Source organism: Anomaloglossus baeobatrachus, chromosome 4 (genome assembly GCF_048569485.1).
Source record: "Anomaloglossus baeobatrachus isolate aAnoBae1 chromosome 4, aAnoBae1.hap1, whole genome shotgun sequence".
NCBI classification, from domain to species: domain Eukaryota; kingdom Metazoa; phylum Chordata; class Amphibia; order Anura; family Aromobatidae; genus Anomaloglossus; species Anomaloglossus baeobatrachus.
This window is the reverse complement of record NC_134356.1, coordinates 630,545,612-630,689,235: the sequence shown is the minus strand read 5'-3', so window position 1 is coordinate 630,689,235 and position 143,624 is coordinate 630,545,612. Positions and strand designations below refer to the sequence as shown.

General features: G+C 51.5%; 1 protein-coding gene across 1 annotated transcript; it reads left to right on the top strand.

Moving 5' to 3' along the window:
• The first annotated feature begins 25,901 nt into the window (after positions 1-25,901).
• ASH2L (ASH2 like, histone lysine methyltransferase complex subunit) lies at positions 25,902-125,452 on the top strand. The gene is made up of 16 exons (XM_075343015.1): positions 25,902-26,018; positions 34,811-34,877; positions 35,032-35,174; positions 35,252-35,340; positions 36,678-36,772; positions 37,396-37,491; positions 43,509-43,604; positions 44,415-44,490; positions 60,277-60,367; positions 61,361-61,578; positions 61,671-61,838; positions 99,455-99,648; positions 99,728-99,820; positions 121,921-122,019; positions 124,240-124,299; positions 124,452-125,452. The coding sequence occupies exons 1-16, from the start codon at positions 25,918-25,920 to the stop codon at positions 124,557-124,559; spliced, it is 1,794 nt and encodes a 597-aa protein (XP_075199130.1). The 5' UTR covers positions 25,902-25,917; the 3' UTR covers positions 124,560-125,452.
• The last annotated feature ends 18,172 nt before the right edge of the window (positions 125,453-143,624 follow it).

Here is a 143,624-nt window from a genome sequence, read left to right as displayed (position 1 = left end):
GCAGTTTATTCTGCACGTTTTATTTCCCTTGGTTTTTGACCAAATGGCTTTTGACCATTTTTTAGCGCTAAAAACGCATGCGTTTTTACCGCGTTTTTAGTGCGTTTTTTGCGCTTTTTACCTGCGTTTTCACCTGCGTTTCTGCAGATGCGTTTTTGAGATCAAGACACTGAGAAATAAAGTTGAATTAGTCAAAAAGAATGAAAAAAGAGAAAAAAAGTATAAAATTAACTTTTAATAAAACTATATGGGAAATTATCATTTTTAATGAAAAAATAGTGGTTATGCACATTTTATCAGAAAAATAGGTGAAGTTTCTAATTTTTGAACATTTAAATTTTCGGTTATTGTGTGTGTGTAAAGGAACATTAGAACCCATTCAATTTTGTCCAGAAAAGCATGCGTTTTTGGAGCCAAAAACGTAGTGGAAAAGCAGGTAAAAAGCATGAAAAACGCAGGAATTGTGATTTTGGTTGCGTTTTGCCATTTCTCATTGACTCCAATGTTAAGGAAACACTGCAGAAATGGCAAAAACAACTGACATGCTGCTTCTTTTTCAGCATGGTTTTTGACCACAAATATGCAAATTAAACGCTGTAGAAAAAAAAGCAAAGTGCAGACAGGATTTCTGCTTTTCCCATAGACTTTGCTGGCAATCAAAAACGCATGCGTTTTAGCGCAAAAACGCTGCTGCTAAAAACGCTGCAGAAACGCAGAAAAAAACGCAACGTGCGAACATAGCCTTAAGGAAAACTCGGACCCTCTTAAGGAATTCCGCACCCGTGGTAAAAAAAAAACGCACCAAAACCACAGCGAAATCCGCATGCGGCTTTACCGCGGTTTACTGATGGATTTTCCGCAGGTTGGTCCCTGCGGATTTTTACCATTATCTATGGCAAAAACCGCAGGTACCTGCGGAAAAGAAGTGACATGCTCATTAATTTCGCAGTGGAAAATCCGCGGGTATATCCGTGGGTATAAAAAAAACCGCAGTGTGCGCACACAGCATTTTTTAAAACCCATAGGATTTGCTGGGGAATGATTGCAGCAATGTTAGACATATTTTGTGCAGCAATTCCGTGGCAAATCTGCGGTAAATTTGCAACGTGCGCACAGGGCCTTAGGGCTGCTTCTCACTTGCGAGTTTCTCGCAGTAGAGCAATGTGAGAAAAACTCGCATTGAAATCGGACACGTTAGTCAATGATTCAGCTCTCATCTGCCATTTTTTTTCTCAGTCCAAATCGGACCGAGAAAAAAATCGCAGCATGCTGCTTTTTTGCGAGTTTCTCGCACCATTTGTCCCAATGATTTCCTATGGAAGGGGATTAAAAGTAGCATCACACACACGCGCACAACCGTTCACATTTGCCAGTGTGGCAGTAACTTCGCTCATTAGATGAATGTGACAGCACATTCCCATAGGTTAATTAAATGACACATGTGTAATAGCTTTTATCTAATTAAGATGTTGCATGAAACTAGCATCGCAATCGCAACACACACGCGAGCAAAAAGCATCGCACTTGTGTTGCACTCGCACCTAACGTGAACTAAAATCAGCCGAGTTTTTTTCAGCCCAGTCGGACCGATTTTACTCGCATAGATGTGTTTCCACCCTTAGTACGTTTTGTTTCTGCAGCAAAACCTTATCTTGTGACAGAAGTCTCCTGATGGTTTTCTGCAGTTTTGGTGTGATTTTTACGGCGTTTTTTGCACTTCCTCAATGACTCGAAGGGTGAAAAATTGTGGTTAAAAACGCCGAAAAGGTTTGTAATACTCATTCTTTCAAAAATGCAGCAAAACCAAGGAGGGTAACAAAAAATCAGAAAAAAATCCTATGTGTTTTGTGTGTGTCTTTGTGTGCGTGTGTGCCTGTGCGTGTGCGTGTGCCTGTGCCTGTGCGTGTGCGTATGTACTGTATATGTGCATGAGAGTTCTGGAATCTCATAGATTTTGCTAGGACTGTGAAGGAAGAGTTTTATTACCATGGATTTGCATAATGCCAAGGCAAAAACCCATGCTAAAAAAATGCAGCAAAAACGCCTTGTGTGAACAAAGCCTTATTCCCCAGTGAGTCTGAGATAGTTTTTTGTGACATATTGTACTTCATGTTAGTGGTAAATTTTGGGCAATATGATTTGCTTTTATTTATTAACATATCCAAAATTTGACAAACAATGTGAAAATTTCAGAATTTTCAATCTTTTAATTTTTATGTCCTTAAACAAGATAGTTAGATAGTTAGTCTACACTCATCAAAGCGCTACACAGCGCGAAACAGGCTGTCATCCGTTCCTTGCCCCCGCACCCCCCTCTCTCCTCACTGCTCCTGTACATGTCTGCAACCGCAGAATAAAAGTTTTGTGCAACTGACGGAGTGAGCTGCCGCCTCATTCTTCTTTATGCTGGATACAATTTGTTGTGCAATTTCTGAATACGCTGATACCCCATATGTTGTGAAAAGTTACTGTTTGTGTGCACTGCAGGGCTCCGAACGGAAGAAGCATGACTTGAATTTTTAAGTGCAAAATGGGTAGCGGATGCCATGTCACGTTTGAAGAAGAGCTCTTGACATGCCAAACCCCCCACAAGTGACCCCATTCTGGAAACTACACCACTCAAGGAGTTCATCTAAGAGTGTAGTTTGCAATTCTAACTCACAGGCAATTCACAGAATTGTAAAACTGTGAAAATAACTAATTACCATTTTCCACTAAAATGTGGCTTTGGCCCCAAAGTTTTAATTTTCAAAAAAGGTAATCGGAGAAAATTGACCATATAATTTGTTACATAATTTCTCCTGAGTTCGCCAATGGGGACATAATAATATAGTAATATGTAATGGGGGAACAAGGGTGTTAAAACAACAACAAAAAAATGTTTGCCAGAACTTGTTGCTGGAAATCTTTTTACATCAATTAAGAAATGCTCAGACCATCTGGGGGTCATCACAACTCTGGACCAGACCCCAATCAGAGGTCAATAAAACTTTCACACTCCTTATCTATGAACTGCTGCAATATTTATGGCCACAACTGTTTGTCCTCTTGCCATAGTGATATTTCTGCCTCACATAACTTGTCTTATTTACTGCACTATTCTATGTCCTGTTGTGTATAAATATGTGACTCTTCAGATTTTGTGTTATACTGAGCCTGATGAAGAGACCTGAGTAGTCTCGAAACCTTGCTATATATTACCATCTTTTCAGTTAGCCATTAAAAGGTATCAACCACTGAGGACTCTTAGGCGGGCTTTGCACATTGCGACATCGCAAGCCGATGCTGCGATGTCGCACGCGATAGTCCCCGCCCCCGTCGCAGCAGCGATATCTTGTGATTCCTGGCATAGCGAACATTATCGCTACGCCAGCTTCACATGCACTTACCTGTCCTGCGACGTCGCTCTGGCTGGCGTCCCGCCTCCTTCCTAAGGGGGCGGGTCGTACAACGTCACAGTGACATCACACGGCAGGCGGCCAATCAAAGTGGAGGGGTGGAGATGAGCAGGATATAAACATCCCGCCCACCTTCTTTCTTCTGTATAGCCGCTGGCGGCAGGTAAGGGGATGTTCCTCGCTCCTGCGGCTTTACACACAGCGATGTGTGCTGCCGCAGGAACGAGGAACTTCATCGTACCTGTCGCGGCAGCGTAATTATGAAAAAGTCGGAGCCTACACCGATGATACGATAACGACGCTTTTGCGCTCGTTAATCGTATCATCTAGGATTTAGACACTACGATGTCGAAAGTGACGCCGGATGTGCGTCACTTTCGATTTGATCCCACCGACATCGCATGTGTGATGTTGCAACGTGCAAAGCCGCCCTCAGTTCTTTTAAACAATTTTTTTTTATCTTTAGTGGCTAACACGGTACAAAGATATATTTTACCTGTACTGGAAATCTGACTTAAAAGGAAACTCTCTAATACATACGGCACTGAGTGAGCACTGGCAAAAGGTTGTGAACCTGGGAAAATGGTTAATTTAAGGCCGGGGCCACATGGCGACTACTGCGATCCTCACATGACACTCGGCTCACGCTGGCAGCACAGCGGGAGCCGAGTGTCATGCGAGTGTCACTGCGACTGAGGTCCGATCATACGATTGGACCTCAGCTGCGGGCGGTGGGCCGGCACTGAGGAGGGGCGGGGTGGCTCTGAGGAGGGGAGGGAGGGATTTATCTCCCTCTCTCCTCCGTAGCCGGCTATAGCCATTCTCGCACTGCACTTGCGGCACACTATGTGCTGCAAGTGCAGTGCGATTTTTCTCTCGCCCCATGGACTTGAATGGGTGCAAGAGAAACCAGGAACGCATTACACCCGCAGTATGCTGCAATTATTTTCTCGGTCCAATTAGGGCTAAGAAAATAATCGCTTATGGGTGCTGACACACAGGCTAATATTGGTCCAAGTGGAATGCGATGTTTTATCGCATTCCACTCGCTCCGATTTTCATGCCGTGTGCCTTAGGCCTAATTGAAAGTCTAGGTTCACAAAATACCATAGGTGCTGAGCAATCAGATCCCCAAAATACCTGAATGCTAAAGAATCCACATCCCTATGGTGTTGACCTGTCACAACCAGTATAGGTAAACTAAGGGTCTGGTACAAGTAACGACCAGCTGACAAGGTTGCACGGTCATTTTTCTGCACAGTAAATGCAATTTTTTCCCCCTTTTTAAATACATTATATGGTAAAGTAAATGATGTCATTCAAAGCTACAACTCATCCGGCAAAACTGCAAGCGCTCTGCAGCTCTGTGTACGGAAAAATAAAAAAGTTCTTTGCGTAAGGAAAGGAAAAAGCTGAAAAAGCCCAACAAAAGGGGTAGAATCCATCCTAGCATATTGCTCATTTATGCCGTAGTATAAGTTGACCTTCATATTCATTTTCAATTTCTACACCTATAAATATGAAAAAAAGAAAAGAGGTAAAAGTTTAACACTATGAAAAAGTTTTCCCAAAACGTATTTGTTGGACTTCAACTGAATTTTAGAGCAGTCAGTATCTATGACCCTGCATGTAGTGAAACCAAAATGTTTAGATAGAACTTGGCTCCATCTCAGCTGTTCTATGAAGTAGTTGTGCGATGTCCATGTGGTGTTAATAGACAGGTGGGCAAATATACCGGCAGTGATATATACCATGCTCTCCCTTCCGGGCAGCTGTGTCAGTCTCAGAAATATATGTTATGGACACATACAGCCAGGTGGAAATGTGTGGATAGCTCAGTGTAACCGAGAAGACTCTCACCACCTGATACAATGGAAACTTGGACCATTGTGATTGAATCACCTGCTCAGTGCTGAGCTCGCACATATCAGGCTGCTCTGTGTATTTTATCACCTTCCTACATGATAGGAATGAACTTCCAATGAAATCATTGTAATTTAAGGAGTTTTCACATCTGAAACGTTTGCCATACAGTTACAAACGTCTAAAAAAACCGTTTTGTTTTGTGTGTTTTTGTTTTAATAATCCTACACTGGAGATCAAAATTTAAGAACAATGTTTGCTTTATTTCAGAAATAATGTAATCTACATTGATGAACATGTGAAGGTTTCTGTACCGGGTGCAGCAAGACACTAGAACAGGGTTTTACAGAAGATCCAAAGTTTATCAACATAAAACCTTTATTTTGCCCAAAATGTGATGATCATAATTAGAGAGAAATGACTGTAACACAGAGGAAGATTAGTACATTTTCTGAAGGTAACAGTCACCAATCAGTAGGACGTGCACCGGCCGTCGCTGTGAATGACTTCAGCACATCTGTGGCAACAGGACATCACTAGTCACTCACACTGCTCTGGTGTGATTTTGGTCCACTCTTCTTCCAGTCTCTTCCACAGTTCTTTGACTGTTGTGGGTTTCTTGGCCATAACTTTGTCACCAAGGATTTTCCAGAGGTTTTCTATTGGGTTTAGATCAGGACTGTGGGCGGCCATTTCATTGTTTCACTGTTTTCTTTTTCAAGGAACTGCTTTACCAGTTTTGCTGTGTGACGGGGGCATTGTCCTGCATGAAAATTGCTGCTGATTGAGTGATGAACACAAGTAAGGAACCACGTGTTTTTGTAGAAGGTTCTGATACACACTTGTATTCACTCTGCCATGTATCTGTATGAGAGGTCCAACTCCTGCTGCAGAAAACATTCCCCAAATCATGACACTTCCTCCACCACCTTCCACTGACTTATTCACACACTTTGGGTTCAGTCTTTAACCAGTTTGTTGATTGATGAACATAATGTTTCCCATCAGACCCAAATAAATTAAACTTGCTTTCATCACTAAAATGAACTGTGGACACTTCTCCTCTGTCCACACAACATGCTCCTCACCAAAGGTGAGTCTAGCCTTTAGATTCTTTCTGCTAATGAGAGGTTTGGTCACTACAGAGTGGGCTTTCAGTCGTCCATTGCTCTTAAACGTAGTGACACTGCATGACGAGACAGATCCTTACCCTGTTCAGTGCTGAACTGGGAGCAATTCCAGATGCAGTGGTGAAACAATTACCCATGGAGATTCTCCACATTATCCTGTCCTCTCTTGCATTTGTCTTTCGAGGGCGATCAGCCTTCTTGGGGGACTTGTAAGAGTTTGTGATGTTGTAAATGTGTCGCCCGGGGACCAGGGGTACTCAGATCCGGGCCACGAGGTCACTTTTGTGGGTATCACGGTGGCGTGACCCGGTCTGTGATCCCAGGCTCCACAGTAAAAGGGGATTTGGTAAGGGATTTATATTGTCCGTGACGCTACCCACGGTTGTGGTGAGATTGGAACACCACCGCTGCTCTGGACGGGGATCCCGGGAGCGATGGTATGGAGCAGCTAGATGTTAGTTCTCCCCTCCGTGGGTAGGGGGTTGGTTGTCCCGGGGCCCGGTGAGGTAGGTGGATGGGTAGCAGGCGGGTTACGGGGCCTGGTGAGGTGCAGGGTCGCAGGGGCAGCGCTGTGCCGCACGGCACGGGGTACTCACTCAGCCGGTAATGATGCACACAGAGTCTCTGCTGAAACAAACGGCTGGATGGACGGGTCCCACAGACGGCTGCGGTTGTTGTTTCTCCCCTGACCCAGTTTGGTGGTGTAAGTCCTTTCTTCCACCTCCGTGCACGCTCCTCCTGCGCTCCGGCTTCCAGCTGGCTCCCCTGTTCGGTACCGGTGGGCCACCGCCCAGCCCCGGCTACCTACGGTTCCACCAACTGTCTCCCCGGCTCCCTGCAGACGGCCACTACCGTCTGCCTGACTCTCTGCTGCACGAGGGCCCTAGGCTCCAATCCTAGGCCCCAGTCTGCGTCTGCCTCTCTGCAGGCCTCCTCTCTCTTCCTCTCCTAGGACTTGACTGGGCTTGTTTCCTGCCTCAGGTCAGCCAAACTCCTGGGTGGGCGTCTCCATCTCCTGACTCCGCCCACCTGGTGTGTCTGTCTGAGCCCGAGGAAGAAAGCAGGTCACTTTGGGATGTCTGCTGTGAACTGCTGGGGGTGGAGGTGTGTGTGTGTTGTTATCTGTGGCCCCTGGCTTGTCCAGGGCGCCACATTCCCCCTTAGCAAAATGCAGACCGTCCGCGAGCTGCCCGTCCATCACCGGTTTTATTTTTCTTTTAACTGCAAAAAGAATAAAACATCAAAACACAAGCATTACCTTGCAAATCTTCCACAACGGGATGCACATTACTTCAACGTTGCAACAAAAATAAACGCTTTTAATAATGGCAACGGAACGGGTCCTTTAGTCACCCACCCAAACAACCTGGCCCTGATGCTGCCCCTAAGAAAAGGGCAGCACCCCTTGACCCCAGTCCAGAACCAGGCTGCCCAGATAGTTAACGGGATGGGTGCTTCGCTGCCGTTGCGGCCGGGCGGACTGCCGGAGCCGTCGTCATCTCCGTTGCGGCCGGGCGGACTGCCGGGGCCGTCGTCATCGGCGGTGCGGCTGGGATGGAAGCCGGGACCGGTGGCAGGGCGGTGACAATGGTAAGGCCTGGGCCCTCCCTCACAGACGCTGCGAGCTCCGCTACCGGTGACAGGGGTAACGGGTCAGTCGGGGCGTTGGCCGCGGGCACTGAGGTTTCAGCGGTGCCGGACGGACGGGACATCTCGTGCAGCGGTGTTCCAGGAACCAAACACTGGCAGAGTCCTGGTGTCCCTGCTTCCACAGCCGCGGTTCACATGCGGCCGGACGCCATCCCGTCCCCCTTAGCCTCTTTTTAGCACTTCCTTCTTCAGGGGGCGGGGCTCCACTTTCGCGCCTTTCCTGCTCGGGGAAGACGCTCGAGCGGGAAATTTTTTCGCGCCCAAGATGGCGGCTTTGCAAAACTTTCGGCCGGACACCTCCGGCGGTAACAAGGCGCACCTCTACCAAACGGCAGAGCGGTATGATCCTGTTCGTGACGCCAAATGTGTCGCCCGGGGACCAGGGGTACTCAGATCCGGGCCACGAGGTCACTTCTGTGGGTATCACGGTGGCGTGACCCGGTCTGTGATCCCAGGCTCCACAGTAAAAGGGGATTTGGTAAGGGATTTATATTGTCCGTGACGCCACCCACGGTTGTGGTGAGATTGGAACACCACCGCTGCTCTGGATGGGGATCCCGGGAGCGATGGTATGGAGCAGCTAGATGTTAGTTCTCCCCTCCGTGGGTAGGGGGTTGGTTGTTCCGGGGCCCGGTGAGGTAGGTGGATGGGTAGCAGGCAGGTTACGGGGCCTGGTGAGGTGCAGGGTCGCAGGGGCAGCGCTGTGCCGCACGGCACGGGGTACTCACTCAGCCGGTAATGATGCACACAGAGTCTCTGCTGAAACAAACGGCTGGATGGACGGGTCCCACAGACGGCTGCGGTTATTGTTTCTCCCCTGACCCAGTTTGGTGGTGTAAGTCCTTTCTTCCACCTCCGTGCACGCTCCTCCTGCACTCCGGCTTCCAGCTGGCTCCCCGGTTTGGTACCGGTGGGCCACCGCCCAGCCCCGGCTACCTACGGTTCCACCAACTGTCTCCCCGGCTCCCTGCAGATGGCCACTACCGTCTGCCTGACTCTCTGCTGCACAAGGGCCCTAGGCTCCAATCCAAGGCCCCAGTCTGTGTCTGCCTCTCTGCAGGCCTCCTCTCTCTTCCTCTCCTAGGACTTGACTGGGCTTGTTTCCTGCCTCAGGTCAGCCAAACTCCTGGGTGGGCGTCTCCATCTCCTGACTCCGCCCACCTGGTGTGTCTGTCTGAGCTCGAGGAAGAAAGCAGGTCACTTTGGGATGTCTGCTGTGAACTGCTGGGGGTGGAGGTGTGTGTGTGTTGTTATCTGTGGCCCCTGGCTTGTCCAGGGCGCCACATAAAGATGCAATATTCTCAAAATCACAGACTTGGAATGACCAACTTCTCTTGCTATGACTGATAGGGTCACCCCTTTGGCTTTCATCTGGACAACCTGTTGCCGGAGGGTTTCAGTCACTTTGGAACGGCACACCATTTTTGCAAAGTGAGTACAAACTGGAATGTTAGGCTGCCGGTTACATAGGGTTTGTCAGATAATTAAGGAAATTAGCACCAGGTGCCTGATTAACACCAATAACTTACAGGTATCTGAACGTGTTCTCTAATTTTGATCCGTGCTCTTTTACATTTGAAGTGACCAGCCAGGGAGGCCTCTGGCTGTGTAGTCGTGGCAGCACTATATTCAAGGCACATCCCTGACTTCATCACTTCCTTAATGTTGAGAGAGTGTATGTCGGTATCCTCATCGGCCGATGCACAGAGAGGCTGCAGGCAACAGTCCAGATGCAATAAAAACGACATTTATTCACAAAGATAAAGAAAAAAAACACTCCGGTCAGCGGATTTCGGCAATATTAGTGGAGCTGGGGACAACCTGCCCAAACGCACCCTCTGATGGGGATATGCCCAAAGTACTCCTCCCACTCTTCAGCCAAGCATACACCGGACCCACACCGGCAGAATAGGCTTTGAGGTTGCGCCACTGGACTCCCACTCTTCAGCCAAGCATACACCGGACCCACACCGGCAGAATAGGCTTTGAGGTTGCGCCACTGGACTCCCACTCTTCAGCCAAGCATACACCGGACCCACACCGGCAGAATAGGCTTTGAGGTTGCGCCACTGGACTCCCACTCTTCAGCCAAGCATACACCGGACCCACACCGGCAGAATAGGCTTTGAGGTTGCGTCCACCTCCTTATCTCCGGTGTCCCCTGATGTTCCGCTCACACAATCGCACTTGCCGCTGCAGATGTTCACACTCCGCTGACCCGGATCCTCTCTCCCACACACATTCAGACCTTGCCTAGATATCCGGCCGACTCCTCCTCCCCGGTGGCAACAGCCGTCCCACCCGGCCACTAGGGGGTGCCCTAACACATCACATAAAAATATAAAATTCAACATTTTTAATAATCACAATGCCGGGTAACTATGCTAAACTAGTAGGGGGTAGGCCCACCCACTACATGCCTCCCCTCTTAAAATCCGAGCCTCCCGGCAAGGCTCTTTAAACACATAAAAACATAAACACATAAAAACCTTTCGGTTCAGTCCTCAACAGCGGCACCAGTTCAGCGGCGCTCCCGGTTTCGAGGGGCGCTTGATGGCGCAGCAGCGCTCCCGGTCTCTGGATAGCGCCCGGAGGCTCAACAGCGCTCCCGGTCTTAGATGGGCGCCCGGAGGCTTCAAGAGCGCTCCCGGTCTTTGCTGGAGGGCAACAGGCCCGTCAACTTTAAAGAAACTTCTGCCGGCTAAACGGCGCCGGACTTAAACAACAGATCAGCAGTGGTGACTTACTCTGGGGGCCAGGCCCGCTTCCATTCTTCCGCTTGAGCCTGGATGTATGCCCCCAGCGATTGTCCCGGCTGCTGACGGATCCTCTGGAAGGACACAGGGGCGTAGGGTGGCTCCACGGGCGCAGCTGCTGCAGCTCCTCTCGGTGGTGAAGGTGTCCCTGCCCCTGACAATCTTGCTGGTAACGGCGGCGGTGTCAATGCTGAGACTGGGTAGAGTGGAGGCGGGTCCTCGTTTCCCACTCTTAAACAGACTCCACCCCCAGCCCCACGCATCATCTGGACTCCTCCGCTGAGGTACTTCTTTTTCTCCTTCTTCCATTCCCTGGAGCTGGCGCCTCCCCTCTTTGGGCGGAGTACTCCGTACTTTTTCTTCGGCACCGGCCAGCCCCAGGCTCTTCTTTTGGCGCCAATTCTGCGCGCGCTTTCTGTATCTTCACAGACAACGGCCATCTTGCCGCCATCTTGTGCCCGGTCCTTCACCTCAGGCACTGTTTCTTCTTCCCACCATGGGACTGTAAATCTTCGCTGAGAGTCCGGATCAGGGGCCCTTGGCACCACTTGGTCTCCATCTTCTTGGAGCGGGTCCCCTTGCATACGATCCGGATCCTGCCGACTACGCCACATGAAGTGACCAGCCAGGGAGGCCTCTGGCTGTGTAGTCGTGGCAGCACTATATTCAAGGCACATCCCTGACTTCATCACTTCCTTAATGTTGAGAGAGTGTATGTCGGTATCCTCATCGGCCGATGCACAGAGAGGCTGCAGGCAACAGTCCAGATGCAATAAAAACGACATTTATTCACAAAGATAAAGAAAAAAAACACTCCGGTCAGCGGATTTCGGCAATATTAGTGGAGCTGGGGACAACCTGCCCAAACGCACCCTCTGATGGGGATATGCCCAAAGTACTCCTCCCACTCTTCAGCCAAGCATACACCGGACCCACACCGGCAGAATAGGCTTTGAGGTTGCGCCACTGGACTCCCACTCTTCAGCCAAGCATACACCGGACCCACACCGGCAGAATAGGCTTTGAGGTTGCGCCACTGGACTCCCACTCTTCAGCCAAGCATACACCGGACCCACACCGGCAGAATAGGCTTTGAGGTTGCGCCACTGGACTCCCACTCTTCAGCCAAGCATACACCGGACCCACACCGGCAGAATAGGCTTTGAGGTTGCGTCCACCTCCTTATCTCCGGTGTCCCCTGATGTTCCGCTCACACAATCGCACTTGCCGCTGCAGATGTTCACACTCCGCTGACCCGGATCCTCTCTCCCACACACATTCAGACCTTGCCTAGATATCCGGCCGACTCCTCCTCCCTGGTGGCAACAGCCGTCCCACCCGGCCACTAGGGGGTGCCCTAACACATCACATAAAAATATAAAATTCAACATTTTTAATAATCACAATGCCGGGTAACTATGCTAAACTAGTAGGGGGTAGGCCCACCCACTACACATTTATCTCATTTACATTTTTATTTTGTGCTTTACTATAAATTTAATATATGAAATAATCTTAAAATACTGAGAGTTTCCTCATATTAGGATATAATTACATAGAACGCCACAATGACCGCAACATTTAGGAAATTGTGTGTTGTTCTCTAATTTTGATCTCCAGTATACCGTACAGACCAAAAGTTTGGACACACCTTCTCATCTCTAGAACAACTGTTAAGAGGAGACTTTGTGCAGCAGGCCTTCATGGTAAAATAGCTGCTAGGAAACCACTGCTAAGGACAGGCAACAAGCAGAAGAGACTTGTTTGGGCTAAAGAACACAAGGAATGGACATTAGACCAGTGGAAATCTGTGCTTTGGTCTGATGAGTAAAATTTGAGCTGTTTGGATCCAACCACCGTGTCTTTGTAGAAAAGGTGAACGGATGGACTCTACATACCTGGTTCCCACCGTGAAGCATGGAGGAGAAGGTGGGATGGTGTGCGGGTGCTTTGCTGGTGACACTGTTGGGGATTTATTTAAAATTGAAGGCATACAAAACCAGCATGGCTACCACAGCATCTTGCAGCGGCATGCTATTCCATCGGTTTGGGGTTAGATGGACCATCATTTATTTTTCAACAGGACAATGACCCCAAACACACCTCCAGGCTGTGTAAGAGCTATTTGACTAAGAAGGAGAGTGATGGGGTGCTACACCAGATGACCTGACCTCCACAGTCACCAGACCTGAACCCAATCGAGATGGTTTGGGGTGAGCTGGACCGCAGACTGAAGGCAAAAGGGCCAACAAGTGCTAAGCATCTCTGGGAATGTCTTCAAGACTGTTGGAAGATCATTTCCGGTGACTACCTCTTGAAGCTCATCAAGAGAATGCCAAGAGTGTGCAAAGCAGTAATCAAAGCAAAAGGTGGCTACTTTGAAGAACCTAGAATATAAGACATATTATCAGTTGTTTCACACTTTTTTAAGTATTTCATTCCACATGTTTTAATGCCTTCAATGTGAATCAACAATTTTTAGAGTCATGAAAATAAAGAAAACTCTTTGAATGAGGTGTGTCCAAACTTTTGGCCTGTACTGTATGTATGATAAATTCCTATAATTCCCTACTGGATTAGGATGTGCATGACCTGTCATAGTTCTGGACTGTTGAATTACAGAAATGCATCCAGTCCTCCTTGAAATTTTGTAGTGAATCATGTACATCATGTGGCAGAGAACTCCATAATCTCACTGCTCTTAGGGGTGCTTCACACACAGCGAGATCGCTACTGAGATCGCTGCTGAGTCACGGTTTTTGTGACCTCATTAGCGATCTCGCTGTGTGTGACACTGAGCAGCGATCTGGCCCCTGCTGTGAGATCGCTGCTCGTTACACACAGCCCTGGTTCGTTTTTTTATTGTTGCTCTCCCGCTGTGACGCACAGATCACTGTGTGTGACAGCGAGAGAGCGACGAAATGAAGCGAGCAGGAGCCGGCGTCTGACAGCCTGCGGTAAGCTGTAACCAAGGTAAACATTGGGTAACCAAGGTGGTTACCCGATATTTACCTTCGTTACCAGCCTCCGCAGCTCTCACGCTGCCAGTGCCGGCTCCTGCTCCCTGCACACGCTAAACTAAGCGGTGTGCGCTGGTAACTAAGGTAAACATCGGGTAACCATACCCGATGTTTACCTTAGTTACCAGTGTCCGCAGCTTCCAGACACCGGCTCCGTGCAAGCGCAGCGTCGCTTGCACGTCGCTGCTGGATGGGGGCTGGTCACTGGTCGCTGGTGAGATCTGCCTGTTTGACAGCTCACCAGCAACCATGTAGCGACGCAGCAGCGATCCTGACCAGGTCAGATCGCTGGTGGGATCGCTGGAGCGTCGCCAAAGTGTGACGGTACCCTAACAGTAAAGAATCTACATGTCTGATTAGGATTGAACCTTGTTTCCTCTAGATATAGAGGATGCCCCCTTGTCCTCATTGCAGGCCGAGGTGAAAAAGATCATTAGAAATATCTCTATACCGTTCCCTCATATAGTTGTACATTGTAATAAGATCGCTTCTAATTCTACATTTTTACAAGTTAATTTAAAAGGAATATGTTGTCAGAAAATGACCTGTTCTTCAAATCAAGTTTTTGTGTTTCATGTATTTCTAAAATAAAAAAAAAAATTGGCAATATTTTTCTTTTTTTATGTCATAATCATTATTAAAAAAAAATATATAAAATTAGTGATCTGGCAATTTTCACACTGACCACTGGAGCACAAGAGACTTGTGTGTCCGATCCTTCCAGGAAGAGTTTACACTACTTTTAGCACAGGATTTACCAATGACAATAGGTGACATCACAGGTGACCCTCCTCCTCCTCCTCCTCCTCCTCCTCCTCCCTCCACAATGACGTGTGTACACAATCATTTAATGCTTCTAAACAAATGACAGAGTCGGCGTCTGGTCATTGATGCCAATGGAAATGTGGATTTCCTGAAACAACACGAAGTTAAAGGGGTTATCCGGGATTTTTTTTTTTTTTTTGCCTGTGGGACTATTCAGTTATTGGCAGGTATAGTGAAGGAAATAATTAATTTGATCCCTTGCTGATTTTGTAAGCTTGCCCACTGACAAAGACATGAACAGTCTATACATTTAAGGGTAGGTTAATTTAAACAGTGAAAGATAGAATATCCAAAATAAAATCCAGAAAATCACATTGTATAAATTATATACATTTATTTGCATTTTGCAGAGAGAAATAAGTATTTGATCCCTCTGGCAAACAAGACTTAATACTTGGTGGCAAAACCCTTGTTGGCAGCACAGCAGTCACACATTTTTTTTAGTTGATGATGAGGTTTGCGCACATGTCAGGAGGAATTTTGTTCCACTCCTCTTCGCAGAACATCTCTAAATCAATAAGATTTTGAGGCTGTCACTTGGCAACTCAGAGCTTCAGCTCCTCCATAGGTTTTCTATGGGATTAAGGTCTGGGGCCTTGGTAAAGCCACTCATTTGCTGCCTTGGCTGTATGTTTTGGGTTATTATCGTGCTGAAAGACCTAGCCACAACCCATTTGTAATGTCCTGGCGGAGGGAAGGAGGTTGTCACTTCGGATTTACGGTACATGGCTCTATCCGTTGTCCCATTGATGCAATGAAGTAGTCCTGTGTCCTTAGCAGAGAAACACCCCCAAAACATAATGTTTCCACCTCCATGCTTGACAGTGGGAATGGTGTTCTTTGGGTCATTTCTCAATTTTTGTCTCCTCCGACCACAGCACCTTCTCCCAATCACTCTCAGAATCATCCAGGTGTTTACTGGCAAACCTCAAACGGGCCTGCACATGGGCCTTCTTGAGTAGTGGGACTTTTCAGGCACTGCAGGATTATAATCCACTATGGTGTAATGTGTTACCAATGGTTTTCTTGGTGACAGTGGTCCCAGCTGCTTTCAAATCATTAACAAGTCCCCCCCCCCCGGTGTAGTTTTAGGCTCATCTCTCACCTTCCTGATGATCCTGGATACCTTACGAGGTGATATTTTGTATGGATTCCCAGAACGATGTCCATTGACCCTCATTTTAGATTTCTGCCATTTTCTTACTATTGCACCAACAATAGCCTCCTTCTCACCCAGCGTCTTACTTATGGTTTTGTAGCCCATTCCAGCCTTGTGTAGGTCTGTGATCTTGTCCCTGACATCCTTAGAAAGCTCTTTGGTCTTACCCATGTTGTTGTTCCAATTGTTTTCACCACTTTAATAATGTTTTTTTTTTTCACTAGGTTGGAATCTCTGTAATCTTTGCTATATTGTGATTGCATATCAGATAGTGAGAAAAACATGCAGATGTGTCTTTTTAGATAGTATACGTCAACTTCTGGGTTCAACTGTATGTGGTCTGGACATGGTGTGGCGGTACTTATATCTTGTATGTGGCATTATTCAGTCTCTAGGTGGTAGCAATATGTGGTCGGCTCACGGTGTGGCGGTATTTCTCCCTTGTATATAGTATTATTGGTCTTGGTATAGTGGATTGTGTTGTGCATGGAGGTCATTTGTTCTTTCTGATATTAATAAGGGGAAGAGTCTTTATTTCCAATAGAGATTAAATGCTTGAATGTTTAATCTCTCCCTGTCCTGTGACTATTAGGCTATGTGCGCACGTTGCGTCCTGATCATTGCAGAAACAAGTGCACCCGCTGGCAGACGTGACACTGCGTTTTGACAAGAAGAATGCATCCAAAACGCATGTATTTTGGATGCATTTTAGATGCGTTTTGGATGCATTTTTGTCAGTGCGGTCCCCCGGCAATTCAGCTCTGGTACATGCCCGCTGACAGCACACACAGACAGAGCCAGGCGATGACAATGAACTCCGATGAACTTCACCCGACTTTATTGTCATCCAGTGGCTCTGTCTCTGTGTGCTTTTATGAACTCAGATGAACCTCCGAGGTCAGTGCCAGGACACAGGAGTCCGCAGCAGTGACGTCAGAGCTTCACCCGATTTCACTGACATCGCGCGGCTCTCTCCTTGAGTCGCAGCCTCATTTGCGGTCACACGCGAAGGACTCACCTGTGATCGCAAATCCCCACAGTGACTGCAGTGAGCCGTGCGATCAGCTGTGCCGTCAATCAGGTTACTTGGGCTACAGCTCCAGTCCTCCACCTGAGAGCGGTGGGCGCGAGTAACCTCAGTGACAGCACAGCTGATCGCGTGACTCACTTCAGTTGCTGCATGGAGCTCACAGGAGCAGCGGTGTTCTACTGCCGCTCCTGTCAGCTTCCGATGTAGCAGAGCTGAAAGCGTCGTGGGACTGTGCGTGGATTACATCGAACCAGGAGGTGTTTTTGAGGGGTTAATAAAGTGGCGAAAGAGGGTGTTTTTTGTCTTTCATTACAAATAAAGGATTTTTTGGATTTGTGTGTTTATTTTCTTTAACTTACAGGTTAATCATGGAAGGTATCTCGGGGAGACGCCTGCCATGATTAACCTAAGACTTAGTGGCAGCTATGGGCTGTTGCCATTAACTCCTTATTACCCCGTTTGCAACTGTCGCGGGCAGAGGGGCCGCGCTCGCTACGCTTGGGTCCGGGGCTGCTGCTGATCGGTGGCTCGAGCGGTGGGCCGGACCCGGGGACTCGAGCAGCGCTCCTCGCCCGTGAGTGAAAAGGGGTGGTTTGTTTGTTAGGGGATAGTTCGTGACGCCACACACGGGACGTGGTGATGATGGCACAACCGCTGCTGGTAACGGGGATCCCGGGAGAGATGGTAGGGAACAGCTAGGATGTTGTCCCCTCCGTGGGTAGGGGTTGGTGTTCCCCCCCGGGGCCCGGGTGATGATACGGGGAGGCTGGATGGCCGGGGCTGCAGGGTTGCAGGGGCAGCACGGCGCGGTGCCGGATGGCACCGTTGTACTCACTCAGATACAAATGCACAAAGTCCTCGGTAAACCAAACGGCTGGATGGACGGGTCCCGCAGCCAGCTGCTGCGTCTGTGCTCTGCCCGGACAGGTGGTGGCGGCTGTCTTTCCCTGCACCCTGAAACTGGCTTGTCTATGATGGTTTCCCAATGGTAGTCCACTCCCTGGTGTATATACCCTAAGGAGCTCTCGTTGCCCGCAGGTGCTGGCCCTTTGGATCTCTAGCCCTTGGCGGTGGCTCTCTATCCGGACGGTTTGGGCGGTTGCCTTCTGACGGGACTTGGTAGTTAGGGAACCTCGGGGGTTCCGGTCACACTCGGATTTCACCTTTGCCGGCGGCTTCTAGCCTGGTTGGGGTCCGATGGCCCTGCCCTTTCATGCTGATGCAGGTTCTGCTTCCCGGCTCGGTACCGGCGGGTCACTGCCCGTCTCCGGTCCTTCGGTTTCACCGACCTGCACCTACTCCTGCAGAAGGCCACCACCGTCTGCCGACCTTGCTCTCCATGCCCGGGCTCCTTCCCAGACACCGGCAGCTTCACCTCTCCTTTACTTCACTCCACTTCACTCCTGCCCACCCTGGGCTCCTCACTTCACTCCTCTCTCACTGTCACTCTCTGACTAACTACTGCTCTTTTTCCCGCCTCCAGGACTGTGAACTCCTCGGTGGGTGGGGCCAACCGCCTGGATCCACCCGACCTGGTGTGGACATCAGCCCCTGGAGGGGGGCAACAAGGATTTGAGTTTCACTGATGGACCTGTCTAGGGGAGGGGGTGTGGGCGATGTCATGCCTGTGACTACCTGGCTAGTCCAGGGTGTCACACCACAGCACCAGGGCAATTCGGGATGAGCCAGGTAGAGTCCCGGGACTGTTGCATCTAATGGATGTGGCAATTCCGGGTGGCTGCTGGCTGATATTGTTAGGCTGGGGGGCTCCCCATAACGTGGAGCTCCCCATCCTGAGAATACCAGCCTTCAGCCAAGTGGCTTTACCTTGGCTGGTCTCCAAATTGGGAGGGGGGACCGCACGTCATTTTTTTAAATTTTTTTTTTTTAATTGCTCGATATAGACACGCCCACCGGCAGCTGTCATTGGTTGTAGTGAGAGAGCTGTCACTCAGCGTGGGGGCGTGTCTGACTGCAACCAATCATAGGTGCCGGTGGGTGGGAGAAGCAGGGAATACGAGATGGATTAATGAGCGGCCAGCATTTTCAAAAGAGGAGAAGTGTGAACGCCGTGCAGAGCCAAACCGGTGATCGTGGATCGGTGAGTATGAGAGAGGGGGTGGGAGGGAGAGACAGACATGGACAGAGAGAGAGATAGAGACAGAGACAGAGAGAGAGAGAGAAAGGTCTGCGTTTGTTATATCAAATAAACATGCGGATCGCAACAAAAATGCAGTGCAAACGCGCTGCTTAGCATTTTGGTAGCGTTTTTCATCAACTCATTTATTTCAATGGGTGTAGAACGTTGCCAAAAAGCTCAAAAGAAGTGACATGCTGCTTTTTTAAACGCAGTGATTTTGACAAATTTTTGACACTCAAATCACTGCATTCAAAAAAGCAACATGCGTACGGATTATGCACAATCTTCATAGATTGTGCAGGGGACGCAGGACGCATGCATTTACGCTGCAGTTTAAAACACTGTGTAAACACAAGAAATTACGCAACGTGCGCACACAGCATTACACCGTAGCAAATATGCAGTTACAGAGGTTCTCCGGTGAAAACAAGTAATAACCTTTTCTTAGGCTAAGTTCATATGTTGAGAACTTGGTCAGTATTTAACCTCAGTAAAAAAATAAGTAAGAAAAAAAGTTTAAAAAAAATTAAAAAAATAAATGAAAAAACCTAAAAGTTTAAATCAACCCCCATTCGCCCCATTGAAAATTAAAAGGTTAAAAAAATAAAAAATATACACATATTTGGTATCGCTGCGTTCAGAAATGCCCAGTCTATCAAAATATAAAATCAATTTAACTGATTGGTAAACAGTATAGCGGCAAAAAAAATCCAAGCGCCAAAATGATGTGTTTTGGTTGTCGCAAAAATGCAATAACAGGTGATCAAAACGTAGCATCTGTACAAAAATGGTGCCATTAAAAACATCAGCTCAAGACACAAAAAATAAGCCGTCACTGAGTCCAAGATACCGAAAAATGAGAATGCTACGGGTCGTGGAAAATGGCACAAAAATTGTGCTACTTTTTTTGGACAAACTTCTGATTTTTTTTTAACCCCTTAGATAAAAGTAAACCTATACATGTTTGGTATCTACGAACTCGTACTGACTTGAGGCATCATCCCGACACATCAGTCTTACCATATAGTGAACACGGTGACTAAAATACCTTAAAACCCATCGTCCACTCGCACTTTGTAATTTTTCCGCACTTGGGAGCAAAAAAAAAATTAAAAGAAAAATGCAAAAATTGCCGGGGGGTTAAGGAAATGAGCACATCATTGAAGTGCATGAGTCCAATGCTCAATTACTTCGATTCCTGGTTCTGGTGAGGGTTAATTTACCCGAGAGAAGGAGATTTACATACATTGCTTCTGCAATGTGAGGCCACATAGATTTTAAGGTCAGATACACAAAGTCCCTTGGGATTTAATGATAGAAACGACTTGTCAGTGTCTTTATGATGTTAATATTATGAATGTATTGTCCTTAATCATGATGATTCCTTTTTGTGTGTGTGTGTTCATGCTGACCAATTAACATGTTTTCTTAATGATAAATTACCTGAGGCCAGCAAGCAGGTGGAGGCCTGTAGAAGTGTGCTTATTCTGCCTGGGCTGTTGAGGTGTGTGCAATGGAGACTCGGTCTACGGCTGGTGAGTGCAACTTTGTTTTCTTTAAAGCTATGACTGCACTTTGCGTTCTCCTACTTGCAGTTCTAAAAGCATGTTTTTGCCTTAATTGATTTGGCCAAAGTTGCCTTTTCCAGTAACTTAGTGCTAAAAACGCATGCTTATTTACCGCGTTTTTAGTTGCGTTTTCAGCGTTTTTTGGCATGCTTTTTCACCTGCGTTTTGATAGATATGTTTTAACATCTAAACACTGCTAAATAAAGATTACACAGTCAAACAGAATGGGAAAAAACAAACAAATATAATATATTTTGTGAATTAATAAAGAAAAGTTATATTTCATGAAATTATAGCGGTTTTATAATTATAGCGGTTTTTAAAATAGCAATAAAATAATAATAATTTCCTTTTTAATTGTCAGATTGTATGTGTGTAAAGGGACATATGATTCCATTAATTTAATGTTAGAACAGCATGCGTTTTGTTTGTCCAAAACGCATGTTTTCTGCACCTAAAAAGCAGGTAAAACGCAGGAAACTTGAAGTTTCTTGTTTTTTTTTTTGCCATTTCTCATTGACTTCAATGTTAGCAAAACGCTGCAGAAATGGCAAAAACAATTGACATACTGTTTCTTTGAACGCAAGGTTTTTTGCCACAAATTATTCAAATTAAACGCAGCGTTTTAAAATGCAAAGTGCGGTCTAGAAATCTACATTTTTCAGTCTATTATGGAAAAGCAAAACTCATGCCTCTTGGCATGAAAACGCTGCAGCTCGAAACTGACCTAAAAAGCAGCAGAAACGCAGGTGGAAACGCAAAGTGTGGACACAGCCTTATTGTTTTGATTTGTATGGTACATACACTTTGCAATACAATACAATGCAATAAAAATTGGAGAAAAATAAAATCCAAATGTGGTGACTTGGTAATATAATTCTCCAGATGAGCAATGTTACAATGATTCCAATAGTGTATAATATTTTTTTACACTGTTTCATTGATTTGTGATTATATATATATATATATATATATATATATATATATATATATATATATATATATATATATATATATATATATATATATATATATATATATATATATATATATATATATATATATATATATATATATATATATATATATATTTAATTTTTTTTCCACAAATAAATGAAAATTTTTCTAAAAGTTGTAAAATTTTTAATCTCTCATTGATGGCGATGAGTGGGGGCTTGTTTTCTGCATGGCAAACTAGTTTTTATCAGTACCATTTTAGAGCAGACATGTTTCATGTGGTGGTTATCACTGGCACTGGTGTTGGAATGTTAATTATGGTCTTCCACGGCTATCATTTAAGTGATGGCGGCTGTCAGTAGGCCTCCAGTGTTGCCCATAAGGACTGGACTCTTAAATGCCACCGTCAGTGACTGACATTGACATTTAGGCTATGTGCGTACACTGGGGTTTTTTTTTTTTTTTTTTTGTTATGCCTGCGGATTTACCAGTGGATTTTTCCGCTGCGGAATTAATCTGCATGTCACTAATTTTCCTGCGGTTTTTGCCATAGGTAAAAATCCACAGGGACCAACCCGCGGAGAAACCGTGGCAAAGCTGCACTAAACCGCATGCAGATTTCGTTGCTATTTTGGTGCGTGTTTTTACCGTAGGTGCGGTATTCTTTAGGCTGCTTTCACACCAGTTTTTTGCCATCAGGCACAATCCGGCAAAAACATGAAAAAACGGATCCGGCGTCTGCTGCCGCCGGATCCGTCTTCTTTTTTCCCCCATAGACTTTCATTAGCACTGGATTGTGTCGGATGGCCTTGCCTTTCATCCGTGTTTTTTTTACTTGTCCGGTTGTAACGGGGTGCCTCGGGGGTTGTAGTCATGGCCCCTTTTTCTCTCACGCCTACCCCTGGCTCCGCCGTCACTATTGGGACAGGAGATGACTTGGTGGGGCAGAGTGTGGTGGTGCAGATGTCGTCCGACGTACAAACCCTTTCCAGGCATGATTCGGTGCAATCAAAAGGCATTCTTTATTACACAGTTCTTCACACAACCAGCAGTTACAGATGACTTCACACTTCCTTTGGCTGGGGAAAAACCTGTCCTGACGTCTCCTCCAGTGGGGATGTGCCCGGCTAATCCGCTTCACCTGGCTCCCACTACGGCTACCCACAGATCGGACCCACGCCGGTACTGCTTCGCACTTGAGGTTCCGCCTTCTCCTCTTCTCTCCGGCTTTCCTATACACCCAGCTCCCATACTCTGCCCCTTCTCTGCTTCTTCTCTCCCGTCCCGGACACAACTGCCTTCTGATCTAATTTTTTTTCCTTTTCAACTCTCCTTCTCCCTCCCCTTTCTGCTGCCGGCTCCTCCTTTCCTCTGCCCTGTTTCTGTGGTGACAGCCGTCCCACCCGGCCACTAGGGGATCCCCTAAAACAGTAAAAGCATTTAACAATAAAACATTTTTATTAAATCACATTAACATTCCGGGGAAACTGTACCTCCTTGTAAGGGATCTGCCCACCCCTTACACGCTGGCCGGATGAAACGTTGAAGTGAACGTTTTGTGTCTGGCAAATTAAACGGATGGCGCCGGATCTGGCGCCGTACGGCATGTTTTATAATGGAAACCTATGGACGCCGGATCCAGCGTAATGCGGAAAAAACGGAACCGGCCGCCGGTTTTTTTTTTTTTTTTTTTTTAACTGAGCATGCTCAATCACACCGGATCTGTCAAAAAACTGATGCAACTAATCCGTTTTTTGCCGGATCTGTCGCATCACTTTTTTTCGCCGGATCATGCCTGATGCCAAAAAACTGATGTGTGAAAGCAGCCTTAAGAGGGTCTGGATTCTCCTTGAGTCACTTTCTAGTGCGCACATAGCCTTAAAGAGCCAAACAGCAGTGAACAGATCTAGCTCTGACTGCTGCTGTCAAACTAAGATCTGATGATGTGAGGCCATGTGCACAGTCTTGTTTTGTTTTGTTTTTTTTGTTTTTTTTAATGTATAATATATGTATATGTATGTGTTTAATTTTTTATTTATTTATTTTTCTTCAGGTTTAAAAACTCGCTCAATGGGGAAAAAGAAAAAAGTGCATTTTGCTTCTAAGCAGCTCCCGCAGGAATCTACGTCAAACAAAGCAAAGTCAAATCGAAAAGCTTCAAAAAAACACTCTAAGAAAAAAAAACACATCCAAAAAGCTTCAAGGTATGTTCACATGGGGTCTTTTAGATGCTCTACCCACATTGCTTTTGAATCAAGATACTTCAGGAAATGTTGGTGTTCTCAGTGAAGTTGTGTTTTTTTTTTTTTTTTTTTTCTAACGTCCACTTGTGAAGTCTTTACTGAAGGCTTCTTTTTTTTTATTTTAGTTATACTAATACAGAATAGCCTCCTTCACATGTCCACATAAGATGTACATGAAGAAAAACTATTTGTGTCATGAGTGTCTGGTTCTTATTTATTTTTTTTTTCTCCTTTACTGTGGTTTTTGCACCATTGTTCTGCGCGAGGAAAGGTTAAAGACCGCATGCGCACTACAATACTTTGATATGCCCTTTGCAGGATCTCAATACCAGCCTCATTCACACTGGGCTGGGAAGAACGGTGATCGCCACAGAGAGGAGGCGCCGGACCGAAGACTAGCGGCACCCATTGAACCAGACCGCCCCCAGTGACTATTAGAAGTGTTTTTTACACTCTACACAGCGGCCTGGGCTCTTATATACAGTATTCCAGAATACTGTATAGAAGAGCTCAGTGGTGGTGGCCGCAGCTTGAATTTTTCCATATGCTTGAGGCATTATACCATTATCTATGTTTGATGTGCAGCCTTATTCTTGTATAGTATGTATTTTTTGGCTTGCACTCATAATATATATATTAGTGCTCACTTCAGTTATCCTATTCAGTTATATGTAGTTTTTTTCTGAATGTGAACACAGCTCTGCCCCTTTCGGCCATGTTTTTTCCATCTCCTATATAAGAAAGTCCTTGGTTACCCCTCTCCACCCACAGCAGTTTTTAATTGCAATGAGATGACACACAGGGTCACAGAGCTAGGGACCCCAATATAGAGATATACCTTGACGAGGTTTTGGGGCTCAGTTACATTGATCAATGCGATTGCTAAATATCTCCTTTTTCCTAATATTCATGGCAGGTATGCAATTCATTATTCACATGTTCAAATTAGCAAGTAGCATTTTTCATTGTATATTCCAATATTTTTCCATATGCTTGAGGCATTATACCATTATCTATTTATTATTATTATTATTATTATTATTTATTTATAGAGCACCATTGATTCCATGGTGCTGTACATGAGAAGGGGGTTACATACAAAATACATGTACAAGTTACAGTAGACAGACTAGTACAGAGGGAAGAGGGCCCTGCCCTTGCGGGCTTACATTCTATAGGATTATGGGGAGGAGACAGTAGGTGGGGTGTAGGTGGGGTGGCAGCTCCGCACGGTGGTGGGGTGGCAGCTCCGCACGGTGGTGGGGTGGCAGCTCCGCACGGTGGTGGGGCGGCAGCTCCGCACGGTGGTGGGGCGGCAGCTCCGCACGGTGGTGGGGTGGCAGCTCCGCACGGTGGTGGGGTGATGTGCAGCCTTATTCTTGTATAGTATGTATTTTTTGGCTTGCACTCATAATAAATATATATTATAAATTTATTTATTATATATATATATATATATTAGTGCTCACTTCAGTTATCCTATTCAGCTTGTAGGGGACAAACCTGGCAACAGGTTCCCCCTCAACATGTTCATGACAGGAAAATTGTTTTTCTGTTTTAGATTTATCCCGTGTCTCGAGAGCCATAATGTTGTGTGTTGTTTTTTTTTTGTCTTCATTGACCTAACAATGAGGTGCGTGACGAGTAGCAAAAAACAGGGTCAAAACTCAGAGCAGCGTGACATGGGGAAGAAAAATGAATGTCCGCCATTATTTTTTGAGTTTCACTTTCACGGCGTTTACTGTATAGTAAAAACTACCTGACCGTGAGGTTCTTCAGGTAGTTCATAATATATAGTCAAAATCAGTCTGCAATGAAGCCCACCAAGATGGCAGCGATTGGGGGGGTGGGGAGGCTCGCAAAACTCCTGGCTGCCATGGCAACCTATAGACACTGCACGATTTTGACAGGAAAACCTAAATATTAACAGGCTTCAAATGCAGCCATAAAAAATCCAAAGATTCCCCCCCCCCCCCATTGCTTTCTGTGGCTACACTGTAGATCATAGAAGGGGAAACCATATTCCGCCTCCTCTTCTCCATATTATCTTTCCCGCGCTTTTCTCAACACTAAGGTTTTGCCCTCTACTAACATGGCCGAAACATTCCACTTGCGATCTGCGCATGCTCGGCAGTGGCTCCTCCCCTAGAGCTGCGGACGGACACGTGGTTTTTGTGTATGAAAATGGCGTCGGTGGCGGAGAAGGAAGATCTGGAAACGGGAGGAGGAGCGGCGAGAACCGGGTCTAGCCCGACTGGGGGCGGGGACAGCCGTGCCGGGTGAGGAAGTTGTAATATAGCTATAATGGTGTGTGAGGGGTCACATTGTGAGGGCGGCCATTCATAGACGGATATAGCCGGGTGTGGGGGGCTTTGTGTAAATGGACCTGACACGGTTCTGCCAGCCTGTGATCCGCTCCATGTCTCCTCAGTGCTCGGATCCTGTGTGCAGCTCAGGTGACGCCATGAGGCTGCGACTGTACCGAATCCCAGCTGTGAGCAGTCAGTATAGTGCAGGATTCCCCATGTACAGTGCAGCAGTGCCATACTGTGCCAGGCCGGTGATTACAGTCACACCTTCACCTTCCTCCTTGGATCACTGATGGCAGAAAAAACTGTCTTTAAAGGAGCAGATGTTGCTGCCTCCTGTGATTGTCTGCAGCGGTGCAGGGCCTTTGTGGGTCGGGTCCTCTGACGTGCCCCCTTTAAATATCGCACTGTGCTGCCATTGCTGCTGTTGGCGGTGCAGTTGCATTGCTACAGTGATTCTATCTTCATTAAATTGGCACCGGAGTCAGCATATGCGCGAACCGTGATATCCGGCGCCATTTTATTGAAGACACTGTGGGAAAAGGCTACGAGCGGCATTGGCACGTGTGCAGACTTAGTATCTTTTTTCATCTGTGCACGTGCCCCTGACGCTCAGTCTTCACCAGTGTCTTCAATAAAATGGCGCCAGAGATCACAGGAAGTGTATGCACTGACTTCGGTGACATTTTGATGAAGACAGAATCACTGTAGCAATGCGCGCACACACCGCTAAAATATAGAAAAGGGGGCACGCCATAGAAAAATATACACCGAGGATCCGACCCATAAAGGGTGCACCGCTGTACATGCCAATCACAGAAGGCACCAATTTCTGCACTTTATGTACAACTAGCTGTAACCTGGGTTAATAACTGCTGTTAACAATTAACAAACTAGAATGTATTAACAAAAAATTATTCTGCACACAAAAACCCCAAAACAAATAGAAATATAATTATTAAAAGGCAAAAGCTAAGCTACTAGAAGCATTTCACAACATATATTTCATCACCGCAGATATTCCACACAGATTTAACTAAATTGTCCAAGTAATGTGCTCCGTCTGTCTCTTTTTCCAGTCTGTCTTGTCTCTTTTTCCAGTCTGTCTTGTCTCTTTTTCCAGTCTGTCTTGTCTCTTTTTCCAGTCTGTCTTGTCTCTTTTTCCAGTCTGTCTTGTCTCTTTTTCCAGTCTGTCTTGTCTCTTTTTCCAGTCTGTCTTGTCTCTTTTTCCAGTCTGTCTTGTCTCTTTTTCCAGTCTGTCTTGTCTCTTTTTCCAGTCTGTCTTGTCTCTTTTTCCAGTCTGTCTTGTCTCTTTTTCCAGTCTGTCTTGTCTCTTTTTCCAGTCTGTCTTGTCTCTTTTTCCAGTCTGTCTTGTCTCTTTTTCCAGTCTGTCTTGTCTCTTTTTCCAGTCTGTCTTGTCTCTTTTTCCAGTCTGTCTTGTCTCTTTTTCCAGTCTGTCTTGTCTCTTTTTCCAGTCTGTCTTGTCTCTTGCCAACATTCCATATAAGGGCGTGGCTGCGCATTCTTCTGAAGTTCTGGCTGCACTGTGGCTCCCAGCCCCACTCGCTTTACAGTTATTCGCCAAAAAACCTGCCTCCATTAAAGAGCGGGGTTAAAATTTCCCCTCAAAATATATACTCAGCTTTATATATTAGATTGGTTTTTGTTTTTCCTGCTATCAATGATTCAATAGTGAAAAGTGAAGGTGTGATTGTATTCCCAGTCTACACTGTTCCAAATTATTATGCAAACAATATATTTTTTAATATTTTCCTAAATTAACTATATGAATTGCTGTCATTGTTATTTCTTTATCGTTCCTTCCATGGGAGACCCAGACCATGGGTGTATAGCTAGCGCCTCCGGAGGACACACAAAGCACTACACTCAAACGTGTAGCTCCTCCCTCCGGGCTATATACACCCCCTGGATGACAATCTACCCAGTTCAACGCTTTGTGTTCCAGGAGGATCACACACACTTTCATTTCCTGATATTTTTTTCATTTTTATTTTAATTTTTAAAGATTTGGAAGAAAAGCGGGTCCAGTCTGGACTCCCGGCATGTCCCTTCACGCTCCACTCTGCGGGGTGCTGTTAAGGTTGATTTTAATAAGGCTGGAGCCTTCACATGCCGAGCTCCTTCGCATCCTCTGTCGAGGCTCTGTTTGAAGTGGGAGCCTCCACGGTCCTCTCTGCTTGCAGAAGACCGGTCTCCATCCGCAGCCCTGTCTGGTCCCTGCTGGAAGGAGCGTTAACCCCCACTCAGGGACATGGCCCTGCGTCTCAAAGCTAAGTATTGAGACGTTTTTTCAGGGGTCCCGGGTACTTTTATTAGGGGGACAGTATGTGCTTTAGCGTTACTGTTAATTTCGGCCGGTTCTGGGAATTTCCCATGAGAACCGCGCCGACGGTGCCTGCTCGTCGGCCGCACTTTAAAATCTAGGCCCTGGCTTCAGTTTGGGCCTAGTTTCGTTTTTGGCTTCTTCTGCATGTTTTGCATACAGCACCGCCCGGCCAGCAGAGGGGAGGGCACTCCTCTCTAGGGAGATGTCCCCTCCCCTGTCTACCTCCCTGTGTCTCTCTGCCCTCTGTTTTTTCCCGCTCCTGGGCTTATACACGCCCCCCCTCCTTCTCCCAGCGCCATTTTCTCAGCGTTTCTTACACTGGGAAGTGCTGGATGCTGCAGCTGCCTACTATCTGGAAGGCTGACACTTCACAGGGGAGCGGTGAAATCCGGAGGACACACAGAGAGCAGGGCTGGTAAGCCACAACCTCTGGTTGTGGACTTTTATTACACTCTCAGGCTTTCTACAGGAGTGTGTTTTGGCTGCAGAACTTCCTCCACAGCAGCATGTCTGTCACTAGGAGCAAGGCTGCAAACATGTATGCTATATGCACTGCGTGCAAGCTCATTCTGCCAGAGCCAAGCACATACCCACATTGTGATGCCTGTGCTAATATGGTTGTGTCTCAGCCTGGAGCCTCCTCAGGGGTCCCTCCGGCTGCTCCGGCCCCGGTGGCTGAACCCCCGGCTTGGGTAGCATCCTTTTCACAAGCTCTTTCCAAGTCGTTTGCCGATTCCATGGGGCAGCTGTCCCGGACGCTGCTGTCTATGCATCAGCCTCCCTCTCAGGGTGTCTCTGCGGCTCCGTCTGCAGAGCCCTCAGAGCATGTCCTAGGACCTCGTCCCCCTAAACGGAGACGCACGGACCCTTCTCCTTCCTCGTCCCACGGCTCTGATTCACAGGCCGAGGTGCAGGGCGAGGAGGATTCACTTACTGTGGGCTCAGACTCTGCCTCTATGTACCCCATTGACTTGTCTGAGGGTGATGCGGATGTTAGTGACTTGATTGCGTCCATTAACTCCGTACTGAACCTCAACCCACATGAGTCAGAGGAACAACCCTCTCTGGTAGAGGTACACCAGTTTACCTCTCCTAAGAAACCTAGGAGTATGTTTTTTAACCACTCCAGCTTTCAGACCACTGTTAACAAGCCCAGGGCCTGTCCTGACAAACGTTTTCCGAAACGTAGTTCAGATGACCGTTTCCCTTTTCCACCGGAGGTGGTTAAGGACTGGGCCCAGTCCCCAAAGGTAGACCCTCCAGTGTCCAGAATCTGAGCCCGCACAGTCGTTGCTGTGGCTGACGGCACTTCTCTTAAGGACCCCACTGACCGCCAGGTTGACCTTCTGGCCAAGTCTGTATTTGAGGCGGCAGGGGCCTCGTTCTCCCCGTCTTTTGCGGCAGTGTGGGCTCTTAAGGCTATCTCTGCCTCTCTGGCGGAGATTCATTCCCTCTCCAGGGACTCTATTCCTGAGATGGATGCCTTAACTTCTCAAGCTTCGGCTTTTGCATCCTACGCCATGTCTGCCATCCTGGAGGCTTCTCACCGCACGGCAGTGGCCTCCGCTAACTCCCTCGCGATCCGCAGGATCTTGTGGCTTCGAGAGTGGAAAGCGGACGCTTCCTCTAAGAAGTACCTTGCGAGTCTCCCTTTTACTGGGTCCCGGCTGTTTGGGGAACAGCTTGATGACATAATTAAGGAAGCTACTGGCGGGAAGAGTACTTCCTTGCCACAAGCTAAAGCCAAGAAACCTGCCCAGGGCAGGAACCAATCGAGGTTTCGTTCCTTTCGTTCCTCTAACTGGTCATCCTCTAAGCCCTCGGCCTCGTCCACTACCGCCAAGGATCGTAAATCCAACTGGCGCGCAAAGCCGCGTCCTCAAAAGACCGGAGGAGCCGCTGCCACCAAGGCAGCCTCCTCGTGACTATCTGGCCGCGCCAGCAAAGTCCTTGGTCGGTGGCAGGCTCTCCCACTTTGGCGACGTGTGGTTGCAACATGTCTCCGATCAGTGGGTGCGGGATATAATCACCCACGGCTACAGGATACCTTTTTCTTCCAGCCCGCCAAACAGATTTTTTCTGTCCACCCCCCCCTGCTCCAAAGCCGCCGCCTTCTCTCAGGCCGTGGCATCCCTGCAGGCCAACGGTGTAATTGTTCCGGTCCCCACCCGGGAACGGTTCAGGGGTTTCTACTCAAACCTCTTTCTAGTCCCCAAAAAGGACGGTTCCTCCCGACCCATCCTGGATCTCAAGCTTCTCAACAAGCATGTTCAGGTGCGGCATTTTCGCATGGAATCTCTGAGATTGGTCATTGCCTCAATGACCCAGGGAGATTTTCTGGCATCCATCGACATCAGAGATGCCTATCTGCATGTGCCTATTGCGGTCTCACACCAGCGCTGGCTACGCTTTGCAATCGGAGAGGAACATTTCCAGTTCGTGGCTCTTCCCTTTGGCTTAGCCACGGCCCCTCGAGTGTTCACCAAGGTCATGGCAGCAGTGGTTGCGGTCCTGCACCTCCAGGGATTGGCAGTGATTCCTTACCTGGACGACCTTCTAGTCAAGGCCTCATCCAGTGTAGACTGCCAGCGGAGTGTCTCTCTCACTGTCACCACGCTAATTCAGTTCGGGTGGCTTGTCAACCTCCCCAAGTCGACTCTGACCCCGACCCAGGTACTTTTGTACCTAGGGATGCAATTCGAGACTCTGCCGGCACTTGTCAAGTTGCCCTTAGTCAAACAGCAGTCCCTTCGTCTGGCGGTGCGCTCTCTGCTGAGGCACCGCCGTCATTTCATCAGACACCTCATGCAGGTGCTGGGTCAGATGGTGGCGTCCATGGAAGCGGTTCCCTTTGCCCAGTTCCATCTGCGTCCCTTGCAGCTGGACATTCTCCGCTGTTGGGACAAGCGGATCTCTTCTTTGGACAGGCTGGTGGCTCTGTCATCACAAACCAGGAACTCCCTTCAGTGGTGGCTTCAGCCCCTCTCCCTTTCACAGGGACGTTCCTTCCTGACTCCATCCTGGGTGATCCTCACCACGGATGCCAGTCTCTCCGGCTGGGGAGCGGTATTTCTCCATCACCGAGCACAGGGCACTTGGACTCCGTCCGAATCAGCCCTCCCGATCAATGTGCTGGAAATCAGAGCTGTGTTTCTAGCTCTCCTAGACTTTCACCACCTATTGGCGGGCAAGCACATTCGGGTTCAGTCGGACAACGCGACAGCGGTTGCCTACATCAATCACCAGGGCAGAACTCACAGCCGTCTGGCGATGTTGGAGGTTCAACGAATCCTCCAGTGGACGGAGGACTCCAAGTCCACCATATCCGCAGTCCACATCCCAGGCGTGGAAAACTGGGAGGCCGATTATCTCAGCCGTCAAACCGTGGACGGCGGCGAGTGGGCCCTGCATCCGTCAGTGTTCAGATCAATCTGCCGCAAGTGGGGCACTCCGGAAGTAGATCTAATGGCTTCCCGGCACAACAACAAGGTTCCGGTTTACGTGGCTCGCTCACACGATCCTCAAGCCTTCGCAGCAGACGCACTTGTTCAGGATTGGTCTCAGTTCAGTCTGGCCTATGTGTTTTCCCCCTCTAGTGCTCTTGCCCAGGGTTCTGCGCAAGATCCGAATGGAGGGCCGTCGAGTCATACTCATTGCTCCGGACTGGCCCAGGCGAGCCTGGTACCCAGACCTGCTCCGCCTGTCCGTAGAGGTGCCGTGGCATCTCCCGGACCGCCCAGACCTTCTCTCTCAAGGTCCGTTCTTCCGCCAGAATTCTGCGGCTCTCAGATTGACGGCGTGGCTCTTGAGTCCTGGATCCTGACGGCTTCAGGCATTCCCTCTGAGGTCATCTCCACCATGACTCAGGCTCGGAAGTCTTCCTCGGCTAAGATTTACCACAGGACTTGGAGAATTTTCCTGTCCTGGTGTCGCTCTTCCGGCCATGCTCCTTGGCCGTTCGCCTTGCCGACCATCCTGTCTTTTCTACAGTCAGGTCTACAGTTGGGTCTGTCCCTCAATTCCCTTAAGGGACAGGTGTCGGCTTTGTCGGTATTGTTTCAGCGGCGTATCGCCCGACTGGCTCAGGTGCGCACCTTCATGCAGGGCGCATCTCACATCATCCCTCCTTACCGACGGCCCTTGGATCCCTGGGACCTTAATCTGGTCCTCACGGCCTTACAGAAACCCCCTTTTGAGCCTCTCAGGGAGGTTCCTTTGTCTAGACTTTCACAGAAAGTTGTCTTTCTAGTAGCCATAACTTCTCTCAGGAGAGTTTCTGATTTGGCTGCGCTTTCTTCGGAATCCCCCTTTTTGGTGTTTCACCAAGACAAGGTGGTTCTGCGTCCGACTCCGGACTTTCTCCCTAAGGTGGTGTCTTCCTTCCACCTTAACCAGGACATTTCATTGCCCTCTCTTTGTCCGGCCCCTGTGCATCGCTTTGAAAAGGCGTTGCACACCTTGGATTTGGTGCGGGCGCTCCGAATCTGTCTCGCACCGCCGTTTTTCGGCGGTGCACCTCACTTTTTGTGCTAACCACGGGTCAGCGCAAGGGCCTCTCGGCATCTAAACCGACCCTGGCTCGTTGGGTTAGGTCGGCTATCGCCGATGCCTACCAGTGTTCAGGTGCCTCCCCCGCCGGGGATTAAGGCGCACTCGACTAGAGCTGTCGGTGCCTCCTGGGCTTTCAGGCACCAGGCTACGGCTCAGCAGGTGTGTCAGGCTGCCACTTGGTCCAGTCTGCACACTTTTGCGAAGCACTACCAAGTGCATGCTCATGCTTCGGAAGATGCGAGCTTGGGCAGACGCATCCTTCAGGCGGCTGTCGCCCATTTGTGAAGTTAGGTTTTGCCTACTTCTCAGTTTAGTTTTATTTCCCGCCCATGGACTGCTTTGGAACGTCCCATGGTCTGGGTCTCCCATGGAAGGAACGATAAAGAAAAAGAGAATTTTGTTTACTTACCGTAAATTCTTTTTCTTGTAGTTCCGACATGGGAGACCCAGCACCCTCCCTGTTGCCTGTTGGCAGTTTTTTGTTCCGTGTGTTTCACGGCTGTTGTTAGTAGACAGAGTTCTGGTTTTGCCGAGTTTTACTCTCTCTACTTATGGGTGGATGTCCTCCTTCAGCTTTTGCACTGAACTGGGTAGATTGTCATCCAGGGGGTGTATATAGCCCGGAGGGAGGAGCTACACGTTTGAGTGTAGTGCTTTGTGTGTCCTCCAGAGGCGCTAGCTATACACCCATGGTCTGGGTCTCCCATGTCAGAACTACAAGAAAAAGAATTTACGGTAAGTAAACAAAATTCTTTTTTCCAGTCATCTACTATTCGAGTATAATTGAGATGTTTTTGATCAAACTGCCTATGAAAACAGTATTTTTTTAAAAATAATAAACAGTCAACATGCATGTTCCAAATTATAATGCACAGCAGAGTTTTTAACCTTTTTATTTTTATTTTGAAAAACGAAATGGTCAATTGTGAAATTATAAGCATTATCAGCTTATTACAAAATTACATCAAACAGTTTTCAAGTCAAAACTTAATTCTAGGTGATATTACATTTGCACATAGGACCCCTTGTTCGAAAGAAGCTTCTGAACTCTCTCGTCCATTGAATGTCAGTTTTTGGATGGTTTGTGCTTCAATTGTTTTGCATGTGGACAGAATACCCTCCCAGAGCTGTTGCTTAGATGTGAACTGCATCCCGCCATCATAAACACTCCTTTTGATGATGCTCCAGAGGTTCTCAATGGGGTTGAGGTCAGAGGAAGATGGTGGCCACACCATAAGTTTGTCCTCTTTTATGCCCATAGCAGCCAGAGATGCAGATGTGTTATTTGCAGCATGAGACTATGCATGACAATGATCTTGCTGCGGAATGCACGGTTCTTCCTCCTGAACCATGGCAGGAAGTGCTCTTTTAGAAACTCCACATAGATTATGGAGTTCATATTTACCCCTTCAGGGATCCTAAAGGGGCCGACAATCTCTCTCCCCATGATTCCAGGCCAAACAATTACTCCACCTCCTCCTTGTTGGCCCCTTAGCTGTGTTTTTCATGGGGTGTCCAATAACCAGCCGTCCTCCACTCCATCCATCTGGACTATCAAGCGTTGCACGGCACTAATCCGTGAACAAAACAGTCTGGAAGTCAGTCTTCATGTATCGTTTGGCCCACTGGAGCCGAGGTGTGTGTGTGTGTGTGTGTGTGTGTCTGTCCCCCTTCCCTTATACCATACACCACGGCACTCAGCAAATACAGCAGGACATAGAAGCCATTTGCCCTCTGAACCCCACCCCCATGAGCAATATCCATGCTCATCTGGTGCCCTGCGTCTGCATCCATACCTGGAGTCGGCCAGATTCTAGTAGTAGGTTTTATTCTATGTCGTGACCCTGTTTCCCTATCATTGCAGTGACTCGGTACAGCTGAGTTCAGGAGCTGCGCTGGACACGGAGTCTTCCAACGAAAAGGATGCTTTGGTAGGTAACGCTCTCCCATCTAGTACCTTGCACTGCAGTATTTCTGCTCCCAGCTATACGCTCATATGAGCATCCGGCATGATGCAGGAACCTAAAGTGCATAAGGTTCCCTATATGGAAACGGTCACATCACACGTATCTTCACCACCTCTAGGACTCCACCGCAGAAGGAGACGTCATGGACACTCAAGGTGGCTCAGTGGATGAAGAAAACGGCCGGCAGCTCGGCGAGATCGAGCTACAATGCGGCATCTGTATGAAGTGGTTTGGAGCAGATACCTTCGGGATAGATGCCACGTATGTTCTTATGAGCCTCGTATATCTGCAATTGCAGAATACTACAAATGTAGTACTAAAATGTTTATCATTTTCAGGTCCTGTCTTCCGTTTATGACCAATTACAGCTTCCATTGTAACGTGTGCCATCACAGCGGGAACACATACTTCCTGAGAAAGCAAGCGAGTAAGTGAGCGACGGTAAATACATCCGTCACATTGTAGGTAGAACTGTGCAGGTGTCTCTCGGGACCCGAATTTCTCATTTGGAGACTGTAGGCCAAGTGAGCTATGGGAAATGTCAGACCACGGTAGACTATCAGATACTCCACCGGAGTCCTCCATGAAATAGTCATCACACCTGACCTTCTAGTGCTTCTGGAAATGTGAGATTCTCCAAGATTCACTTGGTCTTGGATTAGATTACGACTGAACCCTCTGGAAATCTTTATCCACACGCTGCAGATATCTTGCAGCTGTCCTATTCAGGACATTTCTGCCAACTACACACACACTGGCCGGCAGGTATCTGAAGACCCACTCACCTCCCTATACAATTGTGAGTGGAGACAGACTGCCTACCAAGTTTGGAAGTTATGACCTATCTGTAGGATAGAGGATAACTTCCCAATAACTGGCGATCTAACTGCTATAACCCACATTGACCCTGAGAACTGGGGCTCTGATGGACTGGAGGTTGATCATGTTCACTGCAGATCCATTCATAGTTAATGGGATTGCCAGACCACAGCCTTGTTTTTGGGCTTAAAGGAAACCTGTCACCAGATTGGGCCCCTACAAGCCATGGCCACCACAATTGAATTCTTATATACAGCATTCTTGTATACAGCCTCATTGGGGCTCACAATCTAAATTCCCTATCCAGTGTATCTTTTTGGTGTGGGAGGAAACTGGTTTCCTCCAGGTTCTCTGACAACATGGTGACAACATACAAACTCCTTACAGATGTTGTCCTTGGTGGGATTGGAACCTAGGACCCCAGCGCTGCAAGACTGCAGTGCTAACCACTGAGCTGCCGTCAGCTCCCCAAGCGATTGGGAAGTTACAACCCCTTAGATGTCCTAATTTTGGAACAGATCTTCAATATTAGATCATTGGGGGTCTGTTGCCTGGCACCTCACAAATGTTTGTGCCATGGAGTCCGCACACTGACAGTTCATTACAATGGCAACGGAGCTGCAGATCACCTGTATAACAGCTTGGAACCTATATTACAGGCCCTTTTTTTTTTTTTTTTTATTTATTTATATTTTCGCCAAACACGTTTCCCCCCCCCCAATGGCAGAATATGAGATCAGGTTTTAACTGTCACCATAGACATGGGGCTGCTTTCTTTCTCTGTTTAGCTTTGCATGCAGGTAGATTGACACGACTTACCGGATTTAGAAAGACAGACATGAGGAATTGGAGAGTCCTATGTGTTTTGTGATCGTCAGACGTATTTCCACTTCACAAGTTGTCACAAGGATAATTCCTAATTTATGAAAACTTTTTGTCTTGTAGACTTGAAGGAAATGTGTCTTACTACTTTGGCCAACTTGACGTGGCATTCCCGAAACCAGGATGAACACCCCAAGACTATGTTTTCCAAAGACAAGGTAACGGCAGCTCTTACTGTCCCTATAAAGGGGTATATCTCCTCCTAGTGTAGATGCAGGGGTCACATCTACACAGATTACTATGAAGCCCGGGTTTTGTGCTGAAGTCAGAAGCAGTCATCACCCTATTTTCATTTTAGGACCTCGTTAAATATCATGTATGTATCTCAAATTGGACAAAGATCAAAATTAATAGAAAGCAGATGACTATGGGAGATCAGTTAACCCCCCCCCCCCCCCCAAAAAAAAAAAACCAAATACAGAAAGTCTTTCAGATGTAAATTAGTTTGGTGCCAGTTGATTAAAGGGCCATGTCAATCTCCAAGATCCTATTCCAATATGTAGTAGGTGTAGTAATATTAACAATTGCAGCATATTTCTCCTGATTTAGCTTTGGTTTGTGGGGGTGTTTTTTGGTTACCCTCCCCCTCCATGTGCAGGGCATTGCAGCTTAGATATCCAGGATTATGACCACTGAGTGGATGGAACCATGGATACCTAAGCTGCAATGCCCTGTACATGAGGTAAGAAACATGTAGTATAGTTCTCCTGATATAGACATTTCTAATTAAATCTACTACATTTTGGTATAGGGTCGCAAACTTCATTCTTGTTTCCTACAGGACATTATACCCTTTATTGATAAGTACTGGGAGAGTCTGACCACTCGACAGCGGCCAGGAAAGATGACCTGGCCCAACAGCATAGTGAAGACTATGGTAAGTGCCAATCACGGAAGAAAAAGATGTCCTCTGCCTAAAGCCTTAGATGGCTGTCGGCCCCCAATTGTTTGGCCAGCAGCTGTCTCTCCCAAACACAGGAGCTCCTTTTTGTTCCCTCTGATAAAGCCGCTGTGAGACATGTATATTCGCTGCTTATTTCTGGGAGAACAAATAGTCAAAAGTCTTAAATCGGACATGCCACATCTTTTAACTCTTCCCGACATCACCTGTGCAGAGCCCCCATAAACATTAGACTACCGGCGGGTGCAGCCTGTGTTAGCCTAATGTGTAAGGATGGGGCTTCACTACAGCTTTCTTTGTCGCTCCATTGGGAGACCCAGACAATTGGGTGTATAGCTTCTGCCTCCGGAGGCCACACAAAGTATTACACTTTAAAAAGTGTAACCCCTCCCCTCTGCTATACACCCTCCCGTGCATCACGGGCTCCTCAGTTTTATGCTTTGTGTGGAAGGAGGCACACATCCACTCATGCATTCCCATTTTAGTCAGCAGCAGCTGCTGATTTTATCGGATGGAAGAAAAGAGGGCCCCAACAGGGCCCCCGGCATGCTCCCTTCTCACCCCACTAAGTCGGCGGTGCTGTTAAGGTTGAGGTACCCATTGCGGGTACAAAGGCTGGAGCCACATGCCGTTTTTCCTTCCCCATCCCTTAGAGGCTCTGGGAGAAGTGGGATCCTAACCGGTCACCATTCACTGGGACCGGGCTCCCTCCACAGCCCCTGGGGGAATCTGACGGACAGGAGACTGAGTATCATCAGGGACAGGCCCTGCATCTATAAGGTACTCTGTGTCCCCTTGGGGACGGTGCATGGAGCACCTGTGTTACAGACGCTGCAGCGGCTGCTGTTTTTTTGTGACGACCGGGACTACCGCGCCGACCTCGCCTGTTTGCCGGCCGCGTTATTAAATTTAGTCCCCGGCTTCTGCGGCCTAGTACCATAACTCCCGCCCCCGGGCCTGCCAGTCAGGGGTAAGGGCGGGACGGTCGACTGGACGTCGGCAGTGAGGGCTGGAGCATACTTAGGTGTTCTCCTCCCCCCTCACTGAGCACTGTGGGGCACCAGATTCCCGCACTTTATTAGTCACTCTGTCGGTGCAGCAGAGTGCTCCTGGGGTGACACCTAGGTCCCACGGGGAGGACTCCGACACGGACCGCAGTCCCAGACCGGCTAAGCGGGCTCGCTGGGAACCTTCCCCGGCTTCATCACGCTGTTCGGGGTCTCAGCATGAGGACTCTCTGGAGGATGAGGCGGAGGTCGCAGCTCAGGGCTCTGATCCTGACGTTGCTCTCAATCTTGATACACCTGAAGGGGACGCCATAGTAAATGACCTTATAGCGTCCATCAACCAGGTGCTAGATCTTTCTCCCCCAACTCCACCTATAGAGGAGTCTGCTTCACAGCAGGAGAAACACCAGTTTAGGTTTCCCAAACGTACACGGAGTGCGTATTTCGATCACTCTAACTTCAGAGATGCTGTCCAGAAGCACAGAGCATTTCCAGACAAGCGCTTTACTAAGCGCCTTAATGACACACGTTACCCCTTAAAACCCCCCCCCCCCCCCCCCTTCGACGTAGTTAAGGGTTGGGCTCAGTGTCCCAAGGTGGATCCTCCAGTCTCTAGACTGGCGGCTAGATCCGTAGTATCAGTGGCAGATGGTTCATCGCTCAAGGATACCACTGACAGGCAAATAGAGCTCCTGATGAAATCCATCTATGAAGCCATAGGCGCGTCTTTTGCTCCGGCCTTTGCAGCCGTGTGGGCACTCCAAGCTATCGCAGCTTGTCTGTCTGAGATTAATGCAGTCACCCGTACCTCTGCTCCGCAAGTTGTGTCTTTGACTTCTCAGGCATCGGCCTTTTCGTCCTACGCCGTCCTGGACTCAGCGAGCCGTACAGCGGTAGCGTCCGCCAATTCGGTGGCAGTCCGCAGGGTCATGTGGCTACGCGAATGGAAGGCAGACTCTGCTTCCAAGAAGTTCTTAACCGGTTTGCCATTTTCTGGCGACCGTTTGTTTGGCGAGCAATTGGATGAAATTATTAAACAATCCAAGGGAAAGGACTCGTCCTTACCCCAGTCCAAACCAAACAGACCTCAGCAACGAAAAATTCAATCGAGGTTTCGGTCCTTTCGGCCCTCAGCCAGGTCCCAATCCTCCACGTCCAACAGGTCAGAGAAGGGCCAGATGAACTCTTCTGCATGGCGGTCTAAGTCACGTCCTCCAAAGACCGCCGGAGGAACCGCCTCCAAGGCGGCCTCCTCATGACTTTCGGATTCCCCAAACCGCATCCTCTGTCGGTGGCAGGCTCTCCCGCTTTTGCGACGCCTGGTGGCCAAATGTCCAAGACCGATGGGTGAGAGACATTCTGTCGCACGGTTACAGGATAGAGCTCAGCTCTCGTCCTCCGACTCGTTTCTTCAGAACATCTCCGCCCCCCGAGCGAGCCGATGCACTTTTTCAGGCGGTGAACACTCTGAAGGCAGAAGGAGTTGTGATGCCCGTTCCCATTCAAGAACGTGGTCGCGGTTTTTACTCCAACTTGTTCGTGGTGCCAAAAAAGGACGGATCATTCCGCCCCGTTCTGGACCTCAAACTGCTCAACAGACACGTGAGAACCAGACGGTTCCGGATGGAATCTCTCCGTTCTGTCATCGCCTCGATGTCCCAAGGAGACTTCCTAGCCTCAATCGACATCAGGGATGCTTATCTCCATGTGCCGATTGCACCAGAACATCAACGCTTCCTGCGTTTCGCCATCGGGGACGAACACCTTCAGTTTGTGGCACTGACTTTCGGCCTGGCGACAGCCCCACGGGTCTTCACCAAGGTCATGGCATCCGTGGTGGCGGTCCTACACTCTCAGGGCCACTCGGTGATCCCTTACTTAGACGATCTCCTAGTCAAGGCACCCTCCCGGGTGGCATGTCAACACAGCCTGACCATTGCTCTGGAGACTCTCCAGAGGTTCGGGTGGATCATCAATTTCCCAAAGTCAAAATTGACACCGACCCAATCACTGACTTACCTCGGGATGGAGTTTCATACTCTCTCAGCGATAGTGAAGCTTCCGCTGGACAAACAGCGTTCGCTGCAGACAGGGGTGCACTCTCTCCTTCGGACCCAGTCACACCCCTTGAGGCGCCTCATGCACTTCCTAGGGAAGATGGTGGCAGCAATGGAGGCAGTTCCCTTTGCGCAGTTTCAGCTGCGTCCACTTCAATGGGACATTCTCCGCAAATGGGACAGGAGGTCGACGTCCCTAGACAGGAACGTCTTTCACTGGCAGCCAAAACCTCTCTTCAGTGGTGGCTTCTTCCCACTTCTTTGTCGAAGGGAAAATCTTTCCTGCCCCCATCCTGGGCGGTGGTCACGACGGACGCGAGTCTGTCAGGGTGGGGAGCGGTCTTCCTCCACCACAGGGCTCAGGGAACCTGGACTCCGACAGAGTCCTCCCTTCAGATCAATGTTCTGGAGATAAGGGCAGTGTATCTAGCCCTAAAGGCGTTCCATCGGTGGCTGGAGGGCAGACAGATCCGCATACAGTCGGACAACGCCACGGCGGTCGCGTACATCAACCACCAGGGCGGCACACGCAGTCGTCAGGCCTTCCAAGAAGTTCGGCGGATTCTGCTGTGGGCGGAAGCCACAGCCTCCACCATCTCCGCAGTTCACATCCCGGGCGTAGAAAACTGGGAAGCAGACTTTCTCAGTCGCCAGGGCATGGACGCAGGGGAATGGTCTCTTCACCCGGACGTGTTTCAAGAGATCTGTTGCCGCTGGTGAACGCCGGACGTCGACCTCATGGCGTCTCGGCACAACAACAAAGTCCCGGCATTCATGGCCCGGTCTCAAGATCACAGAGCTCTGGCGGCGGACGCATTAGTTCAGGATTGGTCGCAGTTTCGACTGCCCTATGTATTTCCTCCTCTGTCGATGCTGCCCAGAGTGCTGCGCAAGATCAGGTCCGACTGCCGCCGCGCCATCCTCGTCGCTCCAGACTGGCCGAGGAGGTCGTGGTACCCGGATCTGTGGCACCTCACGGTGGGTCAACCGTGGGCACTTCCAGACCGACCAGACTTGCTGTCTCAAGGGCCATTTTTTCCATCTGAATTCTGCGGCCCTCAACCTGACTGTGTGGCCATTGAGTCCTGGCTCCTAGCGTCCTCAGGGTTATCTCAAGATGTCATTGCCACTATGAGACAAGCCAGGAAACCAACGTCCGCCAAGATCTATCACAGGGCTTGGAGGATTTTCTTATCCTGGTGCTCTGATCGGGGTTTTACCCCCTGGCCGTTTGCCTTACCCACTTTTCTTTCTTTCTTTCCTTCAATCCGGAATGGACAAGGGTTTGTCTCTCGGCTCTCTCAAGGGACAAGTATCGGCGCTTTCCGTGTTTTTTCAAAAACGTCTAGCCAGGCTTCCGCAGGTCCGCACGTTCCTGCAGGGAGTTTGCCACATAGTCCCACCTTACAAGCGTCCGCTGGAACCCTGGGATCTTAACAGGGTGCTAACGGCTCTTCAGAAACCACCTTTCGAGCCGATGCGGGATGTCTCTTTATCACGCCTTTCGCAGAAGGTGGCCTTCCTAGTGGCAGTCACATCACTTCGGAGAGTGTCTGAGCTAGCAGCGCTGTCATGCAAAGCCCCCTTCCTGGTGTTTCACCAGGATAAGGTGGTTCTGCGTCCGGTCCCGGAATTTCTCCCCAAGGTGGTATCCCCTTTTCATCTCAATCAGGATATCTCCTTACCTTCCTTTTGCCCTCATCCAGTTCACCAATGTGAAAAGGATTTGCACTTGTTAGATCTGGTGAGAGCACTCCGGCTCTACATTTCTCGCACGGCGCCCCTGCGCCGTTCGGATGCGCTCTTTGTCCTTGTTGCTGGCCAGCGTAAGGGGTCGCAGGCTTCCAAGTCAACCTTGGCTCGGTGGATCAAGGAACCGATTCTTGAAGCCTACCGTTCTTCTGGGCTTCCGATTCCTTCAGGGCTGAAGGCCCATTCTACCAGAGCCGTGGGTGCGTCCTGGGCATTGCGGCACCGGGCTACGGCTCAGCAGGTGTGTCAGGCGGCTACCTGGTCGAGTCTGCACACTTTCACGAAACACTATCAGGTGCATGCCTATGCTTCGGCAGATGCCAGCCTAGGTAGGCGAGTCCTTCAGGCGGCGGTCGCCCACCTGTAAGAGGGGGCCGTTTTTCGGCTGTTTTTATCGAGGTATTCTTTTACCCACCCAGGGATTGTTTTGGACGTCCCAATTGTCTGGGTCTCCCAATGGAGCGACAAAGAAGGGAATTTTGTTTACTTACCGTAAATTCCTTTTCTTCTAGCTCCTATTGGGAGACCCAGCACCCGCCCCTGTTCCCTTCGGGCTGTTGTTCTTTTGTGTACACATGTTGTTCATGTTGAATTGTTCTTTTGGTTCATGGTTTCAGTTCTCCGAACATCCTTCGGATTGAATTTACCTTAGACCAATTTATAAGTTTCCTCCTTCCTGCTTTTGCACCAAAACTGATGGGCCCGTGATGCACGGGAGGGTGTATAGGCAGAGAGGAGGGGTTACACTTTTTAAAGTGTAATACTTTGTGTGGCCTCCGGAGGCAGAAGCTATACACCCAATTGTCTGGGTCTCCCAATAGGAGCTAGAAGAAAAGGAATTTACGGTAAGTAAACAAAATTCCCTTCTTTGGCCAATCGAAATGTCTCCTCCTTGAATATTGTATCAGAAAGAAAGTGAATGTGGTCACATTGTAACCCGAAACGTCCGAGTCAAGAAATCGTAGCTGGCCGCACTTCTTGTGACTTGTATGTCGTGGCTGCACTAAGTTGTGACACTAATACAGCGATCAATGTCGAGTAGCCGCTGGAGAGTTTTTTTTTTTTTTTTTTTTTTTTATACCAGTTACTAACTGTCCTTTGTAGGTGGACGATTATTCACTATAACTGAGGGTTTATGTGATAATCTAGTGTTTATTGTGTGCCTTTTTCATTTCAGACTAAAGAGCGGGATGTGTTTTTAGTAAAGGAACATCCAGATCCAGGCAGCAAGGATCCAGAGGAGGATTATCCGAAATTTGGTCTACTCGACCAGGTGACTCAGTTTTCCCCATTTGTCTCTAAATGGGATTGTCTTATGACAACCCTACAGCACATAAAGCAGACTGAAGGGCAGCTCCTAGTGCACCCGGCACAACCCCCTTTCAAATTGTTGCCAACTCAATGGCTGCAGCAGCTTCTATGGCAGACCTGGGCAAGGGGCGGGCCGGATGCAGCCCACCTACTGTCTGTGACCGGCCCGCCCATCTTGGCTCTGGGTTGGAGGTGGGACTCTAATGTATTCCTCAGCCCCGCTCTCACAGCCGGGAGCTATGTATTGTGCAGTGATAAGCGACTGCCTGACATCCCCCTGCACACTGCCGGACACGCCCCCTCTTGCTGCCAGTCACACCCCCTCTGGATGCTGGCCACTCTTTGGATGCGTTCCAAGGGATCTATGCTGCTGACCACCACTGTCAGTATGTATGCTTCACAGGCTCCAGTATTGTGTGTATACTCCCTACTGACCCCAGTAATGTCCATACCACTTACTGACCTCTATATTTTCATTGAATCTTCGTATTGTTTAACTTGCTGTTGTTTATGAAAGGTGTATGTAATTAGTCCGGCCCTCTAAAACATCCCAATTTCTCATGTGACCCCCCCCCCCCCCCATGGGAAAATTAATTGCCCACCCCTGTTCTATGGTGATATCCGCTAATTATCATGCATGGCTTTAGTTGCTTGTAGTTCACATTTCAAGTAGGGGAGACTCCCTCATTTTACAGTTAAAAAAAAAAAAAACACACCCAAAACCCTTTTGATCAATCTTGTGTTTTTTATACTTAATATGCTTTTATTTTAGGACTTGGGAAATATTGGCCCCGCTTATGATAACCAGCGGCAGAGCAGCGCAGTATCCAGCGGAAGTGGTTTAAATGGTGAGCGATCTATTATTTGTACTTCTTGTGTTATTAAATATGAAAGCATAAACAACTCAAAACTGTGTGTAAGCGACCGGGTACCTGTGCTTGCGTGCGGTGGCAGCCGGGTACCCGGTGCTTGCGTGCGGTGGCAGCCGGGTACCCGGTGCTTGCGTGCGGTGGCAGCCGGGTACCCGGTGCTTGCGTGCGGTGGCAGCCAGGTACCCGGTGCTTGCGTGCGGTGGCAGCCGGGTACCTGTGCTTGCGTGCAGTGGCAGCCGGGTGCTGTGTGCGGGCGGCACCCGGCTGCCGCCCTCACACAGGCACCCAGGTGCCGCCCGCACACAGCAACGGGTACCCGGCTGCCACCGCACGCAAGCACAGGTATCTGGCGGCTTGCATGCAGGGTGGGCGGGCGGGCAGCCTGCTGGCTGCCACTCTGTGCGTGCGGGGTGGGCGGCTGTGCAGCAAGTTACCAGTTGTCCGCGGTCCCACTTTCAAATGATGGCGCCGGTGGAGCTCTTGGATGAGGGCTCCATCTGCGCACGCGCTGCTCCGGGTGCCATTACTTGAAACGGGACCGCGGACACACTGGGAAAACACCGCATCTGTCTGCGCCACCACTGAGCAGTCCCCGCCGCTGCCACCACTGAACCGGGACCGCGGACACTCACTGCAGCGGCCTGCTGCACGGCTCACCCGCCGCCGCCACGAACGCCACCGCGCCTGCCACCACGGACGCCACGGCACCTGTAACCACAGACCACACTGCCACTGACCCGCTGCGCCTGCCAGCACAACCTGTGCCTCCTGTGACCCCCGCTTCACCACCACTACCGTGACCCCCCCCCCCCCCCCCCCCCCCCCCCTCCGGTAAGAGAACACCGGAATATAAGACGGACCCTATTTTTCTTTTTTTACTTTGTCGCTCCATTGGGAGACCCAGACAATTGGGTGTATAGCTTCTGCCTCCGGAGGCCACACAAAGTATTACACTCAAAAGTGTAACCCCTCCCCTCTGCCTATACACCCCCCCCCCCGTGCATCACGGGCTCCTCATTTTTATGCTTTGTGTGGAAGGAGGCACACATCCACTCACACATCTCCATTTTAGTCAGCAGCAGCTGCTGATTGTATCGGTTGGAAGAAAAGAGGGCTCCCACGGGGCCCCCGGCATGCTCCCTTCTCACCCCACTAAGTCGGCGGTGCTGTTAAGGTTCAGGTACCCATTGCGGGTACGACGGCCGGAGCCTCATGCCGTGTTTCCTTCTCCATCCCTGAGGGCTCTGGTAGAAGTGGGATCCGAAGCGGTCATCCAGGTTCTGGGACCGTGCTCCCTCCGCAGCCCCTGAGGGAATCTGCTGGACAGGAGGAGCTTATCTATCTTCAGGGACAGGGCCCTGCATCCACGAGGTACTCTGTGTCCCTATGGGGACGGTGTATGGAGCGCCTGGTTTCCAGACGCCGCATCTGACTGCTGAATAGTGAAGACCGGGGACTACCGCGCCGACCGCGCCTGCTTGTCGGCCGCGGTATTAAATTTAGTCCCCGGCTTCATCGCGGCCTAGTGGAAAAACTCCCGCCCCTAGGCCTGTCCATCAGAGATAGGGGCGGGATAGCCGACCTGACGTCGGATGTGAGGGCCGGGGCATCCTGTATGCTCCCTCCCCCCTCACTGATCACTGTGGGGACCCCAGATTCCCGCACTTTTCATAACGCCGCCCATGGCTTCACTCCTCCCCTGAGCTCCGGCAGCCATCTTTAGGACATTCTGCCGGTGGAGAATCACAGAGAACAGCTCTGGGAGACAAGGCAGGGAATCTGGAGCACACACACCCCGCTTTTTAGCGGTCGGTAAGCCGCACCGGTCACTCGGTGTTGGTCCCCTTGGGTGCCGGTATAGATACGTGTATATATATACTTATTTCTGTTCGGCCGGGCTGTATACCCTGTTTTCTATATACCCTCAGTGATCACGCTCCTGGGACACAACAGCATGTCGACCACAAGGAGCAAGGGCACTAAAGCACAGGGGTTTTCTTTTTCGCTCTATTGGGAGACCCAGACAATTGGGTGTATAGGCTATGCCTCCGGAGGCAGCACAAAGTATTACACTCAAAAGTGTTAAGCCCCTCCCCTTCTGCCTATACACCCCCCGTGCTCCCACGGGATCCTCAGTTTTTATGCTTTGTGCGAAGGAGGCAGACATGCAAGCACAGCTCCACAGATTAGTCAGCAGCAGCTGCTGACTAGGTCGGATGGAAGAAAAGTGGGCCCATATAGGGCCCCCAGCATGCTCTCTTCTCACCCCACTCTTGTCGGCGGTGTTGTTAAGATTGAGGTATCCATTGCGGGTACGGAGGCTGGAGCCCACATGCTGTTTTCCTTCCCCATCCCCCTCTGGGCTCTGGGTGAAGTGGGATCTTATCGGTCTCCAGGCACAGGAGACCGTGCTTCATCCACAACTCCTGTGGAGCCTGATGGATAGGAGCCGATACAGTTCAGGGACATGGCCCTGCATCTTAGAGGTACTCTGTATCCCTATGGGGACCGCGCACGGCATCACCTCAGCTTTGCTGGGTGTGCTGGTGCACCGGGGACCGCGGCGCTGACCGGGTCTATATGTGCCATTACACACTCAGCGTCGCTGAGTGTGTTTATATGTAAGGGCTACCGCACTGACCGCCGTTGCCACGGGACACTGCGGCGCGGCTGGGACTTGTAGTTCGCCGGGGACTTTCACGCGGCCGCGCTTTTACGGCGGCCGCGTTTATTACTACAGTCCCCGGCTTCATTGCGGCCTAGTTTCCCTTTTTTCTCCCGCCCTCAGCCCTGACAGGCAGGGGAAGGGCGGGACGCTGCACGGAGCGAGCAGCAATGAGGGCTGGAGTATGATTTACATGCTCCACTCCCCTCACTGTGCACAGTGTGAGCGCCCGTTTCGCGCTCTTTCTAGGCCACGCCCACAGCTTCCTCAGCTCGTCAGGACGCCGCAGCCATTCCTGTCAGCTCCACCGACGCTGCAGAGAGGGACATATTCATGGGAGACCCAGACACGGTCTCTGGTGGCCTCACAACCGCTTAGGCGGCTGGTAAGCAGCACATGTGGTGCTAGCCCCATGGTGCTGTATTGTATTGGTACATTATTTGTGTACTGTATATAATTTACACTGTATGAGCACAGTTCTTTCTGGCTATATACCCTATTGTGTTACTCAGGGAAAACGATAGCATGGCGCCCACAAAAGGCAGGGGTGCCAAAACACAGGCTTATTATGTTGCCTGCGCCGCATGTAAGACCCAGCTACCGGCAGGTTCCACTGACCCTCATTGTGTACAGTGTTCGACCCCTGTGACACTTCCTCAGCCGGGGCCTATGCTAAGTGGGGCACAGGGGGAGCCACCTGTTGACACTGTCCAGGTGATGGGGACTGAGTTTGCAGCCTTTAAGGATCAACTCTCTGAGACTATGACTAAGATACTAGAAGCCTTGCAGTCCAGGCCGGTATCTCAGCAAAGGGACTCTGTTGAATCATTGTTCCCTGGCCCCCCTCAGTTGGACCAACAATGTCCTCACGGGGTATCTCATACATCCCAGACGGAGGGTTCGGACTTAGAACCTAGCCCCAGATCGTCTAAGCGGGCCCGCTTAGAATTTCCCTCGACATCATATTGTTTAGGGTCTCAGCGGGGGGATTCTCTGGTTGATGATGCGGAGGCAGCTGATCAGGATTCTGATCCTGGGAGCGCTCTCAATCTTAATTCTCCAGATGGGGACGCCATAGTGAATGATCTTATTGCATCCATTCATCAGTTGCTGGATATTCTTCCCTCAGCCCCTCCGGCGGAGGAGTCAGATTCTCAGCAGGAGAAATTTCGCTTCAGGTTCCCCAAGCGTACACAGTGTGTTTCTAGACCACTCTGATTTCAGAGAGGCAATCCAGATTCACCATGCTTGTCCGGATAAGCATTTCTCTAAGCGCCTTAAGGATACACGTTATCCTTTTCCCCCGGAAGTGGTTAAAGGTTGGATTCAATGTCCCAAAGTGGATCCTCCAATCTCCAGACTGGCGGCTAGATCCATACTTGCAGTGGAAGATGGGGCCTCGCTTAAAGATGCCACTGACAGGCAGATGGAGCTCTGGATGAAATCCATCTATGAAGCTATCGGAGCTTCTTTTGCCCCAGCATTCGCAGCCGTATGGGCGCTACAAGCTATATCAGCAGGTCAAGCGAAAATTGAAGCGGCCGCGCCACAAGTGGCTTCCATTACCTCCCAGACCTCGGCAATTGCGTCTTACGCTATGAATGCTGTCCTGGACTCTGTGAGCCGTACGGCAGTTGCGACCGCCAATTCGGTAGTAGTCCGCAGGGCCTTGTGGCTACGGGAGTGGAAGGCAGATTCCGCTTCCAAAAAGCGTTTAACCGGTTTGCCAATTTCTGGCGACAGGCTCTTTGGCGAGCGCCTGGATGAAATCATCAAACAATCCAAGGGAAAGGATACATCCTTACCCCAGCCCAAGCAGAACCTCTCCCAACAGAGGAGAGGGCAGTCGAGGTTTCGGTCCTTTCGGGGCGCGGGCAGGTCCCAATTCTCCTCGTCCAAAAGGTCTCAGAAAGAACAAAGGAACTCTGATGCATGGCGGTCTAAGTCACGTCCTAAAAAGGCCATTGGGAGCACCGCTAACAAAGCGGCTGCCTCATGACTTTCTACCTCCTCTAGTAGCATCCTCGGTCGGTGGCAGGCTCTCCCGCTTTTGCGACACCTGGCTGCCACAAATAAAAGACCGCTGGGTGAGAGACATTCTCTCTCACGGTTACAAGATAGAGTTCATCTCTCGTCCCCCGACTCGATTCTTCCGGTCCTCTCCGCCTCCCGAGCGAGCCGAGGCTCTTCGGCAGGCGCTGGGCACCCTGAAGGCAGAAGGAGTGGTGGTCCCTGTTCCTCTTCAGCAACAGGGCCACGGTTTTTACTCCAACTTGTTTGTGGTCCCAAAGAAGGACGGGTCCTTCCGTCCTGTCCTGGACCTGAAACTTCTCAACAAACACGTAAAGACCAGGCGGTTCCGGATGGAATCCCTCCGTTCCGTCATCGCCTCAATGTCCCAGGGAGATTTCCTTGCATCGATCGATATCAAAGATGCTTATCTCCACGTTCCGATTGCCCCAGAGCACCAGCGCTTCTTGCGCTTCGCCATGGAAAACTAACACCTGCAGTTCGTGGCACTACCATTCGGCCTGGCAACAGCCCCACGGGTTTTCACCAAGGTTATGGCTACTGTAGTAGCGGTCCTCCATTCTCAGGGTCATTCTGTGATCCCGTACTTGGACGATCTGTTGATCAAGGCACCCTCTCAAGAGGCATGCCAACACAGCCTCGACGTTACCCTGGAGACTCTCCAGAGTTTCGGGTGGATCATCAATTTTCCAAAGTCAAATCTGACACCGGCCCAATCGCTGACGTACCTTGGCATGGAGTTTCATACCCTCTCAGCGATAGTGAAGCTTCCGCTGATCAAACAGCAGTCACTACAGAAAGGGGTACAGTCTCTCCTTCAAGGCCAGTCTCACCCCTTGAGGCGCCTCATGCACTTCTTGGGGAAGATGGTGGCAGCAATGGAAGCAGTCCCTTTCGCGCAGTTTCACCTGCGTCCCCTTCAATGGGACATCCTACGCAAATGGGACAGGAAGCCGACGTCCCTCGACAGGACCGTCTCCCTCTCTCAGGCGACCAAAGCCTCCCTTCGGTGGTGGCTTCTTCCCACTTCATTATCGAAGGGGAAATCCTTCCTTCCCCCATCCTGGGAAGTAGTCACGACAGACGCGAGTCTGTCAGGATGGGGAGCGGTTTTTCTCCACCACAGGACTCGGGGTACGTGGACCCGGCAAGAGTCCTCGCTTCAGATCAATGTTCTGGAAATTCGGGCAGTGTATCTTGCCCTGAAAGCGTTCCAGCAGTGGCTGGCAGGCAAGCAGATCCGAATTCAGTCGGACAATTCCACAGCGGTGGCATACATCAATCACCAAGGCGGCACACGCAGTCGTCAAGCCTTCCAGGAAGTCCGGCGGATCTTGATGTGGGTGGAAGCCACGTCCTCCACCATATCCGCAGTTCACATTCCAGGCGTGGAAAACTGGGAAGCAGATTATCTCAGTCGCCAGGGCATGGACGCAGGGGAATGGTCCCTTCACCCGGACGTGTTTCAGGAGATCTGTTGCCGCTGGGGGGTGCCGGACGTCGACCTCATGGCGTCCCGGCACAACAACAAGGTACCAATGTTCATGGCACGGTCTCAAGACCCCAGAGCTCTGGCGGCAGACGCCTTAGTTCAGGATTGGTCGCAGTTTCAGCTCCCGTATGAGTTTCCTCCGCTGGCACTGTTGCCCAGAGTGTTACGCAAGATCAGGGCCGACTGCCCGCCGCGCCATCCTCGTCGCTCCAGACTGGCCGAGGAGGTCGTGGTACCCGGATCTGTGGCATCTCACGGTCGGCCAACCGTGGGCACTACCAGACCGAACAGACTTGCTGTCTCAAGGGCCGTTTTTCCATCTGAACTCTGCGGCCCTCAACCTGACTGTGTGGCCATTGAGTCCTGGATCCTAGCGTCTTCAGGATTATCTCAGGATGTCATTGCCACTATGAGACAGGCTAGGAAACCAACGTCCGCCAAGATCTATCACAGGACGTGGAAAATTTTTCTGTCATGGTGCTCTGCTCAGGGTTTTTTCTCCTGGCCATTTGCATTACCTACTTTTCTGTCCTTCCTTCAATCTGGACTGGAAAAGGGTTTGTCGCTTGGCTCCCCTTAAGGGACAAGTTTCTGCGCTCTCGGTGTTTTTCCAGAAGCGCCTAGCTAGACTTCCACAGGTACGCACGTTCCTGCAGGGAGTTTGTCACATCGTTCCACCTTACAAGCGGCCGTTAGAACCCTGGATCTGAACAGGGTGCTGATGGTTCTTCAGAAACCACCATTCGAGCCAATGAGGGATATCTCTCTCTCACCGCCTTTCGCAGAAGGTGGTCTTCCTAGTAGCAGTCACCTCTCTTCGGAGAGTGTCTGAGCTAGCAGCGTTGTCATGCAAAGCCCCCTTTTCTGGTGTTTCACCAGGACAAGGTGGTTCTACGTCCGGTTCCGGAATTTCTCCCTAAGGTTGTATCCCCCTTTCATCTCAATCAGGATATCTCCTTACCTTCTTTTTATCCTCATCCAGTTCACCAATGTGAAAAGGATTTGCACTTGTTAGATCTGGTGAGAGCACTCAGATACTACATTTCTCGTACGGCGCCCCTGCGCCGCTCGGATGCACTCTTTGTCCTTGTCGCTGGCCAGCGTAAAGGGTCACAGGCTTCCAAATCAACCCTGGCTCGGTGGATCAAGGAGCCAATTATCGAAGCTTACCGTTCGGCTGGGCTTCCGGTTCCCTCAGGGCTGAAGGCCCATTCTACCAGAGCCGTGGGCGCGTCCTGGGCTTTGAGGCACCAGGCTACGGCTGAGCAGGTGTGTCAGGCGGCTACCTGGTCGAGCCTGCACACTTTCACGAAACACTATCAGGTGCATACCTATGCTGCGGCGGATGCCAGCCTAGGTAGACGAGTCCTTCAGGCGGCGGTTGCCCACCTGTAGGAAAGGGCCGTTTTACGGCTCTCTTACGAGGTATTATTTTACCCACCCAGGGACTGCTTTTGGACGTCCCAATTGTCTGGGTCTCCCAATAGAGCGAAAAAGAAGAACGGAATTTTGTTTACTTACCGTAAATTCCTTTTCTTCTAGCTCTAATTGGGAGACCCAGCACCCGCCCCTGTTTTTTTGTGTACACATGTTGTTCATGTTGATGGTTTCAGTTCTCCGATGTTCCTTCGGATTGAAGTTACTTTAAACCAGTTTATAATTATTTTTCCTCCTTCTTGCTTTTGCACCAAAACTGAGGATCCCGTGGGAGCACGGGGGGTGTATAGGCAGAAGGGGAGGGGCTTAACACTTTTGAGTGTAATACTTTGTGCTGCCTCCGGAGGCATAGCCTATACACCCAATTGTCTGGGTCTCCCAATTAGAGCTAGAAGAAAAGGAATTTACGGTAAGTAAACAAAATTCCGTTCTTTTGCGACATGTACCTCTTGTAGGCCATGTTACCTGCGGGTTCCACCTACCCTCACTGTGAGCAATGCTCGGCCCCTGTTACGCTTGCTCAGCCGGAGCCTCGGTCACTAGTGGGCCCCTCGGCTCAGGCAAACCCCCCTGCTTCCACTGTCCAGGTGGCAGCGACAGAGTTTGCAGTTTTTGCTGAAAAGCTCTCAGAGTCAGGGGTGCTTCACACACAGCGAGATCGCTGCCGAGATCGCTGCTGAGTCACGCTTTTGTGACGCAGCAGTGACCTCATTAGCGATCTCGCTGTGTGTGACACTGAGCAGCGATCTGGCCCCTGCTGCGAGATCGCTGCTCGTTACACACAGCCCTGGTTCGTTTTCTTCAAAGCCGCTCTCCTGCTGTGACACACAGATCGCTGTGTGTGACAGCAAGAGAGCGACAAATGAAGCGAGCAGGGAGCAGGAGCCGGCGTCTGACAGCTGAGGTAAGCTGTATCCAAGATAAACATCGGGTAACCAAGGTGGTTACCCGATATTTACCTTAGTTACCAGCCTCTGCAGCTCTCACGCTGCCTGTGCTGCCGGCTCCGGCTCTCTGCACATGTAGCTGCTGTACACATCGGGTTAATTAACCCGATGTGTACAGCAGCTAGGAGAGCAAGGAGCCAGCGCTCAGTGTGGCGCGGCTCCCTGCTCTCTGCACATGTAGCTGCATTACACATCGGGTTAATTAACCCGATGTGTACTGTAGCTAGGAGAGCAAGGAGCCAGCGCTCAGTGTGCGCGGCTCCCTGCTCCCTGCTCACACTGGTAACTAATGTAAACATCGGGTAACCATACCCGACGTTTACCTTAGTTACCAGTCTCCGCAGCTTCCAGACGGCGGCTCCGTGCAAGCGCAGCGTCGCTTGCACGTCGCTGCTGGCTGGGGGCTGTTCACTGGTCGCTGGTGAGATCTGCCTGTTTGACAGCTCACCAGCGACCATGTAGCGATGCAGCAGCGATCCTGACCAGGTCAGATCGCTGGTCGGATCGCTGCTGCATCGCTAAAGTGTGAAGGTACCCTCACTCTCACAATCCATGGCTCAGTCTATGGACAAATGGTCTGCCAAGTTGCTGGAAGCCCTGCAGTCCAGACCGGTCCTTACACAGGCCCCAGACCCTGTTAGATCGGCGCCTCCAGGTCCCTCTCGGTGCACCCCGGCCGGGGTGGACCCTAGGTCTCACGTGGAGGACTCCTCCACGGACCCCAGTCCCAGACCAGCTAAGCGGGCTCGCTTAGAATCTTCCCCAACTTCTTCACGCTGCTCGGGTTCCCAGCTTGAGGACTCTCTGGAGGACGAGGAGGAGGTTGCAGCTCAGGGCTCGGACCCTGATGTTGCTCTCAATCTTGATACACCGGAAGGGACGCCTTAGTAAATGATCTTATCTCGTCCATCAATCAGGTGTTGGATCTATCCCACCCGCCTCCTCCTATAGAGGAGTCGGCCTCTCAGCAGGAGAAACACCAGTTTCGGTTTCCCAAACGTACACGGAGTGCATTTTTTGATCACTCTAACTTCAGGGATGCTGTCCAGAAGCCCAGAGCGGTTCCGGACAAGCGCTTTACTAAGCGCCTTACTGACACACGTTACCCCTTCCCCGCTGACGTAGTTAAGGTTGGGCTCAATGTCCTAAGGTGGATCCCCCAGTCTCCAGATTGGCGGCTAGATCTGTGGTTTCGGTGGCAGATGGCTCATCACTAAAAGATGCCACTGACAGGCAGATAGAACTCCTGGTGAAGTCCATCTATGAGGCCACGGGCGCGTCTTTTTCCCCGGCTTTTGCAGCCGTGTGGGCACTCCAAGCTATCTCAGCTTGTCTGGCTGAGATTAATGCGGTCACACGTAATTCTGCTCCGCAGGTTTCATCTTTAACCTCTCAGACGTCGGCGTTTTCTTCCAACGCCATGAACGCAGTCCTAGACTCTGCTAGCCGTACAGCGGTGGCATCCGCTAATTCTGTTGCAGTCCGCAGGGCCATGTGGCAGACTCGGCTTCCAAGAGGTTCTTAACCGGTTTGCCGTTTTCTGGCGAGAGATTGTTTGGCGAACGATTGGATGAGATTATTAAGGAATCCAAGGGTAAGGACTCCTCCTTACCCCAGTCCAAACCTAAGAGACCTCAGCAATGAAAAATACAATCGAGGTTTCGGTCCTTTCGTCCCTCCGCCAAGCCACAGTCCTCTTCGTCCAATAGACAGGACAAAGGCAGAGGAACTCCTATGCGTGGCGGTTTAAGTCACGCCCCCAAAAGGCCGCCGGAGGCACCGCCTCAAAGGCGGCCTCCTCATGACTCACGGCATCCCCGAACCGCATCCTCGGTCGGTGGCAGGCTCTCCCGCTTTCGCGACGCCTGGTGGCCACATGTTAAAGACCGATGGGTGAGAGACATCCTGTCTCACGGTTACAGGATAGTTCAGCTCTCGTCCTCCGACTCGTTTTTTCAGAACATCCCCGCCCCCCGCGCGAGCAGCCGCACTTTTTCAAGCAGTGGACGCTCTGAAAAAAGGAGTCGTGACCCCCGTTCCCACTCAGGAACAGGGTCGCGGTTTTTACTCCAACTTATTCGTGGTGCCAAAGAAAGACGGATCATTCCGTCCCGTTCTGGACCTCAAATTGCTCAACAAACACGTGAGCACCAGACGATTCGGATGGAATCTCTCCGCTCGGTCATCGCCTCGATGTCACAAGGAGACTTCCTTGCATCGATCGACATCAAGGAAGCTTATCTCCATGTGCCGATCGCACCAGAACATCAACGCTTTTTGCGTTTCGCCATCGGGGACGAACACCTTCAGTTCGTGGCATTGCCCTTCGGCCTGGCGACAGCCCCACGGGTTTTCACCAAAGTCATGGCAGCCGTTGTGGCGGTCCTGCATTCTCAGGGACACTCTGTGATTCCCTATTTAGACGATCTTCTGGTCAGGGCACCGTCTCGGGCGGCGTGTCAACACAGCCTTACCGTCGCTCTGGAGACCCTCCAGCAGTTCGGGTGGCTCATCAACTTCCCAAAATCCAAGTTGACACCGACCCAATCTCTGACCTATCTAGGGATGGAGTTTCATACACAGTCAGCGGTAGTCAAGCTACCACTAGACAAACAGCTGTCACTGCAGGCAGGGGTGCAATCTCTGATTCAGACTCAGTCACACCCCTTAAGGCGCCTCATGCACTTCCTGGGGAAGATGGTGGCAGCAATGGAGGCAGTGCCGTTCGCAATTCCATCTGCGGCCACTCCAATGGGACTTTCTCCGCAAATGGGACAAAAGGTCGGCTTCCCTCGACAGGAACGTCTCACTTTCCCTTGCAACGAAGACGTCTCTTCAGTGGTGGCTTCTTCCCACTTCTCTCACAGGGAAAATCCTTCCTGCCCCCAGCCTGGGCTGTGGTCACCACGGACGCGAGCCTGTCAGGGTGGGGAGCGGTATTCCTCCATCACAGAGCTCAGGGAACCTGGACTCCGATAGTCTTCCCTTCAGATCAATGTCCTGGAGATAAGGGCAGTGTATCTGGCACTATTGGCTTTCCAGCAGTTGCTGGAGGGCAGGCAGATCCGTATCCAGTCGGACAACGCCACTGCCGTCGCATACATCAACCACCAAGGCGGCACGAGGAGTCGTCAAGCCTTCCAAGAAGTCCAGCGAATTCTGCAGTGGGTGGAAGCCACAGCATCCACCATCTCCGCAGTTCACATACCGGGCGTAGAAAACTGGGAAGCAGATTTTCTCAGTCGTCAGGGCATGGATGCGGGGGAATGGTCCCTGCACCCAGAAGTGTTTCGAGAGATCTGTCGCCGCTGGGGAACGCCGGACGTCGATCTCATGGCGTCACGGCACAACAACAAGGTCCCGGCCTTCATGGCACGATCTCAAGATCACAGAGCTCTGGCGGCGGACGCATTAGTCCAGGATTGGTCGCAGTTTCGACTGCCTTATGTATTTCCTCCTCTGGCAATGCTGCCCACAGTACTACGCAAGATCAGGTCCGACTGCCGTCGCGCCATTCTCATCGCCCCAGACTGGCCGAGGCGGTCATGGTACCCGGATCTGTGGCATCTCACGGTGGGTCAGCCGTGGGCGCTGCCAGACCGCCCAGACTTGCTGTCGCAAGGGCCGTTTTTCCATCTGAATTCTGCGGCCCTCAACCTGACTGTGTGGCCATTGAGTCCTGGCTCCTAGCGTCTTCAGGGTTGTCTCAGGAGGTCATTGCCACTATGAGACAGGCCAGGAAACCGACGTCCGCCAATATCTATCACAGGACTTGGCGTATTTTCTTGTCCTGGTGTTCTGATAAGGGTTTTACTCCCTGGCCTTTTGCCTTACCCACTTTTCTTTCCTTCCTTCAATCCGGAATGGATAAGGGGTTGTCACTTAGTTCTCTCAAGGGGCAAGTTTCGGCACTCTCAATATTCTTTCAAGAGCGCCTGGCCAGGCTTCCGCAGGTCCGAACGTTCCTGCAGGGAGTTTGCCACATAGTCCCACCTTACAGGCGCCCGCTTGAACCCTGGGACCTTAACAGGGTGCTAACGGCTCTTCAGAAACCGCCTTTTGAGCCGCTGCGGGATGTCTCCTTATCACGTCTTTCGCAGAAAGTGGCATTTCTAGTAGCAGTTACTTCACTCCGTAGAGTGTCGGAGCTTGTAGCACTGTCATGCAAAGCCCCCTTCCTGGTTTTTCACCAGGATAAGGTGGTTCTCCGTCCTGTTCCGGAATTTCTCCCTAAGGTGGTATCGCCTTTTCATCTCAATCAGGATATCACCTTACCTTCATTTTGCCCTAATCCAATTCACCGCTTTGAAAAGGATTTGCACTCATTAGATCTAGTGCGAGCACTCCGTTTCTACGTGTCTCGCACAGCGCCCCTGCGCCGTTCAGATGCGCTTTTTTGTCCTTGTGGCTGGTCAGCGTAAGGGTTCGCAAGCTTCCAGGTCAACCTTGGCTCGGTGGATCAAGGAACCGATTCTTGAAGCTTACCGTTCTTCGGGGCTTCCGATTCCTTCGGGGCTGAAAGCCCATTCTACCAGAGCCGTGGGGGCGTCCTGGGCATTGCGGCACCAGGCAACGGCTCTACAAGTGTGTCAGGCATCTACGTGGTCTAGTATGCACACTTTCACAATGCACACTTTCACAAAGCACTATCAAGTGCATGCCTATGCTTCGGCAGATGCCAGTCCTTCAGGCGGCGGTGGCCCACCTGTAAGAGGGAGTCGTGTCGGCTCTTGTTATCGAGGTATTCTTTTACCCACCCAGGGACTGCTTTTGGACGTCCCAATTGTCTGGGTCTCCCAATGGAGCGACAAAGAAGGGAATTTTGTTTACTTACCGTAAATTCCTTTTCTTCTAGCTCCTATTGGGAAACCCAGCATCCGCCCCTGTTTTCCTTCGGGCTAGTTGTTCTTTTGTGTACACATGTTCATGTTCAATTGTTTCATGGTTTTCAGTTCTCCGAACATCCTTCGGATTGAATTTATCTTAAACCAATTTATAAGTTTCCTGCTTTTGCACCAAAACTGAGGAGCCCGTGATGCACGGGGGAGTGTATAGGCAGAGGGGAGGGGTTACACTTTTGAGTGTAATACTTTGTGTGGCCTCCGGAGGCAGAAGCTATACACCAAATTGTCTGGGTCTCCCAATAGGAGCTAGAAGAAAAGGAATTTACGGTAAGTAAACAAAATTCCCTTCTTTACAGTCCGGTCTGCAGCTAGGACTGTCCCTCAACTCTCTCAAGGGACAAGTCTCAGCTCTCAGTTCTGTTCCAGCGGCGTCTCGCTCGGCTGGCTCAGGTCCGCACCTTCATGCAAGGCGCGTCTCACATCATTCCGCCTTACCGGCGGCCTTTGGATCCCTGGGACCTTAACTTGGTTCTCACGGTTTTGCAGAAACCCCCTTTTGAGCCTCTTGGGGAGGTTTTTGTATAGTCTTTCTCAGAAGGTGGCCTTTCTGGTGGCCATAACTTCTCTCAGGAGAGTCTCTGATTTGGCTGCGCTCTCCTCGGAGTCACCTTTTTTTAGTCTTTCATCAAGACAAGGTGGTTCACCGTCCGACTCCGGACTTTCTTCCTAAGGTGGTCTCTCCCTTCCACCTTAACCAGGACATTACCCTACCTTCCTTCTGTCCGGCTCCTGTTCATCGCTTTGAAAAAGCGCTGCATACTCTGGATCTGGTGCGTGCTCTCCGGATCTATGTGTCTCGCACCGCTGCGCTTAGGCGGTGCACCTCTCCTTTTGTGCTAACCACAGGTCGGCGTAAGGGCCTCTCTGCTTCTAAGCCGACCTTAGCCCGTTGGATTAGATCGACCATTTCGGAAGCCTACCAGAGTACTCAGGTGCCTCCCCCGCCGGGGATCAAGGCACATTCGACCAAAGCTGTTGGTGCCTCTTGGGCTTTCAGGCACCAGGCTACGGCTCAACAAGTCTGTCAGGCTGCCAGTTGGACTAGCCTGCATACCTTCTCGAAGCACTACCAAGTGCATGCTCATGCTTCGGCGGATGCGAGCTTGGGCAGACGCATCCTTCAGGCGGCTGTCGCCCATTTGTGAAGTTAGGCTCCGCCTACTTAGTTTTTCTGTTTATTCCCACCCAGGGACAGCTTTGGAACGTCCCATGGTCTGGGTCTCCCAAAGGAACGATGAAGAAAAAGAGAATTTTGTTACTTACCGTAAATTCTTTTTCTTATAGTTCCGTATTGGGAGACCCAGCTCCCTCCCTGTTGCCTGTTGGCAAGTTCTTGTTCCGCGTGTTATCACCGGCTGTTGTCGTGGACAGTCTCCGGTTGTTCCGGCTCTTGCTCTGTTCTATCTCTATCTCTATCTCAGATTGGTGGGGTCAACATCCGACACTCCCACCAATCAGCTGAAATCTGCTCCAGTAGCATCCAGATGTATCTGTCTGAAATCCCCAACCTCTTGCGTGCTGTATTGACTACTTTTGGGTGCTGCACTTTTATCTCCATGTGAATTGGGATTTAACCACCAACGCTACTTGACAGCAGCCAGTAAACAATGTACATTGGTCCCAGGGATCCTCTCTGTACTTTGCTTATATCCAGCTGCTGCTGGAGAGTATCTCCACTGATCTCATATTGATTATCTGTCCTACAGATCACTTATCAATTAACTCTCAGAGAACCACTTAAAAAAAAAAAAAAAAAAGTGTCATTGGACAGAAACCAGACCCCTACACAATCTCCTCACTGATCTTTACAAAGACTGTGCAGAAGCGTTGAGCTCCTGCATGAGTGCCTTGACAACTTTGTACAAGATCAATAGAAAGTGATGACAGAATCAATTCCCCCCCCCCCCCAATACTTGTGGCTGTGCAGTATAGGGCTACAAAGTTGACACCGCACTACGCCACTACTGAATCACCTCTATACTCTGGATTGGGAAGGAGAATAGAGAATAGTCCTGGCGGTCGAGAAGTAACGACTTCTCCTTACCCCATTATAAGGCGGAGCGGCACTAAACTGCCTCCTGTCACACTGTTTTAGCACTTGGTTGCATTCACCACTAGGGGCATCTCAATACTTAGACATGTACAGAATACGCAGTGCACTCATTCATATTTTTTTTTTTTTTTTTTTTTTTTTTTATTTTTTTTTGTTTGTAACAGAAATGAGATGACATGCATACTGGCCAGTGCCAGTCCTTTTTGGCTCATATTACTACTTTGTGTATTTAGGGTCTGCAGCGGCCAGCTCTGCAAAAGGGAGAGGAGCCAAGCGCAAGCAGCAGGACGGCAGCTCTTCTAATGCAACCAAAAGAACCAGAAGGTAATGAGCACATGTTGAAGCTCTTGCGCCACACTTTGTTTGATCTGAAGCTCCAGGTCTTATAAAAATTAATGAATTTTGGTCCTGATGAAACGGCGGTTGGTGTCTTGGGGCATCTCCTGCCAGACTGGATCAGGGCATCAGCAACTCATGGATGGTCTGTGGCCTTAGTGTGGACCACTGTTGCATACTATCCTAGAGGCTAATGTGATTCAGAGCCAGCCCATGACCTAAACATCTATTTTGGTCACATTTGCTCAATGGGAAGATGCTCTCGTGTGGACAGATCTGGTGTCCTGTGGCAAATCTATTACACAGCAGAGTGCCGATCTGTGACCACAGAACGTATAGCCTCATGCCACCATGATGGAGACTGTGTGTGTGTGTGTGTGTGTGTGTGTGTGTGTGTGTGTGTGTGTGTGTGTGTGTGTGTTTTTTTTGGGGACAGTGTGGGCAATAATATGCACTCTGGTAGCCGTATTCCTCCTCACACTCTGGTCCTGCTGCTTGGTTCTTGCCTTTTCTCTGGCCCGGTCTGTCTCTCATGTACTGGTGTTTGGACCATGTTGTGAAAACATAAGGTTTCACTCGGTCTTCCAGCACTGAGACCCCAAACGTGGAGTAGCTGGGCTTCCTGGGCAACCTGACTGGGCTGCAGGAGCCGCCTCGTGCTACCAGTAAGGACAAGAACCCGAGCAATATGCAAAGCTAGTGTCGGATAAGGAGAGAGTTGTCTGTGTCCAGCACAAGTAAAACCATTTCTGTTTTGGCGGTTTTCACACTGTTCCACGCCGGTGCTCTTGGTGGCACTTTCAATTGCGCCAAATTCGGTGACACTGACTTTCAATTGCTTCTGCCTCTTCACTGGCCAAATTATCCATGAAGTGTCGTTGACTTGGGTTTATACTGTGATGTGAGTGTGTGGGGTGGGGGGGGGTGGGGTTTGAGCAATGTCCTGTACATGTGACTAATGTGCTTTCCTTCCCTTTTCAGTGATCCGCTGTTTGCGGCCCAGCGCCTGCCTCCTCACGGGTACCCGTTAGAGCACCCGTTCAATAAGGATGGATACAGGTACATCCTGGCAGAGCCAGACCCACATGCACCCGACCCGGAGAAACTAGAATTGGACTGTTGGGCGGGAAAACCTATTCCAGGAGACTTGTACAGAGCCTGCCTGTACGAGAGGGTGCTGCTCGCCTTGCACGACCGAGGTAAGGAGATGTCCTGCACAAAATTTATGTAAATGTAAATACCAACTTATTAATCACTGTAAATAAATTTATTTATTTTTTTTTTTCCCCAGCTCCTCAGTTAAAGATCTCTGATGATCGCCTTACTGTTTTGGGGGAGAAGGGATATTCCATGGTGCGGGCATCCCACGGAGTGAGGAAAGGAGAGTGGTATTTTGAGATATTTATCGATGAGATGCCACCAGATACAGCTGCCCGGCTCGGCTGGTCACAGGCTCTAGGTACGCCATGTCAGTAAAGGAAACGTGCCACATGGAGCCATTTGCTGCATGTACTGCTTAAGTAGGTGGTGCAGTTTTGAAACAGAATTGCTCAATAATATTTAATAATAATAATAATATTTATTATTTCAGCATGAAATAAGTCTGAAAGGTGTTTTCTTAGAACTTGACATTGTGACTTCCCTGTGTTTTTTCTCCTGGAATTGTAGGAATAAATTTCGGTGTGTGTGCACTCTTGCTCTGCAAAAAAAACATGGTGCTAAAACAGAGCGCAAAATAGTCTTACAATTCCAGGAGAAGTAACACAGGGAAGTCACAATGTGCAGTTCTAAGAAGACACCTTTCAGACTTATTTCATGCATAAGTTATTTTATATTTTGTGTTTTTTTTTTTTTTTTTTTTTTATTGAGCAATTCTGTTTCAAAGTATGTTACTGTAAACTTGCCTAGTGTGGTTGTGACAGTCACAACCAGCACACAGATAATAGGCGGCTTCCGCAGCTCCACATGTAGATATTCTCAATGCTGGAGAGTAGAAGGGGTTAACGCCACGCTGTCTCCAAAGGATAAAAAAATTGTTTTTCTTCGGCGCTCCATTGGGAGACCCAGACGATTGGGTGTATAGCTACTACCTCCGGAGGCCACACAAAGCATTACACTAAAAAGTGTAAGGCCCCTCCCCTTCTGGCTATACACCCCCAGTGGGATCACTGGCTCACCAGTTTTCTGCTTTGTGCGAAGGAGGTCAGACATCCACGCATAGCTCCACTGTTTAGTCAGCAGTAGCTGCTGACTATGTCGGATGGAAGAAAAGTGGGCCCATATAGGGCCCCCAGCATGCTCCCTTCTCACCCCACTTGCGGTTTGTAAGGTTGAGGTACCTATTGCTGGTACGGAGGCTGGAGCCCACATGCTGCTTTCCTTCCCCATCCCCCTGATGGGGCTCTGGGCGAAGTGGGATCTTACCGGTCTCCAGGCACTGAGACCGGGCTCCATCCACAGACCCAGAGAACCTGCTGGATTTGGAGCTGAGTATCCTCAGGGACAGGGCCCTGCGACATTAAGGTACTCTGTGTCCCCGGGCAAGCGCGCACACACACACCAGCATTGCTGGGAGTGCTAGTGCGCCGGGGACAACAGCGCAGAGCGCTTGTGCTATTATTCACTGCAGCTTTGCTAAGTGAATTTATGTATTGGGAACGGCCGCGCCGGCCGCTGCTGGGTGTTTTACACTGTGGCGCGGCTGGGACTTGTGGTGCGCCGGGGACTTCCGCGCCGGCCGTGCACATAGGACGGCCGCGCTTATTACTCGAGTCCCCGGCTTTGCGGCCTAGTTTTCCTTTCGTTCCCGCCCCCAGCCCTGCCAGTCAGGGAAGGGGCGGGACGCTGTACAGTAAGTCAGCGCAGGGAGCTGGAGTCTGCTTTGCATTCTCCAGCCCCCTTCACTAGACTCAGTGGGACGCCGGGTTCCCGCTCTTGTCTCGGGCACGCCCTCGGCCCGCCCCTCTTCTCTGGACGCCGGCAGCCATTCCGGCACGCAGAGCGGGAAAACGGAGACAAGCGCTGAGCTAGCAGTCACAGGAGGCGCCAACACCTGCTTTTGTGCGGGCGGTAAGCGGCAGCTGCAGCTGACCCACTAATGCCGAAGTGTCCTGCTGTACTTTTTGTAAAGTCGCTATTCAGGATGCAGGCCTAGAAACACCAGCTAATAAGCAGCGGTGCTAAAGCACAGACTATACATGGCACTGTAATGGCTATTCTTGGCTGTCTACCCGCCTAGATGGCTAGCCAGCGGCAGCAAACAGCAAGGGTGCTAAGACACAAGCTTTCAAGGCTGCTGGAATTGCATGTGCTGCAGTGTTTATTTTCATGTTTGTATGCTATACATTCACTGTATGTCGCTATTCTTGGCTAATGCTCCTGGATAACTTGACAACAGCAGCAGAAAAGCAAGGGTGCCAAGGCACAAGCTTTCAATACTGCTTGGATTGCATGTGCTGCAGTGTTTATTTTCATGCTTGTATGCTATACATTCGCTGTATGTAGCTATTCTTCGCTAATGCTCCTGAATAACTAGACAACAGCAGCAGAAAAGCAAAGGTGCCAAGGCACAAGCTTTCTAGGCTGCTTGTACTACATGTGCTGAAGTGTTTATTTGTACTTCATGCTTGTATGCATTCACTGTAAGGTCGCTATTCTGAGCTAATGCTCCTAGATGGCTAGACAACAACAGCAAAAAAGCAGGGGTGCCAAGGCACAGGCTTTCTATGCTGCTTGTACTGCATGTGATACGGTTCCAGGGCCCCCAGTATGTGCAATTGCTCAACCGGGGTCTCCGCTACAGGTAGCCAAAAGACCACCTGTGATCCCTGTCCATGGACAGGGATGGAGTTGCAGTTTCCGCTGCTTTATTGTCTGTGATTATGACTAATATCTTACAGACTTTGCAGTCCAGATAGACCTTGGCCAAGGTTGATTCAATGCCCCTGGCCACCCTGATTGGGAATAAATCAGGGTTCCAGGGGGGTCCCATGCATCCCAGGGTGCAGGCTCTGACACGGACGACAGTCCCAGACGGCCTAAGCGAGCTCCATGGGAATGGCCCTCGACTTCATCACTGGTCAGGGTCACCACAGGGGTACTCTCTGTATCATGAGGCAGACGTAGCTGTTCACGACTCTGATCTTGAGACCGCTCTCAATCCGGATGCACCGGATGGTGACGCTATAGTGAATAATCTTATAGCGTCCATCAATGGAAAGTTGGGTATTTCCCCCTCAACTCCTCCAGGGGAGGGGTCAGCTTCACAGCAGGATAAATCCCTCTTTCAGTATCTCAAGTGTATATTGAGTATTTTTCTGGCACTGACTTCAGAGAAGCAGTTCAGAAACACCACGCTTACCAGATAAGCGTTTTCTCCAAACGTTTTAAGGATACACGTTATCCCTTTCACCTGACGTGGTGAAGCGCTAGACCCAGGGTCCAAAGGTGGATCCACCAATCCCCAGGCTTGCGGCTAGATCCATAGTTGCAGTGAAGATGGGACTTCACTTAAAGATACCATTGACAGACAGATGGACCTCTGGTTGAAGTCTGTCTGTGAAGCTGTCAGCGTGTCGGTTGCTCCGGCATTCGCAGCCGTATGGGCACTCTAACCTATTTCAGCGGCGCTTGCGCAGCTGGTCTTGAGCACATGTACATCTGTGCCGCAGGTGGTGTCCTTAACCTCGCAATGTCTGCATTGAGACTTACCCTAGTAATGCTGTCCTGGAGGGACAGTCGAGGTTGGTCCTTCCCAGGCTCGGGCAGGTCCCAATTGTCCTCGCCCAAAAGGGCTCAAAAGGCTCAGAGGGGCTCAGATTCCGGCCGGGCTCAATCACGCCCAAGGAAGGCAGCAGGAGGAACCGCTACCAAGGCGGTCTCCTCATGACTGTCAGCTCTCTCTTTCCGCATCCGCGGTTGGTGGCAGAATCTCCCGCTTGGGGACATTTAACTGCCACAGGTCACAGACCGGTGGGTGAGAGACATTTTGTCTCACGTGTACAGGATAGAACTCTGTTCTCTTCCTCCGACGCGATTCTTCATTCTCCCCCCCCCCTCCCCCCACCGAGCCGTCGCTCTTCTGCAGGCAGAAGAAGTGGTAATCACTGTTCCTCTTCAGGAACAAGACACGGTTTTTTCCTCCAATCTGATTGGGGTGCCAAAAAAGGGGTGGCTCTTTCCGTTCCGTTCTGGACCTAACACTGCTCACCAAGCACGTGAAGGCCAGGCGGTTCCGGATGTAACCCTCCGCTCCGTCATTGCCTCAATGTCGCAAAGAGATTTCCTAGCATCAATAGACATCAGGATGCCTATCTCCACGTGCCGATTGCTCCAGAGCACCAGCGTGTGCTACGTTTTCGTCATTGAAGACGAGTATCTTCAGTGCGTAGCCCTGCCCTTCGGTCTGGCGACAGCCCTTCGGGTTTTCACCAAGTTCAGGGCAGCAGTGGGAGCAGTCCTGCACTCTCAGGGTCACTCTGTGATCCTTACTGGGACGATCCACTTGTCAAGGCACCCTCTCAAGAGGCATGCCAACGCAGCCTGAACGTGGCGCTAGAGACTCTCCAGAGTTTCGGGTGGATCATCAACTTTTCAAGGTTACATCGGGCACCGACCCAATCGCCGACATATCTGAGCATTGAGTTTCACACTCTCTCAGCGGTAGTGAACCTTCCGCTGGACAAGCAGCGTTCACTACAGACGGGGGTGCAGTCTCTCCTTCAAGGCCAGTCACACCCCTTGAGACGTCTCATGCAGAGGCAGTCACTTTCGCGCAGTTTCATCTGCGTCCACTTCAATTGGACATGCTTTGCCAATGGGTTGAGGAGTCGACGTCCCTAGACAGGAACGTTTCCCTTCTCAGACGGTCATGGAGTCCATCCTTCAGATCAATGTTTTGGAAATCTGGGCAGTGTATCTTGCCCTGCAAGCCTTCCAGCAGTGGCTGGAAGGAAAACAGATCCGAATTCAGTCGGACAATTCCACAGCGGTGGCAGACATCGCCCACCAAGGCGGAACACGCATCGCCAAGCCTACCTGGCAATCCGGCGGATTCTGATGTGGGTGGGGGACAGAGCATCCACCATATCCGCAGTTCACATCCCGGGCGTAGGAAATTGGGAAGCAGACTTCCTCAGTCGCCTGGGTATGGACGCAGGGGAATGACCTCTGCACCCAGAATGGTGTCAGGAAATCTGTAGCCGCTGGGGGATGCCGGACGTCGACCTAATGGCGTCTCGACACAACAAAAAGGTCCCGATTTTCACGGCGCGGTCTCACGAGCAAAGAGCTCTGGCGGCAGGCGCCTTAGTTCAGGATTGGTCGCAGTTCCAGCTACCCTATGTGTTTCCACCTCTGGCACTGTTGCCCAGAGTGCTACGCAAGCTTAGCTCCGCTTGCCGCCGCGCCATCCTCGTAGTCCCAGACTGGCCGAGGAGGTCGTGGTTCCCGGATCTGTGGCATCTCACGGTCGGCCAACCGTGGGCACCCTCAGACCGGCCAGACTTACTGTCCCAAGGGCCGTTTTTTCCACTGAATTCTACGACCCTGATCATGACTGTGTGGCCATCGAGCCCGGGATCCTAGCGTCTTCAGGATTGTCTCAAGTCGTCATTGCCACCATGAGACGGGCTAGGAAGCTGACGTCTGCCACGATCTACCACAAGACGTGGAAGATATTCTTCTCTTAGCGCTCTGCTCAGGGAGTGTGTCCCTGGACATTTGCATTGCCTACCTTTCCTTCCTTCCTGCAATCTGGTTTGGGAAAAGGTTTGTCGCTCGGCTCCCTTAACGGACGAGTCCCAGCGCTGTCTGTATTCTTTCAGAATCGCATAGTACGACTTCCTCAGGTACGCACGTTCCTGCAGGGGGTTGGTCGCATTCTCCCTCCGTACAAGAGGCCGTTAGACCCATGGGATCTGCACAGGGTACTTATGGCTCTCCAGGAGCCGCCCTTGGGGCCTCTGAGGGATGTTTTTTTCACTTTCTCGACTGTCACAGAAAGTGGCTTTTTTAGTAACGGTCACGTCTCTTCAGAGTGTCCGAGCTAGCAGCGCGGTCATCCAAAGCTCCTTTCCTGGTGTTTCACCAAGACAAGGTAGTGCTGTGCCTGATTACGGGGTTTCTCCCTAAGGTGGTATCCCCCTTTCATCTCAGTCAGGATATCTCCTTACCTTCCTTTTGTCCTCATCCAGTTCTTCGATATGAATTGGATTTGCATTTGTTGGATCTGATGAGAGAGCTCAGAATCTACTTTTCTTCGGCGCTCTATTGGGAGACCCAGACGATTGGGTGTATAGCTACTGCCTCCGGAGGCCACACAAAGCATTACACTAAAAAGTGTAAGGCCCCTCCCCTTCTGGCTATACACCCCCCGTGGGAACACGGGATGCTCAGTTTTCAAGCTTTGTGTGCGAAGGAGGTCATACATCCACGCATAGCTCCACTGTTTGTAGTCAGCAGCAGCTGCTGACTATATCGGATGGAAGAAAAGAGGGCCCATATAGGGCCCCCAGCATGCTCCCTTCTCACCCGCGGTGGTGCTTGTAAGGTTGAGGTACCTATTGCTGGTACAGAGGCTGGAGCCCACATGCTGTTGTCCTTCCACATCCCCTCGTAGGGCTCTGTGGAAGTGGGATCTTGCCGGCCTCCAAGCCCTGAGGCCGGGCTCCATCCACAGACCCAGAGAACCTGCTGGATTCGGAGCATGAGTACAGTCAGGGACATGGCCCTGCATCATTCAGGTACTCGGTGTCCCCGGCAGGCACGGACACACTCAGGACTTGCTGAGTGTTGTAGTGCGCCGGGGACAGTAGCGCTGTGCGCCGGGGTTAGGTCACTGCAGCTTTGCTGAGTGACGATACATGGTGGCTGGAGCGGCGGTGCAGCTGCGACCTGTAGTGCGCCGGGGACTTCGCGCCGACCGCGCTTTTACGGCGGCGGCGCTTCTAACTTCAGTCCCCGGCTTCTGCGGCCTAGCGCCGTTTCGTTCCCGCCCCCACCCTGTCAATCAGGGTAGGGGAGAGACGCTGTTCAATAGGCAGCGCCGAGGGCTGGAGCCTTATTTGCATGCTCCAGCCCTCTCACTAGGCACAGGGGAACGCAGACTTCCCGCTCTTTGTCGGTGCACGCCCAGGGCCCGCCCCCTCCCCTTCACAGAACGCCGGCAGCCATTACACATGCAGTCTGGCTGGGGAAAGGCAGCAGGCTCTGGGAGACCCAGACTGGAGGGATTTTGGCGACCACACACCCGCTCTTAAGCGGGCGGTAAGCAGCGCTTCAGTGCTGGCCCCATAGTGCCTCAGTGTTATATTTGTGTACTTTTTTCTTGGTACCATATATATATATATATATATATATATATATATATATATATATATATATATATATATATATATATATATATATATATATATATATATATATATATATATATATATATATATATTTATATAGTTGCACTGTAAGGTCGCTTCTTGGCTGGACACCCTGTTTTGCTCTGAGGAGACAGCAACATGTCATCCGCAAAACGCAAGGGTGCCAAGGCACAGGCTGTGTACACTGCTTGTACTACATGTGGGGCTGATCTACCGGCAGGCTCCAATGATTCCCATTGTGTGCAATGTTCAGTCCCAGTGGCACTTCGTCAGCCAGAGCCTATGGTGGTAGTTGCCCAGGCAGAGCCGCCTGTGAATCCTGCCCCGGTGACAGGGACAGACTTTGCAGTTTTTGCTGATAAGATGTCTGTGACTATGTCAAAAATCCTTGAGGCTTTGCAGTCCAGGCCAGTTATGCAGGACATGGACACTGATATGCCTTTGCTCCCAGGTCCCCCTCAGTTGGAACTAATCCGTACTTCAAGGGAGTCCCAGGCATCACAGGCTGAAATCTCTGACTCAGATGACAGCCCCAGGCACCCTAAGCGAGCTCGCTGGGAAAGACCCTCGACGTCATCACACTGCTCAGGGTCTCAGCGAGGAGAGTCTCTCTGTGATGAGTCTGAGGACGGTGATCAGGATTCTAACCCTGAAACCCCTCTCAATCTGGATGCCCCTGATGGTGACGCCATGGTTAATGACCTTATATCGGCCATCAATAGACTGTTGGATATTTCTCCCCCAGCTCCTTCAGCAGAGGAGGCAGCTGCACAGCAGGAGAAGTTCCGTTTCCTATATCCCAAGCGTAAATTAAGTGCTTTTTTGGACCACTCTGACTTCAGAGAATCAATCCAGAAACACGACGCTCATCCAGACAAGCGTTTCTCTAAACGTTCTAAGGATACCCGTTATCCTTTTCCCCCTGACGTGGCCAAACGCTGGACCCACTGTCCAAAGGTGGATCCACCAATTTCCAAGCTTGCGGCTAGATCCATAGTCGCAGTAGAGGATGGCGCTTCACTTAAAGATGCCAACGACAGACAGATGGACCTTTGGTTGAAATCTGTCTATGAAGCTATCGGCGCGTCGTTTGCTCCAGCATTCGCGGCCGTGTGGGCACTCCAAGCTATTTCATCTGGTTTAGCACAGGTGGATGCTATCATACATCCAGCAGTGCCGCAGGTGGCGTCCCTAACTTCGCAAATGTCTGCGTTTGCAACCTATGCTATCAATGCTGTCCTGGAGTCTACAAGCCGTACCTCTATGGCGTCCGCCAACTCTGTGGTTTTGCGCAGAGCCTTGTGGTTAAAGGACTGGAAAGCAGATGCTGGTTCCAAAAAATGCTTAACCAGCTTGCCATTATCTAGAGACAGACTGTTTGGTGAGCCATTGGCTGAAATCATTAAACAGTCCAAGGGTAAGGACTCTTCCTTACCACAGTCCAGATCAAACAAACCACAGCAGAAAAGGTGGCAGTCGAGGTTTCGGTCCTTTCGAGGTTCGGGCAAGGCCCAATTCTCCTCTTCCAAAGGGACTCAGAAGGAACGCAGGACCTCAGATTCCTGGCGGACTCACTCACGCCCCAGGAAACCAAATGGAGGAACCGCTTCCAAAGCGGCAACCTCATGACTTTCAGCCTCCTCCCTCCGCATCCTCGGTCGGTGGCAGGCTCTCCCGCTTTTGCGACATTTGGCTGTCACAGGTCAAGGACCGGTGGGTAACAGACATTTTGTCTCGCGGGTACAGAATCGAGTTCAGCTCTCGGCCTCCACCTCGGTTCTTCAGAACCTCCCCACACCCCGACCGAGCAGATGCCCTGCTGCAGGCGGTGGACTCTCTAAGAGCAGAAAGAGTAGTGATCCCGGTCCCCCCTCAGGAACGAGGGCAAGGATTTTACTCCCATCTCTTTGTGGTTCCAAAAAAGGACGGCTCCTTCCGTCCTGTTCTGGACCTAAAACTGCTCAACAAGCATGTGAACGCAAGGCGGTTCCGGATGGAATCCCTCCGCTCCGTCATTGCCTCAATGTCTCGAGGAGACTTCCTTGCCTCAATAGACATCAAAGATGCCTATCTCCACGTGCCAATTGCTACGGAGCACCAACATTTTCTACGTTTTGTAATAGGAGACGACCATCTTCAGTTCGTAGCTCTGCCATTCGGTCTGGCGACAGCCCCAAGGGTTTTCACCAAGGTCATGGCGGCAGTGGTAGCGGTCTTGCACTCTCAGGGACACTCGGTGATCCCTTACCTGGACGATCTACTTGTCAAGGCACCCTCTCTCGAGGCATGCCAACTCAGCCTGAATATTACGCTGGATACTCTCCAGACTTTCGGGTGGATCATCAATTTTGCCAAGTCAAATCTGTCACCGACCCAATCACTAACGTATCTTGGCATGGAGTTTCATACTCTCTCAGCGATAGTGAAGCTTCCGCTGAACAAGCAGCGTTCACTACAGACAGGGGTGCAGTCTCTCCTTCAAGGACAGTCGCACTCCTTAAGGCGCCTCATGCACTTCCTAGGGAAGATGGTGGCAGCCATGGAGGCAGTTCCCTTTGCGCAGTTTCATCTGCGTCCACTTCAATGGGACATTCTCCGCCAATGGGACGGGAAGTCATCGTCCCTAGACAGGAAAGTCTCCCTTTCCCAGACGACCAAGGACTCTCTGCAATGGTGGCTTCTTCCCACCTCGTTGTCTCAGGGAAGATCCTTCCTGCCCCCATCCTGGGCAGTGGTCACGACAGATGCGAGTCTTTCAGGGTGGGGAGCAGTTTTTCTCCACCACAAGGCTCAGGGGACGTGGACTCAGCAGGAGTCCACCCTTCAGATCAATGTTCTGGAACTCAGGGCAGTGTATCTTGCTCTCCTAGCTTTTCAGCAGTGGCTGGAAGGAAAGCAAATCCGAGTCCAGTCAACTCCACAGCGGTGGCATACATCAACCACCAAGGAGGGACGCGCAGTCGGCAAGCCTTCCAGGAAGTCAGGCGGATTCTGACGTGGGTGGAGGACACAGCATCCACCATATCCGCGGTTCACATCCCAGGCGTAGAAAATTGGGAAGCGGACTTCCTCAGTCGCCAGGGTATGGACGCAGGGGAATGGTCCCTTCACCCGGAAGTGTTTCAGGAAATCTGTCGCCGCTGGGGGGTGCCGGACGTCGACCTAATGGCGTCTCGCCACAACAACAAGGTCACGGCATTCATAGCGCGGTCGCGCGATCAAAGAGCTCTGGCGGCAGACGCCTTAGTCCAAGATTGGTCGCAGTTCAGGCTCCCATATGTATTCCCGCCTCTGGCACTCTTGCCCAGAGTGTTACGCAAGATCAGAGCCGATTGCAGCCGCGCCATACTCGTCGCCCCAGATTGGCCGAGGAGATCGTGGTACCCGGATCTGTGGCATCTCACGGTCGGCCGACCGTGGTCACTCCCAGACCGGCCAGACTTACTGTCCCAAGGGCCGTTTTTCCATCGGAATTCTGCGGCCCTGAACCTGACTGTGTGGCCATTGAGTCCTGGATCCTAGCGTCTTCAGGATTATCCCAAGAAGTCGTTGCCACCATGAAACAGGCTAGGAAGTCCACCTCTGTTAAGATCTACCACAGAACGTGGAGAATTTTCTTATCCTGGTGCTCTGCACAAGGAGTATCCCCCTGGCCATTTGCATTGCCTACTTTTCTTTCCTTCCTGCAATCAGGGTTAGAAAAGGGCTTGTCGCTCGGCTCCCTTAAAGGACAAGTCTCGGCACTATCCGTGTTTTTTCAGAGGCGTCTGGCACGCCTTTCTAAGGTGCGCACGTTCCTGCAGGGGGTTTGTCATATCGTGCCCCCGTACAAGCGGCCGTTAGATCCATGGGATCTGAACAGAGTACTAGTTGCTCTCCAGAAGCCGCCTTTCGAGCCTCTGAAAGATGTTTCCCTTTCTCGCCTGTCACAGAAAGTGGCCTTTCTGGTAGCGATCACGTCTCTTCGGAGAGTGTCTGAGCTAGCAGCTCTGTCATCCAAGGCTCCCTTCCTGGTGTTCCACCAGGACAAGGTAGTGTTGCGCCCCATTCAAGAGTTTCTCCCTAAGGTAGTATCCTCGTTTCATCTTAATCAGGATATCTCCTTACCTTCTTTTTGTCGTCATCCGGTTCACCGGTATGAAAAGGATTTACATTTGTTAGATCTGGTGAGAGCACTCAGAATCTACATTTCCCGCACGGCGCCACTGCGCCGTTCTGATGCACTCTTTGTCCTTGTCGCTGGTAAGCGCAAGGGGTCGCAGGCTTCTAAAGCCACCCTGGCTCGATGGATCAAAGAACCAATTCTGGAAGTCTACCGTTCTGCGGGGCTTCCGGTTCCTTCTGGGCTGAAAGCCCATTCAACCAGAGCTGTCGGTGCGTCCTGGGCATTACGACACCAGGCTACGGCTCAGCAAGTGTGCCAGGCAGCTACCTGGTCGAGCTTGCACACTTTCACCAAACATTATCAGGTGCATACCTATGCTTCGGCGGACGCCAGCCTAGGTAGAAGAGTCCTGCAGGCGGCAGTTGCCTCCCCATAGGGGAGAGCTGTCTTGCAGCTCTAATATGAGGTATTTCTTTACCCACCCAGGGACTGCTTTTGGACGTCCCAATCGTCTGGGTCTCCCAATAGAGCGCCGAAGAAGGGAATTTTGTTACTTACCGTAAATTCCTTTTCTTCTAGCTCTTATTGGGAGACCCAGCACCCGCCCTGTTGTCCTTCGGGATTTTTGGGTTGGTTTTTCGGGTCCACATGTTGTTCATGTTGAACGGTTTTCAGTTCTCCGATGTTATTCGGAGTTAATTTGTTTAAACCAGTTATTGGCTTTCCTCCTTCTTGCTTTAGCACTAAAACTGAGCATCCCGTGTTCCCACGGGGGGTGTATAGCCAGAAGGGGAGGGGCCTTACACTTTTTAGTGTAATGCTTTGTGTGGCCTCCGGAGGCAGTAGCTATACACCCAATCGTCTGGGTCTCCCAATAAGAGCTAGAAGAAAAGGAATTTACGGTAAGTAACAAAATTCCCTTCTTCCCGCACGGCGCCCCTGCGCCGCTCGGATGCACTCTTTATACTTGTCGCTGGTCAGCGCAAAGGGTCGCAGGCTTCCAAAGCCACCCTGGCTCGATGGATCAAGGAACCAATTCTTGAAGCCTACCGTTCTGCTGTGCTTCCGGTTCCATCAGGGCTGAAGGCCCATTCTACCAGAGCCGTGGGTGCGTCCTGGGCATTACGACACCAGGCTACGGCTCAACAGGTGTGCCAGGCAGCTACCTGGTCGAGTCTGCACACTGTCACCAAACATTATCAGGTGCATACCTATGCTTCGGCGGACGCCAGCCTAGGTAGAAGAGTCCTGCAGGCGGCAGTTGCCTCCCCGTAGGGGAGGGCTGTCTTTGCAGCTCTAACATGAGGTATTTCTTTACCCACCCAGGGACAGCTTTTGGACGTCCCAATCGTCTGGGTCTCCCAATGGAGCGCCGAAGAAGGGAATTTTGTTACTTACCGTAAATTCCTTTTCTTCTAGCTCCTATTGGGAGACCCAGCACCCGCCCTGTTGTCCTTCGGGATTTTTGGGTTGGTTTTTCGGGTCCACATGTTGTTCATGTTGAATGGTTTTCAGTTCTCCGATGTTACTTCGGAGTGAATTTGTTTAAACCAGTTATTGGCTTTCCTCCTTCTTGCTTTGGCACTAAAACTGGTGAGCCAGTGATCCCACTGGGGGTGTATAGCCAGAAGGGGAGGGGCCTTACACTTTTTAGTGTAATGCTTTGTGTGGCCTCCGGAGGCAGTAGCTATACACCCAATCGTCTGGGTCTCCCAATAGGAGCTAGAAGAAAAGGAATTTACGGTAAGTAACAAAATTCCCTTCATTTAATGAATATTTTATTCCATAGGTCTACGCGTTTTAAGTTGAGGACCTCTTCAGGACCACAAAAATCAGAAATACCTACACTTTCTGGTCCTGAAGAGGTCCTCACCTCAAAACGCGTAGACCTATGTAATTCTCTCATTAAATCAACAATATTTTTTTTTTTTATTTTGATCCTTTGGTGACAGTGCGGCGTTAACCCCCTTCTTCCACTCTCCAGCATTGAAGATGAAAACATGGAGATGGGAACTGTTCGTTAATGATTGTGTTCTTTCTGTCAAAAACAAGGCTAGGACATGTATGTGGAAAACTGACATCTGAATGAGGCCTCAGTCATCTCTCCATACATTGATTCAGGAGGCTACAGGATACTTTCCTCATGTCTATCAACCCCCACAGACTATGTGCACACGGAGTGCATTTGCTGAGCTTTTGGATCAGAAACACCATTGTTTTGGGATTTGAAGAATTTCTGCTCCAAAAACTCCTCAAACACTTGGCATATCACCTGATCAATTCTAAGGAATATGGGATCTGTAGATGTCACATATAAAGTAAGAGGGAGGTGTTTTTTTAATTAATAATATTTTCTAAAGAAATGAAGTTAAGCCTTTACATATTTATTCACCTCCCCCAGGACCTAATCCAGACAATTCATGACTGATTTTAATGTTTACTACCGTTGTTTTCTTTGTCGCTCCATTGGGAGACCCAGACAATTGGGTGTATAGCTTCTGCCTCCGGAGGCCACACAAAGTATTACACTTTAAAAAGTGTAACCCCTCCCCTCTGCCTATACACCCTCCCGTGCATCACGGGCTCCTCAGTTTTATGCTTTGTATGGAAGGAGGCACACATCCACTCATGCATTCTCATTTTAGTTATATCGGTTGGAAGAAAAGAGGGCCCCCACGGGGCCCCCGGCATGTTCCCTTCTCACCCCACTACGTCGGCGGTGCTAAGGTTGAGGTTCCCATTGTGGGTACAAAGGCCGGAGCCTCATGCCGTCTCCTTCACCATCCCTTAGCGGCTCTGGGAGAAGTGGGATCCTGAGCGGTCATCCATTAACTGGGACCGTGCTCCCTCCGCAGCCCCTGTGGGAATCTGTCGGACAGGAGTTTATTTATCCTCAGGGACCGGGCCCTGCATCACTAAGGTACTCTGTATCCCCATGGGGGATGTGCATGGAGCGCCTTCATCCCAGACGCTGCAGCAGCTGCTTGTTTGTGACGGCCGGCGGACTTCCGCGCCGACCGCGCCTGTTTGTCGGCCGCGGTCTTAAATTTAGTCCCCGGCTTCAATTGCGGCCTAGTAGCAAAACTCCCGCCCCCGGGCCTGTCTATCAGGGGTAAGGGCGGGACTGCCGACCGGACGTCGGATGTGAGGGCCGGAGCATCCTGTATGTTTCCTCCCCCCTCACTGATCACTGTGGGGACCCCAGATTCCCTCACTTTTCTAACGCCGCCCACGGCCCCACTCCTCCCCAGAGAGCTCCGGCAGCCATTTTTTTGGCATTCTGCCTGTGGAGGATTTCCTGGAAAGAGCTCTCCACACCGGTCACCCGGTGCTGGTCCCCTTAGGGTGCCGGAATAGATACTATATATATATATATATATATATATTTTTATATTTCTGTTCGGTCGGGCTGTATACCCTTCCCATATACCCTCAGTGATCACTCTCCTAGGAGACAACAGCATGTCGTCCACAAGGAGCAAGGGTGCCAAGGCACAGGGTTATTTCTTTGTCGCTCCTAATTGGGAGACCCAGACAATTGGGGTGTATAGCTATGCCTCCGGAGGCCACACAAAGCATTACACTAAAAGTGTAAAGCCCCTCCCCTTCAGGCTATACACCCCCCGTGCTGCTACGGGCTCATCAGTTTTTCTTGCTTTGTGCGAAGGAGGTCAGACATCCACGCATAGCTCCACAGCTTAGTCAGCAGCAGCTGCTGACTATGTCGGATGGAAGAAAAGAGGGCCCATGACAGGGCCCCCAGCATGCTCCCTTCTCACCCCACTCTTGTCGGCGGTGTTGTTAAGGTTGAGGTATCCATTGCGGGTACGGAGGCTGGAGCCCACATGCTGCTTTCCTTCCCCATCCCTCAATTAGGGCTCTGGGTGAAGTGGGATCTCATCGGTCTCCAGGCACAGGAGACCGTGCTCCATCCATAGCTCCTGAGGACCCTGCTGGATAGGAGCCGGGTATCGTTCAGGGACATGGCCCTGCTACTTGGAGGTACTCTGGATCCCCGTGGGGACCGCGCACAGCAACACTCAAGCATTGCTGGGTGTGCTAGTGCACCGGGGACCGCAGCGCTGACTGCGTTTTGTGCCACTATCCACTCAGCGTTGCTGAGTGTGTTTGTGTAGGGGGACTGCCGCGCTGGCCGCCGCTGCCATGGGTACACTGCGGCGCGGCTGGGACTTTTAGTGCGCCGGGGACTTCCGCGCCGACCGCGCTTATACGGCGGCCGCGCTTATAACTCGAGTCCCCGGCTTCTGCGGCCTAGTCTTTTTCTTCCCGCCCTCAGCCCTGCCAGTCAGGGGAAGGGCGGGACGCTGTACAGGGTATGGCTACAGTACAGCAGCACTGAGGGCTGGAGCATGCTTTGCATACTCCACCCCCCTCACTCTGCGCAGTGGGGCACCAGTTCCCGCACTTTTCTGGGTCACGCCCACGGCTCCCTCCTCTCCTCAGGATGCTGGCAGCCATTACTCTCAGCTCTGCTAACGCTGGAGAGGACAGACAAGCTGAAAGAGACCCAGGCAGGAATTTTGGTGCCCACACAAACGCTTTGCGCAGGCGGTAAGCAGCACCCGTGGTGCTGGCCCCACTAGTGCAGAAGTGTATTTATAGTTTATGGATTATAGTCTATACTTTACACTGTATGGTGCACTGTTGATTTTTGGCTATATCCCCTCCTGTATTGCTCAGAGGAGACAACAGCATGTCGTCCACAAATAGCAAGGGTGCCAAAGCACAGACTTACTATGCTGCCTGTGCAGCATGTACGGCTATACTGCCGGCAGGTTCCACTGACCCTCATTGTGTGCAATGCTCGGCCCCTGTGGCACTTTCTCAGCCGGAGTCTCTGCTAAGGGTGACCCAGGGAGATCCACCTGTTAACGCTGTCCAGGTGACAGGGATGGAGTTTGCAGTTTTTACTGAAAGACTTTCTGAGACTATGGCTAAGATATTAGAAGCCTTGCAGTCAAGGCCAGCATCTCAAGCCAGGGGCACTGTAGAATCATTGTCCCATGGTCCCCCTCAGTTGGAACAGCAATGTCTTCCCGGGGTGTCTCATGGATCCCAGGGTGAGGTCTCTGACACGGACCGCAACCCCAGACCGACTAAGAAAGCTCGCTATGAAATCCCCTCGACATCATCACAATGTTCAGGGTCTCAGCGAGAGGACTCTCTGTATGATGAAGCGGAGGTAGCTGATCAGGATTCTGACCCTGAAGCCGCTCTCAACCTTGATACTCCTGATGGGGACGCCATAGTGAATGATCTTATTGCGTCCATCAATGAAATGTTGGATATTTCTCCCTCAGCTCCTCCAGTGGAGGAGTCAGCTTCTCAGCAGGAGAAATTCCGTTTCAGGTTTCCCAAGCGTACAAAGAGTATGTTTCTGGACCACTCGGACTTCAGAGAGGCAGTCCAGAAACACCGAGATTGTCCAGATAAGCGTTTTTCCAAGCGCCTTAAGGATACACGTTACCCTTTCTTCGGCGCTCCATTGGGAGACCCAGACGATTGGGTGTATAGCTACTGCCTCCGGAGGCCACACAAAGCATTACACTAAAAAGTGTAAGGCCCCTCCCCTTCTGGCTATACACCCCCCGTGGGAACACGGGATGCTCAGTTTTCAAGCTTTGTGCGAAGGAGGTCAGACATCCACGCATAGCTCCACTGTTTAGTCAGCAGTAGCTGCTGACTATATCGGATGGAAGAAAAGAGGGCCCATATAGGGCCCCCAGCATGCTCCCTTCTCACCCCACTTGTGGTTTGTCAAGGTTGAGGTACCCATTGCGGGTACGGAGGCTGGAGCCCACATGCTGCTTTCCTTCCCCATCCCCCTGAGGGGCTCTGAGGAAGTGGGATCTTACCGGCCCCCAAGCCCTGAGGCCGGGCTCCATCCACAGACCCATAGAACCTGCTGGATACGGAGCTGGGTACCGTTCAGGGACAAGGCCCTGCAACATTAACAGGTACTCTGTGTCCCCGTATGGAAAGGCCGCGCACACTCCAGACTTGCTGGGTGTGCTAGTGCGCCGGGGACAGTAGCGCTGAGCGCTAGGGCTACAGTCTCTGCAACCTTGCTGAGGGACTTTATGTGTTGGGGACTGCCGCGCCGACCGCCCCTGGAGCGGCGGCGCGGCTGAGACTTGTGGTGCGCCGGGGACTTAGCGCCGACCGTGCTTTTACGACGGCGGCGCTTATAAATTTAGTCCCCGGTTTTTGCGGCCTAGCTCCGCTTCGTTCCCGCCCCCACCCTGTCACTCAGGGAAGGGGAGAGACGCTGTACGATAGTCGGCGCCGAGGGCTGGAGTCTTATTTACATACTCCAGCCCTCTCACTTGGCACAGTGGGGACGCAGGTTTCCCGCACTTTGTCTGCACACGCCCAGGGCCCGCCCCTCTCCACAGGACGCCGGCAGCCATTCCTGCATGCAGTCTGGCTGGAGAACGGACATAGCCCTGGGAGACTCGGACAAGGGATTTCTGGCGACCACACACCCGCGTTAAGCGGGCGGTAAGCAGCACATTAGTGCTGGCCCCTCTAGTGCCACAGTGTGATATTGGTGTACTCTTTTCTCTGTACCATATATTCATATATATTTGCACTGTAAGGTCGCTTCTTGGCTGTAGACCCTATATTGCTCTGAGGAGACAACAACATGTCACCTGCAAAATGCAAGGGTGCCAAGACACAGGCTGTATACGCTGCTTGTGCCGCATGTGGGGCTGATCTACAGGCAGGTTCCAATGATCCCCATTGTGTGCAATGTTCGATCCCTGTGCCACTTCGTCAGCCGGAGTCTATGGTGGTAGTGGACCAGGCAGAGACGCCTGTGAACCCTGCCCCGGTGACGGGAACAGAGTTTGCAGTTTTTTGCTGACAAGATGTCTGTGACTATGACAAAAATCCTGGAGACCTTGCAGGCCAGGCCAGTCACTCAGACCATGGACGCTGCTGTGTCAATGTTCCCCGGTCCCCCTCAGTTGGAGCTAATCCGTGCTTCAAGGGGGTCCCGGGCTTCTCAGGCTGAGGACTCGGACTCAGAAGACAGTCCCAGGCAGCCTAAGCGAGCTCGCTGGGAGAGACCCTCCACGTCATCACGCTGGTCAGGGTCTCAGAGAGAAGAATCTCTGTTTGAGGACACAGACGAGGGTGAGCAGGAGTCTAATCCTGAAACCGCTCTCAATCTAGATACCCCTGACGGTGACGCCATGGTAAATGACCTTATAGCGGCCATCAATAGACTATTGGACATTTCTCCCCCAGCCCCTTCAGCAGAGGAGTCAGCTTCTCAGCAGGAGAAATTCCATTTCAGGTATCCCAAGCGTAAACTGAGTACTTTTCTGGACCACGCTGACTTCAGAGAAGCAGTCCAGAAACACCATGCTTATCCAGACAAGCGTTTCTCCAAACGTCTTAAGGATACACGTTATCCCTTTCCCCCCTGACGTGGTCAAGGGCTGGACTCAGTGTCCAAAGGTGGACCCCCCAATCTCCAGGCTTGCGGCTAGATCCATAGTTGCAGTGGAAGACGGGGCTTCACTTAAAGATGCCAATGACAGACAGATGGACCTTTGGTTAAAATCTGTCTACGAAGCTATCGGCGCGTCGTTTGCTCCAGCATTCGCGGCCGTGTGGGCACTCCAAGCTATTTCAGCTGGTCTGGCGCAGGTGGACTCTATCATACGTCCAGCAGTCCCGCAAGTGGCGTCCTTAACTACGCAAATGTCTGCGTTTGCGACCTACGCTATCAATGCGGTACTGGACTCTACGAGCCGTACCTCAATGGCGTCCGCCAACTCTGTGGTTTTGCGCAGAGCCTTGTGGTTAAAGGAATGGAAAGCAGATTCTGCTTCCAAGAAATGTTTAACCAGCTTGCCACTATCTGGAGACAGACTGTTTGGTGAGCAACTGGCTGAAATCATTAAACAGTCCAAGGGTAAGGACTCCTCCTTACCCCAGCCCAGATCAAGCAAACCTCAACAGAGGAAGTGGCAGTCGAGGTTTCGGTCCTTTCGAGGCTCGGGCAAGCCCCAATTCTCCTCGTCCAAAGGGACTCAGAAGGAGCAAAGGAGCTCGGATTCCTGGCGGGCTCACTCACGCCCCAAGAAAGCAACCGGAGGAACCGCTTCCAAGCCGGCTGCCTCATGACTTTCGGCCTCCTCTCTCCGTATCCTCGGTCGGTGGCAGGCTCTCCCGCTTTTGCGACATTTGGCTGCCACAGGTCAAGGACCGGTGGGTAACAGACATTTTGTCTCACGGGTACAGGATAGAGTTCAGTTCTCGTCCTCTGCCTCGGTTCTTCAGAACTTCCCCACATCCCGTCCGAGCAGATGCCCTTCTGCAGGCGGTGGGCTCTCTAAGAGCAGAAGGAGTGGTGATCCCTGTTCCTCTTCAGGAACAAGGACAAGGTTTTTACTCCAATCTCTTTGTGGTGCCAAAAAAGACGGCTCATTCCGTCCTGTTCTGGACCTAAAACTGCTCAACAAGCATGTGAACGCCAGGCGGTTCCGGATGGAATCCCTCCGCTCCGTCATTGCCTCAATGTCTCAAGGAGATTTCCTGGCATCAATAGACATCAAAGATGCTTATCTCCACGTGCCGATTGCTACAGAGCACCAACGCTTTCTGCGTTTCGTGATAGGAGACGACCATCTTCAATTCGTAGCTCTGCCATTTGGTCTGGCGACAGCCCCACGGGTTTTCACCAAGGTCATGGCGGCAGTGGTAGCGATCTTGCACTCTCAGGGACACTCGGTGATCCCTTACTTGGACGATCTACTTGTCAAAGCACCCTCTCAAGAGGCATGCCAACTCAGCCTGAATGTTGCGCTGGAGACTCTCCAGGCTTTCGGGTGGATCATCAACTTTTCAAAGTCCAATCTGTCACCGACCCAATCACTAACGTATCTTGGCATGGAGTTTCATACTCTCTCAGCGATAGTGAAGCTTCCGCTGGACAAGCAGCGGTCACTACAGACAGGGGTGCAGTCTCTCCTTCAAGGTCAGTCGCACCCCTTAAGGCGCCTCATGCACTTCCTAGGGAAGATGGTGGCAGCAATGGAGGCAGTCCCGTTTGCGCAGTTTCACCTGCGCCCACTTCAGTGGGACATTCTCCGCCAATGGGACGGGAAGTCAACATCCCTGGACAGGGAAGTCTCCCTGTCCCAGACGACCAAGGACTCTTTGCAGTGGTGGCTTCTTCCCACCTCTTTATCGCACGGAAGATCCTTCCTTCCCCCATCCTGGGCAGTGGTCACGACAGACGCGAGTCTGTCAGGGTGGGGAGCAGTTTTTCTCCACCACAGGGCTCAGGGGACGTGGACTCAGCAGGAGTCCACCCTTCAGATCAATGTTCTGGAAATCAGGGCAGTGTATCTGGCCCTACTAGCCTTCCAGCAGTGGCTGGAAGGAAAGCAGATCCGAATTCAGTCGGACAACTCCACAGCGGTGGCATACATCAACCACCAAGGAGGGACACGCAGCCGGCAAGCCTTCCAGGAAGTCCGGCGGATTCTGATGTGGGTGGAGGACAGAGCATCCACCATATCCGCGGTTCACATCCCGGGCGTGGAAAACTGGGAAGCAGACTTCCTCAGTCGCCAGGGTATGGACGCAGGGGAGTGGTCCCTTCACCCGGACGTGTTTCAGGAAATCTGTCGCCGCTGGGGGGTGCCGGACGTCGACTTAATGGCGTCTCGGCACAACAACAAGGTCCCGACCTTCATGGCGCGGTCTCGCGATCAAAGAGCTCTGGCGGTAGACGCCTTGGTGCAAGATTGGTCGCAGTTCCGGCTCCCTTACGTGTTTCCACCTCTGGCACTCTTGCCCAGAGTGCTACGCAAGATCAGATCCGATTGCAGCCGCGTCATACTCGTCGCCCCAGACTGGCCGAGGAGGTCGTGGTACCCGGATCTGGGGCATCTCACGGTCGGCCAACCGTGGGCACTGCCAGACCGACCAGACTTACTGTCCCAAGGGCCGTTTTTCCATCGGAATTCTGCGGCCCTGAACCTGACTGTGTGGCCATTGAATCCTGGATCCTAGCGTCTTCAGGATTATCCCAAGGGGTCGTTGCCACCATGAGACAGGCTAGGAAGCCCACGTCTGCTAAGATCTACCACAGAACGTGGAAGATATTCTTATCCTGGTGCTCTGCTCAGGGAGTGTCCCCCTGGCCATTTGCATTGCCTACTTTTCTTTCTTTCCTGCAATCTGGGTTAGAAAAAGGTTTGTCGCTCGGCTCCCTTTAAAGGGCAAGTCTCGGCGCTATCCGTCTTTTTTCAGAAGCGTCTAGCACGACTTTCTAAGGTGCGCACGTTCCTGCAGGGGGTTTGTCATATCGTACCCCCGTACAAGCGGCCGTTAGATCCATGGGATCTGAACAGGGTACTAGTTGCCCTCCAGAAGCCGCCCTTCGAGCCTCTGAGAGATGTTTCACTTTCTCGACTATCACAGAAAGTGGCTTTTCTGGTAGCGATCACATCTCTTCGGAGAGTGTCTGAGCTAGCAGCACTGTCATCCAAGGCTCCTTTCCTGGTCTTCCACCAGGACAAGGTAGTGCTGCGCCCCATTCAGGAGTTTCTCCCTAAGGTGGTATCCTCTTTTCATCTTAATCAGGATATCTCCTTGCCTTCCTTTTGTCCTCATGCAGTTCATCGGTATGAGAAGGATTTACATTTGTTAGATCTGGTGAGAGCACTCAGAATCTACATTTCCCGCACGGCGCCCCTGCGCCGCGCCGATGCACTCTTTGTCCTTGTCGCTGGTAAGCGCAAAGGGTCGCAGGCTTCCAAAGCCACCCTGGCTCGATGGATCAAAGAACCGATTCTTGAAGCCTACCGTTCTGCTGGGCTTCCGGTTCCTTCAGGGCTAAAGGCCCACTCAACCAGAGCTGTGGGTGCGTCCTGGGCATTACGACACCAGGCTACGGCTCAACAGGTGTGCCAGGCAGCTACCTGGTCGAGTCTGCACACTTTCACCAAACATTATCAGGTGCATACCTATGCTTCGGCGGACGCCAGCCTAGGTAGAAGAGTCCTGCAGGCGGCAGTTGCCTCCCCGTAGGGGAGGGCCGTCTTTGCAGCTCTAACATGAGGTATTTCTTTACCCACCCAGGGACTGCTTTTGGACGTCCCAATCGTCTGGGTCTCCCAATGGAGCGCCGAAGAAGAAGGGAATTTTGTTACTTACCGTAAATTCCTTTTCTTCTAGCTCCTATTGGGAGACCCAGCACCCGCCCTGTTGTCCTTCGGGATTTTTGGTTTTTTCGGGTACACATGTTGTTCATGTTGAACGGTTTTCAGTTCTCCGATGTTACTCGGAGTTAATTTGTTTAAACCAGTTATTGGCTTTCCTCCTTCTTGCTTTAGCACTAAAACTGAGCATCCCGTGTTCCCACGGGGGGTGTATAGCCAGAAGGGGAGGGGCCTTACACTTTTTAGTGTAATGCTTTGTGTGGCCTCCGGAGGCAGTAGCTATACACCCAATCGTCTGGGTCTCCCAATAGGAGCTAGAAGAAAAGGAATTTACGGTAAGTAACAAAATTCCCTTCTTCCCCCCCTGACGTGGTCAAGGGCTGGACTCAGTGTCCCAAGGTGGGTCCTCCAATCTCCAGACTGGCGGCTAGATCCATAGTCGCAGTGGAAGATGGAGCTTCACTCAAGGATGCCACTGACAGACAGATGGAGCTCTGGTTGAAATCCATCTATGAAGCTATCGGCGCGTCTTTTGCTCCAGCATTCGCAGCCGTATGGGCACTCCAAGCTATCTCAGCTGGTCAGGCGCAAATTGACGCACTCACACGTACATCTGCGCCGCAGGTGGCGTCCATAACCTCTCAAACGTCGGCATTTGCGGCCTACGCTATTAATGCTGTCCTGGACTCTGCGAGCCGTACGGCGGTTGCAGCCGACAATTCGGTGGCAATACGCAGGGCCTTATGGCTGCGGGAATGGAAGGCAGATTCGGCTTCCAAAAAGTGCTTAACTGGTTTGCCATTTTCTGGCGAACGTTTATTTGGGGAGAGATTGGATGAAATCATCAAACAATCCAAGGGAAAGGAAACATCCTTACCCCAGGCCAAACCAAAAACACCCCAACAGAGGAGGGGACAGTCGAGGTTTCGGTCCTTTCGGGGTGCGGGCAGGTCACAATTCTCCTGGTCCAAAAGGCCTCAGAAAGATCAGAGGAACTCCGACGCGTGGCGGTCTAAATCACGCCCTAAAAAGACCGCCGGAGGTGCCGCTACCAAGGCGGCTTCCTCATGACTTACGGCCTCCTCACACCGCATCCTCGGTCGGTGGCAGGCTCTCCCGCTTTTGCGACACCTGGCTACCACAAGTAAAAGACCGTTGGGTGAGAGACATTTTGTCTCACGGTTACAGGATAGAGTTCAGCTCTCGTCCTCCGACTCGATTCTTCAGAACATCTCCGCCTCCCGAGCGAGCCGATGCTCTGCTGCAGGCGGTGGACATTCTGAAGGCAGAAGGAGTGGTGGTCCCGGTTCCTCTTCAGCAACAGCGTCACGGTTTCTACTCCAACCTGTTTGTGGTTCCAAAGAAGGACGGGTCCTTCCGTCCTATTTTAGACCTAAAACTGCTCAACAAACACGTAAGGACCAGGCGGTTGCGGATGGAATCCCTCCTCCACTCTCAGGGTCACTCTGTGATACCCTACTTAGACGATCTACTGGTCAAGGCACCCTCTCAAGAGGCATGCCAACACAGCCTCAATGTCACTCTGGAGATTCTCCAGAGTTTCGGGTGGATCATCAATTTTCCAAAGTCAAATCTGACACCGGTCCAATCGCTGACATATCTTGGCATGGAGTTTCATACTCTTCCAGCGATAGTGAAGCTTCCGCTGGACAAACAGCGTCCGCTACAGACAGGGGTACAATCTCTCCTTCAAGGTCGGTCACACCCCTTGAGGCGCCTCATGCACTTCCTGGGGAAGATGGTGGCAGCAATGGAAGCAGTACCTTTCGCGCAGTTTCACCTGCGTCTCCTTCAAGGGGACTGAGCGGTGGTCACGACGGACGCGAGCCTGTCAGGGTGGGGAGCAGTTTTTCTACACCACAGGGCTCAGGGTACGTGGACTCAGCAAGAGTCCTCACTTCAGATCAATGTATTGGAGATCACGGCAGTGTATCTTGCCCTAAAAGCGTTCCAGCAGTGGCTGGAAGGCAAGCAGATCCGAATTCAGTCGGACAACTCCACAGCGGTGGCTTACATCAACCACCAAGGTGGGACACGCAGTCGGCAAGCCTTCCAGGAAGTCCGGCGGATTCTGCTGTAGGTGGAAGACGATTGGTCGCAGTTTCAGCTTCCTTATGTGTTTCCTCCTCTGGCACTGTTGCCCAGAGTGTTATGCAAGATCAGGGCCGACTGCCGCCGCGCCATCCTCGTCGCTCCAGACTGGCCGAGGAGGTCGTGGTACCCGGATCTGTGGCATCTCATGGTCGGCCACCCGTGGGCACTGCCAGATCGACCAGATTTGCTGTCTCAAGGGCCGTTTTTCCATCTGAATTCTGCGGCCCTCAACCTGACTGTGTGGCCATTGAGTCCTGGATCCTAGCGTCTTCAGGATTATCTCAAGAGGTCATTGCCACCATGAGACAGGCTAGGAAACCAACGTCCGCCAAGATCTACCACAGGACGTGGAAAATATTCCTGTCGTGGTGTTCTGCTCAGGCGTTTTCTCCCTGGCCTTTTGCCTTGCCCACTTTTCTTTCCTTTCTTCAATCCGGATTGGAAAAGGGTTTGTCGCTAGGCTCCCTTAAGGGACAAGTCTCTGCGCTCTGTGTTTTTTCAGAAGCGCCTGGCCAGACTCCCACAGGTACGCACGTTCCTGCAGGGGGTTTGTCACATCGTCCCTCCTTACAAGCGTCCGTTAGAACCCTGGGATCTGAACAGGGTACTGATGGCTCTTCAGAAACCACCGTTCGAGCCAATGAGGGATATTTCACTCGCACGCCTTTCGCAGAAAGTGGTTTTTCTAGTAGCAGTCACCTCACTTCGGAGAGTGTCTGAGTTGGCAGCGTTATCATGCAAAGCTCCTTTCCTGGTGTTTTACCAGGACAAGGTGGTTCTGCGTCCGGTTCCAGAATTCCTCCCTAAGGTGGTATCCCCTTTTCATCTCAATCAGGACATCTCCTTACCCTCGTTTTGTCCTCATCCAGTTCACCAATGTGAAAAGGGTTTGCACTTGTTAGATCTGGTGAGAGCACTCAGACTCTACATTTCTCGTACGGCGCCCCTGCGCCGCTCGGATGCACTCTTTGTCCTTGTCGCTGGCCAGCGTAAAGGGACACAAGCTTCCAAATCAACCCTAGCTCGGTGGATCAAGGAACCAATTCTCGAAGCTTACCGTTCCTCGGGGCTTCCGGTTCCCTCAGGACTGAAGGCCCATTCTACCAGGGCCGTGGGAGCGTCCTGGGCCTTGCGACACCAGGCTACGGCTCAGCAGGTGTGTCAGGCAGCTACCTGGTCGAGCCTGCACACTTTCACAAAACACTATCAGGTGCATACCTATGCTTCGGCAGATGCCAGCCTAGGTAGGCGAGTCCTTCAGGAGGCAGTTGCCCACCTGTAGGACGGAGCCGTTACGGCTCTATTATGAGGTATTATTTACCCACCCAGGGACTGCTTTTGGACGTCCCAATTGTCTGGGTCTCCCAATTAGGAGCGACAAAGAAGGGAATTTTGTTTACTTACCGTAAATTCCTTTTCTTCTAGCTCCAATTGGGAGACCCAGCACCCGCCCCTGTTTTTTGTATACACATGTTGTTCATGTTAAATGGTTTCAGTTCTCCGATATTCCTTCGGATTGAATTTACTTTAAACCAGTTTATAATTTTTTTCCTCCTTCTGGCTTTTGCACCAAAACTGATGAGCCCGTAGCAGCAGGGGGGGTGTATAGCCTGAAGGGGAGGGGCTTTACACTTTTAGTGTAATGCTTTGTGTGGCCTCCGGAGGCATAGCTATACACCCCAATTGTCTGGGCCTCCCAATTGGAGCTAGAAGAAAAGGAATTTACGGTAAGTAAACAAAATTCCCTTCTTTGCGACCTGTACCTCTTGTGCGGCTAAGTTACCTGCGGGTTCCACCTACCCTCACTGTGAGCAATGCTCAACCCCTGTTTTGCTTGCTCAGCCGGAGCCTCGGTCACTAGTGGGCCCCTCGGCTCAGGTAGAACCCCTTGCTCCCCCTGTCCAGGCGGCAGGGACAGAGTTCGCCTCTTTTGCTGAAAAACTCTGAGTCACTCTCACAATCCATGGCTCAGTCTATGGACAAATGGTCTGCCAAGCTGCTTGAAGCTTTGCAGTCCAGACCGGTCCGTACACAGGCCCCGGGCCCTGTTGGATCTTCGCCTCCAGGCCCCTCTCTGTCCGCGCCGCAGCACGTTCTCAGGGGGGCCCTAGGTCTCACGTGGAGGACTCCGGCCCGGACCACAGTCCCAGACCGGCTAAGCGGGCCCGCTGGGAATCTTCCCCGACTTCTTCACGCTGCTCGGGTTCCCAGCTTGAGGACTCTCTGGAGGACGAGGCGGACGTCGCAGCTCAGGGCTCTGACCCTGACGTTGCTCTCAATCTTGATACACCTGAAGGGGACGCCATAGTAAATGACCTTATCTCGTCCATCAACCAGGTGTTAGATATCTCTCCCCCGCCGCCACCTGTAGAGGAGTCGACTTCTCAGCAGGAGAAACACCAATTTCGGTTCCCTAAACGTACACGGAGTGCGTCTTTCGATCACTCTAACTTCAGAGATGCTGTCCAGAAGCCCAGAGCGGTTCCGGACAAGCGCTTTACTAAGCGCCTTAATGACACACGTTACCCCTTCCCCTCTGACGTTGTTAAGGGTTGGGCTCAATGTCCCAAGGTGGATCCCCAAGGCTCCAGATTGGCGGCTAGATCTGTGGTATCGGTTGCAGATGGCTCATCGCTAAAGGATGCCACTGACAGGCAGATAGAGCTCCTGGTGAAATCCATCTATGAAGCCACGGGCGCGTCTTTTGCCCCGGCTTTTGCAGCCGTGTGGGCACTCCAAGCTATCTCAGCTTGTCTGGCTGAGATTAATGCGGTCACACGTAATTCTGCTCCGCAGGTTGCGTCTTTGACTTCTCAGGCGTCAGCTTTTTCTTCCAACGCCATGAACGCAGTTCTAGACTCTGCTAGCCGTACAGCGGTGGCATCCGCTAACTCTGTGGCAGTCCGCAGGGCCATGTGGCTGCGCGAATGGAAGGCAGACTCTGCTTCCAAGAGGTTCTTAACCGGTTTGCCGAACGATTGGATGAGATTATTAAGGAATCCAAGGGAAAGGACTCCTCCTTACCCCAGTCCAAACCGAAGAGACCTCAGCAACGGAAAATACAATCGAGGTTTCGGTCCTTTCGTCCCTCCGCCAAGCCCCAATCCTCTTCGTCCAGCAGGCCTGAGAAAGGCCAGAGGACCTCCTATGCGTGGCGGTCCAAGTCACTCCCCCAAAAGGCCGCAGGAGGCACTGCTTCCAAGGCGGCCTCCTCATGACTCTCGGCATCCCCGAACCGCATCCTCGGTCGGTGGCAGGCTCTCTCGCTTTTGCGACGCCTGGTGGCCACATGTTCAAGACCGATGGGTGAGAGACATTCTGTCTCACGGTTACAGGATAGAGTTCAGCTCTCGTCCCCCGACTCGTTTCTTCAGAACATCTCCGCCCCCCGAGCGAGCCGACGCACTTTTTCAGGCGGTGAACGCTCTGAAGACAGGAGGAGTTGTGATCCCTGTTTCCCCCCCCCCCCCCCCCCCCAGGAACATGGTCGCGGCTTTTACTCCAACTTGTTTGTGGTGCCAAAGAAGGACGGCTCGTTCCGTCCCGTTCTGGACCTCAAACTGCTCAACAGACATGTGAGCACCAGACTGTTTCGGATGGAATCTCTCCGCTCGGTCATCGCTTCTATGTCACAAGGAGACTTCCTAGCATCGATCGACATCAAGGATGCTTATCTCCATGTGCCGATCGCACCCGAACATCAACGCTTTTTGCGTTTCGCCATCGGGGACGAACACCTTCAGTTCGTGGCATTGCCTTTCGGCCTGGCGACAGCCCCACGGGTGTTCACCAAGGTCATGGCATCTGTTGTGGCGGTCCTACACTCTCAGGGCCACTCGGTGATTCCCTACTTAGACGATCTTCTGGTCAGGGCACCCTCTCAGATGGCGTGTCAAAACAGCCTTTCCGTCGCTCTGGCGACTCTCCAGCAGTTCGGGTGGATCAAAACTTCTCAAAATCCAAGTTGACACCGACCCAATCACTGACGTACCTTGGGATGGAGTTTCATACTCAGTCAGCAGTAGTCATGATACCGCTGGACAAACAGCTTTCGCTGCAGGCAGGGGTGCAATCTCTCTTCTTCGGGGTCAGTCACACTTCTTGAGGCGCCTCATGCACTTCCTGGGGAAGATGGTGGCAGCGATGGAGGCAGTGCCCTTCGCGCAATTCCATCTGCGGCCACTCCAGTGGGACATTCTCCGCAAATGGGACAGGAGGTCGACTTCCCTCGACAGGAACGTCTCTCTTTCCCTTGCAACCAAGACGTCACTTCAGTGGTGGCTCCTTCCCAACTCTCTGTCGCAGGGAAAATCCTTCCTACCCCCAACCTGGGCTGTGCTCACCACGGACGCGAGCCTGTCAGGGTGGGGGGCGGTTTTTCTCCACCACAGGGCTCAGGGAACCTGGACTCCGATAGTCCTCCCTTCAGATCAATATTCTGGAGATAAGGGCAGTGTATCTAGCCCTATTGGCCTTTCATCGGTGGCTGGAGGGCAGGCAGATCCGGATCCAGTCGGACAACGCCACTGCCGTCGCATACATCAACCACCAAGGCGGCACTCGCAGTCGTCAAGCCTTCCAGGAAGTCCGACGGATTCTGCAGTGGGTGGAAGCCACAGCTTCCACCATCTCCGCAGTTCACATCCCGGGCGTAGAAAACTGGGAAGCAGATTTTCTCAGTCGACAGGGCATGGACGCGGGGGAATGGTCTCTTCACCCAGACGTGTTTCGAGAGATGTCGCCGCTGGGGTACGCCGGACGTCGATCTCATGGCGTCACGGCACAACAACAAAGTCCCGACATTCATGGCCCGGTCTCAAGATCACAGAGCTCTGGCGGCGGACGCATTAGTTCAGGATTGGTCGCAGTTTCGACTGCCCTATGTATTTCCTCCTCCTGGCGATGCTGCCCAGAGTGCTGCGCAAAATCAGGTCCGACTGTCGTCGCGCCATTCTCGTCGCCCCAGATTAGCCGACGCGGTCGTGGTACCCGGATCTGTGGCATCTCACGGTGGGTCAACCGTGGGCACTCCCAGACCGCCCAGACTTGCTGTCACAAGGGCCGTTTTTCCATCTGAATTCTGCGGCCCTCAACCTGACTGTGTGGCCATTGAGTCCTGGCTCCTAGCGTCTTCAGGGTTATCTCAGGATGTCATTGCCACCATGAGACAGGCCAGGAAACCAACGTCCGCCAAGATCTATTACAGGTCTTGGAGGATCTTCTTATCCTGGTGCTCTGATAACGGTTTTACTCCCTGGCCCTTTGCCTTACCCACTTTTCTTTCATTCCTTCAATCCGGAATGGACAAGGGTTTGTCTCTCGGCTCTCTCAAGGGACAAGTATCGGCGCTATCCGTATTTTCTTTGTCGCTCCTAATTGGGAGACCCAGACAATTGGGTGTATAGCTACTGCCTCCGGAGGCCACACAAAGTATTACACTTAAAAGTGTAAGGCCCCTCCCCTTCTGGCTATACACCCTCCCGTGGGATCACGGGCTCCTCAGTTTTCATGCTTTGTGCGAAGGAGGCACACATACATGCATAGCTCCACTGTTTAGTCAGCAGCAGCTGCTGACTATGTCGGATGGAAGAAAAGAGGGCCCATACTAGGGCCCCCAGCATGCTCCCTTCTCACCCCACTCTTTGTCGGCGGTGTTTGTTAAGGTTGAGGTACCCATTGCGGGTACGGAGGCTGGAGCCCACATGCTGCATCCTTCCCCATCCCCCTTCGGGCTCTGGGTGAAGTGGGATTTTACCGGTCTCCAGGCACTGAGACCGAGCTCCATCCACAGCCCCTGGAGACTCTGCTGGATATGGAGCTGAGTATCGTCAGGGACAGGCCCTGCTACGTCAAGGTACTCTGTGTCCCCGTATATATCGCGCCCACACCGCAACATTGCTGGGTGTGTTAGTGCGCCGGGGACAACAGCGCTGCGCGCTGGTGCCATTCCTATCTGCAGCTCTGCTGAGAGGGGACATGTATTGAAACTGCCGCGCGGCCGCTGTTGTCAGTTTTTAGCGCTGCGGCGCGGCTGGGACTTGTGGTGCGCCGGGGACTTCCGCGCTGGCCGTGCATATATGACGGCCGCGCTTATTACTCGAGTCCCCGGCTTTTTGCGGCCTAGTTTCGTTTCGTTCCCGCCCCCAGGCCTGCCAGTCAGGGGAAGGGCGGGACGCTGTACAGAATGTCAGCGCAGAGGGCTGGAGTCTGCTTTGCATGCTCCAGCCCTCACACTGGGCACAGTGGGACGCCAGTTTCCCGCACTTTGTTTGAGGCACGCCCACGGTCCGCCCCTCTTCACAGGACGCCGGCAGCCATTCCTGTGTGCAGTCTGAGCTGGAGAAGGGAGACAAGTTCTGGGAGACCCAGACACGGGATTCTGGTGCCCACACACCCGCTCTTTAGCGGGCGGTAAGCTGCTCTCAAGGGCTGACCCCCACTGGTGCCGAAGTGTATATTTGTATTTTATGCTTGCAGCTATACATTGCACTGTACGGTCGCGGTGATTCTCTCCTATATACCCTCCTAGATTACTCAGAGGATACAACAGCATGTCGACCGCAAAAAGCAAAGGTGCCAAGGCACAGGCTTTCTATGCTGCTTGTACCGCATGTGGGGCTGTTCTACCGGCAAGTTCCACTGATCCCCACTGTGTGCAGTGCTCGGCCCCTGTGGCACTTGCTCGGCCGGGGCCTCTGCTGGAGGTGACCCAGGCAGAACCTCCTGTGAATACTGTCCAGGTGACAGGGACGGAGTTTGCAGTTTTTGCTGACAGGTTGTCTGTGACTATGACTAAAATTCTTGAAACATTGCAGTCTAGACCAGTAACTCAGGTCATGGGCACTGTTAACTCATTGCTCCCTGGTCCCCCTCAGTTGGAACAGCTCCGGGATCCGGGGGTGTCACTTACATCCCAGGGTGATGGCTCTGACACGGACGACAGTCCCAGACAGCCTAAACGAGCTCGCTATGAGCGGCCCTCGACTTCATCTCACTGGTCAGGGTCCCAGCAGGGCTCTCTGTATGATGAGGCGGAGGTAGCTGATCAAGATTCTGATCCTGAGACCGCTCTCAATTTGGATACACCTGACGGTGACGCCATAGTGAATGATCTTATAGCGTCCATCAATAAAATGTTGGACATTTCTCCCCCTGCTCCTCTTGTGGAGGAGACAGCTTCACAGCAGGAGAAATTCCATTTCAGGTATCCCAAGCGTAAATTAAGTGTATTTCTGGACCACTCTGACTTTAGAGAAGCAATCCAGAAGCACCACGCTTATCCGGATAAGCGTTTTTCCAAAAGGCTTAAGGATACACGTTATCCTTTTCCCCCTGACGTGGTCAAGGGCTGGACCCAGTGTCCCAAAGTGGATCCTCCAATCTCCAGGCTTGCAGCCAGATCCTTAGTTGCAGTGGAAGATGGGGCGGCACTTAAGGATGCCACTGACAGGCAGATGGAGCTCTGGTTGAAGTCCATCTATGAGGCTATCGGCGCGTCGTTTGCTCCAGCATTCGCAGCCGTATGGGCACTCCAAGCTATTTCAGCTGGTCTTACACAGATTGACACGGTCACACGTACATCTGCTCCGCAGGTGGCACCCTTAACCTCTCAAATGTCTGCATTTGCGTCTTACGCGATTAATGCTGTCCTAGACTCTACGAGCCGTACGGCAGTGGCGTCCGCCAACTCCGTGGTTTTACGCAGAGCCTTGTGGTTAAGAGAATGGAAGGCAGATTCTGCTTCCAAAAAGTGTTTAACCAGTTTGCCTTTTTCTCGTGACCGACTGTTTGGTGAGCGCTTGGATGAAATAATTAAACACTCCAAGGGTAAAGATTCATCCTTACCTCAGCCCAGACAAAACAAACCCCAACAGAGGAGAGGACAGTCGGGGTTTCGGTCCTTTCGAGGCTCAGGCAGGTCCCAATTCTCCTCGTCCAAAAGGACTCAAAAGGATCAGAGGAGCTCAGATTCTTGGCGGACTCAGTCACGCCCAAAAAAGACAGCCGGAAGACCCGCTACCAAGGCGGCTTCCTCATGACTTTCGGCCTCCTCTCTCCGCATCCTCGGTCGGTGGCAGGCTCTCCCGCTTTGGCGACGTTTGGCTGCCACAGGTCACAGACCGTTGGGTGAGAGACATTCTGTCTCACGGGTACAGGATAGAGTTCAGCTCTCGTCCTCCAACTCGCTTCTTCAGAACTTCTCCACCTCCCGACCGAGTCGATGCTCTGCTGCTAGCGGTGTCCACTCTAAAAGCAGAAGGAGTGGTGACCCCCGTCCCTCTGCAGGAACAGGGTCACGGTTTTTACTCCAATTTGTTTGTGGTGCCAAAAAAGGACGGGTCATTCCGTCCCGTTCTGGATCTAAAACTGCTCAACAAGCACGTAAAAACCAGGAAGTTCCGAATGGAATCCCTTCGCTCCGTCATCGCCTCAATGTCTCAAGGAGATTTCCTAGCATCTATAGACATCAAGGATGCTTATCTCCACGTGCCGATTGCTCCAGAGCACCAGCGTTTTCTACGCTTCGTTATAGGAGACGAACACCTTCAGTTCGTAGCTCTGCCTTTCGGGCTGGCGACAGCCCCACGTGTCTTCACCAAGGTCATGGCAGCAGTAGTAGCAGTCCTGCACTCGCAAGGTCACTCTGTGATCCCGTATTTGGACGATCTACTTGTCAAGGCACCCTCTCAAGAGGCATGCCAACACAGCCTGAACGTTGCGCTGGAGACTCTCCAGAGTTTCGGGTGGATCATCAACTTTTCAAAGTCAAATCTAACCCCGACCCAATCGCTAACATATCTTGGCATGGAGTTTCATACTCTCTCAGCGATAGTGAAACTTCCGCTGGACAAACAGCGTTCACTACAGACAGGGGTGCAATCTCTCCTTCAAGGCCAGTCACTCCCCTTGAGACGCCTCATGCACTTCCTAGGGAAGATGGTAGCAGCAATGGAAGCAGTCCCTTTCGCGCAGTTTCATCTCCGCCCACTACAATGGGACGGCACGGTGGCTCAGTGGTTAGCACTGCAGTCTTGCAGCGCTGGGGTCCTGGGTTCAAGTCCCACCAAGGACACCATCTGCAAGGAGTTTGTATGTTCTCCCCGTGTTTGCGTGGGTTTCCTCCGGGTACTCCGGTTTCCTCCCACACTCCAAAGACATACAGATAGGGACTCTAGATTGTGAGCCCCAATGGGGACAGTATTGCCAATGTATGTAAAGCGCTGTGGAATTAATAGCGCTATATAAATGAATAAAATTAATAATAATATTATTATTATTATTATTATTATTATTATTATTATTATTATTATTATTATTATTATTATTATTATTATTATTATTCTCCGCCAATGGGACGGGAAGTCGACGTCCCTCGACAGAGACGTCTCCCTTTCTCAGGCGGCCAAGGAATCTCTTCAGTGGTGGCTTCTTCCCACCGCTTTGTCGAAAGGAAAGTCATTTCTACCACCATCCTGGGAGGTAGTCACGACAGACGCGAGTCTATCGGGGTGGGGAGCAGTGTTTCTCCACCACAGGGCTCAAGGGACGTGGACTCAGGAAGAGTCCACCCTTCAGATCAATGTTCTGGAAATCAGAGCAGTGTATCTTGCCCTACAAGCCTTCCAGCAGTGGCTGGAAGGCAAGCAGATCCGAATTCAGTCGGACAACTCCACAGCGGTAGCGTACATCAACCACCAAGGTGGAACACGCAGTCGGCAAGCCTTCCAGGAACTCCGGCGGATTCTGACGTGGGTGGAAGACACAGCATCCACCATATCCGCAGTTCACATCCCAGGCGTGGAAAACTGGGAAGCAGACTTCCTCAGTCGCCAGGGTATGGACCCAGGGGAATGGTCCCTTCACCAGGACGTGTTTCAGGAGATCTGTTGCCGCTGGGGGATGCCGGACGTCGACCTGATGGCGTCACGGCACAACAACAAGGTCCCGGCTTTCATGGCACGGTCTCACGATCACCGAGCTCTGGCGGCAGACGCCTTAGTTCAAGATTGGTCACAGTTCCGGCTACCTTATGTGTTCCCACCTCTGGCATTGTTACCCAGAGTGCTGCGCAAGATCAGGGCCGACTGCCGCCGCGCCATCCTCGTCGCTCCAGACTGGCCGAGGAGATCGTGGTACCCGGATCTGTGGCACCTCACGGTGGGCCAACCATGGGCACTACCAGAACGACCAGACTTGCTGTCTCAAGGGCCGTTTTTCCATCTGAATTCTGCGGCCCTGAACCTGACTGTGTGGCCATTGAGTCCTGGATCCTAGCGTCTTCAGGATTATCTCGAAATGTTATTGCCACCATGAGACAGGCTAGAAAACCATCCTCCGCCAAGATCTACCACAGGACGTGGAAGATATTCTTATCTTGGTGCGCTGCTCAGGGAGTTTCTCCCTGGCCTTTTGCATTGCCTACTTTTCTTTCCTTCCTGCAATCCGGGTTGGAAAAAGGTTTGTCGCTCAGCTCCCTTAAGGGACAAGTCTCAGCGCTATCTGTATTTTTTCAGAAACGCCTAGCACGACTTACTCAGGTACGAACGTTCCTGCAAGGAGTTTGTCATATCGTCCCTCCTTACAAGCGGCCGTTAGAGCCCTGGGATCTGAACAAGGTTCTAATTGCTCTCCAGAAGCCGCCTTTCAAGCCTATGAAGGATGTTTCCCTTTCTCGTCTTTCACAGAAAGTGGCCTTTCTAGTAGCGGTCACGTCTCTTCGGAGAGTGTCCGAGCTAGCGGCGCTGTCATGCAAATCTCCCTTCCTGGTGTTTCACCAGGACAAGGTGGTTCTACGTCCGATTCCTGAGTTTCTCCCTAAGGTGGTATCCCCCTTTCATCTCAATCAGGATGTCACATTACCTTCCTTGTGTCCTCATCCAGTCCATCAATTTGAGAAAAGTTTGCATTTGTTGGATCTGGTCAGAGCACTCAGGATCTACATTTCCCGCACGGCGCCCTTTCGCCGCTCGGATGCACTCTTTGTCCTTGTCGCTGGTCAGCGTAAAGGGTCGCAAGCTTTCAAATCCACCCTGGCTCGGTGGATCAAGGAACCAATTCTTGAAACCTACCGTTCTGCGGGGCTTCCGGTTCCTTCAGGGCTGAAGGCCCATTCTACCAGAGCCGTGGGAGCGTCCTGGGCATTACGGCACCAGGCTACGGCTCAGCAGGTGTGCCAGGCGGCTACCTGGTCGAGTCTGCACACTTTTACCAAGCATTATCAGGTGCATACCTACGCTTCGGCGGACGCCAGCCTAGGTAGACAAGTCCTTCAGGCGGCGGTTGCCCACCTGTAGGACAGGGCCGTTTGACGGCCCTATCACGAGGTATTCTTTTACCCACCCAGGGACTGCTTTTGGACGTCCCAATTGTCTGGGTCTCCCAATTAGGAGCGACAAAGAAGGGAATTTTGTTTACTTACCGTAAATTCCTTTTCTTCTAGCTCCAATTGGGAGACCCAGCACCCGCCTTGTTTTCTTAGGGATTTTTGGTTTTTTCGGGTACACATGTTGTTCATGTTGAATGGTTTCAGTTCTCCGAGGTTTCTTCGGATTGAATTTGTCTTTAAACCTGTTATTGGCTTTCCTCCTTCTTGCTTTTGGACTAAAACTGAGGAGCCCGTGATCCACGGGAGGGTGTATAGGCAGAGGGGAGGGGTTACACTTTTTAAAGTGTAATACTTTGTGTGGCCTCCGGAGGCAGTAGCTATACACCCAATTGTCTGGGTCTCCCAATTGGAGCTAGAAGAAAAGGAATTTACGGTAAGTAAACAAAATTCCCTTCTTTTCAAAAGCGTCTAGCCAGCCTTCCGCAGGTCCGCACGTTTCCTGCAGGGAGTTTGCCACATAGTCCCACCTTACAAGCGTCCGCTGGAACCCTGGGACCTTAACAGGGTGCTAATGGCTCTTCAGAAACCACCTTTCGAGCCGCTGCGGGATGTCTCTTTATCACGTCTTTCGCAGAAGGTGGCATTTCTAGTGGCAGTTACATCGCTCCGTAGAGTGTCGGAGCTGGCAGCGCTGTCATGCAAAGCCCCCTTCCTGGTTTTTCACCAGGATAAGGTGGTTCTGCGTCCGGTCCCGGAATTTCTCCCTAAGGTGGTATCCCCTTTTCATCTCAATCAGGATATCTCCTTACCTTCATTTTGCCCTCATCCAATTCACCAATGTGAAAAGGATTTGCACTCATTAGATCTGGTGAGAGCACTCCGGCTCTACGTGTCTCGCACGGCGCCCCTGCGCCGTTCAGATGTGCTCTTTGTCCTTGTCGCTGGCCAGCGTAAGGGTTCGCAGGCTTCCAAGTCAACCTTGGCTCGGTGGATCAAGGAACCGATTCTTGAAGCCTGCCGTTCTTCTGGCCTTCCGCTTCATTTGGGGCTGAAAGCCCATTCTACCAGAGCCGTGGGTGCATCCTGGGCATTGCGGCACCGGGCTACGGCTCAGCAGGTGTGTCAGGCGGCTACCTGGTCTAGTCTGCACACTTTCACGAAACACTATCAGGTGCATACCTATGCTTCGGCAGACGCCAGTCTAGGTAGGCGAGTCCTTCAGGCGGCGGTTGCCCACCTGTAAGAGGGGGTCGTTTTCGGCTCTTTTTATTAAGGTATTCTTTTACCCACCCAGGGACTGCTTTTGGACGTCCCAATTGTCTGGGTCTCCCAATGGAGCAACAAAGAAGGGAATTTTGTTTACTTACCATTAATTCCTTTTCTTCTAGCTCCTATTGGGAGACCCAGCACCCGCCCCTGTGCCCTTCGGGCTGTTTGTTCTTTTGTGTACACATGTTGTTCATGTTGAATTGTTCTTTTGGTTCATGGTTTTCAGTTCTCCGAACATCCTTCGGATTGAATTTACCTTAGACCAATTTATAAGTTTCCTCCTTCCTGCTTTTGCACCAAAACTGAGGAGCCCGTGATGCATGGGAGGGTGTATAGGCAGAGGGGAGGGGTTACACTTTTTAAAGTGTAATACTTTGTGTGGCCTCCGGAGGCAGAAGCTATACACCCAATTGTCTGGGTCTCCCAATAGGAGCTAGAAGAAAAGGAATTTACGGTAAGTAAACAAAATTCCCTTCTTTATATCTCTGGACTGTTTAGCTGTTAAAGATATGTGCACGTAGACCTGCCAATGATTCCTGTCACTTATGCTTATATTGAAATAATATTGGTCATGCTTTTCAAATTAATAAGAAAAATATATGCATGACAAATATTTCAAGATGGGCACAAGTCAGAAGAATTATAAATGATATATTTTAATTTTTTTTATTAATTTAGGTAATCTTCAGGCTCCATTAGGTTACGACAAGTTCAGCTATTCTTGGCGCAGCAAGAAGGGAACGAAATTCCATCAGTCCATTGGAAAACACTATTCCGATTCCTATGGCCAGGGCGACACGCTCGGGTTTTATATCAGCCTTCCCGATGGGACCGAGACATCGCTAGCTCTGCCCGACACATACAAAGACAAGGTAAGAAGACATGGCCTATGTGTTATGGGAAACAAAAATCATTCATGTCCTAATATCTGCTGCTCTGCTTCTCACTCAGGCCTTAATTAAATTCAAGAGTTATCTGTACTTTGAGGAGAAGGACTTTGTAGATAAAGCAGAGAAGAATCTGAAGCAAGCCCAAGGCAGTGAGGTAAAGTAATGTCCTTGGATTTAAGCTTAGTAATATGTTTACAAATCCATGAACGACCTTGGATTTTAAAGGGTTTTCTTTCTTTGTCGCTCCATTGGGAGACCCAGACAATTGGGTGTATAGCTTCTGCCTCCGGAGGCCACACAAAAAGTATTACACTTTAAAAAGTGTAACCCCTCCCCTCTGCTATACACCCTCCCGTGCATCACGGGCCCATCAGTTTTTATGCTTTGTGTTGAAGGAGGCACACATGCACGCAAGCTCCACAAGTTAGTCGGCAGCAGCTGCTGACTATATCGGATGGAAGAAAAGAGGGCCCATTACAGGGCTCCCGGCATGCTCCCTTCTCACCCCACTCTGAGTCGGCGGTGCTGTTAAGGTTGAGGTACCCATTGTGGGTACACAGGCAGGAGCCACATGCCGTTTTCCTTCCCCATCCCTTACAGGGCTCTGGGTGAAGTGGGATCCTAAACGGTCTCCAGGCACTGGGACCGCGCTCCCTCCGCAGCCCCTGGGGGAATCTGCTGGACAGGAGCCCGGGTATCGTCAGGGACATGGCCCTGCTACTCTGAGGTACTCTGTGTCCCCTTGGGGACGGCGCATAGAGCGCCTGTTTGATACACGCTGCAGCAGCTGCTGGGTGTGTTGGTGCACCGGGACTACCGCGCTGGCCGCGCTTGTTTGCCGGCCGCGCTTATAACTCGAGTCCCCGGCTTTTGCGGCCTAGTGCCGCATATTCCCGCCCCCGGGCCTGCCAGTCAGGAGTAAGGGCGGGACGCTGCACGGAACGTCAGCGCTGAGGGCAGGAGCATACTTTGTATCCTCCTCCCCCTCACTGTGCACAGTGGGGCACCAGATTCCCGCATTTTTCAGTGCACGCCCACGGCTCCCTCTTCCTCACAGAACGCTAGCAGCCATTACTAGCAGCACGGCTGACGCTGGGAATCTTCAGAGACGAGCTCCAACAGCGCTGGGAGCCCAGGCAGGGAATCTGGTGGTCACACAAACGCTGAGGGCGGTCGGTAAGCAGCACCTGTTACTAGGTGCTTGCTCCCCTGGGTGCAGAAGTGTATATTTATATCCATATTTTGTATACATTTACTCTGTACGGCCGCACTGTTGCCTTGGCTATATACCCTCTCTGATTGCTCTAAAAGGAGACAACAGCATGTCGTCCGAAAAAAGCAAGGGTGCCAGGGCACAGGTTTACTTTGCAACCTGTACCTCATGTGCGGCTATGCTACCTGCAGGTTCCACCTATCCTCATTGTGCGCAATGCTCGGCCCCTGTGACACTCACTCAGCCGGAGCCTTTGCCACTGGTGGGGCCCTCGGCCCAGGTGGAACCACCTGCTGCCACTGTCCAGGTGACAGGGACAGAGTTTGCAGTATTTGCTGACAAACTTTGAGTCTATGGATAGATGGTCTGCTAAGATTCTAGAGGCTTTGCAGTCCAGACTAGTAACACAGATCCCGGGCACTGTTGAATCATTGTCCCCAGGCCCCCCTAGGTTGGAGCAGCAAAGTGCTCCTGGGGCGACTCATAGCTCCCACGGTGAGGACTATGACACGGACCGCAGTCCCAGACCAGCTAAGCGGGCTCGCCGGGAGCTTCCCTCGACTTCATCACAGTGTTCAGGGTCTCAGCATGAGGAATCTCTGGAAGATGAAGCGGAGGTGGCAGATCAGGGCTCTGATTCTGACGCCGCTCTCAACCTTGATACACCTGAAGGGGACGCCATAGTAAATGACCTTATAGCGTCCATCAATCAGGTGTTATATCTTTCTCCTCCAACTCCTCAGATTGAGGAGTCAGCTTCTCAGCAGGAGAAATTCCATTTTAGGTTTCCTAAACGGGCACGGAGTGCATTTCTTGATCACTCAGACTTCAGAGATAGTCCAGAAACACCGAGCTTTTCCAGATAAGCGCTTTAATAAGCACCTTAATGACACACGTTATCCCTTTCCCCCTGACGTAGTCAAGGGTTGGGCTCAGTGTCCCAAGGTGGATCCTCCAGTCTCCAGACTGGCGGCTAGATCCATAGTTCCAGTGGCAGATGGTGCATCACTCAAGGATGCCACTGACAGGCAGATAGAGCTCCTGATGAAATCCATCTATGAGGCTATAGGCGCGTCTTTTGCTCCGGCATTTGCAGCCGTATGGGCACTCCAAGCTATCTCAGCTTGTCAGTCTGAGATTAATGCAGTTACACGTGCCTCTACTCCACAGGTTGTGTCCTTAACCTCTCAGGCGTCGGCGTTTGCGTCCTACGCCATGAATGCTGTCCTGGACTCTGCGAGCCGTACGGCGGTAGCATCCGCCAATTCGGTGGCAGTCCGCAGGGCTATGTGGCTACGTGAATGGAAGGCAGACTCTGCTTCCAAGAAGTTCTTAACCGGTTTGCCATTTTCTGGCGACCGCCTGTTTGGCGAGCAATTGGATGAAATCATTAAACAATCCAAGGGAAAGGAATCGTCCTTGCCCCAGTCCAAACCCAACAGACCTCCACAAAGGAAGGTACAATCGAGATTTCGGTCCTTTCGGACCTCAGCCAAGTCTCAATTCTCCTCGTCCAATAGGCCACAGAAGGGTCAGAGGAACTCTGACTCATGGCGGTCTAAGTCACGTCCTAAAAAGACCGCCGGAGGAACCGCTCCCAAAGCGGCCTCCTCATGACTGTCGGCCTCCCCAAACCGCATCCTCGGTCGGTGGCAGGCTCTCCCGCTTTTGCGACGCCTGGTTGCCACATGTCCAAGACCGATGGGTGAGAGACATTCTGTCTCACGGTTACAGGATAGAATTCCGCTCTCGTCCTCCGACTCGTTTCTTCAGAACATCTCCGCCCCCCCGAGCGAGCCGATGCTCTTCAGGCGGTGAGCACTCTGAAAACAGAAGGAGTGGTGATCCCGGTTCCCCTTCAGCAATGGGGTCAAGGTTTCTACTCCAACTTGTTTGTAGTGCCAAAAAAGGACGGATCTTTCCGTCCCGTCCTGGACCTCAAGCTGCTCAACAAACATGTGAACGCCAGGCGGTTCCGGATGGAATCCCTCCGCTCCGTCATCGCCTCGATGTCCCAAGGAGACTTCCTAGCATCAATCGACATCAGAGATGCTTATCTCCACGTGCCGATTGCACCAGAGCATCAGCGCTTCCTGCGTTTCGCCATCGGGGATGAACACTTTCAGTTCGTGGCGCTGCCCTTTGGCCTGGCGACAGCCCCTCGGGTCTTCACCAAGGTCATGGCAACAGTGGTAGCGGTCCTGCACTCGCAGGGACACTCGGTGATCCCTTACTTAGACGATCTCCTGGTCAAGGCCCCCTCTCAGGTGGCATGCCAACACAGCCTGAACATTGCTCTGGATGGATCATCAATTTCCCAAAGTCAAAATTGACTCCGACCCAATCGCTGACATATCTCGGGATGGAGTTTCACACTCTCTCAGCGATAGTGAAACTTCCGCTGGACAAACAACGTTCACTACGGACAGGGGTGCAATCTCTCCTTCGAGCCCAGTCGCACCCCTTGAGACGCCTCATGCACTTCCTAGGGAAGATGGTGGCGGCAATGGAGGCAGTTCCATTTGCGCAGTTTCATCTGCGTCCACTTCAATGGGACATTCTCCGAAAATGGGACAGGAAGTCGACGTCTCTCGACAGGAACGTCTCCCTGTCTCGGACAGCCAAGGCCTCTCTTCAGTGGTGGCTTCTTCCCACGTCTTTGTCGAAGGGGAAATCATTTCTGCCCCCATCCTGGGCGGTGGTCACGACGGATGCGAGTCTGTCAGGGTGGGGAGCGGTCTTCCTCCACCACAGGGCTCAGGGTACCTGGACTCAGCCAGAGTCCTCCCTGCAGATCAATGTTCTGGAGATAAGGGCAGTGTATCTAGCCCTAAAGGCGTTCCAGCCGTGGCTGGAGGGCAGGCAGATCCGAATTCAGTCGGACAACGCCACGGCAGTGGCATACATCAACCACCAAGGCGGCACACGCAGTCGGCAAGCCTTCCAGGAAGTTCAGCGGATTCTGCTGTGGGTGGAAGCCACAGCCTCCACCATCTCCGCAGTTCACATCCCGGGCGTAGAAAACTGGGAAGCAGACTTTCTCAGTCGCCAGGGCATGGATGCAGGGGAATGGTCTCTTCACCCAGAAGTGTTTCAAGAGATCTGTTGCCGCTGGGGGAAGCCGGACGTCGACCTAATGGCGTCCCGGCACAACAACAAGGTCCCGGCATTCATGGCACGGTCTCAAGATCACAAAGCTCTGGCAGCAGACGCCTTAGTTCAGGATTGGTCGCAGTTTCGACTGCCTTATGTATTTCCTCCTCTGGCCCTACTGCCCAGAGTATTACGCAAGATCAGGTCCGACTGCAGCCACGCCATCCTCATCGCCCCAGACTGGCCGAGGAGGTCGTGGTACCCAGATCTGTGGCATCTCACGGTGGGTCAACCGTGGGCACTGCCAGACCGTCCAGACTTACTGTCTCAAGGGCCATTTTTCCATCTGAATTCTGCGGCCCTCAACCTGACTGTGTGGCCATTGAGTCCTGGATCCTAGCGTCTTCAGGATTATCTCAAGAGGTCATTGCCACTATGAGACAGGCCAGGAAACCAACGTCCGCCAAGATCTACCACAGGACGTGGAGAATCTTCTTATCCTGGTGCTCTGATCAGGGTTTTTCTCCCTGGCCATTTGCCTTGCCCACTTTTCTGTCCTTCCTTCAATCCGGACTGGAAAAGGGTTTGTCTCTCGGCTCCCTTAAGGGACAAGTATCGGCGCTTTCAGTGTTTTTTCAAAAGCGTCTAGCCAGGCTTCCGCAGGTCCGCACGTTCCTGCAGGGAGTTTGTCACATAGTCCCTCCTTACCAGCGTCCGCTAGAACCTTGGGATCTGAACAGGGTGCTAACGGCTCTTCAGAAACCACCTTTCGAGCCAATGAGAGAGATTTCTCTTTCACGCCTTTCGCAAAAGGTGGTCTTCCTAGTGGCAGTCACATCACTTCGGAGAGTGTCGGAGCTGGCTGCACTGTCATGCAAAGCCCCCTTCCTGGTGTTCCACCAGGACAAGGTGGTTCTGCGTCCGGTTCCGGAATTTCTCCCTAAGGTGGTATCCCCTTTTCATCTTAATCAGGATATCTCCTTACCTTCTTTTTGCCCTCATCCAGTTCACCAATGTGAAAAGGATTTGCACTTGTTAGATCTCGTGAGAGCACTCAGGATCTACATTTCACGCACGGCGCCCCTGCGCCGTTCTGATGCACTCTTTGTCCTTGTCGCTGGCCAGCGTAAGGGGTCGCAGGCTTCAAAGTCAACCTTGGCTACATGGATCAAGGAACCGATTCTTGAAGCCTACCGTTCCTCTGGGCTTCCGATTCCTTCAGGGCTGAAAGCCCATTCTACCAGAGCCGTAGGTGCGTCCTGGGCATTGCGGAACCAGGCTACGGCTCAGCAGGTGTGTCAGGCGGCTACCTGGTCGAGTCTGCACACTTTTACAAAACACTATCAGGTGCATGCATATGCTTCGGCAGATGCCGCCCTAGGTAGGCGAGTCCTTCAGGCGGCAGTTGCACACCTGTAAGAAGAGGCCGTTTTTTCGGCTCTTTTTATCGAGGTATTCTTTTACCCACCCAGGGATTGCTTTTGGACATCCCAATTGTCTGGGTCTCCCAATGGAGCGACAAAGAAGGGAATTTTGTTTACTTACCGTAAATTCCTTTTCTTCTAGCTCCTATTGGGAGACCCAGCACCCGCCCCTGTTCCCTTCGGGCTGTTTTTTTGTGTACACATGTTGTTCATGTTCATTGTTCTTTGGTTCATGGTTCAGTTCTCCGAACATCCTTCGGATTGAATTTACCTTAGACCAATTTATAAGTTTCCTCCTTCCTGCTTTGGCACCAAAACTGATGGGCCCTTGATGCACGGGAGGGTGTATAGCAGAGGGGAGGGGTTACAGTTTAAAGTGTAATACTTTGTGTGGACTCCGGAGGCAGAAGCTATACACCCAATTGTCTGGGTCTCCCAATAGGAGCTAGAAGAAAAGGAATTTACGGTAAGTAAACAAAATTCCCTTCTTTCCTGCATTTCCCATTGCAAAAGGGGCATGATTTTGTTTTAAAACTGTTTTGCGCCATTTGTAAGGCTAAGCTCACACACTGCGTTTTTTTGACGCTGCGTTTTTGTGAGTTTGTGGCCACAAATGCACCCACGTCAAAAAAAGCTGCAAAAACGCATTTTCCAATGCATTGCATGGGGGGAAAACGCAGAAAAACACAGGAAAGAATTGACATGTCCATATTTTTTTTTTTTTTTTTTTTTTTTTTTTTTTTTTGCTCAAACGCAGCTTAAAAAAAGTTGTGTGCGGACAGCAAAATTGAAAACTCATAGACTTTGCTGGGGAAGCAAAGTCATGCAGTTTTGAGGCCAAAAACGCACCCGAAAAAGCCGCGAAAATCGCACTGCGCACATAGCCTAAGTTCACACAGTGCGTTTTCTTTGTCGCTCCATTGGGAGACCCAGACAATTGGGTGTATAGCTTCTGCCTCCGGAGGCCACACAAAGTATTACACTTTAAAAAGTGTAACCCCTCCCCTCTGCCTATACACCCTCCCGTGGATCACGGGCTCCTCAGTTTTATGCTTTGTGTGGAAGGAGGCACACATCCACTCATGCATTCTCATATTAGTTATGTCGGTTGGAAGAAAAGAGCATGTTCCCTTCTCACCCCACTGCGTCGGCGGTGTTGTTGAGGTACCCATTGCGGGTACAAAGGCCGGAGCCTCATGCCGTCTCCTTCACCATCCCTTAGCGGCTCTGGGAGAAGTGGGATCCTGAGCGGTCATCCATTTACTGGGACTGTGCTCCCTCCGCAGCCCCTGTGGGAATCTGCCGGACCGGAGTCTATTCAACCTCAGGGACCGGGCCCTGCATCTCAAAGGTACTGTGTCCCCATTGGGGACTGTGCAGGGAGCGCACCTTCTTCCCGGACGCTGCGGCAGCTGCTGAATTGAGAAGGCCGGCGGACTTCCGCGCCGACCGTGCCTGCTTGTCGGGCGCGGTCTCAAATTTAGTCCCCGGCTTCATCGCGGCCTAGTCGCAAAAATCCCGCCCCCGGGCCTGCCTGTCAGGGGTAAGGGCGGGACTGCCGACCTGACGTCGGATGTGAGGGCCGGAGCATCCTGTATGTTTCCTCCCCCCTCACTGATCACTGTGGGGACCCCAGATTCCTGCACTTTCCTGGCGCCGCCCACGGCTCCACTCCTCCCCTGAGAGCTCCGGCAGCCATTTTTTGGCATTCTGCCGGTGGAGGATTCTCAGGAACAGCTCTGCAGCTCCGGGGGACCTAAGGCAAGGAATCTGGAGGACACACACTCCGCTTTTTAGCGGTCGGTAAGCCACACCGGTCACCCGGTGCTGGTCCCCCTAGGGTGCCGGCATAGATACGTATTTATATATATATATTTCTGTTCGGTCGGGCTGTATACCCTTTTTTGCCCATATACCCTCAGTGATCATTCTCATAGGAGACAACAGCATGTCGTCCACAAGGAGCAAAGCTGTTAAGGCACAGGGTTTTTCTTTGTCGCTCCATTGGGAGACCCAGACAATTGGGTGTATAGCTACTGCCTCCGGAGGCCACACAAAGTATTACACTTTAAAAAGTGTAAAGCCCCTCCCCTTCTGCCTATACACCCCCCGTGGGATCACGGGCTCCTCAGTTTTCATGCTTTGTGCGAAGGAGGTCAGACATCCACGCATAGCTCCACTGTTTAGTCAGCAGCAGCTGCTGACTATGTCGGATGGAAGAAAAGAGGGCCCATACTAGGGCCCCCAGCATGCTCCCTTCTCACCCCACTCTTGTCGGCGGTGTTTGTTAAGGTTGAGGTACCCATTGCGGGTACGGAGGCTGGAGCCCACATGCTGCTTTCCTTCCCCATCCCCCTTAGGGCTCTGGGTGAAGTGGGATCTTACCGGTCTCCAGGCACTGAGACCGTGCTCCATCCACAGCCCCTGGGGAATCTGCTGGATATGGAGCTGAGTATCGTCAGGGACAGGGCCCTGCTACTTCAAGGTACTCTGTGTCCCCGTACAGACCGCGCACAGACACACTGCAGCATTGCTGGGTGTGTTAGTGCGCCGGGGACAACAGCGCTGCGCGCTTGTGCCATTACTAACTACAGCTTTGCTGAGTGAGTCAATGTATTGGGAACTGCCGCGCCGGCCGCTGCTGTCAGTTTTACACTGCGGCGCGGCTGGGACTTGTGGGGCGCCGGGGACTTCCGCGCTGGCCGTGCATATATGACGGCCGCGCTTATTACTCGAGTCCCCGGCTTTTGCGGCCTAGTTTCGTTTCGTTCCCGCCCCCAGGCCTGCCAGTCAGGGGAAGGGCGGGACGCTGTACAGAACGTCAGCGCCGAGGGCTGGAGTCTACTTTACATACTCCAGCCCTCACACTGGGCACAGTGGGACGCCAGTTTCCCGCACTTTGTCTGAGGCACGCCCACGGTCCGCCCCTCTCCACAGGACGCCGGCAGCCATTCCTGTGTGCAGTCTGAGCTGGAGAAGGGAGACAAGTTCTGGGAGACCCAGACACGGGATTCTGGCGACCACACACCCGCTTTTGAGCGGGCGGTAAGCAGCACCTGTGGTGCTGACCCCACTAGTGCCGAAGTGTACATTTGTATTTTTATGCTTGCATGCTATACATTGCACTGTACGGTCGCTGTTGATTCTTGGCTATATACCCTCCTAGATTGCTCAGAGGAGACAACAGCATGTCGTCCGCAAAAAGCAAGGGTGCCAAGGCACAGGCTTTCTATGCTGCTTGTACCGCATGTGAGGCTACTCTACCGGCAGGTTCCACTGACCCCCATTGTGTGCAGTGCTCGGCCCCTGTGGCACTTGCTCGGCCGGGGCCTCTGCTAGAGGTGACCCAGGGAGAACCACCTGTGAATACTGTCCAGGTGACGGGGACGGAGTTTGCAGTTTTTGCTGATAGATTGTCTGTGAATATGGCTAAAATTCTAGAAACTTTGCAGTCTAGACCGGTAACTCAGACCATGGGCACTGTTGAATCATTGCTCCCTGGTCCCCCTCAGTTGGAACAACTCCGGGCTCCGGGGGTGTCCCATGCATCCCAGGGTGAAGGCTCTGACACGGACGACAGTCCCAGACAGCCTAAGCGAGCTCGCTGGGAGCGGCCCTCGACTTCATCACACTGGTCAGGGTCCCAGCAGGAGGACTCTCTGTATGATGAGGCGGAGGTAGCTGATCAGGATTCTGATCCTGAGACCGCTCTCAATCTGGATACACCTGATGGTGACGCCATAGTGAATGATCTTATAGCGTCCATCAATAGAATGTTGGATATTTCTCCCCCAGCTCCTCCAGTGGAGGAGTCGGCTTCACAGCAGGAGAAATTCCATTTCAGGTATCCCAAGCGTAAATTAAGTGTATTTCTGGACCACTCTGACTTTAGAGAGGCAGTCCAGAAACACCACGCTTATCCAGATAAGCGTTTCTCCAAACGACTTAAGGATACACGTTATCCCTTTCCCCCTGACGTGGTCAAGGGCTGGACCCAGTGTCCCAAGGTGGATCCTCCAATCTCCAGGCTTGCGGCTAGATCCATAGTTGCAGTGGAAGATGGGGCTGCACTTAAAGATGCCACTGACAGACAGATGGAGCTCTGGTTGAAATCCATCTATGAAGCTATCGGCGCGTCGTTTGCTCCTGCATTCGCAGCCGTATGGGCTCTCCAAGCTATTTCAGCTGGTCTTACACAGATTGACACGGTCACACGTACATCTGTTCCGCAGGTGGCGTCCTTAACCTCTCAAATGTCTGCATTTGCGTCTTACGCGATTAATGCTGTCCTGGACTCTACGAGCCGTACGGCAGTGGCGTCCGCCAACTCCGTGGTTTTACGCAGAGCCTTGTGGTTAAGGGAATGGAAGGCAGATTCTGCTTCCAAAAAGTGCTTAACCAGTTTGCCATTTTCTGGTGACCGACTGTTTGGTGAGCGATTGGATGAAATCATTAAACACTCCAAGGGTAAGGATTCATCCTTACCCCAGCCCAAACCAAACAAACCCAAACAGAGGAGGGGACAGTCGGGGTTTCGGTCCTTTTGAGGCTCGGGCAGGTCCCAATTCTCCTAGTCCAAAAGGACTCAAAAGGATCAGAGGAGCTCAGATTCTTGGCGGGCTCAGTCACGCCCAAAAAAGACAGCCGGAAGAACCGCTACCAAGGCGGCTTCCTCATGACTTTCGGCCTCCTCTCTCCGCATCCTCGGTCGGTGGCAGGCTCTCCCGCTTTGGCGACATTTGGCTGCCACAGGTCAAAGACCGTTGGGTGAGAGACATTCTGTCTCACGGGTACAGGATAGAGTTCAGTTCTCGTCCTCCAACTCGATTCTTCAGAACTTCTCCACCTCCCGACCGAGCCGATGCTCTTCTGCAAGCGGTGTGCACTCTAAAGGCAGAAGGAGTGGTGATCCCTGTTCCTCTTCAGGAGCAAGGTCGCGGTTTTTACTCCAATTTGTTTGTGGTGCCAAAAAAGGACGGGTCTTTCCGTCCCGTTCTGGACCTAAAACTGCTCAACAAGCACGTGAAAACCAGGCGGTTCCGGATGGAATCCCTCCGCTCCGTCATCGCCTCAATGTCTCAAGGAGATTTCCTAGCATCTATAGACATCAAGGATGCTTATCTCCACGTGCCGATTGCTCCAGAGCACCAGCGTTTTCTACGCTTCGTTATAGGAGACGAACACCTTCAGTTCGTAGCTCTGCCTTTCGGGCTGGCGACAGCCCCACGGGTCTTCACCAAGGTCATGGCAGCAGTAGTAGCAGTCCTGCACTCTCAGGGTCACTCTGTGATCCCTTACTTGGACGATCTACTTGTCAAGGCACCCTCTCAAGAGGCATGCCAACACAGCCTGAACGTTGCGCTGGAGACTCTCCAGAGTTTCGGGTGGATCATCAGCTTTTCAAAGTCAAATCTGACCCCGACCCAATCACTAACATATCTTGGCATGGAGTTTCATACTCTCTCAGCGATAGTGAAGCTTCCGCTGGACAAACAGCGTTCACTACAGACAGGGGTGCAATCTCTCCTTCAAGGCCAGTCGCACCCCTTGAGGCGCCTCATGCACTTCCTAGGGAAGATGGTAGCAACAATGGAGGCAGTCCCTTTCGCGCAGTTTCATCTGCGTCCACTACAATGGGACATTCTCCGCCAATGGGACGGGAAGTCGACGTCCCTCGACAGGAACGTCTCCCTTTCTCAGGCGGCCAAGGAATCTCTTCGGTGGTGGCTTCTTCCCACCTCATTGTCAAAAGGAAAGTCCTTCCTACCCCCATCCTGGGCGGTGGTCACGACAGACGCGAGTCTATCAGGGTGGGGAGCAGTTTTTCTCCACCACAGGGCTCAAGGTACGTGGACTCAGCAAGAGTCCACCCTTCAGATCAATGTTCTGGAAATCAGAGCAGTGTATCTTGCCCTACAAGCCTTCCAGCAGTGGCTGGAAGGCAAGCAGATCCGAATTCAGTCGGACAACTCCACAGCGGTGGCATACATCAACCACCAAGGAGGAACACGCAGTCGGCAAGCCTTCCAGGAAGTCCGGCGGATTCTGACGTGGGTGGAAGACACGGCATCCACCATATCCGCAGTTCACATCCCGGGCGTAGAAAACTGTGAAGCAGACTTCCTCAGTCGCCAGGGTATGGACGCAGGGGAATGGTCTCTTCACCCGGACGTGTTTCAGGAGATCTGTCGCCGCTGGGGGATGCCGGACGTCGACCTAATGGCGTCCCGGCACAACAACAAGGTCCCGGCTTTCATGGCACGGTCTCACGATCAGAGCTCTGGCGGCGGACGCGTTAGTTCAGGATTGGTCGCAGTTTCGACTGCCTTATGTGTTTCCTCTTCTGGCGATGCTGCCCAGAGTGTTACGCAAGATCAGGTCCGACTGCCGTCGCGCCATTCTCGTCGCTCCAGACTGGCCGAGGCGGTCGTGGTACCCGGATCTGTGGCATCTCATGGTGGGTCAACCGTGGGCGCTTCCAGACCGCCCAGACTTGCTGTCTCAAGGGCCGTTTTTCCATCTGAATTCTGCGGCCCTGAACCTGACTGTGTGGCCATTGAGTCCTGGATCCTAGCGTCTTCAGGATTATCTCAAGAGGTCATTGCCACCATGAGACAGGCTAGGAAACCAACCTCCGCCAAGATCTACCACAGGACGTGGAAGATATTCTTATCTTGGTGCTCTGCTCAGGGAGTTTCTCCCTGGCCATTTGCATTGCCTACTTTTCTTTCCTTCCTGCAATCCGGTTTGGAAAAAGGTTTGTCGCTCGGCTCCCTTAAGGGACAAGTGTCAGCGCTATCTGTATTTTTTCAGAAGCGCCTAGCCCGACTTCCTCAGGTACGCACGTTCCTGCAAGGGATTTGTCATATCGTCCCTCCTTACAAGCGGCCGTTAGAGCCCTGGGATCTGAACAGGGTTCTAATTGCTCTCCAGAAGCCGCCTTTCGAGCCTATGAGGGATGTTTCCCTTTCTCGCCTTTCACAGAAAGTGGCCTTTCTAGTAGCGGTCACGTCTCTTCGGAGAGTGTCCGAGCTAGCAGCGCTGTCATGCAAATCTCCCTTCCTGGTGTTTCACCAGGACAAGGTGGTTCTGCGCCCGATTCCGGAGTTTCTACCTAAGGTGGTATCCCCCTTTCATCTCAATCAGGATATCTCCTTACCTTCTTTGTGTCCTCATCCAGTTCATCAATTTGAAAAGGATTTGCATTTGTTGGATCTGGTGAGAGCACTCAGAATCTACATTTCCCGCACGGCGCCCCTGCGCCGCTCGGATGCACTCTTTGTCCTTGTCGCTGGTCAGCGTAAAGGGTCGCAAGCTTCCAAATCCACCTTGGCTCGGTGGATCAAGGAACCAATTCTTGAAGCCTACCGTTCTGCTGGGCTTCCGGTTCCCTCAGGGCTGAAGGCCCATTCTACCAGAGCCGTGGGTGCGTCCTGGGCATTACGGCACCAGGCTACGGCTCAGCAGGTGTGCCAGGCGGCTACCTGGTCGAGTCTGCACACTTTTACCAAGCATTATCAGGTGCATACCTACGCTTCGGCGGACGCCAGCCTAGGTAGACAAGTCCTTCAGGCGGCGATTGCCCCCATGTAGGAAAGGGCCGTTTTACGGCCCTATCACGAGATATTATTTTACCCACCCAGGGACTGCTTTTGGACGTCCCAATTGTCTGGGTCTCCCAATGGAGCGACAAAGAAGGGAATTTTGTTTACTTACCGTAAATTCCTTTTCTTCTAGCTCCAATTGGGAGACCCAGCACCCGCCCTGTTTCCTTCGGGCTTTTTGTTTTTTCGGGTACACATGTTGTTCATGTTGAATGGTTTCAGTTCTCCGATATTCCTTCGGATTGAATTTGTTTTTAAACCAGTTATTGGCTTTCCTCCTTCTTGCTTTGGCACTAAAACTGAGGAGCCCGTGATCCCACGGGGGGTGTATAGGCAGAAGGGGAGGGGCTTTACACTTTTTAGTGTAATACTTTGTGTGGCCTCCGGAGGCAGTAGCTATACACCCAATTGTCTGGGTCTCCCAATTGGAGCTAGAAGAAAAGGAATTTACGGTAAGTAAACAAAATTCCCTTCTTTTGCGGCCTGTACCTCTTGTGGGGCTGTTACCTGCGGGTTCCACCTACCCTCACTGTGAGCAATGCTCGACCCCTGTTTCGCTTGCTCAGCCGGAGCCTCGGTCACTAGTGGGCCCCTCGGCTCATGTAGACCCCCCTGCTCCCCTTGTCCAGGCGGCAGGGACAGAGTTCGCCTCTTTTGCTGAAAAACTCTGAGTCACTTTCACAATCCATGGCTCAGTCTATGGACAAATGGTCTGCCAAGCTGCTAGAAGCTTTGCAGTCCAGACCGGTCCTTACACAGGCCCCAGCCCCTGTTGGATCGTCGCCTCCAGGCCCCTCTCGGTCCGCGCCGCAGTGCGCTCCCAGGTTGGGCCCTAGGTCTCACGTGGAGGACTCCTGCCCGGACCACAGTCCTAGACAGGCTAAGCGGGCTCGCTGGGAATCTTCCCCAACTTCTTCACGCTGCTTGGGTTCCCAGCTTGAGGACTCTCTGGAGGACGAGGAGGAGGTTGCAGCTCAGGGCTCTGACCCTGACGTCGCCCTTAACCCTGATACACCTGAAGGGGATGCCTTAGTGAATGATCTTATCTCGTCCATCAACCAGGTGTTGGATCTCTCTCCCCCGCCTCCTACTGTAGAGGAGTCGGCGTCTCAGCAGGAGAAACACCAGTTTAGGTTCCCCAAACGTACACGTAGTGCGTTTTTCGATCACTCTAACTTCAGAGACGCTGTCCAGAAGCCCAGAGCGGTTCCGGACAAGCGCTTTACTAAGCACCTCACTGACACGCGTTACCCCTTCCCCTCTGAAGTCGTTAAGGGTTGGGCTCAATGTCCCAAGGTGGATCCTCCAGTCTACATTGGCGGCTAGATCCGTGGTATCTGTTGCAGATGGCTCATCGCTAAAGGATGCCACTGACAGGCAGAGCTCCTGGTGAAGTCCATCTATGAGGCCACGGGCGCGTCTTTTGCCCCGGCCTTTGCAGCCGTGTGGGCACTCCAAGCCATCTCAGCTTGTCTGGCTGAGATTAATACTGTCACACGCAATTCTGCTCCGCAAGTTGCGTCTTTGACCTCTCAAGCGTCAGCTTTTTCTTCCAACGCCATGAACGCAGTCCTAGACTCTGCTAGCCGTACAGCTGTGGCATCCGCTAACTCTGTGGCAGTCCGCAGGGCCATGTGGCTGCGCGAATGGAAGGCAGACTCGGCCTCCAAGAGGTTCTTAACCGGTTTGCTGTTTTCTGGCGACCGCTTGTTTGGCGAACGATTGGATGAGATTATTAAGGAATCCAAGGGAAAGGACTCCTCCTTACCCCAGTCCAAACCTAAGAGACCTCAGCAACGGAAAATACAATCGAGGTTTCAGGTCCTTTCGTCCCTCCGCCAAGCCCCAATCCTCTTCGTCCAGCAGGCCGGAGAAAGGCCAGAGGACCTCCTATGCGTGGCGGTCCAAGTCACGCCCCCAAAAGGCCGCAGGAGGCACTGCCTCCAAGGCGGCCTCCTCCTGACTCTCGGCATCTCCTAGCCGCATCCTCGGTCGGTGGCAGGCTCTCCCGCTTTGGAGACGCCTGGTGGCCACATGTTCAAGACCGATGGGTGAGAGACATTCTGTCTCACGGTTACAGGATAGAGTTCAGCTCTCGTCCTGCGGCTCGTTTCTTCAGAACCTCTCCGCCCCCCCGCTCAGGCCGACGCACTTTTTCAGGCAGTGGACGCTCTGAAGACAGAAGGAGTTGTGATCCCAGTTCCCCTTCAGGAACGTGGTCGCGGCTTTTACTCCAACTTGTTCGTGGTGCCAAAAAAGACGGATCATTCCGTCCCGTTGTGGACCTCAAGCTACTCAACAGACATGTGAGAACCAGACGGTTTCGGATGGAATCTCTCCGCTCGGTCATCGCCTCGATGTCACAAGGAGACTTCCTAGCATCGATCGACATCAAGGATGCTTATCTCCACGTGCCGATCGCACCCGAACATCATCGCTTCTTGCGTTTCGCCATCGGGGACGAACACCTTCAGTTCGTGGCATTGCCTTTCGGCTTGGCGACAGCTCCACGGGTTTTCACCAAAGTCATGGCATCCGTTGTGGCGGTCCTACACTCTTAGGGCCACTCGGTGATTCCCTACTTAGACGATCTCCTAGTCAGGGCCCCTTCTCGGGTGGCGTGTCAACACAGCCTTACCGTCGCTTTGGCGACTCTCCAGCAGTTCGGGTGGATCATCAACTTCCCTAAATCCAAGTTGACACCGACCCAATCACTGACTTACCTCGGGATGGAGTTTCATACACAGTCAGCGGTAGTCAAGCTACCGCGGGACAAACAGCTTTCTCTGCAGGCAGGGGTGCAATCACTTCTTCGGGGTCAGTCACACCCCTTAAGGCGCCTCATGCACTTCCTGGGGAAGATGGTGGCAGCAATGGAGGCAGTGCCGTTCGCGCAATTCCATCTGCGGCCACTCCAATGGGACATTCTCCGCAAATGGGACAGGAGGTCGGCTTCCCTCGACAGGAACGTCTCTTTCCCTTGCAACCAAGACGTCACTTCAGTGGTGGCTCCTTCCCAATTCTCTATCGCAGGGAAAATCCTTCCTACCCCCAACCTGGGCTGTGGTCACCACGGACGCGAGCCTGTCAGGGTGGGGAGCGGTTTTTCTCCACCACAGGGCTCAGGGAACCTGGACTCCGATAGTCTTCCCTTCAGATCAATGTTCTGGAGATAAGGGCAGTGTATCTAGCCCTATTGGCTTTCCATCAGTGGCTGGAGGGCAGGCAGATCCGTATCCAGTCGGACAACGCCACTGCCGTCGCATACATCAACCACCAAGGCGGCACTCGCAGTCGTCAAGCCTTCCAGGAAGTCCGGCGGATTCTGCAGTGGGTGGAAGCTACAGCCTCCACCATCTCCGCAGTTCACATCCCGGGCATAGAAAACTGGGAAGCAGATTTTCTCAGTCGTCAGGGCATGGATGCGGGGGAATGGTCTCTGCACCCAGAAGTGTTTCGAGAGATCTGTCGCCGCTGGGGAACGCCGGACGTCGATCTCATGGCGTCACGGCACAACAACAAAGTCCCGGCATTCATGGCACGGTCTCAGGATCAGAGCTCTGGCGGCGGACGCGTTAGTTCAGGATTGGTCGCAGTTTCGACTGCCTTATGTGTTTCCTCTTCTGGCGATGCTGCCCAGAGTGTTACGCAAGATCAGGTCCGACTGCCGTCGCGCCATTCTCGTCGCTCCAGACTGGCCGAGGCGGTCGTGGTACCCGGATCTGTGGCATCTCATGGTGGGTCAACCGTGGGCGCTTCCAGACCGCCCAGACTTGCTGTCTCAAGGCCCGTTTTTCCATCTGAATTCCGTGGCCCTCAACCTGGCTGTGTGGCCATTGAGTCCTGGCTCCTAGCGTCTTCAGGGGTTATCTCAGGATGTCATTGCCACCATGAGACAGGCCAGGAAGCCAACGTCCGCCAAGATCTATTACAGGTCTTGGCAAATCTTCTTATCCTGGTGCTCTGATAACGGTTTTCTTCCATGGCCGTTTGCCTTACCCACTTTTCTTTCATTCCTTCAATCCGGAATGGACAAGGGTTTGTCACTCTGCTCTCTCAAGGGCCAAGTATCGGCGCTCTCCGTATTTTTTCAAAAGCGCCTAGCCAGGCTTCCGCAGGTCCGCACGTTCCTGCAGGGGGTTTGCCACATAGTCCCACCTTACAAGCGTCCGCTGAAACCCTGGGATCTTAACAGGGTACTAACGGCTCTTCAGAAACCACCTTTCGAGCCGCTGCGGGATGTCTCTTTATCACGTCTTTCGCAGAAGGTGGCCTTTCTAGTGGCAGTTACATCACTCCGGAGAGTGTCTGAGCTGGCAGCGCTGTCATGCAAAGCCCCCTTCCTGGTGTTTCACCAGGATAAGGTGGTTCTGCGTCCGGTCCCGGATTTTCTTCCTAAGGTGGTATCTCCTCCTTTTCATCTCAATCAGGATATCTCCTTACCTTCATTTTGCCCTAATCCAATTCACCAATGTGAAAAGGATTTGCACTCTTTGGATCTGGTGAGAGCACTCCGGCTCTACGTGTCTCGCACGGCGCCCCTGCGTCGTTCAGATGCTCTTTGTCCTTGTTGCTGGCCAGCGTAAGGGTTCGCAGGCTTCCAAGTCAACCTTGGCTCGGTGGATCAAGGAACCGATTCTCGAAGCCTACCGTTCTTCTGGGCTTCCGCTTCCTTCAGGGTTGAAAGCCCATTCTACCAGAGCTGTGGGTGCGTCCTGGGCATTGCGGCATCGGGCTACGGCTCAGCAGGTGTGTCAGGCAGCTACGTGGTCTAGTCTGCACACTTTCAGGAAACACTATCAAGTGAATACCTATGCTTCGGCAGACGCCAGTCTAGGTAGGCGAGTCCTCCAGGCGGCGGTTGCCCACCTGTAAGAGGGGGCCGTTTCGGCTCTTTTTATTAAGGTATTCTTTTACCCACCCAGGGACTGCTTTTGGACGTCCCAATTGTCTGGGTCTCCCAATGGAGCGACAAAGAAGGGAATTTTTGTTTACTTACCGTTAATTCCTTTTCTTCTAGCTCCTATTGGGAGACCCAGCACCCGTCCCTGTTCCCTTCGGGCTGGTTGTTCTTTTGTGTACACATGTTGTTCATGTTGAATTGTTCTTTTGGTTCATGGTTTTCAGTTCTCCGAACATCCTTCGGATTGAATTTACCCTAGACCAATTTATAAGTTTTCTCCTTCCTGCCTATCCACCAAAACTGAGGAGCCCGTGATCCACGGGAGGGTGTATAGGCAGAGGGGAGGGGTTACACTTTTTAAAGTGTAATACTTTGTGTGGCCTCCGGAGGCAGAAGCTATACACCCAATTGTCTGGGTCTCCCAATAGGAGCTAGAAGAAAAGGAATTTACGGTAAGTAAACAAAATTCCCTTTTTTTTTTTTTTCTCTCAACTCCCCCCTGCTCCAAGGCCGCCGCCTTCTCACAGGCCGTGGCGTCCTTGCAGGCAAACTGAGTGATTGTCCCAGTTCCCGCTCAGGAACGGTTCAGGTTTCTACTCAAATCTCTTCCTAGTTCCGAAAAAGGACGGTACCTTCCGGCCCATCCTGGATCTCAAGCTTCTCAACAAGCATGTCCGGGTGCGGCATTTTCGCATGGAGTCTCTGATCAGTCATTGCCTCTATGACCCAAGGGGAGTTCCTGGCGTCCATCGACATCAGAGATGCCTATCTACATGTGCCAATCGCAGTGTCACATCAGCGTTGGTTACGTTTTGCGATAGGAGAGGATCATTTCCAATTCGTGGCTCTCCCCTTCGGGTTAGCCACGGCCCCTCTGGTATTCACCAAGGTCATGGCGGCAGTGATTGCGGTCCTGCACCTCCAGGGGTTAGCAGTGCTTCCTTATCTGGACGACCTTCTGGTCAAGGGTACATCCAGCGCAGACTGTCAGCGGAGTGTTTCGCTCACTCTCACCACCCTAGCCCAATTCGGGTGGATTGTCAATCTTCCCAAGTCCACTCTGACTCCGACTTAGAGTCTCACGTACCTAGGGATGCAGTTCGAGACTTTGTCGGCACTTGTGAAGTTGCCCTTAGACAAACAGCTGTCACTCCGGTTGGCGGTGCGCTCTCTCCTGAGGCCCTGCCGTTATACCCTCAGGCGTCTGATGCAGGTGCTGGGTCAAATGGTGGCCTCCATGGAGGCGGTTCCCTTTGCCCAGTTCCATCTGCGTCCTCTGCAGCTGGACATTCTCCGCTGTTGGGACAAGCTGCCTTCCTCCTTACAGAGGTTAGTGGCTCTGTCGCCACGGACCAGGAGCTCTCTTCAGTGGTGGCTTCGACCCCTCTCCCTGTCCCAAGGGCGCTCCTTCCTGACTCCGTCCTGGGTGATTCTCACCACGGATGCCAGCCTATCCGGCTGGGGAGCGGTACACCTCCACCACAGAGCACAGGGCACTTGGACTCCGTCCGAGTCAGCCCTTTCAATCAATGTGCTGGAAACCAGAGCTGTGCTTCTAGCTCTCCTAGCCTTTCACCACCTGTTGGCGGGCAGGCACATTCGAGTCCAGTCAGACAACGCGACAGCGGTTGCCTACATCAATCACCAAGGCGGGACACGCAGCCGCCTGGCAATGTTGGAGGTCCAACGCATTCTTCAATGGGCGGAGGACTCCAAGTCCACCATATCCGCAGTCCACATCCCTGGCGTGGAAAACTGGGAGGCAGATTATCTCAGCCGTCAATCCGTGGACGGTGGCGAGTGGTCCCTGCACCCGGCAGTGTTTCAGTCAATCTGCCGCAAGTGGGGCACTCCGGACGTGGACCTAATGGCATCCCGTCACAACAACAAGGTTCCGGTTTACGTGGCTCGCTCCCACGATCCTCAGGCCTTCGCCGCGGACGCTCTGGTTCAAGACTGGTCCCAGTTTTGTCTGTCCTACGTGTTTCCCCCTCTAGCTCTCTTTCCCAGAGTCCTTCGCAAGATCAGAATGGAGGGCTGTAGAGTCATCCTCATTGCACCGGACTGGCCCAGGCGAGCTTGGTATCCGGACCTGCTCCAACTGTCTGTGGAGATGCCGTGGCATCTTCCGGACCGTTCAGACCTGCTCTCGCAAGGTCCGTTTTTCCGCCCGAATTCTGCGGCACTCAAATTGACGGCGTGGCTCTTGAGTCCTGGATTTTGACGGCTTCTGGTATTCCTCCTGAAGTCATCTCCACTATGACTCGGGCCCGTAAGTCTTCCTCCGTCAAGATCTATCACAGGACTTGGAAAATTTTCCTGTCCTGGTGTCGCTCTTCCGGCCATTCTCCTTGGCCATTCTCGTTGCCGACCCTTCTGTCTTTTTTACAGTCCGGTCTGCAGCTAGGACTGTCCCTCAACTCTCTAGGGACAAGTCTCAGCTCTCAGTTCTGTTCCAGCGGCGTCTCGCCCGGCTGGCTCAGGTCCGCACCTTCATGCAAGGTGCGTCTCACTTCATTCCGCCTTATCGGCGGCCCTTGAATCCCTGGGACCTTAACTTGGTCCTCACGGTATTGCAGAAACCCCCTTTCGAACCCCTTAGGGAGGTTTCTTTGTATCGTCTTTCTCAAAAGGTGGCCTTTCTAGTTGCCATAACTTCTCTCAGGAGAGTCTCTGATTTGGCTGCGCTCTCCTCGGAGTCACCTTTTTTGGTTTTTCACCAAGACAAGGTAGTTCTCCGTCCGACCCCGGACTTTCTTCCTAAGGTGGTCTCTCCCTTCCACCTTAACCAGGATATTTTCCTTGCCTTCCTTCTGTCCGGCCCCTGTTCATCGCTTTGAGAAAGCGCTGCATACTCTAGATCTGGTGCGTGCTCTCTGGATCTATGTGTCTCGCACCGCTGCGCTTAGGCGGTGCACCTCTCCTTTTGTGCTAACCACAGGGCGGCGCAAGGGTCTCTCTGCTTCTAAGCCGACCTTGGCCCGTTGGATTAGATCGACCATTTCGGACGCCTACCAGAGTACTCGGGTGCCTCCCCCGCCGGGGATCAAAGCACACTCGCCAGAGCTGTCGGTGCCTCTTGGGCTTTTAGGCACCAGGCTACGGCTCAACAAGTCTGTCAGGCTGCCACTTGGACTAGCCTGCATACCTTTTCGAAGCACTACAAAGTGCATGCTCATGCTTCGGCAGATGCGAGCTTGGGCAGACGCATCCTTCAGGCGGCTGTCGCCCACTTGTGAAGTTAGGCTCCGCCTACTTCTTAGTTTTTTCTGTTTATTCCCACCCAGGGACAGCTTTGGAACGTCCCATGGTCTGGGTCTCCCAAAGGAACGATAAAGAGAATTTTGTTACTTATCGTAAATTCTTTTTCTTATAGTTCCGTATTGGGAGACCCAGCTCCCTCCCTGTTGCCTGTTGGCAATTTTCTTGTTCCGTGTGTTATCACCGGCTGTTGTCGTGGACAGTCTCCGGTTGTTCTGGTTCTTACTCGGTTCTACTTGTGGGTGGCTATTCTCCTTCAGCTTTTGCACTAAACTGGCTAGGACTGGCTCACCAGGGGTTGTATAAGCTCATGGGGAGGAGCTACACTTTTAAGTGTAGTACTTTGTGTGTCCTCCGGAGGCAGAAGCTAAACACCCATGGTCTGGGTCTCCCAATACGGAACTATTAGAAAAAGAATTTACGGTAAGTAACAAAATTCTCTTTTTTCACGTGATTGTGTCACCAGCATCATTCAGAGATCGATAAGGCAGAAAATAGGGCAGTATCAAAGCGACTGAGGGAGACCAGGCAGAATATAGGGAAATGGAATGTCATAACCCCCCCCCCTCCTCCCCACACCCCCACCGCAGGAGCCTCGCCCCTCTGCCCAGTTCTTTTGCAGCCCTTGCCAGATTGACATCCCAAAAACAGGATACTAGCTCCAGTTCACTTGTCATTCAGTCAGTGTGGATCTCAGTAGTGGTTCAGTTATCTATATATTTTTTTTTTTTTTTTTCTTCTCTCCTTCCTTTCTAGATCGTCTTCTATAAGAATGGGGCCAATCAAGGTGTAGCCTATAAAGATGTTTTTGAAGGTGTATATTTCCCAGCTATATCGCTCTACAGAGGCTGCACAGTAAGTACATAGTGAATTTAGCTGTACTTGTGTTTTTTAGAAATACAAAATTAACATTATATATACTGACATCTTTTGAGATGTTAATAATACTATATTTCTTTTTCGCTCCTAATTGGGAGACCCAGACAATTGGGTGTATAGCTATTGCCTCCGGAGGCCACACAAAGTATTACACTTAAAAGTGTAAGGCCCCCTCCCCTTCTGGCTATACACCCCCAGTGGGATCACTGGCTCACCAGTTTTGTGCTTTGTGCGAAGGGACTTCCTAAGTCGCCGGGGTGTGGCCGAAAGGGTATGGTCTCTTCACCCGGACGGGTTTCAGGAGATCTGGCGCCGCTGACAGAGGCCGGACGTCGATCTAATGGCGTCACGGCACAACAACAATGTGCCAGCTTCATGGCACGGTTTCACAATCATCGAGCTCTGGCGGCAGACGCCTTAGTTCAGCATTGGTCGCAGTTCCAGCTACCTTATGTGCCACCTCTGGCATTGTTGCCCAGAGTGCTGCGTTAGATCAGGTCCGACTGCGGCCGCGCCATCCTCGTCGCTACAGATTGGCCGAGGATGTTGTGGTTCCCGGTTCTGTGGTGCCTCACGGTAGGCTAACCGGGGGCACTACCAGACCAATCAGACTGGCTGTCTCAAGGGCCATTCTTCCATTTGAATTCTACAGCCCTCAACCTGATGGTGTGGCATTGAGTCCTGGAACCTAGTGTCGTCAGGATTACCTCAGGACGTGGTTGCCACCATGAGACAGGCTAGCATACCAACGTCCGCCAAGATTGACCACAGGACGTGGAAGATATTCTTATCTCGGTGCTCGGCGCAGGGTGTTTCTCCCTGGCCGGTTGCATCGTCTGTTTCCTTCCTTCCTGCAATCTAGGTTGGAAAAAGGGTTGTCGGTCAGTTCCCTTTAGGGACAAGTCTCAGCGCTATCTGTATTTTTTCAGAAACGACTTCCTCAGGTACGCACGTTCCTACGGGGAGTTTGTCTTCTCAGCACTCCGTACAGGCGGCCGTTAGAGCCCTGGGATCTGAACAAGGTTCTAATTGCTCTCCAGATGCCGCCTTTCGAGCCTTTGAAAGAGGTCTCCCTTCCCGCTTTTCTCGGGAAGTGGCCTTCTAGTAACGGTCTCGTCTCTTAGGAGAGTTTCCGAGCTAGCAACGCTCTCATACAAATCTCCCTTCCTGGTCCTTCACCAGGACAGGGTAGTTCTGCGTCCGATTCCGGAATTTCTCCCTAAGGTGGTATCCCACTTTCATATCAATCAGGATATCACCTCACCTTCTTTGTGTCCTCGTCCAGTCCATCAATTTCAGAAGGATTTGCATCTGTTGGTTCTGGTGAGAGCACTCAGGTTCTACTTCCCGCATGGCGCTCCTGCGCCACCCGGATGCACTCTTTGTCCTTGTCGCTGGTCGGCGTAAACAGTCGCAAGCTTCTGAATCCACCCTGGCTCGGGGGATCGAGGAACCAATTCTTGAAACCTACAGTTCTACTGGGCTTCTGGTTCTCTCAAGGCTGAAGGCCCATTCTACCAGAGCCGTGGGTGCATCCTGGGCATTACGGCACCAGGCTACGGCTCAGCAGGTGTGTCAGGCACCTACCTGATTGAGTCTGCATACTTTTACCAAGCATTTTCAGGTGCATACCTACGCTTCGGCAGACGCCAGCCTAGGTAGATAAGTCCTTCAGGCGGCGATTGCCCACCTGTAGGAAAGGGCTGTTTGACGGCCCTATCACGAGGTATTCTTTTACCCACCCAGGGACTGCTTTTGGACGTCCCAATTGTCTGGGTCTCCCAATTAGGAGCGAAAAAGAAGGGAATTTTGTTTACTTACCGTAAATTCCTTTTCTTCTAGCTCCAATTGGGAGACCCAGCACCCGCCCTGTTTTCTTGGGGTTTTTCGGTTTTTTCGGGTTCACATGTTGTTCATGTGGTATGGTTCAGTTCTCCGATGTTTCCTCGGATTGAATTGGTCTTTAAACCAGTTATTGGCTTTCCTCCTTCTTGCTTTGGCACTAAAACTGGTGAGCCAGTGATCCCACTGGGGGTGTATAGCCAGAAGGGGAGGGGCCTTACACTTTTAAGTGTAATACTTTGTGTGGCCTCCGGAGGCAATAGCTATACACCCAATTGTCTGGGTCTCCCAATTGGAGCTAGAAGAAAAGGAATTTACGGTAAGTAAACAAAATTCCCTTCTTTTTTAATATAGGTTTCTATTAATTTTGGACCTCATTTCAAGTATCCACCGAAGAATCAGTCTTTCCGTCCGGTAGGTATTTAAAGAAGCCCTGTCCTGTGTTTTGTTTACAGGACTCCTTTTTTTTTTTTTTTTTTTTTTTTTTTTGGTCCCCTGTCCAAAGATTTTTGGATTATCAAATACCAGATGCCAAACTAATGAATGTTTTTGTTACATTCCTACAGATGAGCGACATGGCCTGGGAGGCGGTTGTGGAGCACACGTTAGCGGATGTTCTTTACCATGTAGAAACTGAAGTCGACGGCAGAAAGAGCCCTCCGTGGGAGCCTTAACACTAGTTTTTATATTTGTAGGATTTTTTTTTTTTTATTTTGTTTTGTTATCCCCCTCCATCACAAATTTTAAAAATTTACTGCAAAATAAAAATATCCATTCTGTATCAATACATCACAGTTTCAAGAATTCTGCTTCTTGTCCTTGAACGCAAATTTTAATTGTTTGCTTCTAGATGGGGAAAAATCTGTCCTGGTCGTGCGGTGGCATGACGCTCAGCTTGGTAGAGTTCTGCCATCTGTACAGGACATGGACCACAAGGAATTGATACAGAAAGTATATTTTTTGGGGGAAAAATGATTATTTTTCACTATACCTTGACTAAGTATTTGCAAAAAACCCGTAATAACCCTTCTAATATCCAGACTTTGGTCAGGTTTTTATTTTTAAATATACATAGGGAGAACGTGGTAGGGATCGTTGGTGCTTGATCGAAAATATAAACACAAACATGCAAAGGTGTCATGTATTCTTAAAGTTTTCCCATAAGTGATATACCAAAAAATGATTGGGGATCCCACTGATCCAAATACCCCCATATTGTGATCTCTATCAGATCCCATCATTCCTTGACTGAGCCCTGGCTTGCTTTACGGTTACGTACTAATGGGTCAGAAAGTTGAGTGTTTGGCCAAATGTATTTTTTAAGCAGATTTGCGCAATGCGTCATCCAAGTATTCATATCCAGCAACATTTTATTATCTTTGATCAAGTCTTATCCTACTGTAAGGACTGCAGATGTCCGGCCATTCGCCAACACTTCAGCAAAGTATTATATGCTTCCTGGTCACCGAGGGTTGCCTTGTGCGTCCTGAATCTTGTGGTTCGCTCAGATGTATAAAATTACTTGTATTTCTTTTTAAATAAAGTTTTTCTTTTTTATTATTTACAAGAGTGTGAATTTGCAAAGTGTTGGGGGTAGAATCGTCTGTTTTGTACATATTGCAGGGGGCTGGGTAATATGTCCGCGACCTATATTGTTTGCTAGGGCAGAAAGACGTTCCTACTGGTGGACTGGACACTATGTATTGACAATCCAAATAAAACACCTGGCTAATTATTAGCTTTGTCCCTCCCCTATGCTTTACACTGCAGGCCTGTATGCTCAGGCTACTGACAACTAGGCATTACCAATCCATGTGTCAATAGGGTGTGTCCATACAAAGTCTGACCTCCCGTATGAGGAAATCAAAAGCGGTAGGTACTGACTGTTTTCCGCCTCGACCGGTGCTTCTTCACACTCAGACTCATCCTCAGTGATGTGGAATGCAAGCGCGCGTCTCAATCGATGATGTCGGGACTCTGGTTAATGCAGTCGGGGCGACTATGGGCCTCACAGATGAGATATCTCAACAAGTTCCTTGAAGATTTTATGTTGGAGGAGACAAGCAATTCTCCCCTGTACATGTTGGAATAGAAGCGCTTATTCAGAAGTGGGAGCGTCCGTCCGTTCCCCCCCCCCCCCCCCTTCCCTTGACAAAAAAAGCAGACTGCTGTCTTTAAGCACTTGTGGGACACATCAGCAGGAATTCTGAAGCCGGCTATTGCCAAATACCTGCACAGCCCGTACTTGTGATCTGGCTGTTTAATTTGGTAGATCGGCTGACTGATAAACTGGAGAGAAATTCTTTTCTAAATTACTACTGTTGCAAGGAGCTGTGACTTTTCTTACCGAGTCGTCAGCTGCTGCTATCAGATTGGCAGCCCGTTCAGCAGGATTGTCTACTCTGGCCGGAAGGGCATTGTGGTTGAAGGGCTGTCCAGTAGACCTGCACACTAAGACATTATGTTCAGGGCCTTGTGACGGTTAGCTCCTTTTTGGTAAACAGCTGGAATATGCGATGAGGACTGTATCCAATTTCAAGTCCTCCCGAGGTTATGCCTTTTTCTGACGCCTCATTGGGGGACACAGGACCATGGGTGTTAGGTGTCCTCCTATGGATAGGCAGCATAAGTAGATGCAAAAGCATAGCTCCTCCTCTGCAGTATACACCCCCTGGCCGGGCCAGGCAACCTCAGTTTTAGCTTAGTGTCTGTAGGAGGCACTTCCTTTTCAAGGTTTATTTTTTGAGGGCGACTGTTTCCTTTTGGGACCGATCTCCCACTACCATCGACGGGCGGGAACGTGGAGTGTCTCCTCCACGTACCCCCTCCTGCAACGCTGGACGACGGGTTCCACAGACAACGATTTTTTTTTTTTTTTTTTTTTTTTTTTCCCAGAGCCTAGGGTAGAGGCCTGTGCCCCTATAGCCCAATTCCTCAGCCCCTCTTTGCAGTCTCTGAGTTGAATATGGCACTGGTGTGACCGGACACAGCAAGCTGACTCTGCTATTTTCACTGCCTGGATGGAAGCAGTGTTTTAAGGTGAGATCTCCCCCTGACTGGTTTCCCAGACAAAGGGAGAAAAGATGCTGCAGGGAAGGCTCCCAGGACATTTACAGTATTTATTATATGAGAAAGTCCCTTGCTGAGTGCAAGGAAGAGAGCCCCAAGGATCCTGCACACACAGTGTTAACTTTTCTCTAGCTTGCTGGCTGGAGGAGGGGGGGGAAGTCACTCCTGTTTGCAGAAAGTCCTGCAGATAATTTCCCAGTGGCAGGGGAGGGCCCAGGGCTCAGGGACTCACGCTATTTATTTGCTCTAGCAGAAAAGCCGGCTGATAGCACACAGCTTGTCACTGGTTGACTGGAGGGAGAGGGAGGAAAACTATCAGAAGCTCCCTTCCCGCCATTTTTTACTACCCAAAGCAGGGGGGGGACGACACATACACTGACTTCATCTTCACGCTCTTTTAGCGCTTAATCCTTCCTGAGGACAGGGCCATCGGCTGATTCTGGTGAGGTGCTTGCTTCACTTGTAGCTCTGCTGAGCATTGCTCCACCTCCAGGCATACTCCTATTAGGAACATGCAGAATGCTAAGGGCACTAAGAGTGCTAAGGCCCACATAGTCTATTATTCAGCCTGCACTGCCTGCCACACTGAACTACCACGTAAACACACCTCTCCGAGTCCTGTGCCCCTATAGCCCCCCTGCCACCACCGTCAGCCCAGAGCCTAGAGCTCCCAGCCCACTGGAATGGGCACAGTTTCTGTCCCAATCCATGGAATAACTCACAGAACCTGGTGCTGGCTATGCAATGTCGTCCTCCACACCCTTCTGGGTCCCTGGACGGATTGCAGCCTGAGGATACCCCTATGGAGGATCCTTCTGAGGTAATCTGGGCACATGCTTCACCGGTTGCAGGGATCAGGAAAAGAGCACACGGCCGGGTGTCTCCAGCGGGCTCTCCCTCGGGAGCACACAGGGCAGGCTCCTCCACACGCTCCACAGCTGCTGGAGGAGGGAGAAAGCTGTTTATACCAAGAGGATTCCTTGGTTTCAGCCTCCCCAGATGATCAAACTGCAATAGACTCCCTTATAGCAGCAATCAACCAAACTCTGCATGTGGAGGATCCCCCATCCACTACCACTAACCATGCGGTCTCCTTTAAGAGGGCAAGGAAACCCCAAAAGGTTTTCGCTGATCACCCAGAGTTTCAGGATATCCTCACAAAGCAAAGGGAGAAGCCTGACAGGCGCTTCGGTAACCAAAAACTCATGGGGTCCCGGTGCTCTTTTGCCTCACCTGCCCCTAAGGGCTAGGCCGATCCGCCCTCGGTCGACACCCCCCCCCCCCCCTCCCCCGGTCTCCCGCCTTACCACAAAGACGCTCCTGTCTTTACCTGATGGTTCCTCCATCAAGAACCCGACAGACAGGTGGAGCACCTCGCCCGCTCTGCTTTTGAGGCTGCGGGTTCCTCCCTCTCACCATCCTTTGCCACTGTGTGGGTTGCAAAGGCGATCTCGGTCTGGGCAGGGTCGCAAAGGCGATCTCAGTCTGGGCAGAATCCCTTAACACTTCGCTTGAGGAATCCCAGTTCACTCATACCTTCACAGAGGTAACAGCTCAAATTGCCGCTGCGGCGGAGTACCTCATGCAGGCCTCATGGACGCTGCTACCTGCGCAGCGTTTGCCGCCTCAAATACCATAGCCATCCGTAGAGCTCTCTGGCTCCGACCAGGGTGAGCGGACTCTGCCTCCAAGAAGTCTCTCACAGGCCTTCCCTTTTTTCCAGACCGATTGTTTGGCGAACGTCTGGACAAGCTCATTTCTGACGCCATGGGAGGAAAGAGTACCTCCCTCCCCCAGCTGAAGTCCAGGACGACCTTCACCAGACGTCCACAGTAATCATTCCGCTCCTTTCGGAACTGATTTGGTTGGTCGACATCCCGTGCTGTCCCCACTCCAGCCGCGGACTACGCAGGGACCGACCGACCTCAGCTCTCCCCGAAACCCACTTCGTCATGGCAGCCTAGACCGAAACAGTCCAGGACTAGGGGGACTCTGCCACGACGTTTTCCCCCCTCATGACTCCTTCAGCGCCCCGGAAGACACACTCATTGTAGGAGGTCGACTGCGGCTCTTTCATCACATTTGGGCTGCCGCCTCAGACGACAAATGGGTGCGAGACCTTGTGTCTTCCGGTTACCACATAGACTTTCGGACCCGACCCCCCCCCCCCCCCCCCCCGAGTCGGTTCTTTCTCTCAAACCCCCAAAGACTCAAACGACGCGAAGCTTTTTTTTTCTCAGCAATCCACTCACTCCAAACAGCAGGAGTGATAATACCTGTCCCAGACGACGAGAAGTTCGGGGGTTTTTATTCCAACCTCTTTGTGGTCCCTAAAAAGGATGGGTCAGTTTGACTCATCCTGGACCTCAAACACCTAAACAAACATGTGCACGTACGGAGATTCAGAATGGAGTCCCTAAGGTCCATTATTGCATCCATGGTCGAAGGGGAATTCCTCGCCTCCATAGACATCAAGGACGCGTACCTGCACATACCCATCTCCCCAGATCACCAAAAGTTCCTCCGCTTCGCAATTCAGGACTCCCAGTTTCAATTCGTAGTTCTACCCTTCGGCCTTGCCACCGCACTAAGGGTCTTCACCAAAGTCATGGCGGTCGCCATGAGCGTCCTTCACGCCAGGGTAGTAGTCGTTCTCCCTTACTTGGACGACCTCCACATCAAGACCCCCTTCTGCGACTGCTCAACCAGCGTACAGATCACTGTGGACACCCTATCCCGCTTAGGGTGGCTAGTAAATCTGGACAAATCATCCCCGATCCCATAACGATCCATCACCTTCCTGGGCATGTCCCTGGCCACCCGTCTGGGCTTGATCCTTCTCCCTCAGGACAAGGCGATCACTCTTCAACGAGCAGTACGCCGCCTTCTACGTCCTCCGTCTCGCTCCATTCGATTCAGCATGAAAGTACTCGGCAGGATGGTGGCAGCTATGGAAGCAGTACCCTTTGCTCAACTGCACCTCCGCCCACTGCAGCTAGCCCTTCTAGCGGCCTGGGACAAGAGTCCCTTTTCCCTGGACAGACATCTTCACCTGACGCCTTCAGTCAGGTACGCACTCCACTGGTGGCTTCGGTCCTCATCCCTATCGAAGGGGAGATCTTTTCTCCCAGTGAACTGGCTGGTCCTGACCACGGACGCCAGCCTCCTAGGCTGGGGAGCAGTGTACCGGCACCACACTTCTCAAGGACGTTGGACGCCCCAGGAGTCTTTCCTACCCATAAACATCCTGGAACGCCGCGCGATCTTCCTCTCGCTCAGAGTGTTCTGCCCTCTGCTAGCGGGTCGTCAGATTCGAGTCCAATCGGACAATGCGACAGTTGTAGCCTATTAAATCGGCAGGGGGGGCACCCGCAGCAAAGCGGCTTATCTCGAGGCCTACAAGATCCTCAGCTGGGCCGAATCGTCGGGATCAGTGATATCAGTGGTACACATACCGGGGGTAGAGAACTGGGCAGCAGACTTTCTAAGTCGCCAAGGCCTGGCCGCCGGAGAATGGTCTCTCCACCCAGATGTGTTTCTACCCATCTGCACTCGCTGGGGCACACCAGACGTGGACCTAATGGCCTCAAGGTTGAATACAAAGGTACCCGCGTTCATAGCCAGGTCACGCGACCCGCAGTCCATCGGCACGGATGCTCTAGTCTGCTCCTGGCACCACTTCCGCCTGCCTTACATATTTCCACCTCTACCCCTGCTGCCGCGGGTAATCAGGAAGATCAAGGCAGAGGGAGTCCCGGTGATACTGATGGCACCGGACTGGCCCAGGCGCGCCTGGTATGCCGAATTAGTACAAATGCTCACAGACTCATCGTGGTGCCTTCAAGACATCCCAGACTTGCTGACCGAAGGGCCCATTTCCCATCAGAACTCCAGAGCCCTGAAGCTGACTGCATAGCCATTGAGACCTGGGTATTAACAAGAGCGGGATTCTCCCCCGCGGTTATTTCCACCATGATCAGCGCTTGAAAGCCTGCTTCATCCCGCATTTACCATCGTACGTGGAAAATCTTCCTTTCTTTGTCGCTCCATTGGGAGACCCAGACAATTGGGTGTATAGCTTCTGCCTCCGGAGGCCACACAAAGTATTACACTTTAAAAAGTGTAACCCCTCCCCTCTGCCTATACACCCTCCCGTGGATCACGGGCTCCTCAGTTTTATGCTTTGTGTGGAAGGAGGCACACATCCACTCATGCATTCTCATATTAGTTATGTCGCTTGGAAGAAAAGAGGGCCCCCACGGGGCCCCCGGCATGTTCCCTTCTCACCCCACTACGTCGGCGGTGTTGTTAAGGTTGAGGTACCCATTGCGGGTACAAAGGCTGGAGCCTCATGCCGTCTCCTTCACCATCCCTTAGCGGCTCTGGGAGAAGTGGGATCCTGAGCGGTCATCCATTTACTGGGACCGTGCTCTTTCCGCAGCCCCTGTGGGAATCTGCCGGACCGGAGTCTATTCAACCTCAGGGACCGGGCCCTGCATCTCAAAGGTACTCTGTGTCCCCATTGGGGACTGTGCAGGGAGCGCACCTTCTTCCCGGACGCTGCGGCAGCTGCTGAATGAAGGCCGGCGGACTTCCGCGCCGACCGTGCCTGCTTGTCGGGCGCGGTCTCAAATTTAGTCCCCGGCTTCATCGCGGCCTAGTCGCAAAAATCCCGCCCCCGGGCCTGCCTGTCAGGGGTAAGGGCGGGACTGCCGACCTGACGTCGGATGTGAGGGCTGGAGCATCCTGCATGTTTCCTCCCCCCTCACTGATCACTGTGGGGACCCCAGATTCCCTCACTTTCCTGGCGCCGCCCACGGCTCCACTCCTCCCCTGAGAGCTCCGGCAGCCATTTTTTGGCATTCTGCCGGTGGAGGATTCTCAGTGAAGAGCTCTGCAGCTCCGGGGGACCTAAGGCAGGGAATCTGGAGGACACACACACTCCGCTTGTTAGCGGTCGGTAAGCCACACCGGTCACCCGGTGCTGGTCCCCCTAGGGTGCCGGAATAGATACGTATTTATATATATATTTCTGTTCGGTCGGGCTGTATACCCTTTTTTGCCCATATACCCTCAGTGATCATTCTCCTAGGAGACAACAGCATGTCATCCACAAGGAGCAAAGCTATTAAGGCACAGGGTTTTTTTGTGGCCTGTACCTCTTGTGGGGCTATGTTACCTGCGGGTTCCACCTACCCTCACTGTGAGCAATGCTCGACCCCTGTTTCGCTTGCTCAGCCGGAGCCTTGGTCACTAGTGGGCCCCTCCGGCTCATGTAGACCCCCCCCTGCTCCCCCTGTCCAGGCGGCAGGGACAGAGTTCGCCTCTTTTGCTGAGAGACTCTCTGGAGGACGAGGCGGACGTCGCAGCTCAGGGCTCTGACCCTGACGTCGCCCTTAACCCTGATACACCTGAAGGGGACGCCTTAGTGAATGATCTTATCTCGTCCATCAACCAGGTGTTGGATCTCTCTCCCCCGCCTCCTACTGTAGAGGAGTCGGCGTCTCAGCAGGAGAAACACCAGTTTAGGTTCCCCAAACGTACACGTAGTGCGTTTTTCGATCACTCTAACTTCAGAGACGCTGTCCAGAAGCCCAGAGCGGTTCCGGACAAGCGCTTTACTAAGCGCCTCACTGACACGCGTTACCCCTTCCCCTCCGAAGTCGTTAAGGGTTGGGCTCAATGTCCCAAGGTGGATCCTCCAGTCTCTAGATTGGCGGCTAGATCCGTGGTATCGGTTGCAGATGGCTCATCGCTAAAGGATGCCACTGACAGGCAGAGCTCCTGGTGAAGTCCATCTATGAGGCCACGGGCGCGTCTTTTGCCCCGGCCTTTGCAGCCGTGTGGGCACTCCAAGCTATCTCAGCTTGTCTGGCTGAGATTAATGCTGTCACACGCAATTCTGCTCCGCAAGTTGCGTCTTTGACTTCTCAAGCGTCAGCTTTTTCTTCCTACGCCATGAACGCAGTCCTAGACTCTGCTAGCCGTACAGCTGTGGCATCCGCTAACTCTGTGGCAGTCCGCAGGGCCATGTGGCTGCGCGAATGGAAGGCAGACTCGGCCTCCAAGAGGTTCTTAACCGGTTTGCCGTTTTCTGGCGACCGCTTGTTTGGCGAACGATTGGATGAGATTATTAAGGAATCCAAGGGAAAGGACTCCTCCTTACCCCAGTCCAAACCTAAGAGACCTCAGCAACGGAAAATACAATCGAGGTTTCGGTCCTTTCGTCCCTCCGCCAAGCCCCAATCCTCTTCGTCCAGCAGGCCGGAGAAAGGCCAGAGGAACTCCTATGCGTGGCGGTCCAAGTCACGCCCCCAAAAGGCCGCAGGAGGCACTGCCTCCAAGGCGGCCTCCTCCTGACTCTCGGCATCCCCTAGCCGCATCCTCGGTCGGTGGCAGGCTCTCCCGCTTTGGAGACGCCTGGTGGCCACATGTTCAAGACCGATGGGTGAGAGACATTCTGTCTCACGGTTACAGGATAGAGTTCAGCTCTCGTCCTGCGGCTCGTTTCTTCAGAACCTCTCCGCCCCCCGCTCAGGCCGACGCACTTTTTCAGGCAGTGGACGCTCTGAAGACAGAAGGAGTTGTGATCCCCGTTCCCCTTCAGGAACGTGGTCGCGGCTTTTACTCCAACTTGTTCGTGGTGCCAAAAAAGGACGGATCATTCCGTCCCGTTCTGGACCTCAAGCTACTCAACAGACATGTGAGAACCAGACGGTTTCGGATGGAATCTCTCCGCTCGGTCATCGCCTCGATGTCACAAGGAGACTTCCTAGCATCGATCGACATCAAGGATGCTTATCTCCACGTGCCGATCGCACCCGAACATCAACGCTTCTTGCGTTTCGCCATCGGGGACGAACACCTTCAGTTCGTGGCATTGCCTTTCGGCTTGGCGACAGCCCCACGGGTTTTCACCAAAGTCATGGCATCCGTTGTGGCGGTCCTTCACTCTTAGGGCCACTCGGTGATTCCCTACTTAGACGATCTCCTAGTCAGGGCCCCTTCTCGGGTGGCGTGTCAACACAGCCTTACCGTCGCTCTGGCGACTCTCCAGCAGTTCGGGTGGATCATCAACTTCCCGAAATCCAAGTTGACACCGACCCAATCACTGACTTACCTCGGGATGGAGTTTCATACACAGTCAGCGGTAGTCAAGCTACCGCGGGACAAACAGCTTTCTCTGCAGGCAGGGGTGCAATCACTTCTTCGGGGTCAGTCACACCCCTTAAGGCGCCTCATGCACTTCCTGGGGAAGATGGTGGCAGCAATGGAGGCAGTGCCGTTCGCGCAATTCCATCTGCGGCCACTCCAATGGGACATTCTCCGCAAATGGGACAAAAGGTCGGCTTCCCTCGACAGGAACGTCTCTCTTTCCCTTACAACCAAGACGTCACTTCAGTGGTGGTTCCTTCCCAATTCTCTATCGCAGGGAAAATCCTTCCTACCCCCAACCTGGGCTGTGGTCACCACGGACGCGAGCCTGTCAGGGTGGGGAGCGGTTTTTCTCCACCACAGGGCTCAGGGAACCTGGACTCCGATAGTCTTCCCTTCAGATCAATGTTCTGGAGATAAGGGCAGTGTATCTAGCCCTATTGGCTTTCCATCAGTGGCTGGAGGGCAGGCAGATCCGTATCCAGTCGGACAAAGCCACTGCCGTCGCATACATCAACCACCAAGGCGGCACTCGTAGTCGTCAAGCCTTCCAGGAAGTCCGGCGGATTCTGCAGTGGGTGGAAGCTACAGCCTCCACCATCTCCGCAGTTCACATCCCGGGCGTAGAAAACTGGGAAGCAGATTTTCTCAGTCGTCAGGGCATGGATGCGGGGGAATGGTCTCTGCACCCAGAAGTGTTTCAAGAGATCTGTCGCCGCTGGGGAACGCCGGACGTCGATCTCATGGCGTCACGGCACAACAACAAAGTCCCGGCATTCATGGCACGGTCTCAGGATCACAGAGCTCTGGCGGCGGACGCGTTAGTTCAGGATTGGTCGCAGTTTCGACTGCCTTATGTGTTTCCTCCTCTGGCGATGCTGCGCAGAGTGTTACGCAAGATTTGGTCCGACTGCCATCGCGCCATTCTCGTCGCTCCAGACTGGCCGAGGCGGTCGTGGTACCCGGATCTGTGGCATCTCACGGCGGGTCAACCGTGGGCGCTTCCAGACCGCCCAGACTTGCTGTCTCAAGGCCCGTTTTTCCATCTGAATTCCGTGGCCCTCAACCTGACTGTGGGGCCATTGAGTCCTGGCTCCTAGCGTCTTCAGGGTTATCTCAGGATGTCATTGCCACCATGAGACAGGCCAGGAAGCCAACGTCCGCCAAGATCTATTACAGGTCTTGGCAAATCTTCTTATCCTGGTGCTCTGATAACGGTTTTCTTCCATGGCCGTTTGCCTTACCCACTTTTCTTTCATTCCTTCAATCCGGAATGGACAAGGGTTTGTCACTCGGCTCTCTCAAGGGCCAAGTATCGGCGCTCTCCGTATTTTTTCAAAAGCGCCTAGCCAGGCTTCCGCAGGTCCGCACGTTCCTGCAGGGAGTTTGCCACATAGTCCCACCTTACAAGCGTCCGCTGGAACCCTGGGATCTTAACAGGGTACTAACGGCTCTTCAGAAACCACCTTTCGAGCCGCTGCGGGATGTCTCTTTATCACGTCTTTCGCAGAAGGTGGCCTTTCTAGTGGCAGTTACATCACTCCGGAGAGTGTCTGAGCTGGCAGCGCTGTCATGCAAAGCCCCCTTCCTGGTGTTTCACCAGGATAAGGTGGTTCTGCGTCCGGTCCCGGATTTTCTCCCTAAGGTGGTATCTCCTTTTCATCTCAATCAGGATATCTCCTTGCCTTCATTTTGCCCTAATCCAATTCACCAATGTGAAAAGGATTTGCACTCTTTGGATCTGGTGAGAGCACTCCGACTCTACGTGTCTCGCACGGCACCCATGCGTCGTTCAGATGCGCTCTTTGTCCTTGTCGCTGGCCAGCGTAAGGGTTCGCAGGCTTCCAAGTCAACCTTGGCTCGGTGGATCAAGGAACCGATTCTCGAAGCCTACCGTTCTTCTGGGCTTCCGCTTCCTTCAGGGCTGAAAGCCCATTCTACCAGAGCCGTGGGTGCGTCCTGGGCATTGCGGCACCGGGCTACGGCTCAGCAGGTGTGTCAGGCAGCTACGTGGTCTAGTCTGCACACTTTCACGAAGCACTATCAAGTGCATACCTATGCTTCGGCAGACGCCAGTCTAGGTAGGCGAGTCGTTCAGGCGGCGGTTGCCCACCTGTAAGAGGGGGCCGTTTCGGCTCTTTTTATTGAGGTATTCTTTTACCCACCCAGGGACTGCTTTTGGACGTCCCAATTGTCTGGGTCTCCCAATGGAGCGACAAAGAAGGGAATTTTGTTTACTTACCGTAAATTCCTTTTCTTCTAGCTCCTATTGGGAGACCCAGCACCCGTCCCTGTTCCCTTCGGGCTGGTTGTTCTTTTGTGTACACATGTTGTTCATGTTGAATTGTTCTTTTGGTTCATGGTTTTCAGTTCTCCGAACATCCTTCGGATTGAATTTACCCTAGACCAATTTATAAGTTTTCTCCTTCCTGCTTTTGCACCAAAACTGAGGAGCCCGTGATCCACGGGAGGGTGTATAGGCAGAGGGGAGGGGTTACACTTTTTAAAGTGTAATACTTTGTGTGGCCTCCGGAGGCAGAAGCTATACACCCAATTGTCTGGGTCTCCCAATAGGAGCTAGAAGAAAAGGAATTTACGGTAAGTAAACAAAATTCCCTTCTTTCATGGTGCAGGGAAACTAACGTCCAGCCTATGCCTCTGGCCATCCCCAGAATTCTCTACTTTCTACAGTCTGGCTTGCAAGCGGGGTTGGCTCTCAGTTCCCATAAAGGGCAGGTCTCAGCGTTCTCAATCTTCTACCAATGCTGCCTGGCTCAAAAACCGCAAGTCGAGACCTTCCTCCAGGGAGTTTCCCATCTAGTTCCCCCGTACAAACGGTCGCTGGAACCATGGGACCTCAACCTCGTTCTGGACGGTCTCCAGAGGTCTCCCTTTGAACCCCTCAAGGAATCCTCCCTTGCTCTTCTGTCCTGGAAGGTAACATTCCTGGTGGCAATTACGTCCATCAGACGGGTTTCGGAGCTAACAGCACTCTCTTGCCGCGAGCCTTTTCTGATCTTTCACCAGGACAAGGTGGTTCTGCGCCCCCTTCCAGATTTTCTTCCAAAGGTTCTTACCCAGTTTCATTTGAACGAGGACATTGTTCTGCCTTCCTTTTGTCCACACCCGGTTCATAGGGTGGAAAGTTCTCTGCATTCGTTAGACCTCGTCAGAGCTCTCAGATATTACATATCCAGGACAGCCCCATTTAGGAAAACGGACTCTTTGTTCGTCATTCCTGAGGGACCTAAGAAGGGACAGGCAGCTTCAAAGGTGACTCTGGCTCGCTGGATTCGCTCTGCGATCCAGGAAGTCTACCGCTTGCAACTCAAGCCCATTCCTAGTGGGCTGCGGGCTCATTCCACGCGAGCAGTTGGCGCTTCGTGGGCCATTCAGCATCAGGCTTCAGTGGAACAGGTGTGTAAGGCTGCGACCTGGTCTAGCCTACATACGTTTTCAAAGCATTACAGAGTCCATACCCAGGTTTCAACTGAGGCAAATCTGGGTAGGAAAATTCTGCAAACTGCAGTAGAGCACCTCTCTCAGTAGGCGCTCCAGGCTGTCTGGGACTGGTTCCTAGTCCTTGGGTTGTGTTGTCTTTTATTTTTCCCACCCATGGACTGCTTTAGGCTGTGTCCCCCAATGAGGTGTCAGAGAAAAACGGATTTTTGTGTACTCACCGTAAAATCGTTTTCTCTTAGCCATCATTGCTGGACACAGCACCCTCCCTGTTGCCCTGTTGGGCCTTGGTTCTCTCAGTACCTTATTTGGTTATGACTCTTCTTTTCTCATGTTCCTCTGAGAAGTTTTTACTGTTTTTTTTCTTCTACTGCTTGTGTACTAAACTGAGGTTGCCTGGCCCGGCCAGGGGGTGTATACTGCAGAGGAGGAGCTATGCTTTTGCATCTACTTAGTGTCCTCCTATGGATAGGCAGCATAACACCCATGGTCCTGTGTCCCCCAATGATGGCTAAGAGAAAACGATTTTACGGTGAGTACACAAAAATCCGTTTTATCCAGCAGAGCAGATACTCAAGGTGTCAGAATTGGCCCTGGGGCAATCCGCCTTCCCAACATGTCTAAGACGAGCTGTGTCCCTGCGGGGCACTATTACATCCTGCTTCCCGACAGGGCCAGATCCACTCCAGGGCAAATCCTGTCTGTCCAAAAAGCATTAAAAGGATATTAGAAGGGGACGTCATTCTCTCCTTGGCGGTCAAGTCTTCCCTGCTTGGTGGACGTCCATGGGCAACCTGTCTGTGGGGATTCCTGGCTACCACAGCATCGGAAGGTGGTCACTACCGATGCCAGCCAGTCCGGCTGGGGAAGCTCACCTCCATGAGCAGATATCCTGGTGCTGGTGGTCAGCACAAGACGCAGCACAGCTCTCTAACCTCCGGGAGCTATGGGCAGTGGAACGAGTACTGAAATTCCCCTCCAGGGTCGGCATGTTCAGTAATATCGGACATTCAGTCTACAGTCTCCTACATAAACCACCAAGGTGAGACACAATCCCCATCCCTCATTCAGGCATCTTACAGCCTTTCACTGGGCGGAACAGAATCCCCCTCGGCTCTACACTTAACAGGTTTTTTTTTCTCTAATTCCAAAGCAGATTACCTCAGTCGCCATCAACTGCGACAAGGGGACTGATCCCTTAATCCACGGATCTTTCAACAGATATTGACTCTGTGGGGGAATGCCGCTGATAGCCCTGTTTTCCTCCAGGCTAAACAGGCAGATTGACCAATTCTGTTCCATGAACCCGACAGACCAGCCCTTCGCAGTGGTTACACTTCAGGTTCCATGGACCTTCAGACTAGCCTCTGCCCTTCCCCCTGTTGTCCTGCTATCGACTTATACAAAAGATCGGGCAAGGGCCCTTCTCAGAGCCCCTTCTGTCCCAAGGAGCCAAGATTCTCTCTCCTGAGGACAATGTTGGTCACGGATCCTTGGGTTCTACCGGAGATTCCAGGCCTGTTAGTTCAGGACCTTGTATTCCACGCACAGGAGAAGGGGTTCCATATAACAGCTTATAACTGAAGAGGTCGCTGCTGATACGCAAAGGGTTCTCCTCTGAACTAGTCTCTTCATTGCTGGATTGCCATAAACCGGCTAACACAACAATTGGAGAGTATGGCAAAGGTTCCCCTTGTTACAATTAGTCCCTTGGGTCGGAGGTTCCTATTCCATACAAAATAAAAATTCTTGTAGAGGGGTTGCCCCAGGGTTAGCAGTGAACACTGAGGGTTCCTGTTCTACCTTAGGAACCTTATGCATTGGTACCCTGGCAGCAAACCGGTGGGTTAAAAGGTTATTACAGCTTGTGATGGGACTGCACCAATAGTCATGCCTTAAGTTCCACTGTGGGATCTCAATTAGTTTGGATGCCCTCACGGGTCCTCCCCTTGAACCTATTGCCAAAATCTCCCTGAAGTTGCTAACATTACATACGATTTTGCTAGTGGCCTTGACGTTCGCACGCTGGGTATGTGATTACAAGCCTTATCGGTAGTACAGCCCCACACACGGGTATTCGATGATAGGCCGGATCAGGTGTTCATAGGACTCTATCTCCCTAGGGTTGCCTCTCAGTTCCATTACACGGAGGAGATAGTTCTTCCCTCCTTTTGCAGCCACCCTGCAAATACAGGGGTGAACAGTTTTCACACGTTAGATGTTCGTAGGGCCCTACGTCTATTCATCTCAGTGACACATAGTGTGAGGAAAACATAGTCCTTATTCATAGCCTTCAAGGTACTAGGAAAGGTCTAGGGGTATCAAACAGCACTATCTCTAGGTGGATTAGGGAGGCCGTTGCTTTAGCCTACTCATCTAGTGGGGCTGCCATCCCCGAGGGCATGTGGGCCCATTCCACCAGTGCGGTATCGACCTCCGGGGCTGAGAAGATGCAGGTATATATTGACCGGTTTTGTAGGACCGCTACCTGGTCCTCACGATCTACTGTTTTCCGTCACTATCGGTTGGATCTATCCTCCTCGGCTGACCTCTCGTTTTCTAGAAGGGTGCTTGAGACGATGGTCCCTCCCTAATACGTTATTCTCTAAAAATCTATCACGTGGTTCTGTCATGGGTGAGGGGAAAACACCAAGGTTACTTACCGATAGCCGTCTTTTCCAGAACCCATGACAGCATCCATATAATCCCTCCCTTCTCACCCTTGGTGTGCACTATTCTGGGTGTGCATGTGTATGTTATAGTTGGTGATGGAGCTAAGTTCTAACAATTGTTGGAGGTCCTCTAATTCTCAGTAAGCCAACTGATGAAGAGGAAAGGTACCGCCCTTTTATTCAGAATGACTTCCTGTCCTTGCTGGGCGAATCCCTCTCTCACATGGTGCTGTCATGGGTTCTGGGAAAACCGGCTATCGGTAAGTAACCTCTGTGTTTTTCAGGAGGAATAGCACAGTGCAAAGTTCTAAGATTTGCATTATCTGGGTACATTTGGAAGTGCATTCATATTCATTGCCTAAGGGGGCGTTCACTCCCCACATGCTGAGGATTGTGGTGTTTGGAGGAGATATTGTGGATGGAAACCACCCACAATTCATCTGCCCTTACAGACGCCGATCGGGGCAACAGAAATCTGGTATATTCTAACAAACCGAATATTTAATGGACATGCTAATCTGTGAATTATGGCATCAGCTTAATTTTATACCTATGGAGATTTCCAATATTTGGGATACATTTTTCTACATGCTCTTAACTTTACGTTGTAATCTAGAAGGCCAGAGTAAATCTTAAGCACTATATATAATATATATATATATATAATCTCATAAAAAAAAAATATATATATATATATATATATATATATATATATATATATATATATATATATATATATATATATATATATATATAAAAAATATATATTTTTTTTTATGAGAGATATATATATATATATATATAATCTCTCATAAAAAAAAATATATATATTTTTTTATATATATATATATATATATATATATATATATATATATATATATATATATTTTTTATGAGATATATATATATATATATATATATATATATATATATAATCTCATAAAAAAAATATATATATATATATATATATATATATATATATAAAAAAGTATATATATTTTTTTTTTATGAGATATATATATATATATATATATATATATATATATATATATATATATATATATATATCGTAAAAAAAAATATATATATATATTTTTTTATATATATATATATATATATATATATATATATATATATATATATATATATATTTTTTTTTTTTGTGCAGTCACTTGGAATATATCTTACGGAATAAAAATAAAAAAAAGCTCTACACCTTGGCAGCCAACACCCAGCTATTCAGTTATTCAGTTTGGCTTGGAGTCATTCAGAGTCAGGCTTTGGTTAGAGTACCAGATCACATTGTGGAGCGCTTACCTTTGCATCTCATCTAGGGATGTAGGGATGCAAGTCTTAGCAAAAGGGTACTACAAGTGACAGTTGTTCAAGTAATAGCCTGTAGGATTGCTTTTCTTTCTTTTTCAGAACTGATGAAGGGAATTTTGTTTACTTACCGTAAATTCCTTTTCTTCTAGCTCCAATTGGGAGACCCAGACAATTGGGTGTATAGCTATGCCTCCGGAGGCCACACAAAGTATTACACTAAAAGTGTAAAGCCCCTCCCCTTCAGCCTATACACCCCCCGTGCTGCCACGGGCTCATCAGTTTTGGTGCAAAAGCCCGAAGGAGGAAAAAATTATAAACTGGTTTAAAGTAAATTCAATCCGAAGGAATATCGGAGAACTGAAACCATTTAACATGAACAACATGTGTATACAAAAACAGGGGCGGGTGCTGGGTCTCCCAATTGGAGCTAGAAGAAAAGGAATTTACGGTAAGTAAACAAAATTCCCTTCTTCTTTGTCGCTCCTTATTGGGAGACCCAGACAATTGGGACGTCCAAAAGCAGTCCCTGGGTGGGTAAATAATACCTCATAATAGAGCCGTAACGGCTCCGTCCTACAGGTGGGCAACTGCCGCCTGAAGGACTCGCCTACCTAGGCTGGCATCTGCCGAAGCATAGGTATGCACCTGATAGTGTTTCGTGAAAGTGTGCAGGCTCGACCAGGTAGCTGCCTGACACACCTGCTGAGCCGTAGCCTGGTGTCGCAAGGCCCAGGACGCTCCCACGGCCCTGGTAGAATGGGCCTTCAGTCCTGAGGGAACCGGAAGCCCCGAGGAACGGTAAGCTTCGAGAATTGGTTCCTTGATCCACCGAGCCAGGGTTGACTTGGAAGCTTGTGTCCCTTTACGCTGGCCAGCGACAAGGACAAAGAGTGCATCCGAGCGGCGCAGGGGCGCCGTACGAGAAATGTAGAGTCTGAGTGCTCTCACCAGATCTAACAAGTGCAAATCCTTTTCACATTGGTGAACTGGATGAGGACAAAACGAGAGTAAGGAGATGTCCTGATTGAGATGAAAAGTGGGCAAGGCAAATGGCCAGGGAGAAAACCCCTGAGCAGAGCACCACGACAGGAATATTTTCCACGTCCTGTGGTAGATCTTGGCGGACGTTGGTTTCCTAGCCTGTCTCTTAGTGGCAATGACCTCTTGAGATAATCCTGAAGACGCTAGGATCCAGGACTCAATGGCCACACAGTCAGGTTGAGGGCCGCAGAATTCAGATGGAAAAACGGCCCTTGAGACAGCAAGTCTGGTCGGTCTGGCAGTGCCCACGGTTGGCCGACCGTGAGATGCCACAGATCCGGGTACCACGACCTCCTCGGCCAGTCTGGAGCGACGAGGATGACGCGGCGGCAGTCGGCCCTGATCTTGCGTAACACTCTGGGCAACAGTGCCAGAGGAGGAAACACATAAGGAAGCCGAAACTGCGACCAATCCTGAACTAAGGCGTCTGCCGCCAGAGCTCTGTGATCTTGAGATCGAGCCATGAATGTTGGGACCTTGTTGTTGTGCCGTGACGCCATTAGGTCGACGTCCGGCATCCCCCAGCGGCAACAGATCTCCTGAAACACGTCCGGGTGAAGGGACCATTCCCCTGCGTCCATGCCCTGGCGACTGAGAAAGTCTGCTTCCCAGTTTTCTACGCCCGGGATGTGAACTGCGGATATGGTGGATGCTGTGGCTTCCACCCACAGCAGAATCCGCCGGACTTCCTGGAAGGCTTGCCGACTGCGTGTCCCACCTTGGTGGTTGATGTAAGCCACCGCTGTGGAGTTGTCCGACTGAATTCGGATCTGCTTGCCTTCCAGCCACTGCTGGAACGCTTTTAGGGCAAGATACACTGCCCTGATCTCCAGAACATTGATCTGAAGTGAGGACTCTTGCTGAGTCCACGTACCCTGAGCCCTGTGGTGGAGAAAAACTGCTCCCCACCCTGACAGACTCGCGTCCGTCGTGACCACCGCCCAGGATGGGGGTAGGAAGGATTTCCCCTTCGATAATGAGGTGGGAAGAAGCCACCACCGAAGGGAAGCTTTGGTT

Bases quoted from the DNA above. Each gene is read 5' to 3' on its own strand.
- ASH2L (XM_075343015.1), top strand. From the start codon at position 25,918: ATGAAAATGGCGTCGGTGGCGGAGAAGGAAGATCTGGAAACGGGAGGA. The intron at 60,368-61,360 runs GTAATGAGCACA...TTCCCTTTTCAG, and splicing joins GCAACCAAAAGAACCAGAAG to TGATCCGCTGTTTGCGGCCC. The intron at 61,839-99,454 runs GTACGCCATGTC...TTATTAATTTAG, and splicing joins CGGCTGGTCACAGGCTCTAG to GTAATCTTCAGGCTCCATTA.